The 129,072-nt window shown below is 40.3% G+C and overlaps 3 protein-coding genes across 11 annotated transcripts; 2 read left to right on the top strand and 1 right to left on the bottom strand.

Annotated features, from left to right (window-relative positions):
- Positions 1-20,512: 20,512 nt before the first annotated feature.
- MYLK3 (myosin light chain kinase 3) lies at positions 20,513-76,470 on the top strand. Of its 4 annotated transcripts, none has more exons than XM_065925260.1 (13): positions 20,513-20,687; positions 38,320-38,410; positions 39,131-39,479; positions 46,997-47,442; positions 48,872-48,977; positions 49,557-49,650; positions 50,132-50,241; positions 51,176-51,317; positions 59,842-59,912; positions 69,914-70,042; positions 71,328-71,480; positions 72,393-72,525; positions 73,669-76,470. In XM_065925260.1, the coding sequence occupies exons 1-13, from the start codon at positions 20,604-20,606 to the stop codon at positions 73,726-73,728; spliced, it is 1,968 nt and encodes a 655-aa protein (XP_065781332.1). In that variant the 5' UTR covers positions 20,513-20,603; the 3' UTR covers positions 73,729-76,470. The 4 variants fall into 4 exon arrangements, 3 of the variants coding, with proteins under 3 accessions (XP_065781332.1, XP_065781333.1, XP_065781331.1); XM_065925261.1 differs by having other exon boundaries at positions 20,587-20,691; XM_065925259.1 differs by lacking the exon at positions 20,513-20,687 and adding an exon at positions 32,008-32,484.
- Positions 76,471-88,260: 11,790 nt separating this feature from the next.
- ORC6 (origin recognition complex subunit 6) lies at positions 88,261-97,592 on the bottom strand. 6 transcript variants are annotated; one of them, XM_065925253.1, is made up of 8 exons: positions 97,478-97,592; positions 97,228-97,300; positions 95,130-95,310; positions 93,384-93,547; positions 93,076-93,165; positions 91,753-91,865; positions 91,182-91,250; positions 88,261-88,802 (listed from the first exon to the last, which is right to left on the bottom strand). In XM_065925253.1, the coding sequence occupies exons 2-8, from the start codon at positions 97,290-97,292 to the stop codon at positions 88,675-88,677; spliced, it is 810 nt and encodes a 269-aa protein (XP_065781325.1). In that variant the 5' UTR covers positions 97,293-97,300; positions 97,478-97,592; the 3' UTR covers positions 88,261-88,674. The 6 variants fall into 6 exon arrangements, with proteins under 6 accessions (XP_065781325.1, XP_065781327.1, XP_065781324.1 ...); XM_065925255.1 differs by having other exon boundaries at positions 95,130-95,259; XM_065925252.1 differs by having other exon boundaries at positions 97,228-97,586.
- A 170-nt stretch (positions 97,593-97,762) lies between these two features.
- Positions 97,763-126,399, top strand: VPS35 (VPS35 retromer complex component). The gene is made up of 17 exons (XM_065925251.1): positions 97,763-97,846; positions 107,290-107,388; positions 108,693-108,789; positions 109,511-109,634; positions 110,088-110,270; positions 111,868-112,081; positions 113,082-113,165; positions 113,625-113,734; positions 115,029-115,125; positions 115,231-115,379; positions 116,717-116,924; positions 117,457-117,612; positions 119,553-119,675; positions 121,357-121,536; positions 122,252-122,491; positions 122,962-123,105; positions 125,442-126,399. The coding sequence occupies exons 1-17, from the start codon at positions 97,844-97,846 to the stop codon at positions 125,619-125,621; spliced, it is 2,391 nt and encodes a 796-aa protein (XP_065781323.1). The 5' UTR covers positions 97,763-97,843; the 3' UTR covers positions 125,622-126,399.
- The last annotated feature ends 2,673 nt before the right edge of the window (positions 126,400-129,072 follow it).

The following is a 129,072-nucleotide window of genomic DNA, read 5'->3' as shown; positions in this document are numbered from 1 at the left end:
CTCAGTCAATACCAGCTCCATGGCAGAGAATGTGGATTCTGTGGCTGCCATCTGCCACAACAGTGCCACTGACGACAAATGGTATGTGAGTTACACATAGGTATCCAACTATGACCCAGACAGCAAGACGTTTATCATCCAAAGGGTCAGCATCTACAACATACCACTTCAGTGTGGGATGGAAATCCTCCCACATTTTAATGAGAGAAGTGAAATGATCTTTCTGACAGTTGTCTACGGGCCCTCCAGTGTGCTGATCAGGAGTAAGCCTGGTAACCTAAATGGTGAACTGACTACTGAGATTGGCTCCAGTGGAGATGGAGTAGAGCTCCTATTCCAGATCAGAATCCGAGTGGATCCACAGTGGCTCCTTTCTGAACTCCTCAGAGAAAAAATTACCCTCCTGAATCTGACCTTGGACCAGATGGGCAGATACAGATATCAGGAAGTCCAGCTCCATGTGCCCCGGCAAAATTTTCACCATCTCAGGATCCTTGCTGGTACTTCTCGTCATGGTGACAGTAGTAGGTAGTATCCTCTTATGTGCATTCCTCATCCATACCCTGATCAGACATTACTGTGAACGTCACTCAGTCATGTCCAACTCTTTGCGGCCCCATAGACTATGCAGTCCATGGAATTCTCCAGGCCAGAATACTGGAGTGGGTAGCCGTTCCCTTCTCCAGGGGATCTTCCCAACCCAGGGATCGAACACAGGTCTCTCACATTGCAGGTGGTTCTTTACCAGCTGAGCTACCAGGGAAGCCCACCAGGGTAAATCCACCAGGGCAAATCAGCCTACATGACTATCCACCTCAAACCTGGAGGACAAGATCAGATCAGTAAGGAGGATTCCAACTCCTCCTCCACTTTCTTAGTTTGACACCATGCACTCATCAGATATGCCCCGTCTCAACTTTGCCAAGGACAGAGAAATGGAACAACCCATACATGCCCAACAACTGGAAACTGCTTAAATGGGATGCAGTACGTGTTGAGTGAATCTGTCTTTGTTAGATACCATGCTGGGGAAACCTGCTTACTGATGCAGAGAATGTTCACAACTTGATGCCAAGTTAGAAATGCATAATGCAAACCTGCATCTGATAGGATCATGTTGTGAAAAATATAGATTAGTTAAATGATATAGATATAATATTATAGGATATATGTATGTATTTTCCAGTTTTATGTGTTCACACACATGCATATATGTATTTTACGCATATATATACACCTGTGCAAAAATTGTGGAAAATGTTAACTATCAACAGTGCTATCTCAGTTTTCTTCTTTGCAATTTGTTGTATATTCTGAAGTAGTTTTTTTCTTCACAAAGTATATGTTGTTCTTATAATTATAAAAAAAAGTAAAGTTAAAACAGCATGAAGTTTTTTTAAAAAAGGTATTTTGATAGAGATTAGTTGGTCACTAAGGACGGGGGGTGGGGACGTTGAGATCATACTGTTTAAGGGTACCAGATACAAATAGTAGATAAATAAGTTCTGGAAACCTGGTGCACAACAGAGGGATCATAGTCAACAATACTGTATTACAAACTTCAAAATTGCTAAGAGACTAAGTCTTACCTATTCTCACTACAAAAAAGAAATTATAAATATGTGCCATTGTTAGCTAGCACTACTGTCGCTTTTATATGTCAATATATAAGTGAGTCAAACCAATACACTATACAACTTAAACTGTGTAATATTATATGTCAATTATATGTCCATAAAAAAAGAAAAATATGTAAAGAAATTATAAATATGTGCCATTGTTAGCTAGCACTACTGTCGCTTTTATATGGCAATATATAAGTGAGTCAAACCAATACACTATACAACTTAAACTGTGTAATATTATATGTCAATTATATGTCCATAAAAAAAGAAAAATATGTCTAGAACAACTTTTTTAAAAAGTTAGTTTTGACTTATTTAGGCATAGAATCAATGACAATATGAATGGCTATGACTGATTTCACTCATGTGGATTGATCACCACATCACTAACTGCTGCCTGGTTGATGGTCAAACACTACTGATTGTGAGATGCACATAAATTTCAGAAATGTTAAAATGTGAAGAGTGAAAAGGTACATCTGAAAGCTAGTGAAAGGTAGCTTCACTTCAGCCAGTCCTCTAGAATGTAGAAACTTTATTTTCTTGGTATTCTGTTGAAGACTTCAGGTATTTAAATCTTCCTAGTTTTAAGAGAAAATATCTTGGCTGAGACAAGTGTTGTTGATTCTCATCTCAATCGTAGGGGTTCTGTGAACATACACATTAAGGATTTGATCTTTTTCATTTTATTAAATGGAAAGCAAACTCTAAGTTATATCCTTCCTCAAGAGATGTTTGCTGCTATCGATAGAAGTGAAAAAGTGAAGTCGCTCAGTTGTGTCCGACTCTTTGTGACCCCATGGACTTTAGTCTACCATGCTCCTCCGTCCATGGGATTTTCCAGGCAAGAGTACTGGAGTGGGTTGCCGTTTCCTTCTCTGGATCTTTCTGACCCAGGGATCGAACCCGGCTTTCCCACATTGTAAGCAGACGCTTTACCATCTGAGTCACCAGGGAAGTCCTTGCTGCTTGATACTTAGCCACAATTTCATAACACTTTAATTTGACCAAAATGATGTAGAACAACATTTTGGAGTCAGATTTATATTCTGCCACTTACTAGCCGTGTGACTAGGTATATTACATTACCTTCCTAGGCCTCAGTTGCCTTATCTGTAACCTCATCATAGAGTAAATAGAAAACGTATATAAAGTGTAAAATGTTTGCCTACAATTGCTGTCCAGTAAACCGCTGTTTTGATGAAAATGGCATTCTACTGGAGAGCTGAGGATATGTTCTGTGAAAAGCTGGATGTCAAGCTTGGCAGTAGTGTTGCCAGAGTCTTGCCTGGGGTCAATCTGGCCTGGAAGCGTTGTTTTCTTATAGGTCGTTCCTCAAGAAATGGTTAGGTAACTTTACTTTTAGACAATGACAGTTAGTGCTAGTAAATGCCATATTGTTCAGCGGCAACAATCTTGGAGCAAAAGGAAATGTTCAGAATGCAGAAAGAATCATTTTGATCATTTGAGAGGGATTTTGAAATAGGAATTCATTACTAAAGGTTGCATGCTCAGTCGCTCAGATGTGTCCAACTCTTTGTGTCCCTGTTGACTGTAGCCTGCCAAGCTCCTCTGTCCATGGAATTCTCCAACAAGAATACTGGAGTGGGCTGCCATTTCCTCCTCCAGGGAATTTTCCCGACCCAGGGATTGAACCTGTATCTCCTGTGTCTCCTGCACTGGGAGGCAGATTCTTTACCACCGAACCACCTGGGAAGCCTAAAGTTTGATGCTGCTGCTGCTAAGTCGCTTCAGTTGTGTCCGACTCTGCAGCCCCATAGACGGAAGCCCGCAAGGCTCCCCCATCCCTGGGATTCTCCAGGCAAGAACACTGGAATGGGTTGCCATTTCCTTCTCCAATGCATGAAAGTGAAAAGTGAAAGGGAAGTCACTCAGTCATGTCCGACTCTTAGCGACCCCATGGACTGCAGCCTACCAGGCTCCTCTGTCCATGGGATTTTCCAGGCAAGACTACTGGAGTGGGTTGCCATTGCCTTCTCTGGCATAAAGATTAGGAATAGATAAAATTATGCAGTCACCCATGAAATATGTATTGAGTACGTTCTCAATGTTGGTGCTCTGCTAGTTCCTGGGAACACAGTGCTTGTATGTTCTAGTGAAGAATGTAGACAAGGGCCTGTCCTTACATTGAGGGGAAGAGTAGGGCTATGTTAAAAAAAAAAAAAGTAAACAACTTTTAAGACAAGATACACATAATGCTACTTTAAGGTTTGTTGGTAAGGGAAGGCTTCTCTGATGTTTCAACTGAGACCTGAATGACAAGGAGTGATTTTTTTTTTATCCTTTGGGGTCACTGAACTTCTTGTATATGTGGATTTATAGTTTGCATCAAATTTGGAAATTTTTTTGACCATTACGTCTTTCCCTCTCCTTTGGAGACTCTACTTATACATAGATTAAGCCCCTTGAAGTCTCATATCTCACTATTGCTCTCCTCTTTCTTTTTTAAAATTGATTTTTAGGGTTTTTTTTTTTTTTTTTTTGTATTTCTTTTTGCATAGTTTCCATCACTTTGTCTTCAAGTTCACTAATCTTTTCTTCTGCAACATTTAACCTGCCTTTAATCCCATCCAGTGTATTTATCATCTCAGATATTGACATTTTAATCTCTAGAATTTCATTTTGAGATTTTTAAAAATCTTCATGTCTTTACTTAATACATTTTACTTTTTCTCTAGCCATCTGGAACCTGGAGCAATCATTGGGTTCACCTGTTTTGTTCCTAGCTCTCATGCATCACTGTCTTTTACTACCCGATGGCTTACATCTTGAGAACTGTTCTTTCATATATTTTTGTCCAGATTTTTAGTTGTTTCAGACAGTAAATCCAGTCTTTACCCCATCTTGGCTGAAAGTAGAAGTATCCTGCCTCTATTATTTAACTCATAATTATTCTCAGACTTAAGTATAGATAAAAAGGCTACTTATTGGTTTTAACCAGTTGCTATCAGTAGAAAACACATTAGAGTCTGATTGTATGTGTTTTCCTGATATGTGATAAAGCACATGCCATCTCTTTGGTCTCTGGACTAATCTTTGTTCAGAATCTATTAAAAATATAACCATCAAAAAGCTCTAATATTTCTTTTTTTAATTTAAAAAATCCTGTTGTTTTAAACCAGTAAGAGAAATCTGCTGCAGAGACTTTTGGTATTTATTATGCTGTTAGAGTATCACATTCCTGGGCTGAGTTGCTTGCCAGATGTAGTTATAAAACATTTTTATGGCATTATACAAGGGCCAAGGGTTTTAGAAGCCTTATTTTACTTTTTTATGTGGGTTAAGATGAGGGTTTTTTTTTAAGTTGTGGTTAAAGTCTACCTAACAAAGTTAACCATTTAAAAAATATATATTTTAAGTGAAACAAGAATGAATATTTTTAACGATAAAAGGTACAATTCACAAAGAGGATCATAAATCATTAGACACCTTAAAAACAAAGAAACAAAGATATACAAAGCAAAACTCAGAAGAAATATAAGAAAAAATATCTAATCATAGTGAGACATGTTAACATTTATCTGAGAATATTTTATCAAGTGCAGAAAAAATAAGAATAAGAGCATCTTTAATGATGTCATAATAATTTAAATATATTATATTTAATTAATTTGTATTAATATATCCTACACAAATATATTTAAAATTTTGTATCTCATGTGTTATTAGATGTTCATAGGACATTTAGAAAATCTGACAAAAAGATAAACATTACTAAATTTCAAAAAGTAGAACTCTTTTCTATCTGTGTGATTTAGTTATACATAGACACGTATGTTATTTTTGAAATTATTTTCCATAACAAGTTGTTACAGGATATTGAATATAGTTCCCTGTGCTATACAGTAAAACTTTGTTGCTTGTTGCATATCTATTTTTTAACTAGAAACCTAACATTCTATTCATACTGAGTCAAATAAGTGGAATCTAATCATCAAATTTTTTAGTTAGGCAAAAATTCATATGTTTTCTAAAATATATATATTATGCCTCTTATTTATGTATATTTATATAAAAGTTTTTATACCATTCTTGATAAAGGTTTGAAAAAGAGCATCAACAGAAAAGAGACAGAGAAATTGGAAAATATAAGCTAAATGAAATGGAAGCACTGAATATGAAATAGAAAAAGTGAAACAAATTAGATAAATGTAAAAGATCTTCATATAGTCCAGTGCTTAAACATGGCTACTCATTAGAAACCTCTCTGGAGTTCTGGCAAAAAAAAAAACAATCAATACACAGGTATTTGTATTTTTCAAAAAACTCCAAAATAATTCTGTTATGTATCTGGATTTTAAAAAGTGATTACAGGTTTTTCTATTAAATGCTAGTTTTGGTGATATAGAATTCTATAATTTTTCTGTTGACCAATCATGATACAATGGTCAGTCAGTTCAGTTACTCAGTTGTGTCTGACTCTTTGTGACCCCATGGCTGCAGCACACCAGGATTTCCTGTCCATCACTGACCCATGCAGCTTGCTTGAACTCAAGTCCGTCGAGTGAATGATGCCACCCAATCATCTCATACTCTGCCGTCCCCTTCTCCTCCTGCCTTCAAGTCTTTCCCAGCATTAGGGTCTTTTCCAATGGGTCGGTTCTTCACATCTGGTGGCCAAAGTATTGGAGCTTCAGCTTCAGCATCAGTCCTTCCAATGAATATTCGGGGTTGATTCCCTTTAGGATTGACTGGTTTGATCTCCTTGCAGTCCAAGAGATTCTCAAGAGTCTTCTCCAACACCACAGTTTGAAAACATCAATTCTTCGGAGCTTAGCTTTCTTTAAGGCCCAGCACTCACATCCATACGTGACTACTGGAAAAACCATAGCTTTGACTAGATGGACCTTTGTCAGTAAAGTAATGTCTCTGCATTTTCATATGCTATCTAGGTTTGTCATAGCTTTTCTTCCAAGGAGCAAGCGTCTTTTAATTTCATGGCTGTAGTCACCATCTGCAGTGATTTTGGAGTCCAGGAAAATAAAGTCTCTCACTGTTTCCATTGTTTTCCCATCTGTTTGCCATGAAGTGATGGGACCGGATGCAAGCCAGCTTTCTACTCTCCCCTTTCATTTTCATCAAGAGGCTCTTTAGTTCCTCTTCGCTTTCTGCCATAAGAGTGGTGTCATCTGCATACCTGCATATCTGAGGTTACTGATATTTCTCCCAGCAATGTTGAATCCCGCCCGGGGTTTTCGCATGATATACTCTGCATATAAGTTAAAGAAGCAAGTTGACAACATGCAGCCTTGACGTATTCCTTCCCCAGTTTGGAATCAGTCTGTTGTTCCATGTCCAGTTCTAACTGTTGCTTCTTGACCTGCATACAGATTCCTCAGGTGGCAGGTAAGGTGATCTGGTATTCCCATCTCTTTTAGAATTTTCCACAGTTTATTGTGATCCACACAGTCAAAGGCTTTAGTATAGTCAATGAAGCAGAAGTAGATTTTTTCTCAAACTCTCTTGCTTTTTCTGTGATCCAACGGATGTTGGCAATTTGATTTCTGGTTCCCCTGCTTTTTCTAAATCCACTTTGTACATCTGGAAGCTCTCAGTTCATGTACTGTTGAAGCCTAGCTTGGAGAATTTTGAGCATTACTTTGCTAACATGTGAGATGAGTGCAATTGTGGGGTAGTGGAACATTCTTTGGGATTGCCTTTCTTTGGGACTGGAATGAAAATGGACCTTTTCCAGTTCTGTGGCCACTGCTGGGTTTTCCAAATTTGCTGGCATATTGAGTGCAGCATTTTCACAGCATCATCTTTTAGGATTTGAAATAGCTCAACTGGAATTCCATCGCCTCCACTAGTTTGTTTGTTGTGATGCTTCCTAAGGGCCACTTGACTTTGCACTCCAGGATGTCTGGCTCTAGGTGAATGATCACACCATCATTGTTATCTGGGTCATTCAGATCTTTTTGTACAGTTCTTCTGTGTGTTTTTTTTTTTTTTAATTTTGTTTATTACTTTTGCTACATTGGGTCTTCGTTGCTTTCTCGTTGCTTTCTCTAACTGCAGGGAGCAGGGGCTCCTCGCTAGTGGTCCTCATAGGCTTCTCAGGGTGCGGGCTTCTCTTGCTGCAGACCACAGGCTCTAGGCACACAGGCTCAGTCGCCCCGAGGCATGTGGAATCTTCCCAGACCAGGGATCAAACCCGTGTTCCCTGAATTGGCAGGCAGATTCTTAACCACTGGACCACCAGGGAAGTCCTCTTCTGTGTGTTCTTGCCACCTCCTCTTAATATCTTCTGCTTCTATTAAATCCGTACCGTTTCTGTCCTTTGTTGTGCCCGTCTTTGCTTGAAATGTCCCCTTAGTGTCTCTAATTTTCTTGAAGAGATCTCTAGTCTTTCCCATTCTATTTTTTTTTTTTCTCTCTCTCTATTTCTCTGCATTGATCACTTTATCTCTCCTTGCTATTCTTTGGAACTCTGCATTCAGATGGGCATAGCTTTCATTTTATCCTTTGCCTTTTGCTTCTCTTTTTTCTCAGCTATTTGTAAGGCCTCCTCAGACAACCATTTTACCTTTTTCATTTTTTCTTGGGGATGGTCTTGATCACTGCCTCCTGTACAATGTTATAAACATCTGCCATAGTTCTTCAGGCACTCTATCAGATCTAATCCCTTGAATCTATTTGTCACTTTACTGTATAATTGTAAGGGATTTGATTTAGGTCATACATTAATGGCCTAGTGGTTTTCCCTACTTTCTTCAATTTATATTTGAATTTTGCAATAAGGAATTCATGATCTGAGCCACAGTCAACTTGTTCTTGCTGACTGTATAGAGGTTCTCCATCTTTGGTTGCAAAGAATATAATCAATCTGATTTCAGTAGTCACCATCTGGTGATGTCCATGTATAGAGTTGTCTCTTGTGTTGTTGGAAGAGGGTGTTTTCTATGACCAGTGTGTTCTCTTGGCAAAACTCTTAGCTTTTGCCCTGCTTCCTTTTGTACTCCAAGGCCAAACTTGCCTGTTACTTCAGGTATCTCTTGACTTCCTACTTTTGCATTCCAGTCCCCTATGATGAAAAGAACATCTTTTTTGGTGTTAGTTCTAGGAGGTCTTGTAGGTCTTCATAGAACTGTTCAACTTCAACTTCTTTGGCATTAGTGGTTGGGGCATAGACTTGGATTCCTGTGATAATAAATGATTTGCCTTGGAAATGAACAGAGATCATCTGTCACTTTTGAGATTGCACCCAAGTACTGCATTTCAGACTCTTTTGTTGACTATGAGAGCTACTGCATTTCTTCTAAGGGTTTCTTGCCCACAGTAGTAGATATAATGGTCATCTGAATTAAATTAGCCCATTCCAGTCCATTTAGTTTACTGATTCCTAAAATGTCAATGTTCACTCTTCCCATCTCCTGTCTGACCACTTCCAATTTACTTTGATTCATGGACCTAACATTCTAGGTTCTTGTGCAGTATTGTCCGAAAGCATCCGACTTTCCTTCCATCACCGGTCACATCCACAACTGGGAGTTGTTTTCACTTTGGCTCAGCCTCTCATTCTTTTTTTTTTTTTTTTTAATTTTATTTTATTAGTTGGAGGCCAATTACTTCACAACATTTCAGTGGGTTTTGTCATACATTGACACGAATCAGCCATAGAGTTATACGTATTCCCCATTCCGATCCCCCCTCCCACCTCCCTCTCCACCCGACTCCTCTGGGTCCTCCCAGTGCACCAGGCCCGAGCACTTGTCTCATGCATCCCACCTGGGCTGGTGATCTGTTTCACCATAGATAATATACATGCTGTTCTTTTGAAACATCCCACCCTCACCTTCTCCCACAGAGTTCAAAAGTCTGTTCTGTACTTCTGTGTCTCTTTTTCTGTTTTGCATATAGGGTTATCATTATCATCTTTCTAAATTCCATATATATGTGTTAGTATGCTGTAATGTTCTTTATCTTTCTGGCTTACTTCACTCTGTATAATGGGCTCCAGTTTCATCCATCTCAGCCTCTCATTCTTGCTGGAGCTCTTTCTCCACTGTTCTCCAGTAACATATTGGGACCTACCAAACTGGGGAGTTCATCTTTCAGTGTTATACCTTTTTGCCTTTTTATACTGCTCATGGGGTTCTCAAGGCAAGAATACGGAAGTGGTTTGCCATCCCCTTCTTCAGTGGACCACATTTTGTCAGAACTCTCCACCATGACCTGTCCATCTTAGATGGCCCTACATGGCATGGCTCATAGTTTCATTGAGTCAGACCAGGTTGTGATCCAAGTGATTAAGTGAGTATTAGTTACATAATCACAATAGTAAAAGATGTTTATCAGTTTTAGCAATCAATAGCCAGACAAAAAATTGGTAGCCTTTCCCTTCTGCAGGGGATCTTTCCAACCCAGGGATTGAACCCAGGTCTCCCACATTACAGGCATATTCTTTACCAGCTGAGCCACAAGGGAAGCTCCACATAATCACTATAGTGAAAGATGTTTGTCAGTTTTCACAATCAATAGCCAGACAAAAAAGATAATTACAATTTCAAGCCATAATGGGAACATGATTACCTTAGCAATATAAAATAATTACATATAATTTGGGGGATCAAGCGAAGTGTTGTGGCAAGTGGAAATGTATACATGCACATGTTTTCATCTGCTCAACCAGTCTGTGTCTTTTGGTTGGTGCATTTAATCCATTTACATTGAAGGTCATTATCGATATGTATGATCCTATTACCATTTTCTTAATTGTTTTGGGTTTATTTTCTGTAGGTAGGTCTTTTCCTGCTCTTATTTTCTGCCTAGAGAATTTCCTTTAACATTTCTTGTGAAGCTGGTTTTGTGGTGGTGAATTGTCTTAACTTTTGCTTGTCTGGAAAGCTTTTGATTTCTCCATCAAATCTGAAGGAAAGCCTTGCTGGGCAGAGTGTTCTTGGTTATAGGTTCTTCCCTTTTATCACTCTAAATATGTCATCTCATTCCCTTCTGTGCTGTAGTGTTTCTGTTGAGAAATCGGCTGATAGCCTGATAGGAGTCCCCTTGTGTGTTAATTGTCATTTTTCCTTGTCGCTTTTAATATTTTATCTTTGTCTTTAATTTTTGTCTGTTTGATTACTATGTGTCTCGGTGTATTCCTCCTTGGGTTCATCCTGCTTGGGACTGTCTGTGCTTCCTGGACTTGGTTGATTATTTCCTTTCCCACATTAGGGAAGTTTTCAGTTAATATCTCTTCAAATATTTTTCAAGTCCTTTTCTCTCTCTTCTCCTTCTGGGACCCCTATAATGCAAACATTCATGTGTTTAACACTTCCCTTGGTGACTCAGAAGGCAAAGAATTTGCCTGCAGTGCAGGAGATCTGGGTTCGATCCCTGGCTCAGGAAGACCCCCCTGGAGAAGGAAATGGCAGCCCTCTCCAGTATTCTTGCCTGGAGAATTCCATGGACAGAGGGACCTGGCAGGCTACAGTTCATGGTTTTGCAAAGAGTCCTACATGGCCACGCAACTGACATTTTCACTTTCAGAGGTCTCTTTATTGTTGTTCAGTCATAGCAACACTACTGTTGCTCAGTTGTGTCTGACTCTTTGCAACCCCATGGATTGCAGCATGCCAGGCTTCCCTGTCCTTGGCAATCTCCCAGAGTTTGCTCAAACTTATGTCCATTAAGTCAGTGATGCTATCCAACCATCTTATCCTCTGTCATCCCCTCCTCCTCCTGCCTTCAATCTTTCCCAGCATCAAGGTCTTTTCTGATGAGTAGACTCTTCACATCAGGTCTCTTAGACTGTCTTCATTTCTTTTCATTTTTTCCCCCTATATTCTGTTCTGCAGCAGTGATTTCCACCATTCTCTTCTCCAGGTCATTTATCTCTGCTTCTGCCTCAGTTATTCTGCGGTGGATTCCTTCTTGGGTATTATTCATCTCTGTTCGTTTGTTCATTAGTGCTTGTAGGTCTTTGGTAAACACTTCTTGCATCCTCTCAGTCTTTGCCTCCATTCTTTTTCCAAGATCCTGAATCATATTCACTGTCATTATTCTGAATTCCTTTTCTAGAAGTTGCCTATTCCCACTTCATTTAGTTGTTTTTCTGGGATTCTATCTGTCCCTTCATCTGGGACTTAACTTTCTGCTTTTTCATGCTGATAAACTTTCTGTAATGTGGTTTTGTTTTATTTGTTGTGTGATTGTGGTTTTTCTTGCTTCTTCTGTCTGCCCTCTGATGGAGGAGGCTAAGGAAAGCTTGGCTTCCTGAGGGGAAGGACTGGTGGTGGGAAAAACTGGATGTTGCTCTGGTGGGCTCTGCTTCACTTGCTCAGTAAAGCTTTAATCCAATTAAAGGGAGGGGTTACTCTCCCTTCCTGGTAGTTTTTTGACCTGAGACAACCCAACCCTGAGGTCTTTGGGCTCTATGCTTGGGTTAATGGGGAACTCCAAAAGGGTTTATGCCAAAGGGGACCTTCCCAGACAGCTGCTGCCAGTCCCCCCGTCCCTGTGGTGAGCCCCTGATGACTCATGCCTCCACAAGAGACCCTCCAACACTAGCAGGTAGTTTTGGTTCAGTTTCCTGTGGAGTCACTGCTCCTTTCCTCTGGGTCTTGGTGCATGCGAGGTTTTGTTTGTGCCATTCAAGACTGGAGTCTGCTTTCCCCAGTCCTATGGAAGTCTTGTAATCAAATCCTGCTGGCCTTCATGGTCAGATTCCTTGGGGATTCCTAGTCCCTTTGTCGGATCCCCAGGCTGGGAGCCTGATGTGGGGTTCTGAACCTTCACAACGGTGGGAGAACTTCTTTGGTATTACTGTTCTCCAGTTTGTGGGTCACCCAACTGGTGGGTATGGGATTTGATTTTATCATGATTGTGCCCCTCCTACTGTCTTGCTGTGGCTTCTTCTTTGTCTTTGGATGCAGGGTACCTTTTTCGGATGGGTTCTGGCATCCTCCTGTGGATGGTTGTTCAACAACTAGTTGTGATTTTGGTGCTCTCACAGGAGGAGATAAGCACTCAGTCTTCTATTCTGCCATCTTGAACTGGAAATTACAAAATTTACCCTCTTAAGTGTATAATTCAGTGACATAAAATACATACACAATGATGTATAAAAATCACCACTGAACTTTTCATCACAATCTGAACTTTTTCATCACCCCAAAGAAATTCTGTACCCATCAGAATAACTCCCCATTCCATCCTCCACCCACCTCCTGGTAATCTTTATTCTGCTTTCTGTCTTAATGAGTTTGCCTTGTCTAGGTACCTCATGTAAGTAGAATCATATTAATATATTTGTCCTTTGCATGCTCAGTTGCTCAGTCATGTCCAATGCTGCTGCTGCTGCTGCTGCTAAGTCACTTCAGTCGTGTCTGATTCTATGCGACCCCATAGATGGCAGCCCACCAGGCTCCTCCATCCCTGGGATTCTCCAGGCAAGAACACTGGAGTGGGTTTCCATTTCCTTCTTCAATGCATGCATGCATGCATGCTAAGTTGCTTCAGTCATGTCTGACTCTGTGCAACCCCATGGACAGCAAACCACCAGGCTCCTCTGTCCATGGGACTCTCCAGGCAAGAATACTGGGGTGGGTTGCCATTTCCTTCTCCAGTCCAGTTCTATAACCTCATGAACTATATAGCCTGTCAAGCCCCTCTGTCCACAGAAATTTCCAGGCAAGGATACTGGAGTGGTTGTTATATCCTTCTTCAGGGGATCTTCCTGACCCAGGGATCTAACCCACATCTCTTGCATCTCCTGCATTGACAGGCGGGTTCTTTACCACTGTGCCACATGGGAAGCCCCACATTTGGCCTTTAGTATCTAGCTTGCTACACTTAGAATAATACTTAATTCATACATACTGTAGTGTGTATCAGAATTTTTTTCCATCTTAAAAGGCTGAATGATATTCCCTTATATGTGTATAACACATTTTGTTTATTCATTTGTTGATGGACACTTCATTTATTTCTACCTTTTGGCTATGAACTGAGTATATATGTTCATATATTTATGTATTCTGTGAACATAAGTATATAAGTATCTACTTTCAGTTCTTTTGGGTGTGTTCCTAGGAGTGGAATTACTGAATCACATGGTAATTTTATGTTTAATTTTGAGAAATCACCAAACTGCTTTACATAGTGGCTGCACCATTTTACATTCCTACCAGCAATGCACAAAGGTGCCAGTTTCTCCACATCCTCACCAGTACTTATTTTTCTTCTTTTCTTTCTCTCTTTCTTCCTTCCATTTTTAAAAACAGAACCCATTCTATTGGAGGTGAAGTTGTATCTCATTGTGGTTTTGATTTTCATTTCCCTAATGACTAGTGATACTGAATATTTTTTCATGTGTTTACTGTCTGTTGTATGTTTATTCAAATCCTTTGTGCATCTGTGTTTTCTTTTTTAATTTATTATTTATTTATTTGACTGCACTAGATCTTAATCGTGGCACAGGGGATCTTTTTGTTCGAGCTTGTGGGATCTTTAGTTGTGGCATATGGGATCTGATACCCTGACTAGGGATCGAATCTGGGTCCCTTGCATTGGGAGCACAGAGTCTTAGCTACTGGACCACAAGGGAAGTCCTCCTTTGCCCATGTTTTGAATTGGTTTATTGATTTAGAGGGAGAGCTATATGCCCAAACCTATCTGTTCTTCAAAGATCTTCTGGGAGTTTTGATGTTCATTTGGTATTTTATGTCTAACATATCTAGAAAATGCCCCACAGGAAATTTTTTCATGTTTCAATGACAGTGGTGTCACATATATGGCAGATCTTCCTTTGTAATAGATAAAGCAGACGATGATTCCAAGTTGCTTCCCATGTACCTGGGCTGTTTTCAGTGTTCTCCTCCTGTTTCTGTATGGCATACTTCCAGAAAAGAATTATTGGCCAGACTGATTGGAAGTGATTTGTGTGTGACTCCCAAGGCTTCAGTGTTAAACTTCACTTGCCTTTGGGTTTGAAATTTTTATTTCAGTGAACAAAAACATCTTCACTCTTTGACTTGCAAATGAGAAATTCATTTCTGATTGAAAATTAATTTCATTTTCTAATTGAAATTCACTTTATAATTTGAAATTCATTCATATTCAATTTCACATGTCATAATTGAGAGAATCTGCTTCTGTTCCAGCAATGTCAGCTCTGACACAAGTTTGCCACATGCTCTTTTAACTTAAAAGTTATAATACAACCCAAGAGCTAAGTAAATTCAGTGCTAGAGATATTGATAAATGCAACTAACTTCTGACCTTTATCAGGAAGCTCAAGGTTAAAACTTTTATGTGTGGTTTTGAGGCTGTAGAACGATAAAGCACATTTAAAAGTTTCAAACATGTTTGTAACAAAAGAATCAATTGAACACATCTGAGTACATTTCTTTATGTCTTTTATGGTAGTGCTAACATGTGGGTTCAATTAAAAGGAACAATAGCAGAAACAATAGAAAAGAACTACCATATATGGAGTACTCACTACACCCCAGGCACCATGCCAAATGTTTTCCAGGTATGATGGTGTTTAAAGATTACAAATCAGGAAAATGAAGCTCTAAGATACAAGAAAATTGCTCAGATCACACACTTGGTAAATGGCATAGACTGGATATAAAGTCAGATCAGTGTGACTCTATAACAGAAATACGACAGCTGGATGGAGGAAAAAAAAGAAATACATTTCAAATAGTTTAATATTATTGTGACTGGCTGAAGGCAAAAGAGATGTCATCTAGAAAATAGGAGATTTAAGTAGATAGACTTTTTCTTTAAACTGTGTTGGAAATGTTTCATAAAAATGTGGAAAGCCAAGTGCTCGTCTTAAACTTCTTGATTGATGCTAGTATCTTCTTAAAGTGTGTTTCAGTTTTTCTTTTCATTTTCAAATTTTGGATTAAAATACTTTGTTTATGTTTTGATTGGCTTTTGTATTGTCTATTATTCCCTCCTCATTGGCCTTACTGCTTCTTTCTGAACAAAATGCTACTTCAAATATTTCCTTTCCTAATTCTTACCACGCCCCCATCTTTAAACTCAAAGCCTTTCCCTAAACCTGCCTTTAATGGATTCAGTTTCCTCATTTGAGGTTTGAAAGTCTCCAGTTAATATATCTTTGTCTATAGTATAGTTTTTGGTTCTTGGCATCCATACTTTTGAGACTTTTGTCTTATAGTTCCTCATTTGTGACCTTTTTTGTTTTCCTTTTTTTTGTTTTTGACTTTTTTCTACCCTGTCTTTTTGAATTTGTGGCCCTTTTCTTTAGGTCAAAGCCTAAAGAAAGAAGTTTCTAGAATCTCTCTTACTAAACCAATTTTCAACTTTCTAAAATGTAAAAGCTAGTTTTTTCAAATTGATCATAAATCTGCTCTTGAATCAATCAGTCATGACCAGTTGGGTCGTGACCAGAATCCCATGGTATAAAATGGCTGCTGGGAGTCTACTGATACAGACTCTGTTAGGGGCATTCCTAGAAAAGGCAAAATGTTTACTAGCCAGGTACTCATCCAAGAGGTGCCTTCTACATTCTGTAGACCAGCGCATAGGAAAACATTATGATGTCCTTGTAAACAAGATGGAGAAACATAAACTGAATCCTGGGGAATTCGGTGCAATTGTTAAGTATTTGAACAGCCAAATGCAAAGAAGGTTCACTGATGTTACCCTGCAGGCAGGTCATTAGTGATGAGCTGGAAGGCTCTGCTCAACCTGCCCTGATTTTGGCATTTCTCTCAGTGATTCAGATGAGCTCTCACTAGAATGCAAGTGCCCACATGAACAGAGGCTATGGCCGTGGCTTTCTTGGTGCTATCAGGCCACTTAAGAAAGTGATAGTCGTTTGTCATTTTCTGACCACCCTCAACTCCCCGTCCAGAGTATATTATCCTCCAGTCTTCAAGCAACTGCCATTATAGCTCCCCTGGGAATAAGTATTGCCAAGATAGGGAAATGGCTGGAGCTCACTAGTCTCCCCTACCCCTACTCCCAGCCTTTTCTCTATTCTCTTTTCCTGGGACACCATTTACTGAACATTAGGCTTTTGGATTTCATCTGTTCTTTCACATTTCTCTCTTTTCATCCTATGCTGTAGGAGATTTCCTCCCTTTTATATTGCAATTTGTGAACATTTTATTTCTGTTATCACATTTTAAATCTCTAATTGCTTCTCTAATTATTCTTTTTTAAATCTTATGTTTTTATAAAAATCTTTCTTAACTCTCTTGAGTCAGCTTTTATTCTATTCCCTGATTATTTTTTTTTCCACCAGAATTTGTTTTTCACATTTATACATCTTGACCTTTCCCTCTCTAGCTGCTGGATCTGCCGTTATTTTGGTGATCTTTGCTTACCTGCTCATATTTAAGAAAGAAGGTCCATGTAAGTGGGGTGACATCTCTCCACTGATAATTCTGACTGGGTGCTCTGGACATGAGATGGGAGAGTTGAGTGGAAGATCATTTTTAGGCTGAGCTCACCTGATGGCCAGAATGAGAACTTTACTGTGAGACATAAAGCTGATGACTGAAATCCTTAGATCTCCAGTGTGGAGAACTGTCTAATTTGTTTAGAGAAGAGCTGTCTGGGGCTTGTTTACTTTTCCTGAGGATAAAGGCCAGTTGCCTGTACTTACTACATGTGAGGGAGGGATGGGAGGGTGGAAGTAGATGGTGGAGAAAAGCAGGTGGGTACAGTTGATCCACCTTCAGAGCTTGCCGGGTTCCCTGGGCTGACTGGCAGTCATTCTCTGCAACCCTCATAGCTTGCCTGGGCTGGCCGTCTAAGACATCCTTTACCTGTAAGCCCTCTTCCATCAACTTTCTGGCTTCTAGATATATGCCAGCTGTCTCATCCCCAAGTGATACCTCCTTACTCTGTTCTCCATTAGATATGAGTTTATTCCTCTGTGTACTTCTGTTCCTTTTGTACAAAGAGTCAAGGCAGAGAGAGCATGTCTGGTTCATTAATAAAAAACAACAATACACATTTACTGTTCGTTATCCTGCAAGTAATATTTTTAGCAAAAGAACTGTAAATTAATGTAATGGTCCATTAAAATAAACAAATAATTTTTTATAAGTTAAAAAAGTATACAAATAACATATAAAAACATGCTTCTTATAGAAATGCAAATACAGAAACATGTGGATTATAAAGAGAATTTGGCTTTTCCCTTATTTTTTCCCCAACACAGTTCTGCTCTTTCCCCAGGAAGTAGCTGCTGTTAGTTACTGGCTATGTATCCTTGACTATTGCTAATGTATTTGTATATCTGTATGTGTCTGGTTATCAGGCTGTTTGTACTTTTTATTTAGATAGGATCAAGTTTCATACGTTGTTTTGTGAATATTAACTCAGCCATATGTCTTGGCTAGCTTTTCATGGTAGATGTACAGCTATTATTATTTCCTCTACTGGTTGCCATTTAAGGAGTCTGCAGTTTTGTTTTGTTTTTTTTCCAAAAGGCAAAATCTATTACTTTCCTGTTTCTTTGACCCTTAGCATGCTTTCCACTCAAACTGTCATAACTATAAAGAATCCCAGTGAATTAAACTGAAAAAAATGTGACTGGATGAAATATAGCAAATTGAACAGATCATAACGTGATAATATTTAGAGGTACAGTGCTAAAACTTCTTTATTAAAATTCATATTATCCTACCTCAGAATGGAACAAAATCAAATCACCGTTATATTGCTCATAGTTAAGAAGGCAAATCAGTTTGAATGTCATCTCTCAAATGTACTGATAACAAAAGTCCAGGCTTAAAACATCCTTATTTTTTTTCCTACTGTACTTTTCCTACTATTCCCTGCCTGTTTTTCTGGTTTATTCACCATGTTTTAAGTTCTTGATTTATTCCTCGTTCTTTTTGTTATAGGTCTTGAAATTGGAATCAGTTTAACCTCAAAAAAAAATAACCCATATTAATTTTCAGATGAATCCTCTTTATAACAGTGTATAAGAATATCTATGACAAAAATACACACTTTTCTTGACTCTGTGGCAGAATGATACCCCTATACACCCCCATTCCCTCCACTTCCCACTTTCACTTTTCTTCATCTGTAGAAATCTGTGCTCACTTTGTAAAGGTTGGATCACAACTCCAGCTTACACTGTGCTTTTAACAAATTCATTGAGCACTAAGCTATGTTAGGTGCTGTTATATGCATTTCATTTTCATTATCTCATTTAATCCTCAAAATAGTCCCACACATTAGATTTAAAGAGGTTAAGGTACTTGTTTAAAGTCAGACAGTAAGTGGTAGAGCTAAGCTTCAAACCTGGGTCTGCCTAACACCAAAACTTGAGCTTTGGCCTCTGTGCTGGACATTCACCACTCAGCCAGTGAACCCTCATGACTGCGTGAGAAGAGAAACCTCGCTGGGAGGGTAGATGATGGCCCCCCCAAAAGGTATTCACATCATCATCTCTGGAACCTGTAAATGTTATTTTTTATGGTGAAAAAGGACTTTGCAAATGTGATTAAGAACCTCAAGATGGGAAGATTATCTTGGATTATCCAGGTGAGACCTAAACACAGTCACATAGATCATCATACAAGGGGGGCAGGGGATCTGACACAGGCACAGAACAATTGGGAAAGCAGTGTGATCATGGAAGCAGAGTGCAGTGATCGACCAGAAACCAAGAAATGCCAGCTGCTACCAGAAGCTAGGAAGGGAAGGACTGATTTTCTTTTTTTTTTTTTGGTGGGGGGGGAGGACTGATTTTCTCCTGGAGCCTCTGGAGAAACCATAGCCCTACTGACACCTTGGTTTGGCCCAGTGATATTAGTTTCAGACTTCTGGCTTCCAGAACTGTGAGAGAATAAGTTTCTGTTGTTTTAAGCCATTAAGTTTGTGGTAATTTTTTATGGCAATCACAGGTGACTTTGTGACCTCTCTAGGCCAGTTTCCTTATGTAAATGAGAATATTAATGGTAATACTTAGAATTTAAAAAATGTACAGTGCTAGCTTTTCCTTACACAAGGTGAATGCGTGACAGAACTATTACCGCTTTTAGGTTCTGATAGGAAAACGTTTGCAGTGCTTTGAGAATACACAAGAAGGAGGGGCAGTTAACCCAGCCTCTGGTTCATAAACACACCCGACCATCCAGTAAGGTTAATGAAGAAGTTAAAATTGATTTTAAAAGACAATATATAGCATTTTTTGGGCCAAATGACAGAGTTCACACACAAAAAATCTCCACCCCTAATTTCTAAGAGTGACTGCAATCATCAGAGAAACCCTTTCAGGTGATAACTCTTATTACCTGGTAGATGCCCCGGTGACTTTCTTATTTTTCTAGAGGTGATTCTGAATGGTCATTCCAGGACACGTTAATTAATGGACCATAAAAATAAACACTGCAACTGGAGACTGGAAGTGTAAATTCAGTTGCCTATCAGGAATGTAATCTGTGACCATGACACTTTGTCCATAGGAATGAACAGAGGGAGGGGTGGACTGGTCTAGGGACTTGGTTCCCAGGCTTGTAAGGATTATTTCTCTCTGAGGGCTGGACAGGAGCTGGGCCAGAGAGTTTGCCTTTGAGCTGTTCCCATTTGTTCATCCAGCTCCCAGAGAGACGTCATTGCCTTCATTATGGGTTGCTCTGGGCTAGTGATGGAGGAGTTAGCAGGGTGGCCTGGAGTGGCTCTCTGCAGGCTGGTGCCAGCTGACACATACCACTTGGGTTTCCAAGGAGCCAAGCTGTCCCCACTCACGCATGGCTGATACCCTTGTGGCTAAATGCGGTGCCGCTAGGGCCCCAGGCCAGATTCAGGGCAGGAAATAGAATGCCACCTCCATCACCAGGGAAACAATGGTCTGCGTGCATGATTTAAACCGGGGCCAACAAGAACGCTCAAAGGCACGGTCGGCAGAGGAAGGGAGACAAGAGAATGGCTTGCATGGATTTTGTCTTGGGTTATGCCTGTTGACAAGCCACTTAACTGCCCCCATGTTTAGGTTTATCTGTATGTAAGATGGAGGGAACAATACACATCTCACAGGGGACTTATGAAAACAACATTTCTGATAGACCACTTGGAATCCATGGATGGAAGGTGGTATGTAAGTGCAGATGGTAAACGTATTGTGTGTGTGTTTTCAGCAGGTGCTTTAAGGGCATGCAGACCCTCTAGAAAACACATTTAGAGTCTGACCGAAAACAAACAATAGTAAAAACTAACAATCTTAAGTGCATGGATTTGTCTTTGGTTTTGTGCAGCTATCGGGAAATTACATGTGTAATTCAGACTTCAAATCTATTTTATTTTCAAACATTGCTGTGATTAGTCGTACTTAAGGCTCAAATCATTTGAGAATGCTGTACTTGATTGTTTGCAGAGGTTTGCCGACTTTGTTCTAAAAAATTTCCCAAATTAATTCTACTGTATAGTTTAATGAGTTGCATGTGTAGTCTGGAATGTTTCTTTCCAGATTGGAAGGGGGCAAAAATCTATTTAAAAAACAAAGTGCAAAGAGGAAGCCTTTCTCTGTCCCTGAGGGTTTTCTGTTTCTGAGGAGTCCTGAGTCTGTTACATATACATTTGTTGCGTTCATTTGAGGTTAAGCAATCAATCTCTGACCTCCCTATAAGGTTATTAAATGTTGTTTTCTGTCAGCTGGGTTCCTGGGGGAGTCTGTTCTTGGTGAATTAACCTATCTCTTGTGCATATTGTTGTCTAGAATAATTCCTGTGGGTTCAGATGAATCATGACTATTACAGAAAAAAATAACACAGATAATACACTTAAAAGTTAGAATAATTATATAAATGAAATATAAAAAAGAAAGATTGTTTGCAATTCTCTGATGCAGAATTAACCATATTGGCATATATGTATATTTTAAACAAAAATGGGATTCTAATGTCTGTACTTGGCTGTTTTGTAACCTGTTTTGGGGGTGAAACCTTCCCCATTGGATCTGGGAGGAACACCATAGATCCTCAGAGTGTCTGGCCCACAGTGAGGAGGGGTCCTACTTTGGTTGCAGGCATGGCGGTGGGGGGCGGGGTGGAATGAGGGCCTCAGAGCATCAGTCAGCATTTATGAAAGAAGTTTCAAAGACTTGTCCTCTCAGATGTCACTCCACTTCCTTAGCGCTAATGTGTTTTGGCAACAACACACATCCCAGAACTGGTAAACACTTACTGATTTTAGTTTCTGTGTGGACGATGATCCTGTGCCCTCCCAATCCATTTACATTCCATCAGATCCACTGGTTCCCTCTTCCTCCCTTTTTTTCCATACTAACAGAACTTGATCAGGCATGCAGCACAATGCACAAATCTTATAGCCTTTTGAATTGAATACTGCAGACCTGTATGCACATATACATGAACCAGTGTAACCACCACCCAGGATATAAAACATCTCCAACATCCCAGAAGTGGCTCTGTGTCCCCTCTGAGTCAGTCCCTCCTACCTCTAGGTAATCATACTGCCCAGTCTTAGACACTAATTTTACCTTGTTATTTCCCACCTAAAAACATTCCACAGGATTACTGTCCTTTTATCTTGCTCCTTTGGGTCTAAATGTCTCTGCTTGACTTTCCAGGTCCACTTTCTTAAGAGTCCTGCCTGCTGAATCATCTGGGCCTCCATTGACACCTCGTGGCCCAAGGCCAGTATGTGCCCTGTCACTCCCATCTGCCAGACTCGCTCTGGAGCTTTGTTCCCTTCGTACCCTCACCGTTCCCTGGCCTGCCTGAATCTCACCCATCCTTCAAGGCTCCGCTCAAGTCCTGCTTCCACCAAGAAGTCCTTTCACTTTGCTAAAATTTGTTTCCAATTTCTTTACCTCCCACTTACACTCTGAATTGGTTGACATCAAGTAACCAAGTTTCTGCAGAGACTTGGGGCCACGGAAGGCAGGCCACTCTGCCATCCCTGCTTACAACTCCCAGTACCCATTCAACAGGCAGCAGCACAGAGTTTTCTAAACCTCCCTTCTTCTCTCACACATTCTCTTGCATCAGGGGGCTGCCTCATTTCTGCTGCTCCCCAACCCCAAACCCTGCTCCCGGTCTGTCTAGCCCCCTCTCTCCTTCCCCTTCTTGGTGCTTTGCTACCCAGCTCACCAAATTCTCTCCTCCAGACCTCAGATTCTACCCATTCTTTAGATTTGACAGGAAAATTCCCGAAACCAAGCTCTCCTCAGAGGGTCGGGATAGATTGAGGGCTGAGAATTTGATCTGATGAAGATGGGTTGCTTTTTTTATCAGATATGGGAGGCCTGGAAACACTGGTACATCACATGATTTTGCCCTATCCCACCCACATCCTTCACACCCAGCAGTTAGTGGCTGTCCCAGCTTCTCTGTTGTTCCAGTGTGTTAACCTAGCTCCCACCTGGACTTTCTGAGTTTCCCATGGCACAAGCAGAGATCTGAGCTCACAGGTATCAGCACAATAAAGGGTTTAAATAAGATATTTCTGTTAAAGTGCTAAGCACAATGTCTGCCATGGTCAGGCTTGGGGCTAATATAAAAAACCTGCAACTCTTTCTCTGATTCCTATCAAGCCAGGTGTGTTAGGGGTCTCAAAGTGTGTGTGTGTGTGTGTGTGTGTGTGTGGCCAGAAACCCTATCTACTATAGTGAACACAGGCCCTGGGGCCATGGCCAGCTCTGCACTGACTCTCCCTGGGACCCTCAGTCTCTTCTTGAGGAAAATAAGAATCATAGTCCATGCAACTTAGATGAGTGTAAGTGTGAGCACATGTCAAAGCACTTTACAGGTGGGGATACCTTACCAGTATGAGCCGACAGGCAGTACAAAATGTTGGCATGAAACTTACTGGCTTAGCTCCAACTTGCAAATATAATTGTGTTTTTAAAGTGGCAGTTGGAAAATGCAGCCCCCCAAAGAAAATCGGGTTCTAGACAAGATGTTTCAATTAGACTCCTTCAGCTGTAAGCAGACTCAGGAGTTTGGCTGCCTGCATTGATATACAGGGTCTTACACAGACTTACAACAAAAGTCTATCTAGTCCAAGATATGGTTTTTCCAGTAGTTGTGTACGGATGTGAGAGTTGTACTATAAAGAAAGCTGAGCGCCAAAGAATTGATGCTTTTGAACTGTGGTGTTGGAGAAGACTCTTGAGAGTCCATTCGACTGCAAGAAGATCCAACCAGTCCATCCTAAAGGAAACTGGTCCTGAATATTCATTGGAATGACTGATGCTGAAGCTGAGACTCCAATACTTTGGCCACCTGATGTGAAGAACTGACTCACTTGAAAGGATCCTGATACTGGGAAAGATTGAAGGTGCAAAGAGAAGGGGACGACAGAGGATGAGATGGTTGGATTGCATCACCGACTCGATGGACATGAGTTTGAGTAAGCTCCAGGAGTTGGTGATGGACATGGAAGCCTGGCATGCTACAGTCCATAGGGTCACAAAGAGTCAGACATGACTGAGCAACTGAACTGAACTGAACACTAACTTTGGAAAGTGACTTTGTCATCCCAAGCCTCAGTTTACTCACCTGTGAAATGGGGATATAGTTTCTTTCTTTTAGAATTGTTGTGGGGGCAAAAGTAATTTATGTGACAATATAGCACAGTGCCTGACATGTAGGAATTCTTGATAAATAATAGTGCTTTTATTATTTCTTAGTAAGTGTTGCTCTGGACATGTTGAATGAATGAATAGCTGCTAGTGTGGATTTGATTTATGAGGATCCTTTTTGTTCTTCTCTGATATTTTCAGGCTGCCTCCATCTGACCGTGCTTGGCTGGGAACAGTTTTGACTAGGCATGTGAGAAAGGAATTGACAAAATGAAAAGCTTCAACCAGGGGTAGAAATGCTGCCTACAGAAGACAGTGAGATCCTGGGAGCAAACCCACCAGCCACCTGAGAGATAGCAAGGAGGGTCCCTGAGGCCCAGGCCTGTCACGAAGCTGTCATTTCCCTCTCTGATTCTTCAGAGAGCCCAACTTGCCTCTGGTTTTATTCCTAAGTGCAATTCCTGGACTCATCCTGGCAGGACTTTTGGCATCTTTCTGGGTAGCCAGATGAGATAAGCAGTAGACGATTTTCTACAAAAGAATAAGTAACCATTGTAATATCTAGGGGCCCCTACCCGGTGCCCACTCCCCGCACCCCCGCCCCATCTCCTCAGACAATTGTCAGGGATGAGCCTGTGGGCAGAGGCCAAATTCATGACACACACACCCTTCTCAAATCCAGAAAGCAGGGTGGAGATTTCCATGGTCACTCTGAGGGCAACAGTTTGGTCCAGTCTTTGCCTTTGACTTACTCAGTGGCCTTTAAAAAGTCCCTTCTCCCCAGATCTCAGATTCTCCATCTACAAAATGATGGGGTTGACCCTTACAGTCTCTGAAGTTCCTCCCGTCTCTGAAAGTGGCAGTGTGGTGTGAGTTATCAACCTGGGTTGCAATTCTGGCTCCACTGTTTTCTGACTGTGTGGCTTTGGGTGAGCCCCTTAAGTTCTTTAGGTTGATCCCCCTCTGTAAAATGGGGTGATAAATAGTAATCTACCCTATAGGGTTGTGCATGCCTTCTCAGTCCCTCAGTTGTGTCTGACTCTGCGACCCTGCGGACTGTACTCTACCAGATTCCTCTGTCCATGGGATTTTCCAGGCAAGAATACTGGAGTGGGTTGCCATTTCCTTCTCCAGGAGCTCTTCCAGATCCAGGGATTGGACCCAAGTCTCCGAGTCTCCTGCATTGGCAGGATTCTTTACCACTGAACCACCTGGGAAACCCACACTATAGGGTTGTAGCAAAGTCTAAATAAGACATTTGCAGTTAAAGTACTTAGTACAGAATCTGCCCATGGTCAGGTTCAAGAAAGCAAGCTAAATATCAAAAGCCTGCACCCCCTACTCTGATTCCTGTCAGTCAGGCCAGGTGAGTTGGGCCCTGGAGTGATATATGTGTATATCTGTATGTCTGTCTGCGGATGCTTGCCAGGGCATGTGAAGGGTTTGGTCTCTCCCAGAGCACTCTGGGAAGATCTGTCCAAGGAGTCTCCCTGAGGGTAACAGCTGAGTTGGAGCAGGTATCTCATTCAGCAGAAGCCACAGCTCATGGCCTTCTCTTCACTGCAGCATGTCCCAGTCTTTGGGGCTCCAGATATCTTCATTGCTTCTTGAGTAGTTTTACTTGAAGAGGCAATAACTGATCCCTCCCAACCTGGATGCAAGCAGCTCCCATGAAGAAAAGCAACCTGTTCTATTGCTGTCCAGGGCTTTGCTCTGTCCTGGAGGGCTGCCCGAAGGCAAGGAGTCTTAGCTCTTCTTCTGGCCCCTGCACCCGGGTTCTGAGTTTTGAACTCAGGTCAGCTCTGTCTGAGGACTCAATCCCTTCTTTTTTCTGTTGTTGGACCACACAGTGTTTGTTTCACACTGGACACTCAGCTAAGTGATGCAGGAAGTAGGCCCCCGGGAAGGCAGATACCGACTAGCAAAGCAGATAACCAAGTGAAGCCTCTGGATGCCTCTGGGGCCCAGGGCAGGCTCAGAGATAAGCGGAAATGCCAGGCTTATCGCTGCAGCCCGAGTTCTAGAGAGGCCATCCTGGCCAGCCCACCTCGTTCCCTGGGCTCCAGGCAGTCGGGCATCTCCAAGCAGAGTAAACACTGGGCTGGCACGGCCGCAGCAGCAGGACAGGACTGTGCCTCACTCCGGCACTTCGCAGTCCCAGCGCCAGAGGCCAGCAGCGGGCGTCGAATTACACCCAGATACTTGCGGTAAGCAGGCCGGTCTGCTTTGAAGTAGGAACCCAAATAACAATTATTAGGTTCACAGGACAAAGGGAGCCTCAGTGACAATTGTCGCCCAGATCTGAGTCCTCTTAGACAAAGAAACTCCATCAGCAGAAACTTTTGGTTGATGAGTACAGCCTGGGGGTGGTCAACACAGGCCTTTCCTGACGTAGTGGGCAGACAAGGCCAACAGGCAGCTAACCCCGAAGTTGTCCACGTTGAACCCTGCAAGGCTTTCTGAGGTTCTGTTTCATCTCTGGTTTCCGTCCGGGAGTAAGTGCAGCTTCGTGGAGGACGTGTTTGCACTTTCTGGTTGCACATCACAAGTGGTGCATGCGGGGTGGTGGCCTGGGGGGAGGTCAGGTGGCTGGGGGAGCTGATTTAGGTTTGGGAAGACACACCCTTGTCCCCTGCCCCCACCCCACAATGAGGTGACTGAGTACGCTGCGTTGCTCGTAGGCTGTCCTAGGCTGTCCGTCTGGGGTGGGATGGGTGTGGTGAGGGGTGGTGAGTTCCGATCTCTACTGTTTTCATGTACTTACTGTGTGCCAAGTGCTGTGCTGAGTGTTTTGCTTATCTGAATACTCAAATAGCCCTGAGGCTATTGCACTGTTATGAGCCCCTTTTACAAATGAGGAACATTGTTCACAGAGGTTAAGTAAGTTCCAGCTGGCCCTTAAGGGCACTTAGGTGTACTTACCTACACAAGTAGGTAGTACATCTTTCCTCAAGATATGTGGCCCCCATCTCATAGAAAATTGTCTTATTTGATTTTGTTAGAATAAGACCCTTCCCTGCCTTGTACTGCCACAGTTGTTTTAAGTCCACAAACGTGCAAATTCTACCACATGTTGGCCTCCCCCAGATGTTGTACCTGTGAGCTCTGCAAAACCTACTTCCCATCCTGCTTCCCAGCAGCAAATACAATGAAGTCTTTGAGCAGTTCTTTCTGGTATTTGCCTCCAATTCCCTCCTCATCAATTTTGTTCATTATTTATGGATTTCCTTTTAAGAGAAATGAAGATTTAGCTCTCTCCATTTTCCCTTTGCAACTCTCATAATATTATATATCACTGCTTTAACTTAATACAATATTTACTTTATTATGGCATTATACATATATATATATATAATGAACATTATAATGTGTGTGCTGTGCTTAGCCGCTGTCTGACTCTTTGTGACCCCATGGACTGTAGCCCGCCAGGCTCCTCTGTCCATGGGGATTCTCCAGGCAAAATACTGGATTGGGTTGTTATGCTCTCTCCAGGGGATCTTCCCAACCCAGGAGTTGAACCCAGGTCTTCCACATTGCAGGCAGATTCTTTACTGTCTGAGCCACCAGGAAAACCCAAGAATACTGGAGAGAATTGCCATTCTCTTCTCCAGGGGATCTTCCTGACACAGGAATCCAACAGGGGTCTCCTGCATTGCAGGAGGATTCTTTACCAGCTGAGCTACCAGGGAAGCCCCAAAGTCTGATGCTCTACCAACTGAGCTATCCAGGCTCCTATATAAATATTATTCATTGAAAATTCAATCATGTACTTAAATTTTTTTTTTATTTTTTAGTTGGAAGATATTGCTTTACAATGCTGTGTTGATTTCTGCTGTACAACCGTGCAAATCAGTCATAATTATATATATAATCCTTCTCTCTTTAGCCTCCCTCCCCTGCTCCCATCCCACCCCTCTAGGTCATCACAGAGCTCCATGCCAGTCTCCCTCTAATCGTGTATTTTGATTTCATTCTTTCCTGGTCTCTGATTTTCTTGGAGACTCTGATTCCTTTTGTTCCCCGTTTTGCCCTGTGGCCGGCATCATACTGATGGCTAACATCTGAGCACTCACCGTGTGCCAAGCTTTATTCCAGGCTCCTCGCAAGCATTCTCAAGTGACCCTCCTGACAACTCCATGAAGCATGTGCACTGTTATTATGTTACACTCCAGGAAATACAGACTGAGAGATGTTAAATAAACTGGCCCACGACTCTGCCTAATAACGGGCAGAGGCAGGAGTTAAATCCTGGTCATCTGACCCTAGGCCCCATACTCTTAACATTTTACATGTCTTTAACTCTGTTATATTTCATAATGCCTGTAGGATTTCTTTCATAAATTCCTTTCCTCTTTCTTTTCTTTCTCCACCTGAACTCCAGTTAATTAGATGTAGGATGAGCTTAATCCACTGTCTCTCTTTTTTCTCCTAATGTTCACATCTTCAGCTTTCAGTTCTGTTTTCTGGAATATTATCTTATTCCAGATAAGATAATATCTTCTTATCCCTGTATTGGATTTTTAAATGTTAACATTCATATTTGTAATTCCCAAGGCCTCTCTTTTATTCTATGCTTGTTCTTTTTCCATGATACCCTCTTCTTTTTTAATGGATGGAAGAGTCTTTCACACTTTTCTGTGGTTACTAATGAGAGCCTTTTTTGAAACTTTCTTCTGTTTCTTTTTTCCCTGTTTCTGCCATGATTATATTTCTGTTTATTTGTTTTGGGGCGCCCCTTTTTATCTTGGGAGCTTTCTTTGAATACCTAGTGATCCCTTCTTTCTGTGCACATTTCAGAATAATGCACAGAGACCTGGGTGGTGGGTTGAGGCTTGTTGATCACTTGGCTTTGTTGAGGATCAGATGATCCCCAGAGCATAGTACTGTTGTATTGTGGACTGCTGCATCTCTCCAGAAATGGATCTGTGATCTGCAGGGAAGGTAGGGCAGGAGAAGAGTCACAGCTTTGAATGGACTCCTCAGCCTTGAGTTTCTGCTCCTCTCTTCCTCCAACTGGGATCTCAGGGTCCACAAGATTCTCTCAGGTTCTTGAGGAAAAGCTGGCTATCACCATAAAGACATTGGAAGACTCTTGGGGTTCAGTGCACACTGGCCACAGCCTCCGGCAAACAGAGGTCTACATGTGCTTTTCTGGGAGTGGATCAGCTGCCAGTCCTCACCCAGGAAAGATGAGGTGTCACTGCACTTGCTACTCTGTAACCATCCAGCTTGGCTGCCTCTTCTCTGGCCTGCATTCTCTTGACTTGGTGAGTGAAATGCCTCCCCGTGTCCTCTGGGCAGGCACCATGGCCCCAAAAGAATTGCCCGTGGCTCTTGCTGTGCCCTCTAACTCAGGGAGCTGAAGAGAAGCCATGCACCAGCCCTCAGAAAACCGATGTGCTCATAAACTCATTTCTCCTGGAGGCTGAGAAATGAAAGGGCTTCACAGTTGGTCCTGTTCATCAAAGAGGCCTAAGAACTTGTCCTGTTGGCATATTCTGAGCTTTCTCCCAGAGGGTCCTAGAATTTACTTCTGGGAATTGTCAGGGCTTCCTGCCCTCTGCTCATTTGATTGTTCTGGGAATCCCCAGCAGCAGCCTCCTCCTTCCACATTCTCCCGGGGATCAGCCCAGCTCCCTGCTCCTATTGGAGCCTCCTTAGTTCATTCCTTCTATATAGTTGCCTTGAATACCTACATCCCAGGCACATTGGTGCACTGGGGATCTTGGCAAGCCAAAGGGGTGCTGTTCTGGGCTCGGGGACCTTCAAAGTAGTTCTAGAACAGTAAACCCACTGACTTGCAATTAGTTGTCACTTAAGGGAGACCAGGGGCAAATCCTTTTGCAATTTGAATAATTAACTTTTGATATAGATAGGTGTCTGGGACACTTACTTGTGACCATTGTGTTCACCTAGACTTTCAAAATATCTTTCCAGATTTTATTAACCCAGGACTTGCCTGGAAGCAGGCTGCTCTGAGATCTCTTGAGCAGTGGTCATAGTGAAGCATTGTGCCAAGCATTGGTAGGAACGGTCTCCCAGAGACGGCATCTGTCTCTTTAGACTGTGGGGACTTTCTTTCACAAAGATTATCAGGACCTACTGAAGGACACTGTGCTGAGTGTTAGACTTCCAGAGCTTTCTCTCGGCGGACATTTCCCAAGGTTGGATCCAGGGAACCACAGTTCCACAGGGAAGTGTTCAGCAGGAAGTGCGGGGAAGGAGTGAGTCCCTGGTCGGATGCTGATTTCTTTCTGTGGCAGATGAGTGCTGCTGAGGTACACAGTGAGTCCCCAGCAGTGTGCCCAGGGTGCCCCGAATTTCTTTTTCCAAGGAGAGTTTATCTGTGTGTTTTAAATCACAGTAAATGTAACAGACCAGTGCTCTTTGGAGCATGCTCTGGGCCATTGCACCAATGACGCCTGGTCTGTGCTCCCAGAAATGGGTCTGGATTTCTATATGGGCTGCTAAGGGCAGTTGTCCTGATAGAGGGAGGTGGCGAGGGGTTTGTGGTCAGGCTGCACACTGCGTTTACCACTCACCTGTAGCTTCAGACAGCAAGATGATCCGAAGGCGCTTTTAGATGTCAGAGTTCCAGGTCGAATTTATTCTCATAGTTGCTTTCATTCAGAAGGAGGGAGGTTAAGGGGATGCTAACACTCACCTCCCAGGTGCCGGCCTTCACCAGAGATATGCTGTCCTCAGGAGGTTGTACGCTCGGGGCCACCTTGGAGAGAGTCCCTCTCTGGCCTGCTTTCTCTCTATGAGGACCTGGAGGCAAGTGGGGCCAGTGGACTGCTCCACGGCAGCCTCGGGCACTGTGGTGCCCCCTTGCACCCCACCTTAGTGTCAGCTTGAGTGTGTCCTTTTGTCTGCTGTATTGTTGATGTTTCTGTGAACGTTCCATTTGAACCAAGGGTTTCTGATGCTAAAACACTTGGAAACCACAGGAAACACGGGCCCCCTTGCTCTCTAAGGGCCTACTGTGTTTGCTTCAATTTTTCAGTTTACAGACTGAATACCTGACGCCTGTGTAGTCTTCCTTGGGGGAGAAAAGGGTGGTGGCAAATGGTCCCCAGAGGGCTCTGCAAGGAACATGGCCTGCAGGATGACGCTTGGGGAGTAACCTAGGCCCTCACTAGTCCCTCACTTCTATTTTTAGGTACAAGTGATTAGTGACTGGGGGCCCCATGTTGGGGTAGGGGGGAACGTGTACACTCACCTCTACAGCAACCTAAACACCTTTGCGGTATCAGCAAAGCAGGGGCAACAAAATTTTGTTTTTAATTTGCAAAAGAATCAAATTTTTCCATCATGACAAAAATTAGAACTCTGTTAAATGGCCTCACATTTATTCCTGTTTTGGTCTTGCTTCTTATTGTGAATTGGGTGTCTATGTGGTTTGGGTGGGAGCCATGTACTCCTCAGTGCTTTGGGTCTCTTCAGCCCTTACTCTGCCCTGGTGTTCCTGAGGCCCCCTTGTAGAGTCCAGCTTTCAGGACGTTACCTAAAGGATTCCTTTTCTTCTAACCTTTAGTTTCAGCTACATGAACGCCTGCCTGTCCTGGGCAGATTCTTAAAATATTTGCCCATCAGCAGCCTCTCAAAGAGGAATGTTAAATGCTGCCATGATGTCAAAGGGGCCCCGAGAAGAAGGGCCTGGGCCAGGCCCAGCCTGTCACTCATGGCCACGGCAGAGTGGGAGATAAGCAAGGCAACGGCTTGCGGAGAGCCTGGTCCTCTGGGCTCCCTGAAAACCCCAGGCAGTCCCTAGCTAGGGAACAATGAACTTCCAGACACCACTGCCCAAGTGAAAGCCAGAGGTCTGTGGCTTTTCCGAATCTTCACCCTTGGAGAGTCTTCATCAGGATGTCAGGAGCCCCTAAGGAGAGTTTGGGGCCCCAGGGGCTGCCAGGGTTGGGCAAGACCTGCTTAACCACCATGGACAGAAAGCTCAACTTGCTGAATGAGAAGGTTGACAAGCTGTTACATTTCCAAGAAGACGTCACGGAGAAACTGCAGTGTGTGTACCGAGGCATGGGCCACCTGGAGCAAGGACTGCACCGGCTAGAGGCCTCCCGCGGTTTGGGCCCGGCTGGGGCCGACCGCTCTCCACCGTCTGACGCTCAGGCTGGGTGGCCGGAGGTCCTGGAGCTGGTGCGGGCCGGCAGGCAGGATGCCGCCCAGCAGGGCGCCAGGCTTGAAGCCCTCTTCCGGATGGTGATGGCCGTGGACAAGGCCATAGCTTTGGTGGGGGCCGTGCTCCAAAACTCGAAGGTGGTGGACTTCATCATGCAAGGGAGTGTCCCCTGGAGGAAGGGAAGCCTGGCCGACGTCCCGGAGGAGGTTGGTTCCTGCTTCTGTGCCCCGGTGCCCTTCTGGCTGGAAGGGAGGCTCGGGGCCCTGGTGGGTTGCCCAGGCAGGAAGCTAGTCTTCAGAGAGCGGGAGGGCTGTTGTCTCCTCTAGTGTCTCCTGCATGGCCTGTTGATGGGAAAAAGGAGAGGTAGAAGCTTAAAGGCCATCGGTGGATTTCCAGACAGGGCAGGACAGTTGGGCTTCTCCCTTGTGCCCTGGTGAAGACTGTGGGGCCCTGGGCAGTGCGGGGCACCTAGAAGTGGGGGGCAAATAAACCACTAGGGAGAGGAGGGCAGTTACACTTCTCTGACATCCCAGGGACTTCTCCTTACACCTGGGGTGGGAGAGAGATGGGGAGCACTCAGTTTACCCTGACAGAGCCCCCCTTCAGAAACCCAGACCCCCCCTTCCTGTCCCCAACCTTGTGCTCTGTCCCCGAGTGGGCGGAGCATGCAGCTGCCTGTGGGGAGATGAGTGTTGACAGTGACCCATGGGGGACACAGGCTGGAGCCAGAGCCTGGGGGTGGAGTGTGGCATTTCTGGGAGCGGCTGTTCCCAAGGGTTGCATAATCAGATCCACTGGCTAAAGGACGCTTGGCTGGGGTGCAGGGTGTTTGTGTGTGCATGAGTGTGAGGTGTGTAGAGGCAACACTCTGTTTGGGAACAGCTAAGGGTCAGCCACCTAGCAACTCGCAGATGTTGGCCTGGAGCTACCCTTTCAGATCTTTGCAGCCTTCCCCCTCATGGAATCTGAGCTTGACTCTGTGTCAGTGACTGAGGCTTTCCGGAGCAAGGCTGCAGGACTTTGCCTTCCTTCCCACCCCCAGCCTGGCCGCCTCCAGCCAGGCCAGAAGTTGCTTTGCAGACCCTTTTCCCTCCTGCCCTGCAGCTTCTCCACAGCTGACCCCTCCCGCCCCAGCTGTCTGTTTTCTGCACCTCCCCTGAGAGTCAAGTCCGTAGGAAAGATATGACCTTCTGCTCTCGACTATGATAACCAACCTCAGCTTTAAAAAAGAAAATAAATCTAATTTATGCAATGGCAAAAATCATTCTCCCTCCTACTCATCCCCCAGTCCCCAGGACAACCCTCCTCACCCAACTATCATAGGAGCTTATTTCCTGTGAAACCTTCCTGACAGAGACTGTTAATCTATAAGCACATTGGTATACACACCACCCTCTTTGTTTAGTTTTAACTAAAATATTATTCACATTGTACTGGGCTTGATTATTTTTAAGCTTTTTTGGGCATTATTTTGGGCATTGTTTCATATTTATAACTAGAAAACGTTCTTGTTCTTGTTTTTTAAGTTGCAGGGAGTTCTATTTTTAAGAATGTGTCTTAATTTTTTAATCAGTCCCATATCATTGTATACATTATTTCTCATTTTTAGCTTTTATAAATAATGATGCAGTGACTATCCATGGAATTGTGAGTTTATCTATATGACACACTCCTAGAAGTGACAATGCTAAGCCAAAGGGTAAATTTATACAATAAATAATGCCAAACCAACCTTCCAAGAAGTTATGCTAATTAAGTAACATGGGAATGCTTGTTGCATTCCTATTTTTGCTAACAAAGCATATTATCCAGTTTTTCATTCATTGTCTATCTGGCGAATGAAAGCATCTGTTTCTTTAAAAAAATTTTTTTAATATAAAAAATGTCAAATGAATAAAAATAGATTAGTATAATGAACCCTGTCAGCCCACAACTAGAGGCTGTTTCCCACCCACTTCCCTCTTTCCAGATTATTTTAAGGAAAATCTGAGACATTGGATCATTTCTTCCATAAGCAACTCAGCTAATATATCTAAAACATAAGGGGTTTTTAAAAAAACATTATCATGATACCCTTCATATCTAAAAGGTAAACAGTAACTTGATATTACCAACCAGTGTTCAAATGTTCCTGATCAACTAATATTTTATTTGTTAACTTTTAAAATTTGTTTCTTTGAGTTAAAATCCAAATAAGGCAATTGGTTACATCTTTTTAAGGTGAACTCTTTTTTTTTAATTCATAAATTTTCCCTCTTTTCCATTTTTTTGGTCTTTTTCTTGATTTTTAAGAATTCTTCATATATAAGTGAAGTTAGCTGTCACACGTGTTGCAGATATTTAAGCATTTCTGCATAAGGCAAAGCCATGGAACTTTCTATTTTCTTGCCATAGTTCTTGCCTGTGATTGATCTGGAACATGACTGATTCTCTTCTGGTCTTTTTATTTAATATACATGTCAGTAGCTATCTACAGGGCTACATCTAATCTCCCAGTTAGGCTGTCATCTCCTTACCTTACCCCCATGAGAAACCTCTGCTTCCTTCTGTGTACTGGGAGGGCTTTCTCACAGAGGGTGTCAGAAAATGGGTCGTTAATAACTGAGACTGAGCCCCAGTTTTTAAACACACTATGGATGCTGAAAACGTGCATTGTGGAGACTTTCTGGAGATCCTCTTGTATTTCCTAGGAGAGTATGGGCATTGCAATTTGTGGAATTGAATGCAGTCCTAGCACTGGCTGCCAGGACTTCATGAAGCTTCTCCTCAGGTCTGGATTGCTCAGTGACACTTCATTTGGTTGTAGCAATGGATCAGATTATTACTGGAAGCTGCATGCTCTCTCATGGACGGAGTCAGGTTCAGCCAGGGTGCACAGAATCACAGTCAAACTGCTCAGATGCCTAGGTGTTTGGGGTTTATCCTCCTTCTTCTGAATACATCAAAACAAGGCCAAGACCAAAAAATTGAGCCTTGAAGTCAAAATTCATCTCTGCCTGTGTGTTTGTGTGTGTGTGTTTGTGTGTGTGTGTATGTGCATGCACCTCCCTCCACCAAACACAGGGGGAGGGAGAGGATAGTCTGAACCCCACAAGGTCTGCCAAAGGACAGTCTGTTTGAATCAGTCTGTTTGAATCTTTCTCCACTGGTAGGTGAAGCAGGAGGCAGCCGTGATAATGCTTCCAGTTCCCCAGCTATGGGGGTGGCAGGACAGAGTCTGTAGAAAGAGACCCAGGGAGAGATCTCCCTAGAGCAGGGGATCCAGGTCACGATGATGCTGGTGATAATCATGATGACAATAGCCAACCTTATTAAGTGTTCCCATGTGTTATGTTGTTACCATTAAGAGGGCAAAGCTTGCTGTCCTGGAATCACACAGACATGAACAGGAAACAAGACTGAGAGACGTGGTCACAGGGTAGGAAAATCAGTGGAACCAACCTGGAAGCAAGCAGAACCCTGTGTACTGCTCTCCACTCCCACCTCAAGTACAAAGACCTCTCCATACCCCCTGCATTTTGTTTGTAAGAAAGCTGAAGTCTCCCAGGCCTCGCTGAGTCACAAAAGAGCAGGCTCAAGCAGCTAATGATTAGGACACTAGAGTCATAGACCCAGTGTCTGATACACATTCCTGAGTTGTTTCACAGACACTATAACTGCCTCCAGAGGGAAAAGGCCAGCTGCATGTTGAAAAGACTGCCGTCATGCCATCAACTTCTCCATCTTGATTAGTACTGAATTTATGGTTAGGGCAATTTCAAGAACTGGCCTCAAGAGAATGGTATTAACACTATTACTCATAACAATCTATAACTTTGTGGGTATTAGAATAATTATAGCTTGCTCTGCAAAAATATGTAAGCAGGCAACTAAAATTGTCAGCAAAGAGATGGTACAGATTCAAGTCAACATCTTCACTCTAAAAATACAATGTCTTATGTCAGTATGAAGAATTTACAGAAGTCAGATCCTTAATCCCAAAGGAATGGAATATGGCACCCTGTGTCAGCATGAAAGAGTTACAGAAGATGGGTTTTCCCTCATAATTCCAAAGAAATGGAATGATGTTTTGACAAGTGGGGATTTGTAAGCAACATTTGGCAAGAAAGAGCTCTCTGTAGGAGCTCCTTTTAATCTTGTCACCAAACTTAAACCAGGCACCTCCATGCTCTACTCATGTCTGGCCCAAGCATACCTTTCAAATCTTTTAATCACACAATCCCTTGCCTAACATGTTCGTTCTTTCTGTAGATCAAACAACTTGAAATGAAGAATAAGTAGCTAACAGATAACCAGATCTCTTCCCTAGCTTCTTCTTTCATAATCTCACAAAGTAACTAACTGTGTGAACAAACTGTGAACAAGATAGCCTCCACCAGCCTATACAACAAGCCTGCATTCAGTGGGGGACAAGGACGACTCTGACTCCTTATCTCAATGATTAACTGAGGTTACTTTCTTCCCTTTTAAAAACGTTCATGGCTGAGCAGATTCTTTGGAGGTGGTTTTTGGGGGAAGAGAGTTCACCATCTCCCCAGATTGCTGGCATCCTGATTAAAGGCAACTTTCTACCAACACTTGCCTCTCTCAGGTATTGGTTTTTGAGCAATAAGCAGCTGAACCTGATTCAGTAACAAACCTAACCTTCATCCTTAGTGTCAGGGAGACATGCAAGAGAGGTAAGGATTGTGGTGCCCCGGTTAGAAGGAATTGCTCCAGCTGATTTTTGCCATTTGGGCTTGGAGTTGACAGATCATCAGATTTTTTTTTTCAAGAGAAGCTGGAAACCTAGAATGTTTTCTAATCAGTTTTATTAAGGTAAAATTTCCATACAATAAACTGTATGTATACAACTAAATATGAACATCTTAAGTACACAGTTTAACAAATGTATATACCCTAATAACCACCACCACAATCAAAATGTAGAACAATTCTCTAAACCCAAAAAGGAACTTAGAATTTTGATGTAAAATGCTGTGCAAGCCAAATAAAACTCTAGTACTTTTTGAACTCTGGGCTCCCAGTTGAGGCCTCTCTGGCCAAGGTAGGAGAAAGCGCCTTCAGTCTCTGGGCGGAGACCAGACCTGGGTCTGTGACATGTGCCAGGAGGAATCTTAGGGGCCATACTCTAGATGGGGGTTAAACCCTACCAGTCTGGCTCAAGCGTCCTGTACTATAAAGTCAAAGACTCAGAATCACAGGGAGACCGAACAAGGGTCAAGGCACCTAGAATTACTTGCACTCAGAAATACTGAGTGCTCTGGATGATTTCAGGAGCACAGCGCATGCACTGGTCTGGTGTGGACCATTCAGTTAGGGAAGAACTCCTGAGAGCCTCTGTGGGTGGGCTCTGAGCATCCTACACGATCCACTCTGTCTGTCTCAGACAGGATAAAATCACCAGAGTTAATCACCTTGTGTTGGGAGAACTCCTCAAGAAATTCTACAAATGAACTCCCTCAATCCTCCCACTGCTCTGTGATTAGATACTATTCTCCGCATTTCACAGATGAGAAAAGTGAGAGGCAGAGAAGTGAAGGATCTTGTCAAATGGTTAAACCGGATTTAAATCCATCAAGTTTAGCTCAAGGGTCCTGTACTATAAAGAGAGAACATTGGATCCACCTACCTAGCTCCCAGGCAGATAGATATTCATTGACAGTGATACTCCCCCTACAAGCGTGGATTCAGTATCCAACCCAAGTCAACACTGGAATAGTCATGACCGACTAATATAAATTGACTCAAATTTATTTTCCAAGCCTAATCTAGTATTTTGAGGTCTGGTCTATTTAGATAGGGGACTAGGTCTGCCCGTTACCTGCAATACAGGAACCTATTTGAAAGGAATTGGTGACCTTGGGAAAACCTCAGTGTCCTTATCTCTAGAATAGCAATAGTAATCCGTACCCTCTAGTATTACTGTGAGACTACATGAAATAACCTAAGTGTTTCTATTTCAAGCACAAGGTAGGTGCTCAACAAAATGTTTGTGGCCTCAATGATGACAGTGATAGCTTTTTTGGTCATTCTTTTAGAACAGAGAGCGAGTGGAAGAGAAAGAAGCAAGACCAAAGCACACGCTGAGCACCAGAGGTGTGCAAGCTGAGCTCAGAGGCCCTTGGGAAGGTGAGTAGGGCCCCATTTGCTTTATCCCACATGCACACCCAACAGTTTCAGGGTAAAAATACTACCACCATAACAAATGTGATTACTGAAAAACTGCTGAAATGTCTTCTTCCTCTTTTTATGAAGTTTTTTTTTTTTTCATGTTTATTCCACTCCGTATTGCTATGTTTATTTCACTGTGCTTTAAATTTTTATGGACTTTTTTAAAGTTTAATTTTCTTTTATACTTTTTGCATAATATTTACATGCTTCCAAAGCTGAATTGATAAAACAAGCTATCCTAAGTCTAGCTTCTATGCATGTTCCCTGCATCTCATTTTCTCCCCCACATTTGTAACCATTTAAAAAAATTTTTGTCTTATCTTTCCTTTGAGGTCAAGTCTCTTCAGACCACATTATAAGTGGTTATACACAGGCATGTGTGTGCTCATACACACAGACAGCCTCCCTTTAGAGAAACAGAAACACATCACACACTTCTCCACCTTGTTTTCTCCATCTGAATATCCTGAGATCACTCCAGAGCTGTATATGGAGATAGTCATTTCTCCTTTTTATGCCTGAGTGGCCCTGGTTTAGTCAAACAGCTCCATCCTGATGGTCAGTCGGGTTATTTCCAGTCACCCTAGAGTTATAAACATGGTGCACTGAATGGCCTGCTGCATATTCTTTGGAAAGTTTCCTCCAAATGAAAGATTTATCCCGCTTATTTTCCTATAGAGAGCCAGAAGGCGAACCTGCCAGAGGGGACAGCATCTGACCTCCTTACCCAGGCAGAGGCCTCACCAGAGCAGAGAGACGGAATTTCTGGCTCAACTCTGGTGCGCCCAGAGGTGGAAGTCCAAGCTCCTAGAGCATCCAGTGAGAACCCCGGGATTGGCCTGGAACTGTCTGTGGTGTCTGAAAGGGTCAGTGAGGCTCCCACTGGCCAGGAGGCTGCATCACGTGCAGGACAAGGAACATCACCCAGTAGGCCTGACCCTCGGCCCTCGGTGGAGGGCATGCGGCTGACTCCAGCACCGCCAGCTCAAGCCAAGGCAGCTCACAGTGGTGGAGAAACACCTCCAAGGTAAGGCATGTTCCTCCAAGCTGGGAAAGGAGGGGGGAATTAACTGCAGCCCCTAGGCTAGAGTGTGGCCAAGGGGACAGCTGCTCCTGCAGAATGTCCACTGTGTGTGCAGTGCTGGCTAGTCTCACAAGGGGAAGATAAGGGAAGGCCAAGGCCCTGCTTTCAGGAGCTTAGAGCACTGGTTCTTACCTGGCACCCGTAAGAGTTACTGGAAGGAATTTTTAAGATACAATGAACAGAGATTCTGATTTATTCAGTCTGGAACGAGGTTCAAACCTTGTTTGTTTTTAAAGCTCCGCAGGTGAGTCCCACGTGGAACAAGACTGAGAATCACCAGTTCTGACAGCAACAGTAATAGCTATAATGACACCTAAAAGATGGGGTTCACAGAACACATCCCAGGTGATGGTCATTGGCTGAGCATTTCACAGACATCATCTCATTTCATTCTCAAAACATCCCCAGGAGGTATCCTCAATTTACTGATGAGGAATCAGGGTCAGGTTGCCCAGGGTAACACAGCTAGTGGTTCAGAGTTGGACTCTGAACCCAGGTGTTTGTTTATTATTGAAGTATAGCTCATTTACTATACTATATTAGTTTCAGGTATTCAGTATGTGGGGCTTCCCTGGTGGCTCAGTGGTAAAGAACCCTCCTGCAACGCAGGAGCCGCAGGAGATGTGGGTTCGATCCCTCCGTCAGGAAGATTCCCTAGAAGAGGGCATGGCACCTTACTGCGTTAATCTTACCTGGAGAATCCCCTGGACAGAGGAGCCTAGTGGGCTATAGTTCATAGGGTTGCAAAGAGTCAGACACGACTGAGCGACTGAATATACACTCATGCGGACAGCATAGTGATCAGATTTTTCATAGTTTACACCCCATTAAAAGTTACTATAAGATAATGGCTATAATCCCCTGTGTTATACAATATATCCTTGTTGTTTTTCTAGTTTATACATGGTAGTTTTACCTCTTAATCCCCTACTAATAATGAGTACCTCCCCCTTCACTCTCCTCACTGGTAATAAACCAGTAGTTTGTTCTGTGAGTCTGTTTCTGTTTTGCTATAATATCTTTAATTTGCATTATCATTTTTAGATTCTATATATAAGTTATATCATACAATAATTCTTTCTCTGTCTGATATACTTTATTAAGCATAATATTCTCTAGTTGATATACATTGCTGCAAAAGGCAGAATTTCATTCTTTTTTATGGCAGAGTACTATTCCATTGTGCATATCTACCACATCTTCTTTATCTATTCATCTGTTGATGGACACTTGGGTGCTTCCATATCTTAATTATTGTAAATAGTGCTGCTATGAACATTGGGGGCATATGTATCTTTCCAAATTGATGGTTTTGTTTTTTCTGGATGCACATCCAAGAGTGGGACTGCTGTGTCATGTGGTAGTTCTATTTTTAGTTTTTTGAAGAACCTCAATACTCTTTTTCACAATCATGGCCCCCATTTACATTCTCACCAACAGTGTATAATTGTTCCTTTTCCTCCACATCCTTGCCAACATCTGTTATTTGTAGTTTTTCTGATGATAGGTGATCTGACTGTGTGATGTGATATCTTGTTGTTTTGATTTGTATTTCTCTAATAATTAGCATTGTTAAGCATCTTTTCATGTTCTTTTTGGTAATCTGTATCTCTCATTTGGAGAATTGTCTACAGAGGCCCTCTGCCCATTTTTTTCCATTGGGTTGTTTGTTTTTTTATATTGAATCTATATAAACAAATAGGCTGTTTGTATATTCTGGATATTAACCCCTTGTTGGTCATATCATCTGCAAATATTTTCTCCCATTTGATAAGTTGTCTTCATTTTTTCAATGGTTTCCTTTGCTGTATAAAAGTTTTTAATTAGGCCCCATTTGTTTATTTGTTTGTTTTGCTTTTATTTCTTTTGACTGAAGATATAGATTTTTAAAATTTACTATAATTTACATCAGACTATTCTGAATAACCATTCTTTTCCAGGAGTTTTATGTGTGGGATCTTATATTTAGATCTTTAATACACTTTGAATTCATTTTTGTATACAATGTGAAAAAGTAGCACAGTTCAATTCTTTTGCACGTAGCAGTCCAGCTTTCCCAACAGGGTTTATTCAAGAGGCTGTCTTTTCCCCACTGTATTATTCTTCCCTCTTTTGTCATAGGTTAATTGACCATGGGTGCATAGGTTTATTTCTGGACTATTTTTTGTGCCATTGATCTATGGTTCTGTTTTTGGGCCAGTACTATGCTGTTTTGATTACTGTAGCTTTGTAATAGAGCCTGGAGACTGGGACGGTTATTCCTCCAGCTTTGTTCTTTTTAATCAAGATTGTTTTGATAACTTAAGGTCTTCTGTGGCTCCATATGAATTTTAGGATTATTTGTTCTCATTCTGTAAAAAAAATGTCATGGGTATTTTGATATAGACTGCATTAATTCTGTAGATTGCTTTGGGTGGTATGCCTGTTTTAACAATATTAATTCTTCCAGTCCAAAATGGGATATCCTTCCTTTCCTTTATATCATCTTCAATTTCCTTCATCAATGTTCTATAGTTTTCAGAATACATGTCTTTTATCTCCTTGGTTAAGTTTCTTCCTAGGTATTTTTAAAACATGATTTTAAAAGGGATTGATTTTTTACTTTCTCTTTCTGATAGTTCACTATTAGCATATAGAAAATCAACAGATCTCTGTATACTAATCTTGTATCTTGCAACTGTATTGAATTCATTTATCAATTTTTATAGGTTTTGGGTGGAAACTTTAGAGTTTTGTGTTTAAAGTATCATGTCATTTGCAAATAGTGACAGTTTTCTTGTTAAATAGTGACATTCTTTTCTTCCATTTTGGATGCCTTCTATTTCCTTTTCTTGTCTGATAGCTGTGTTTAGGAGTTCCAATACTATGTTAAATACAAGTGGAAAGAGTGAGATCCTTGTCTTGTTCCTGAATTTAGAGGAAAGGCTTTTAGCTTTTCATAATTGAGTGTGATATTAGCTATGAGACTGTCACAGTGGCCTTTATTATGTTGAGATGTGCTCTCTCTATATACCCACTCTGATGATAGTTTTTATCATGAATATATGAATGGATGTAGATGTGGAATTTTGTCAATGCTTTTTAGGCATCTATTGAAATGATCATGTGATTTTTATCCTTCCTTTTGTTATAATGATGTATCACATTGATTGATTTGCAAATATTGAACCACCCTTGGGTCCTTTGAATAAATCCCACTTGATCATGATGTATGATCCTTTTTACATATTGTTGAATTTAGCTTGCTAGTATTTTGTTGAGGATGTTTACATCTATATTCATCAAAGATATTACCCTATAACTTGCTTTTATGGAGTATCTTTTTCTGGTTTTGATGTTATTGTAATGGTGGCCTCATAGAATACATTTGGGAGTGTTCCATCCTCTTCTTGGTCTGGTTTGAGAAGGATAAGCCCTAGCTCTTTTTTTACAGAATATAAAAGAGAATTACCCTGTGAAGCTGTCCAACCCTGGACTTTTGTTTGCTGGGTTTTTTTAAAATTACAAATTTAATTTCACTGCTAGGGATCAGTTTGTTCAGATTGGCTGTTTGCTCTTGATTCAGTCTTGGCTGGCTGTATGTTTCTAGAAATTTGTTGATTTGTTCTGAGTTATCAAATTTGTTCATATATTCTCTTCTGATTTTTTGTAGTTCTATGCTATTTGTTATTTGTCCTCTTTCATTTCTTTTGTTTGTTTTTAATTAAAGTATAGTTGATTTACAATGTGTTATTTTCTGCTCTACAGCAAAATGATTCAAGTATATATGTGTATATATGTATTCTTTTTTTAAATGTTCTTTTCCATTGTAGTTTATCATAGGATAGTGAATATAGTTCTCTGTGCAATACAGTAGAAACTTGTCCTCTTTCATTTCTTATTTTGTTTATTTGGACCTCTCTCCTTTCTCCTTGATGAGAGTGGTCAAAGGTTTATCAATTTGTTTGTCTTTGTTTCATTGATCTTTTCTATTGTGTTTTGATCTCTATTTTACTTATTTCCTCTCTAATTTTTATTTTGTCTTTCCTACTGCTGACTTTGGGCTTTCTTATTCTTCTTTTCTAATTCCTTTAGGTGGTAGATTAGGTTGCTTGAGATTTTTCTTGTTTATTGAGCAAGGTCTGTATCACTATCATTTTCCTTCCTAGAACTGCTTTGACTGAACTCCATAGGTTTTGGGGGCTTCCCAGATGGTGCTAGTGGTAAAGAACTTGCTTGCCAATGCAGAAGATGTAAGAGACACAGTTCAACCCCTGGGTCAGGAAGATCCCCTGGAGGAGGGCATGTCAACCCACTCCAGTATTCTTGCCTGGAGAATCCCATGGACAGAGAAGTTTGGCAGGCTACAGTCCATAGAGTCGCACAGAGTCAGACATGACTGTAGCAACTTAGCATGCATGCATAGGCTTTGGAGCAGGGTTTCCATTTACATTGTCTCAAGGTATTTTCTGATTTCCTCTTTGATTTCATCATTGACCCATTGGTCTTCTAGTAGCATGCTGTTTAGTCTCCACTTGTTTGTTCTATTCCCATTTTTCTTTCTGCAATTGGTTTCCAATTTCATACCACTGTGGCTGGAAGAGATGCCTAACATAAGAATACACATTCTTTTCAAGTGCACATGGAATGTTCTCCAGGCTAGATCACATGCTAGGCCATAACACAAGTCTCAGAAAATTTAAGAGGATGGATATAGGTTTCTGAACTCCAATATCTGTGCCCCTAATCACTGCAACATCCTGTTTCTTGTCAGCATTTAGTTAAGTCCTAAATACTATGGTAGGGAAAGAATAATGGGTCTTCAGAGGTGGGAGGTTGGTATAGGCTGAATCAAGCCAAGGGAGTTTCAGGAGGACTATGCTTGGAGTCCTGGAGATGAGGTTGTATCCTAACCCTCAGGACTCAGTCTCAGGACCTGCCATCAGCCAACATGGTGCAGGAGAATGAGTTAGAACCTGATGATTGTCAGATCTGTGTGTTATCCAGCAGTGTTCTCCAAGAGCAGTACACTAAAGGACATTCTGCTTCCTGGGCTTCTCTCTAAATGGCCTGGTACCCTTCTACACCTGTCCTCGGCTGTCCTGACCTGTAACCAAGCCCCTCAAGGCCTGCTGTAGGGAGGGTAGCTGGTGTCTGTGTATGCTGTGGTGACTGGCAGGGAAGCCCAGATACTGTTGTCTGCCTTTGTTCTACAAGGAAATGTGAGTCCCCAGGAGACCTAACCATCTGGAGGGAGGGCTTCCTGGCAGGCATCCCTGGATCCTTGCCAGGGCTCTAAATGTAGAATCTAAGGTGGAGATGAACTTTTCATGAACTTGTTAGGGGCCCTAAAAAGATTCTGGGTGAGAGAGAAAGGTCTCTATGTAAGTTTCAACCTTGAGCTGAATTTCAGACACACCCAACTGGGCTTAGGGACTGGGGAGATCACTACCTACCCTCCCTAATCTAGCACATGGGTATATCTTGAGGAAAATGGGTTTGAATGCAACTGTTGGCTCTAATTGGCAGCGGCCACCTGACCACCTGTATATTCTTCCAGACACTGGCTTCCTGCAGTTTCCCATGTTCCTTGATCAAGGCAACGCCTGAGTTGGGCTTGGATGCCACCTTTCCCATCCTGCCCTGTCATCACCTACCTGTAATTGCTCCTGAGAGGTGTCAGGGGAATTTTGCTACATCCTATCCAAGCTTTAGCTGTGAACAGTCTGCAGAACCAGGTGCATTCAGGAGCAGGCAAAGAAGGGACCCAGGCCTCCAGCTGCTAGGGCAAGCCCTAATTTAAAAAAAATTTTTTTTTTGGTTAAAAAGCATGTAACATAACGTTCATCATTGTAGCCATTTTTAAGTGTATAGTTCAGTGGTGTTAAGTATATTGATATTGTTATGACACAGATCTCCAGAGCTTTTTCATTTTGTAAATCTGAAACTGTTACCATTAACTACCATTCGACTTTCTGTCTCTATGAGTTTGACTACTCTAGGTCCTTCATGGGAGCTTCGTAGGTAGCTCAGTGGTGTACAATCTGCCTGCTAATGCAGAAGATGTGGGTTTGATCTCTGGGTTGGGAAGATCCCCTGGAGAATGGAATGGCAACCCACTCCAGTATTCTTGCCTGGAAAATCCCATGGACAGAGAAGCCTGGCAGGCTACAGTCCATGGGATTGCAAAGAGTCAGACATGACTAAATGAGACTGAGCACAGAAGCACGGTCCTTCGTATAACTCATTCACTCAGATGCGTAGAATCAGCCTTTCTGTCACTGGCTTATTTCACTTAGCCTGAGGATGAATACTGTTCCATTGTGTGTATATGCAACATCTTGTCTATTCTTTCATCTGTCAATGGACACTTTGGTTGCTTCCACATTTGACTGTTGAGAATAATACTGCCATGAATAAGGCTGTACAAACATCTCTTTGAGGTTCTGCTTTTAATTATTTTGGGTTTATTTTCAGAAGTAGGATTGCTGGTCATATGGTAATATATTTTACATTTCTGAGGAACTGCCATACTGATTTCCACAGTGGCTGCACCATTTTAGTCTTCACTATTAGAACCTCTGTGGTTTCTTTTCTTAGTTGACTCTCAGCACATCCATGAGGTGTTATCATCCTTGTTTGACATAAGCGGTTGCTGAGGCTAGACTTGCCCAAACCCAGCCCTGTCTAGTAACCTGGTGGCAGATCAGTAGGGTCTGAAGCTCCTAGGGTCAGGGTCCTTTCCTCTGAATGTTGGGGCTTAGAGGACTTTCCTGACCTCCAGCTGGGGTCCCAAACTACAGTACTGCTTGGTCTGGGGAACAAGTATGGATGAGATGGGCCCAATGGCCTCGGGGACTTGTAGAGAGGCAGAGAATTTCCTCAAGCATGTAAGCATGCCAGCCCAGCACAGCCAGGACTGTTTCTTCAGGAGAAACAGAAAGTCCAGAGTCTTATAAACAATTCCCTGATTTTACTAAAATATGTCTAACCTGAGGCTTCTAGTGTGATGTTTGACTTGGTTGACCCTTCTCTTCACTTAAGAAACTTAAGGGAAACTGAGGCCCAGAGAAGGAAGGGAACACCCCAGGTCTCCTGCCTCCAGGCCACAACACTTCAGGGGCAGAATCATGTTTCCAAGGGGCCACAGAGATGTCTGGTACCCATCCTCCCACTCCTCTCACCCCCCATCCACCACAGGTTCTTCAAGTCTCCCCAGATGCTGACCCAGTGGAATCCTGGTAACATCACATGTCACTGAAACCAGCCTCTCCCCAGTGTTGTGTCTGGGTAGAGAGGGGTAGGGTTTGGTTGCTGGTTTCAACCACAAGCTAACTCTTACTATTATAACAACCCAAAGGACACTTTTAACAGATGAGAAAACTGAGGCTAAGAGACCATGGTTAGTGAATGGCCGAAGCAGGCAGTTGAACCCAGGTATGCTCTGATTTGAGTTCTTGCCACATTTCTCTCTGTCCCAGGATCTCCATCCATGTGCAGGAGACAGATACCCCTGGGGAGCTGCTTGTGACACGAGGGGGCAGCCTCAGAACCTCACCCCCTGCAGAGACTCCAGCAGCTGTGCCTCCAGGTGAGCAGGACCCACCTGGGCCCAGGTGCTGTCCCCAGGCCCCTGGGACTGAGTCAGGAAAACCTATACCCAGAGGAGCCAGTGTGCGGAAGCGGAGCTGCGATGGGGGAGCAAAGGCCAAAGAGAAGCAAGGACCTGGGTCCGAGCTGACCATGGCGCCAAGCAGGGCCAGGAGGGACAAGGCAGCTGATTCTGGGGCCCCAGGCCCACAGCAGGACATGAGCCCTGGAGCAGGGAACCCTGACCCTGGGAAGGACTGCACAGCTGGGGTTGCAGGCAGTGCCGAAGCAGGAAGGAGGACACCGCCAGGAGCTGAGGCAGGCAGCCTGATTCTAGGTAAGTGAGGCCGTTACTGTGTGCCCCAAGGTGAGTGAGTCTCAACAGCCTACTCTGGGGGGCCTCCCTGAAGCTTCCAGGTACAGATAATGTGGGGATAACATTTGGGAGACCAGGACTCAGAACAGCCTGCCAGCACATCCCAGAGCTGGAGACCAAGGCATGGAGATGCAGCAGGCTGAGCTCAGGTTGGCTGTGGCCATGGGAGAGGAGGGAACATGGGGGACTCAACTGGGTGGGTTTCTCAAAGCCACCTGTCTGCCCAGTAGAACTGATATCATTCTGGATTGAGATAGGGAAGGCTCCTGCTAAAAAGCAAATCCATTACCTGGTGTATATAACCTACTATTAGCCATTTGCACCCAGTGGGCTGACTCTCATCCAGGATCAGGAAGGGGCTGCTGATCTGCTTTCTGTCCCAGAGGTAGTGATAGATGTCCTTGTGTTCCTGTGACCCAAAGGGCCTTAGGTCTTTCAACCCTTAGGGCCACACCCTTAAGGGAGCTCTCACCCCATGTGGTTCCCGGAAGGCTACCCTTTGCCAATTCCCTGTCCCAGAATTTCTGGAGGCCCTGAGGAAGGGCTGAGTGTTGTGCAGGTCATCCTGGTGCCCCTTGGCTCTTCCAGGCTCTGAAGTTGCTCTGATGTCTCTGATTGCTTCCTTTCCCCTTGTATGACCTGGTCCAGATGTGGACACAGCCTCCCTTAATTCCTGAAACACAAGTGAGAGCAACCTGTGACTTTAGTCTTTTCTGAGACTTGAGATGGTGATCAAGCCAATGTTAGCTGAGGACTCTCTGTGAGCCAAGCCTCAAGCGTTTGTGGCGGTGTTTACCCTCACAGGTCTGTGGAGTGAGGACCCATGAGATACAAGAGAGGCTGAGAAACACTTGTAAGGCCACAGGGTCTGTGTTGACAGAGCCAGGATCTGACCACTGGGCTCTTGAAACTTGTGTGTAAACCTTGAGAACAGAAGGCAGTTACTTTGCGGTGAAGAAGACTTCAGACTGGAATTCTAGAAGTGGAATCTGTGCCATACAGTCAGGCTTTCCAGAGGCCCAGAAAACAACAAAACCCCACAAAAGTTACCCTCTTGTAATCTAGGGCTCAGGCTCACCTTGGCAGACACACAAAAAATTCTCTCAAAGCACATTCAACCTTCTACTTTGGGGAGCAGAAAGTTGCTTGTGAGACAAACTAAGAGAAAATAGCAGTATTTTCCCCTGCTCTGGGTCCAGGGTTGCAGAAATCATGGAGCTGTCCTGGGAACACTCTGAATGCTCCCTTGATAAAGCCCCAAGAAACCGGCAGAGGCCTTTTTGAAGCAAGAGGGTCTAGGTCTGGGTATCGGGGTGGCGGTGGGGGGTGGGGGGAGCTGAGAGGTAGGGGCTTCATGAAGGAGACTCACGGGGTGCTGTCTCCCGAACAGACGACAGTCCAGCCCCACCAGCCCCTTTCGAGCACCGGGTGGTGAGTGTCAGGGAGACCTCGACCTCAGCGGGCTACACCGTGTGCCAGCATGAAGTCCTGGGAGGGTAAGCGGGCCTTCTGCCTTGATGGGGGTGGGGAGGGCACCTGGACAACCAGGCGCTGCTGCTGGTTCTCAGGAACTGGTGGATGGAGCCACAGCCAAGGGCAGGCTGTCCCGCATGGCAAAAGCACGAGCCGAGAGCTCATGAAGAGTGGGTGAGGAGACAGCCGCGGAGAGCAGGAGGGCCCATGTGGTGTGAGTGAGACCAAGTGTAGGGTATAGGTTGGCCCACAGTGCAGGCCTGGGGCCCATGTACTGGAGGTGAAATGAGAGCCGACATGGGGCGGGTTATGAGGAATGACCTCTAGGGTGCAGGATGGCCTGGGTAGTGTGGCTGTGGGGGACTCCCCTGGGGTGCAGGATGGCCCATACCTATGGGGAGAAGAAGCTCTTCTCCAGGTTCAGGCAATAGTGTGGGGCAGTGACTATGATACCCCTGAGGGGCAGGGTAATCCCTGTAGCGTATGTGGAGTTGAGGTAGGACCAGAAAGTCCAGGGTCCCAGATAGGGCTGGCCCCCACTCACGCGCAGGCTGTGCCTCTGGGGCTCTGAGCCTGCTGTGTCATCGCGTCTCTCTCTGCAGGGGCCGGTTCGGCCAGGTTCACAGATGCACGGAGAAGGCCACAGGCCTCTCGCTGGCGGCCAAGATCATCAAAGTGAAGAGCGCCAAGGACCGGGTGAGGTGTCTGCCCCAGGCCAAAGGGTGCCCTGGGCCAAGCTCAGAACTCCTTCACTTCCTTCTAGGCCCCTCTGGGTTCTGCACTGCCTCAGGCCCCTCCACACCGAGCAGGAAACCTGGCCACCTTTCCTGCCTTTTTTCCTTGGCTCCCACACTCTAGTCAGCAGTCACCTTGCACCCTGGGGAACAGGGTCCTCCAAGATCTCCAGGGTTCTTTTGGGGGTCTCAGGGTTCCTATCTGGGAAATGAGTGGGTTCCTTCTGTTGTAAGAAACGTGTGGGTGGTGAGTTGAGGAAACCTGGTGATGATGCAGAAAATGAGGATGCAGGTGTGTGTGTGTGTGTGTGTGTGTGTGTGTGTGTGTGTGTGTGTGTGTGTGTGTGTGTGTGTGTGTGTGTGTGTGTGTGTCTTGGGAGATGCAACTGACTGCTCTTTCTAACCCATTTCTTGGAAACTCCTCTCCCTGTTGGCTTCACAAGGAGGATGTCAAGAATGAGATTAACATCATGAACCAGCTCAGCCATGTGAACCTGATCCAGCTCTACGATGCCTTTGAGAGCAAGAACAGTTTTACCCTCATCATGGAGTAGTGAGTGGGAGGCAGGGCCAGGGCTCAGGGTGGGGCTAGGAGCCAAGGTTGCAGCAAAGCTCTCTCTTTCCGCTCTCTGTGACACCCAGGGAATGTCATCACTTCCTCTACCTGACCTCCTACATAAAACACAGAGGACAAGACCATTTGTCAGAAACCAGTGAGCCTGGTTCAACCTGCAGATATTGTTTTGGCCTACACATTTTTAATATTTTTGATTTAGCATTAACAGTTGAAAATTGGGAAATTTCACATTAAAACCTAGATGCCCGGTTTTTCTTGCAAATATAAAAGATCTAGTAATGCTGGATCTGCATTCTCAGTTGGAAATGGTATGATGGAGCTTGTAGTAACTGACCTTTGTAGACAGGGCAACCAATTTCCCATTTGCTACAGTCCGCACCACTTTCAACTACCCATAGGGCTGAGGCCAAGGGCTCAGGGGACATTTATTAGTGTGCTGGTGTTGCTGTTTTCCTTCTGGTGCAAGTGAGGAGGGTGAAACATTTGTCATGTCATTTCTCTATAAAAAATGGAAAAACAAAAATTAGACTAAAGGCTGCATATTCCAAGAAAACTTTTGTCTCACATCTGGTCTGATTTGTCCACTTAGATTCTTGCCATGTAGGTACTAATTGGCCCCTGTAGGCCAGTGAGTTTATAAGCTTGGTCTGGAGTACTGAGAGTGAGTATCCAGAGTGAGCCTGGGTGATCAGCACTGCAGACAAGCCCCAGTCTCCCGTTTGGCCCATCACTTCCTTTTTATCACCCACACTCTGAGCTGGGAATAGACCAGAGCCTGCCCCCCCCTGCCCCCACGGTCCCCCATAAAACCCCAGGTGGCAGTGGTACCCTTGTCTCCCCTGGTGATGAGTGGACCAGTCCTCTGAGAGCCTTGTTCAGTCGCTGTCTTCCTCTCCTTTTGCCCTGGCAGTGTGGATGGGGGTGAGCTCTTTGACCGGATCACAGAAGAGAAGTACCACCTAACTGAGCTGGATGTGGTCTTGTTCACCAAGCAGATCTGCGAGGGTGTCCATTACCTCCATCAGCATTATGTCCTGCACTTGGACCTCAAGGTCAGGCTCCTCCCTGGGCGTGTGGGGGGTGGGTGCCCCTGTTCCTGAGCCTCTACAGCTCTCTCATCTTTGAGAGCTCTGTCATCACACAGTCCTGGCTTCCTTTCCTGGTTGTGCCATGGCCTAGTTCTAGAGTCTCGGGCAGGCCAAGTCTCAGAGCCTCAGTTTCTCCATCTGTGAAATGTGGAAAATAGCTACCTCATTAAGTGTTCTTTAAGGATCAAATGTAACAACTTATTTTTTCTATTAAAAAATCCTCAAAAATTAGTTTTTAAAAAATTAAAATAAAAACACATGCATGTAGTAACAAATGTAGATAATATAGAAATATATAAAATGCACAGTGAAAGTTCTTCTCACCCAGTCTCTGTGCTGAGAGGTCTTCTGTATTAGCATGTTGGCATGAAAAACACTCACAAAGGAGAGCTTAGTGTACTTTTCATTTTTAAACTTGCCTTTTTAAGTATAGTGTAGACATCTCATCTGATTCTCTTTAAGGGCCATCGTATAGTCCATTGAATGAAAGCATTGCAGCTTCTTTGTCTACTTGATGAAAACTAGGCATGTGGTGGCCATTCTTTTCTTTCTTTTTGATACATAGTTTATTTCTCAGTTGTCTGTTCTGTTCCACTGATCTGTTTGTTTTTATGCTGATATCACACTATTCTGATTAGTATATCTTTGTAACAGTTTGAAATCAGAAAGTGTGGTGCCTCCGATTTTGTTTTTCTTCCCCAAGATTGTTTTGGCTATTTGGGGTCTTCTGTAGTTCCCTACAGATATTAGATTGTTCACTGTATTTCTGTGAAAATTGCCATTGGAATTTTGATAGGGATTGCCTTAAATCTGTAGATTACTTTGGGTAGTAAGGACATATAATAGTAAGGACACTTTAATATTAATCCTTCCAACCAAGAGCATAGGATAGCTTTCCATTTATTTGTCGTCTTTAATTTCTTTTATCAGCGTCTTACAGTTTTTAGTATATAGATCTTTCAATAACTTGTTAAATTTAGTCCTAAGTATTTTTTTGATCAACTATAAATAGGAGTTTTCTTAATTTCTCTTTTAATAGTTTCTTTTTAGTGTATAGATATGCAACTGATTTTTTGTATATTGCTTTTGTATTCTGAAAATATACTGAATTTGCTTTTAATTTCTAAAAGTATTTTGGTGACGACTTTAGTACTATATATATATATATATATATAATATAGCGTCATCTGTGACAGTTTTACTTCTTTCTGAGTTGGATGCTTTTTCTTTCTTTTATCACCTAGTTACTCTCTATGACTTCCAATACTGTGTTGAATAAAAGTAGTGAGAGTGAGCATCCCTGTCTTGTTCCTGATCTTAGAGGAAAAGCTTCCAGCTTTTACCATTGAGCATATTACCTATGGACTTGTCATATATGACCTTTATTATGTTAAGGTATATTCCCTCTATAACTAGTTTGAGTACAGCTTTTATCATGAAATGGATATTTAATTTTGTTAAGTGTTTTTACTGTATCTATTGAGATGATAGTATGATTTTTAATTTTCATTTTGTTAATGTGTTGTATCACACTGATTGGTTTGCATACATTAAACCATCTTTGCATCTCTGGAATAAATATCATTTGATTGTGGTGTATAATCTTTTTATGTATTGTTGAACTTGATTTGCTAATATTTTGTTGAGGATTTATACATCTATTCTTAAGAGGTATGTTAGACTGTAATTTTCTTTCTTGTAATATCCTTGTCTGGTTTTGCTATCAGGGTAATGATGGCCTTATAAAATGAGTTTGGAAGTATTCCCTCCTCTTCTGTTTTTAGGTAGATTCTGAGAAGGGTTGGTACCAATTTTTTTTTAAAGATTGGTAAAATTCACCAGTGATGCCATTTGGTTCTTGACTTTTGTTTTTTGGTATATTTTTTATTACTAGTAATTAGTCTGTTTAGATTTCCTGTTTCTTCATGATTTGCTCTTATCTAGTTGTTACAATTCTAGGAATTTCTTCTAGGTTGTCCAGTTTGTTGGCAATAAATTCCTCTCTCTCTCTCTCTTTCTGTCTCTCTCATTCTTGGTGAGTCTGAAAAGTGAAAAATGAAAGTGTTAGTTGCTCAGTCGTGTCTGACTCTTTGTGATCCCATGGACTGTAGCCCACCTGGCTACTCTGTCCATGGACTTCTCCAGGCAAGAATACTGGAGTGGGTACCCATTCCCTTCTCCAGGGCATCTCCCCAACCCAGGGATCAAACCTGGGTCTCCTGCATGCGAATTCTTTACCATCTGAGTCACCTTATCTGTAAAGTTTGTTTCCAGTTTTATCAAGATATAATTGACAGGTAACATTGTTTTTGTTTAAAGTATAAACATAATTGTTGATATATGTATACACTGCAAAATGATTCCACAGTAAGTTTAATTATATCACCTCACATACTTAGAATTTCTCACTTAACAACTTTTATATATACAAAACTGCATTGTTAACTATAGTCAGCATGCTGTACATTATATCCTCAGGACTTTTATTTTATAACTGGAAGTTTGTACCTTTTGACCACCTTCACCAATTTCCCCAAACCCTCCCCCTACCCCCCTCTGGCAACCACTAATTTGTTCCCTAAACAAACTACTCATTTGTTCATATGAGTTCTGGGTGATTTTTTTTATAGATTCTACTTATAATTGAGATCATACAGTAAGTGTTTTTCTATGTCTGATTTATTTCACTCTGCATGATGTTGTCAAATTCCATGTTGTCACAAGTGGCAGAATTTCTTTCTTTTTTATGGCTGAATAATCTTTTGTGTATATATAGCACATTAAAAAATTATTCATCTTTGATGGACACTTGACTATTGTAAATAATGCTGCAATGAATATAGGGGTGAAAATATCTCTTCAAGACAGTGATTTGGTTTCCTTTGGATATATACCCAGAAGTGGAATTGCTAGATTGCATGGTAGTCCTATTTTTAATTTTTTGAGGAAATGCCACATCGTTTTGCACAGTGGCTGCACCAATTTACATTCCCAGCAACAGTGCACAAAGGTTGCCTTTTCTCTACATCCATAGTGACACTTGTTATCTCTTGTTTTTTGGATGACATTCATTTTAACAGGAATAAAGTGATATCTCATTGTGGTTTTGATTTGCATGGTGGCCATTTCTATGGTTTTTCACTCCACTGGGGCAATAGGAGAATTTTTCTCTACAACCTCTGTCAGGAATCTTAGTGGCTCTTTACAGAAGATGGGAAGTGGGTTGGTTGGACCATGTAAGCACACTGCTCCTTCTGACCATCTTTCTTGATTGACATTAGACTGAAACATTGTGATACTATGAAAAATGGTAGAGATGGTGAGGAATCGGCCTCAAACTTCCTTGCTCACTGGAGCTAATTCCAGAGCCTCTGGACCAGCTTTCTGTGGCATGAGCAGTTAAGAGAATCTAGGATTCTGTTCTGTGATTCAGGATCAACGAACAGCCATTGGGGCAACACCTGTGATACTACAGAAGGAGACAATCGTTGCCAAGGTCTGTTTCCCAGCCAGGAGCAGAGCTTGAGTTAGTTCAGCCTCTTCCTGACCAGGAGATCTTACATAAGTTCCTTGATCTTATTGATTGGTCTTGCATAAGCTCATCAGTTGAAAAGTGGGGATTAATAATATCTACCTCCTAGGAATGTTGGTTGAATTAAAATATGAAATGTTTTAATATTTCACTTGGAACATAACTAGTGTGACTGAGGAACTGAAGTTTAAATTTTATTAGTTTTTAATTAAATAAAAAACTGATATGATTAAATTATTAAAAAACCATGAAGTATATTTAGAACAACTTCAACATGTTAATTTGCTGTCAATTTCATGCAATCTAAATACAAATAAAGGATTTCCCAGGTGACTCAATGGTAAAGAATCCTCCAGTTCATGAGATCTAAATACATTTAAAGTACTTCCGATGAAACTTTAGTGTCTGAATTGAGATGTGCTATAAACGTAAAATACACACTGGACTTCAAAGGCAATATAATAAAAATAATTGAAAATATCTCATCAACATTTTTATTTTGATAACATATTGAAATAATAATATTTTATATATTTGGCTAAATAAAATTATTATTAAAATTAAGTTTTAGAAAATACTTTGAAAAGAATGAAAATGAGAACACAACATGCTAAAGCTTATGGGGTGCATGTAAACTAGAAACAAAATTTATAGCTGCAAACTCTTATATGTTAAAAAGAAGATCTCAAATCAATAATCTAACATTCCACCTTAAAAAACTAGAAAAAGAAGAACAAGTTAAACTCAAAGCAAGTAGAAAGAGGGAAATAAGAAAGATTAGAGCAGAAGTAATTGAAACAGAAAATAGAGAAACAGTAAGATCAGTGAAAAGAAGTTTGTTCTTTGAAAAGATGAATAAGCTGACAAATCTAGCTATTTTGAACTAGAGAGAAAGAGAGAAGACTCAGTTACTGAAATGAATGGAATGAAAGAGAGGATGTCACTACCAGCCTTACCAAAATTAAAAAAAGATTATAAGAGAATATTATGAAAACTTGTATGCCAGTAGATTAGATAATCTAGATAAAATGGAGATTCCCTAAAAGGCACAAACATCTGAAAACTGGCTCAAAAAGGATCAGAAAATCTGAATAGACTTATAACAAGTAAAACAGTCAAACTAGTATAAAAACTACCCATAAAAAAATCCTAGATCCATATGGCTATCAAATGTCTAAAGGGTTAACACCAACCCTTCACAAAATGTCCTAAAATTAGAAGAGAAAGAAACATTTTCTCATTCATTTTATAAGATCAAACTTATCCTCATCCCAAAACCAGGCAGACCTCACTTCCTGTGATGAACTACAGTACAATATCCCTTATTAATATCAATGTAAATATTCTCAATAAAATATTACTAAACTGAGTATAGCAGCATATAAAAAGGATTATACACATCACAAACTGGGATTTGCTCCAAGAAAGCAAAGTTGGTTTAACATAAGAAAATTAATCAATGTAATATGTCATATTAAAAGAATAAAGGATGATATCACCTAATGATTTTAGTAGCTGCAGAAAAAGCACTTGACAAAATCGAACACCTTTTCATGATGAAAACACTAAGCAAGTTAGGTATAGAACTTCCTTAGCTTGATAAAGGCCACGTATGATAAACCCCCAGGTAATAATAAACTTAATGGTAAAAGGTTGAATGCTTTCCTTTTAAGATCAGGAACTAAACGTGGATGTATATTCTTGCCATTTCTACTAAACATTGTACTTGTGGTTCTAACCAGGGCAATTAGGCAAGGAAATAAATAAAAGGTATCCAGATTGGAGAGAAAGAAGTAAAATTTTATTCACAGATGACCTGATTTTGTATATAGCAAATCCTAAGGAGGGTAGAGAGAAACTGTTAGAACTAATAAATGAGTTCAGTAATGTTTCAGGATCTAAGATGTAAAATTCAATTGTATTTCTATACATTAGCAATCAACATTCTATAAATAAAATTAAGAAAACCATTCCATTTACAGTAGCATTGGAAAGAATAAAATACTTAGAAATGAATTTAACCAAAGATGTATAAACTTTATATTCTGAAAACTATGAAACATAGTTGAAAGAAATTAAAGATGACATAAGTAAATGGAAAGACATCCCATGTTAATAGCTCAGAAAATTTAATGTTATTAAGATGATGATACTCTCCAAAATGATCTATATGTTCAATGCAGTCTTGTCAGACTCACAGCTGGCTTCTTTGCAGAAATTAATAATCTAATCCTAAAATTCAGATGGAAATTCTTGGGACCCAGGTGAGCAAAAACAATCTTGAAAAAGAGGAACAAAAAAAGAGAAGAAGATGAACAAAGTTGGAGGACTCACATTTCCCAACTTCAAAATCTACTATAAGCTACATAAATCAAAAATGTGTTATGATGTAAGGATGGACAGACATATCAATGGGATACAATTGAGAGTCTAGAATTAAACCCTTTTATTTGTGGTCAATGGATTTTTGAGAACAGTGCTGTGACAATTCAATGGGGAAAGAGTAGTCTTTGCAACAAATGATACTGGGACACCGTGCTTGATAGCCACATAAAAGTTGAAGCCCCACCTCATTCTATAAATATAAGCTAACTCAAATGGACATAGATCTAAACATCAGAGCTAAAACTATAAAATTGTTAGAAGATAGTGTAAAAGTAAATTATATCTGACTCAAAAAGCACAAGATAGAAAAGTTGATAAATTTAGATTTCATCAAAATTTTAAAATCTTTATACTTTGAAGGACACCATCATGAAGATGAAATGACAGCCCACAGAATGGGAGAAAATATTTTCAAATCATTTATCTGATAAAGGACTTGTACCTAGGATGTATAAAGAACTCTTACAACTCAATGAGAAAGATAAATTTGAATAGACATTTGTCTAATGAGGATTTTAAAATGGCCAATAAGCACATGAAAAGATTTTTTAACATCATTGGTCAAGAGAGAAATGTAAATCAAAACTACAATGAGATACTATTTCAGACCCATTGGTTTAACTAAAATAAAATACAAAAATGGCAGACAAGTATTGGCTTGGATTTAGAGAAACTGGAACTCTCAGACATTGCTGGTGGGATTGTAAAGTGGTGCATCCACTTTAGATAACAATTTGGCAGTTTCTATAATGTTAAACATGGAGTTATCATATGACCAGTAATTTCACTTCTGGGTACATTCTCAAGAATTGAAAACACAAATCAACACAAAAACTTGTACACAAATGTCATTAGCAGCGTTATGCATAATAGCCAAAAAGTAGAAACAACACCAATGTTTACTCTCTGATGAACAAGTAAACAAAATGTGGTAGGTATATTGTCCTTATAATGATTATTATTCAGCCATGAAAAAGAATCAAGTATTGATATATGGATGAACCCTGAAGATATTATGCTGAGTGAAAGAAGTCAGATGCAAAAGGTCACATATGTGTTTATGATTCCATTTATATGAAATTCCCAGAACAGGCAAATCTACAGAGATAGAAAATACATTATTGGTTGTCAGGAGTTGCAAGTAAGGAGGATGAAGAGTGGCGACAGCTGATGAATATGTTTTCTTTTCCCTGAAGTTATGAAAATGTTCTAAAACTAGAGTGATAAACTATCTACTGAAAAACCACTGAATTGTATACTTTAAAATGGTGATTTTTATGATCACATCTTTATTATTTATATTTCAATAATGCTTTTATGAAAATTAAGTTCACCTATTTCTTTTTACTTTTTTAATGTGGCTATTAGAATTTTTTTGAATTATGTATGTAGCTCACTTTATATTTTCTATTGGACAGTGTTATTCTAAATCTTATAAAGAAGGTATGAAGATTTTTAATCATCATTTTTCTGAACCTATCTGAGGAGTTTCACAACCCCATTGTAACATAAGTAGCAATAAAATCTTCTGTTGGGAGAAATAGTACCTGATATTTATTTCACAAGCTGTAAAGTCTTTAATGCATTATTATATCATTTGATCTTTACACCTTCCCAGGAGGAAGGCAGGAAGAGGTTATTATTCTCATTTTACAGATGGAGACACTGAGATTTCTGGAATGGGAAAGTACTCTTCTAGGGCTATAGACCCTGGTAATAGACCCCTGGACTGCAGGCCCTGACCTTAGGTCTCCACGTCCTTTGTCCTATAAGCCTTCCATCTGCCCTCAACTCCTCCCCACCTTCAAATTTTTCTGCCACAAGCAGCAAGAATTATTCCAGTCTTCCTCAGGGCCTCCAAGCTGATATGAAAGACTTAAGAGAAGCATGTCAAGTCCATTATCTCCATTCCATGGGTCACAGCTGTCACCACAAAATGGCAGGATGACATTTGGCAGCTCTGATCTCCTTGACCAGACTACTGCAGATTTGGTCCCACACTTGAGATTGTGATTTAATTGGTCAGGATTAGGGCCTGGGTGTTGGGATTTTCGAGGGGTCCCCTGATGATGCTAGCAAGCAGTCAAAGTTTGGAACCACCACCCCAAGCCAATGGTCTCAAGCAAGCAGCTCGTGGGCCAAATCTACATCCCAGATATGTTGTGTTTAACTCCCACACATGATGAATATGTGTTTAAATTGGATTTAGTTGTCAACATTTAAAAGCATGGAGTTTTTACTTAAACTTGGATTTCTGGGATCCCTTGAGGACTGAGAAACTCTTGTGACTGAACCTACATTTCTGTGTGGTGGCCAGTGGCTGGAGCTGAGCAGTGGCTGCCCTTTTACACATGACAGGAGTTCTCCAGGTTCTCATAGTTCACACCACTCCTTATTGTCTCACACTAGCCCGCATCATTTTTTTTCACTATCAATCCATCCCTGAAGGGCTGCCCTCTAGGGCTTTCCTGTGGAGGCTGGGAAACTGAGGCCTATCGACAAATAAGTGTAGGATCTCAGACCTACACCTAGTTGTTGATTAATCTAAGCAAACTTCTTTTTCTTTCCCAGCCTGAGAATATACTGTGTGTCAATCAGACAGGACACCAAATTAAGATCATTGACTTTGGACTGGCCAGAAGGTAAGAGAGTTGTATTTTGGTACTTCAGCAGAACTCCCTGGGGACTCTTGACAGCTCTCTTGGATATGGTTACCCACAACTCAGCCAGTTTTTTAATTTTGGGGACTAATATGAGAAAGCTCTCTTACAAGGTTGGTGGCCTTCACAAAAACTATGTAGACAGGCTTTGTTATGACCCTCCTTACTACCACAGGGGGCAGCTTTATGCAGCAGGCTCCATTTCTCCTTAAAAGGCTGTAGGGCTCTAGGTTCATCTACCTCACTAGAACTGACTCAAATTTGTTCCTTTTTATGACTGAGTAATGGTCCATTACTTAGCAACTAAACAACAAAATATTCTATTGTATATATGTACCACAACTTCCTTATCCATTCATCTGTTGATGGACATCTAGCTTGCTTCCACATCCTGGCTATTGTAAATAGTGCTGCAGTGAATACTGGGGTATATGAATCTTTTTGAATTATGGTTTTCTCAGGGTATATGTCCTGTAGTGGGATTGCTGGGTCATATGGTGGTTTTATCCCAGTTTTTTTTAAAGAAATTTCCATAGTGTTCTCCACTGTGGCTGTATCAATTTACATTCCCATCAGCAGTGCAAGAAGGTTCCCTTTTCTTCACATCCTCTCCAGCATGTATTGTTTTTTGATGATGGCCATTCTGACCAGTGTGAGAGCCTGTTATACAAAGTGAATTAAGTCAGAAAGAGAAATATGAATATTGTATATTAACACAAATATATGGAATATAGAAAAATGGTAGTGATGCTTTACAGGGCAGTAATAGAGATGCAGACATAGAGAACAGACTTGTGGAAACAACAGAGAAAGGAGAAGGTGGGACGATTTGAGAATAGCATGAAACACATATATTACCATATATAAAATAGATAGCTAGTAGGAAGTTGCTATATAACACGGGGAGCTCAACCCAGTGCTCTGTGAGAACCCAGAGGGGTGGAATGGTATGGTGGGAGGGAGATTCAAGAGGGAGGGGACATATATATATATATATATATATATATATATATATATATATATATATATACTTATGGCTGATTTATGTTGCTATATGGCAGAAACCAACACAGCATTGTAAAGTAATTATCCTCCAATTAAAAATAAAATTTAAGAAAAGAATTAACTATACTTCAAACCACTTGTGTGAGCAGAGGAGAGTGGTAGTTAAAGGAGGTCACTGAATGGGGGTGCTGGGCAGCTCATTTCTATTCATTCCCCAGGTCTCCTGGGACCAGGATGTGTGATACATTCATTAGCAACTCTGCCTTCCAGAAAATAGCTAGGTTAGACAGGAAAGTGTGTGACTGTGCAGGATGGTGCCATGGATAAGAGGTTCTGGGCTCTCAGGACTGGGCTTGATCTTGGTAAAATGGTGATATAATGCAATAACTGTTGATATGGGCAGTTATGAAGTTTAAATGAGATACTACATCAACAGTGCAGAACCATCCTATGAGGGTGGTTAGGTTCTCAAGGGTTAGTGCATACAGTGAACATCATATATAATTAAAAAACACACAAAACTTAGAGTCCCTTAAAAGGCAAGTCTAGTGAAGTATAGATAGCTTTACTGTTGGATCCTGTCCTGTCTCATGTGTGATAAACACCATGCCTCTGCAGGGCTCTTGTCCATGGCATGCATATCCAGTGGTGTGACTGTAGCAGACCCTTGGCATTGGGGAGGACATCCACAGTCTATAGTGCTTCCCTGGTGGCTCAGACGGTAAAAAATCTGCCTGCACAACAAAATTCTGTAAAGCAATTATCCTTCAATTAAAAAATAAATAAAAAAGAAAAGTTCAACCTGCCCCCCAAAAAAATATCTGCAATGCAGGAAACCTGGGTTCAATCCCTGGATCAGGAAGATCCCTTGGACAAAAGAATGGCAATCCACTCCAGTATTCTTGCCTGGAGAATCCCATGGACAGAGGAGCCTGGTGGGCTACAGTCCATTCGGGTTGCAAAGAGTCAGACATGACTGAGCAACTAACAGTTAACACTTTCCACAGTCTATAAAGATGAAAATCAATGTATGCTCATCCTCCATGCTTCCTCCAGAATTCTGTTTCCATCAGGAAATGACATGTCTCTGAGAATCACATACTTTCTAGATAGGTCTTCACACCACAGCTGAATAATCAAATCTTGAAATTTTTTCTAATGGTCATTTTCCACAAAGAAGTTGTTTTTATCACTTTATGAGCCTTGCAGCATCTTCCACTCTCTCCATAAGGGGAGAAAGGAGACTCTTATCTCCACGGAGGCAGAGCTGCTTGCCTGAGTTCAGCCTCTGGTGTGGAGCACCCGCCTCCCAGAGGTGGCATTCAAAACCACAGTGGTGGTCTTCCTAGGTCACTGCTCCACTGGTTGAAGTGGTAAATGTTTCTCTTTTGAAGTGGTAAATGTAGGTGTGAAAGGTGCATTTTCAGTGCTCCACGTGATGGATGGGAGGCCAAGTGTGGGGTTGTTAGAGTAACAGCAGAGGGAAGTTCTTATCATCCCACTATACCTTCAGGATCCTCATTACACAGTGTATTGTATTTCATTAACAATACCAAGCCCCCCAACCCAAAAACTTAAAAATCACACTCAACCCATAATGTAAAAAAAATTGCTTAATATTTTTCCGAGTAATGTTGTATAAAATTGGGATGCATCCTGTACACTTGCGTATCTTATGCACCAGGGCATGCTTCACAACCTAGTTTTCATGTCTCTGCCTGCTCCACAAAGCCTTTTTAACCATTTCTTTCCTAATCCCCAGGTTCCATCTTCATGATGCCACAGGTGTACTGTATATCTGTTTATGTACTGCGGCCCTTTGGAGAGCCACAGACCATTGTAATAGCTAAGACTTTTTTTGCCCCACCCCCACCAGAACCGGTGTTTACTGGTGGCTCAGACGGCATAGTCTGCTTGCAACGCGGGAGACCCAGGTTCGATCCTTGGGTCAGGACGATTCCCTGGAGAAGGGCAATCCACTCTGGCCTGGAGAAATGACAAGGGACCAATGACAGGGAACCCTGATAGGCTATAGTCCACGGGGTCGCAGACTCAGACACGACTGAGCGACTAACAATTTCACTTTCACTTTTCCACAAGAACCACTGTTTCACTGTGGGGCAATATATTCTTCACTGAGACTGCACCACGCTAGTGTGTATGTAGGACCCTTCCAAATGTCAGATGACCAATTGCCAAATGAGGATTTACAGCGAGGCGCTGTGAATTCAGAGCTAGAAGTAACCACCTGAGGTCCCTGGAGTCTGAGAAGGCTTGTCTGAGCAGCCAGAAGAGAGGAATGGATGAAGTTTTGTTACCTGCGGGCAATAGTGCTGGTAAATGTTTAACAACCCACTGCAGCTGGAGCGGGAAAGGGGATGGATTGATTTGTAACCTTTGCTAACTTCAGCTGATTTCAAGCTACCAGTATGACATCACTGAGTACAGAGCTGAGAGGAGATGTGCAGAGCTGGCTTTCATGCACCTGTGACAACTGGCTCCAGCACGCCTCTGCGTGGGGGGGAGGCAAGAGGGCTGGTGTGACTTGGGGGCTGAGAATAGGATGTGCTGTGTGTGTGAGCAGGCTGCCCTGGGGAAGGCAGGAGTTGCAGGTGGGGCAGTGGGTGCTGAGGGCGCTCACGGGGCACTGGAGAAGTGTAGGTGTCAGAAAACACGGTGCTCAGGAAATGGCTCTCGGTGGAGCTGGGCCGACAGGCTCATGGGTCCTGGCTGTGAGATGAAAGGAAAACATCAAAAACATCCTCAGCAGTCTGGCAAACTGGTCACTCAGCCGAAGGATTGTTTGGCAAATTGGCCTGCTTACTGGGCGGTGTGATTTGAAGAGGAGGGACCTGTGAGGGAGCTATGTGTGTTGAGAGAGTATGCCTCATGCTCCAGAATAGTTAAAATGTTTGTAAAGAGGGAGGAAATGGCAAAGTTTCCCCATAACAAGAACTGTAGAAAGTACAGTTGTATTTCTGGGTGGGGCTGTGAGCAGGCACTGAGATTGTGAGTGGAGGTATGGCCCTCAGTAGGGAGGGGCCATACAAATCCAAAGAGGCTCTGACATCCAGTAAGAGGGACCAGTTTTACACCAGGCTGGGTGGTAAGAGTCATCAGTGGGTCTAAGTACGGACATATCAAAGGATCGAGGACGGAGACAAATGAGAAATATCTTGTTTAAGCTTGGTCTCCAGAATTTTGGGTGCGGGAATGTGCCTCCTGACTACCAGTCCAGGGTTCAGATTGGAATCTAAGCACATTTAATCAGATCCTTTGGCAGGACAAGGAGGTGCTTGTTCCAAACCTTATGGGCTGTGACTGCATATGCGACCTTATGATTACAGAGGGCCTTGCTCTGGGAATTTGGAAAGGGAATCTTGGATACTTTGACCCAACTTTGGGGCGGATGGATCGGTTAACTATTGCCACAGTACTGCTGTATAACAAGTCACCCCCATATACACTCCTTGCTGTAAAACAAGTCACGGTGATTTAAAACAATTGTTTGTTTTCCTCTACACATTTCTGAGTCAGCTGGGGAATTAGTATGATGGACCCAACTTACACTAGCTCATAATGAGGAATCTTGTAAGCCAGCTGTTAAACATGACTGTTATTAAAAATTAAATTGTATAAATGTACAATTAAAGAAGTTATATTGAAACAAAGATATTACAATTTTACATTATTTATTTTCATTTTTGGTTGTTCTGGGTCTTCGTTGCTTAATGTGGCCTTCCTCTAGTTGCAGAGAGTGGGGACTATTGTCTAGTTGTGGTGCTCAGGCTTCTCATTGTGTTGGCTTCTTTTGTTGCAGAGCACAGGCTCTAGGGTGCAGAAGCTTCAGTAACTGCAGCACGTGGGCTCAGTAGTTGCAGCTTGTGGGATCTAGAGCATGGGCTGAGTAGTTGTGACTATGGGCTTAGTTGCTCTGTGGCATGTGGGATCTTCTCAGACCAGGGATCAAACCTGTGTCCCCTGCATGGGTAGGCAGATTCTTATCTGCTGTACCACCAGGGAAGTCCAAGATATTACATGTTAAAAACTTAATAACTGCTACTTATTTTACTAAGTTTCACTATTATTTATGCTCATGAGGTTATTTATGCCTATTATTATTCTTATTGTGGAAAGACTATAAAATAGTGTGCTATTGCCTATCTCTTCTCAACTCTTTATTCAGTGACATCCTGATAGTACTTTAAAATCAGGCATGGTGAAATCAATATTTACACCATTGGCAGATGCTAAAAATCAGGATTTTTAAAAGAAATCAGATGGCCGGTTGTTAAATTTTACCCACACACCACTGGTAGGGAGTTTTTGATCTAGGCTGAGTTGAACTGGGCTTGGATGCAGGTCAGTGAGGACAGGTCTTTTCCAGGTGTCTCCCATTCTCTTCTCATGGTGATGGCCGAGGAGCAGGAGGGCACATTCCTACAGCCTAGCTTGGAATCGGCCGACTCTCACTTCCACCCACACAGCACTGGCCAAAGCGACTCACATGGCCAAGCTCAGCATCAATGGGATGGGGTAAAATATCCCATCTCTAGTGGAAGGAACTACAAAGTCACATGATACAAGATGTGGCCGTGGGGCAGATGAAGCAGTAGAAATAAGAATGTCTCCTAGGAAAGTGGTGTCCAGGGGCTGAGAGCCTGGACCTTCTGTCCTCAAGAGGAAGGCTGTTCCTCTCAGTTTGGCTGCTTGGCTCTGAGGCTCCAGGCAGGTGCCAGTGCAGCGGAGGAACAGGCTACCAGAGGAAGGCTTTCACTTTCTTCCCCTCCCTGGCTTCCTGTCACAACTCAGCCACCAAGGTGATCTTTGTTGCACTTTCACTGGATGGGTGTGGGCTGTGTTGGCTCAAGGTTTGCATTTGCCTGGCTCTTGGCAAATTTGGAAGAGAGGAGACTGTGTTTTGAAAACTCATATCCCCGATCTAAGGGAATTGGGCCACATCAGCAGAATATTTCTTTTCTCCTTCTCGCTCAATTGCCTCACCTGTAGATGGGGACAGTAGGCTTACTTCATGGTGCTGTTATGGGGATGAAAGTTTATATAAATAAGACTTTTAGCATGGTATCTGCAAATGGAAAGTATTCATTGACTTTTTGAAAATAAATATTTAATTTTTAGAGGAGTTTTAGGTGCATATCAAAATTGGGGGGAAGGAACAGGGATTTTCCATTTATCCGCTTTCCCACATATGCAAAGCTTCCCACATCATGAACAATGATAAGCTTACTTTGACACATCATAATAACCCAAAGTCTGTGGTTTAAATTAAGGTGCACTCTTGATATTGTACATTCTATGGGTTTGGATTAGTGATATACTCAAGAAGAGTATTGGAGAAGGAAATGGCAACCCACTCCAGTATTCTTGCCTGGAGAATCCCATGGACAGGGGGACCTGGCACGCTACAGTCCATGGTGTCGCAAGAGTCAGACATGACTTAGCAACTAAACCACCACCACCACCACCATGAAGAGTACATCTTGTGAAATGACAGGATGGATGAATCACAAGCTGGAAGCAAGATTGCCAGGAGAAATATCAACAACCTCAGATAGGCAGACGATGTCCGAAATTGAAAAGGAACTAAAGAGCTTCTTGATGAGGGTGAAAGAGAAGAGTGAAAAAATCTGGCTTAAAACTCATAAAAAAAACTAAGATCATGGCATCTGGTCTCATCACTTCATGGCAAATAGAAAGGGAAAAAGTGGAAACAGTGACAGATTTTATTTTGGGCAGCTCCAAAATCACTGCAGATGGTGACTGCAGTCATTAAATTAAAAGACACTTACTCCTTGGAAAGAAAGTTATGACAAACCTATTCAGTGTATTAAAAAACAGAGAAATCATTCTGCCAATAAAGGTCCATATAGTCAAAGCTATGGTTTTTCCAGTAGTCATGTATGGATGTGAGAGTTAGACCATAAAGAAGTCTGAGCGCCGAAGAATTGATGCTTTCAAATTGTGGTGCTGGAGAAGGCTCTTGAGAGTCCCTTGAACGGCAAGATCAAACCAGTCAGTCCTAAAGGAAATCAACCCTGAATATGCATTACAAGGACTGATGCTGAAGCTGAAGCTACAATACTTTGGCCACCTGATGGCAAAAGTTGACTCATTAGAAAAGACCCTGATGCTGGGAAAGATTGAGGGCAGGAGGAGAAGGGGACAACAGAGGATAAAATAGTTGGGTTGCATCACCGACATAATTGACATGAGCTTGAACAAACTCTGGGAGATAGTGAAAGATAGAGAAGCCTGGGGTGCTGCAGTCCATGGGGTCACAAAGAGACTGACACAGCTTAGTAACTGAACAACAACAACAAATGAGTTTGGACAAATAATGTATGATGGCATGTATTCATCAACAGAGTATCTTCACTGCCCTTAAAACCCTCTGTGCTTCACCTATTTATCCTTCCTCCTCCCTAACCCTGACAATCACTGATCTTTTTATTGTCTCCATAGTTTTGCCTTTACCAGAATGTCATATATTTGGAATCATACAGTATGTAACCTTTTCAGACTGGCTTCTTTCATTTGGCAATATGCTTTTAAGGTTCCTCCATGTCTTTTGAGCGCTTCCTAGGTGGCACTAGTGGTAAAGAACTCACCTGCCAATGCAGGAGACGTGGGTTCAATCCCTGGTTGGGAAGATCCCCTGGGCATGGCAATCCACTCCAGTGTTCTTGCCTGGAGAATTCCATGGACAGAGGAGCCTGTTGGGCTACATTCCATAGGGTCGCAAAGAGTCAGACACAACTAAAGTGACCTAGCACGCTTACATGTCTTTTCATGGCTTGATGGTTCTTTGTTTCTTTTCTTTTTTTTTTTAGTGTTGAATACTATTCCATTGTCTGGATGTACCATACCTTATATTATCCACTCACCAACTGAAGGACACCTTTGTTGCTGCCCATTAAATTTTAGCTAGGGATTTTCTTCTCTTTCAAGAATGATTCTAAAAATCAACTTTTGCCATTCAGCAAAAATCAAACTTCTCCACGCAGCCATCAGTTATCTTCCTAGTCTCCCTTAAACTTCATGTCCAGAATACTTTTTCTAATCTTTTTTTTGTAATTTTATAAAATACATGTAACATAAAATTTACCATGTTAGCAATTATTAAGAATAGTTACAGTTGTTGTTCAGTCACTCAGATGTATCTGACTCTTTGTGACCCCATGGACTGCAGCACCCCAGGCTTCCCACACTCTCTCCCAGAGTTTGCTCAAACTCATGTCAATTATGTTGATGATGCAACCCAACATCTCATCCTCTCTTGCCCCCTTCTCCTCCTGCCCTCAGTCTTTACCAGCATCAGGATCTTTTTCAGTGAGTTAACTCTTTGCATCAGGTGGCCAAAGTATTGGAGTTTCAGTTTCAGCATCAATCCTTACAATGAATATTCAGGATTGATTTCCTTTATAATTGACTGGTTTGATCTCCTTGTTATCCAAGGGACTCTCAAGAGTCTTCTCCAATACCACAGTTCAAAAGCATCAATTCTTCAGCACTCAACCTTCTTTATGGTCCAGCTTTCACATCCATACATGACTACTGGAAAAGCCATAGCTTTGACTATACAGAACTTTGTCAACAAAGTGATGTCTTCTGCTTCTTAATATGTTGTCTAGGTTTGTCATAGCTTTTCTTCCAAGGAGCAAGCATCTTTAACTATGTTCATATTGTTGTGCAACTGACTTCCAGAGCTCTTTTACCTTGTAAAACTGAGCCTCTATACCCATTAAACAAATACCCCTCATTTTTCTCCTGCCTCCAGCACCTGGAAACCGTCATCCTACTTTCTGTCTCTGAATTGACTACTCTGGGAACCTCATATTAGTGGAATCATACAGTATTTGTCTTTTTGTGACTGGCTTATTTCACTTACTGTAATGTCTTTGAGGTTCATCCAAATTGCAGCGTGTGTTAGAATTTTCTTTTTAAGGCTGAATGATATTCTATTATATGCATATACCAAATTTTGTTTATCCATTAATCTGTTAATGGACACTTGGGTTGTTTTCACCTTTTGGCTAGTTTTGAATACTGCTGCCACGAACGTGGGTGTATAAATATGACTTCAAGACGCTGCTTTTAATTTTTTTGGATATATACCCAGAAGCAGGATTCCTGGATCTTATGATAGTTCTTAAGAAAGTTTTTTTTGAAGAACTGCCACACTGTTTTCCCTAGTAATTGCATCATTTTACATTTCCACTAATAAGGGTTCTAATTTCATCACATCCTAGCCAACACTTGCTATTTCCTATTTTTTTTCTGATGGTGTGGGTATTATTTCATGGTGGTTTTGATTTGTATTTCCCTGTGGTTTTGATTTGATGATCAGTGACGCTGAGCATTTTGCCTCTTTCTATAACTCATGCCATCTTCCCTTTAACCATGTTGCACAACAGAGCAGCGCTCCCCACACAGTTTATACCCAGTTTTTGCTCACTCATGTGAGTGAGTGAGTGAGTGAAAGCCACTCAGTCATGTCTGACTCTAGGGCACCATGGACTATAGTCCATGGAATTCTCCAGGCTAGAATCCTGGAGTGGGTAGCCTTTCCCTTCTCCAGGGGATCTTCCCAACCCAAGGATCAAACCCAGGTCCCCGCATTGCAGGCGGATTCTTTATCAGCTGAGCCACAAGGGAAGCCCTCATTCATGTGACTGTAGGCCAAATAAGATATATGGATCTTCCCTCCATTTCAGATTGCAAATACCTGGAGGAGGAAGACTGTGGTTTTCTTATTTTCCTCAGTAACAGGAAAGTCTGCATTTAGGGCCTGAGGGTGTGATGACTTCTCAGTGAACCACACATGGTGGGATGTGAGGTCTAGAAAACATGGCTGACACCAGGGTTGAGGAGTATTTAGCTCCCAACAAGAATTAGCCTGGCATCCCCAGCTTCTCTCAGAGCTCACTCCCATTGTGCTCTGCACCCCTCCTCCCCAGATACAAGCCTCGGGAGAAGCTGAAGGTGAACTTTGGCACTCCCGAGTTCCTGGCCCCAGAAGTCGTCAATTATGAGTTTGTCTCCTTCCCGACGGACATGTGGAGTGTGGGAGTCATCACCTACATGCTGTGAGTGCCCAGGGGCCTGGTTTCCCACTGGGGATGGAGGTCATTTGTCTTAGTTTGGGTATCCTTAGAAGCAGCAAAAACTTGAGTGCAAGGAGTTTACTGGGGAGATGTCCCCAAGAGAAACACCGAGGAGTGGGGAAGTGAAATGGGGAAGGAAGGGAACTAGCAAACTGTGTGTTGTGGAGTCAGTAACCACTGTGGGTAACTGGAGTTTATCCTGTGAGGAACATGGGACCCACTGTGGGACCCGCTGAGAGCTAGTTCAGCTGAGGGGGGGCGGAGTGGGAGTATTTATACACTCTAATCAGTTGTTGCTAGTGGGCTGGTCCCAGAGTTATTAATTCCCTGAAACCCCTGGGTTGATGAATCTGCTTCCGCTAGAGAGAGCGCCCTCTGGTGAGGAAATAGAGGTGCTGCGGTCCAAGTGGGGCTGGAGTGCACGGAAGTGGTGAGGAGAGCGGCCGACAGAGCAGGGCTCAGCTCATGCGTCTGCTAACCTTGTCCCTCTGCTCCCCGTTTTCTCTGGGCTGAGGAAGTGGAGGTAGGATGGGCTGAGAGGCGAGCCAACCACAGACTAAACATTCTCCTCTCTCTCCAATTCGCTCAGCCGTTTCCTCAGGGGCACAAAATCAAACTTTGCTCCCAGGCTTATTACGGTTTAACTGTTTCCTATACTTCATGCGTACGCTGCACCGGTGGGGGAGTATTGAGGCCCAAGGCCAGCCAGTGAGGTTGTCCTACCTCTTTGCCCTCCTCTAGATGAGCCTAGTAAAGCCAGTTTTCCTTTGGCCTCTGAGGTCTGGGTAGTCTCTGAGACATGCCAAGCTATTTTAAAATTCAGTCAAATGTACATGACAAATGGGCGTATTGGGTTGGGTCTCAATTTACTCAGGGTAAGAGGGAATGTTGGAGAAGGAAATGGCAACCCATTCCAGTATTCTTGCCTGGGAAATCCCATGGATGGAGGAACCTGGTGGGCTACAATCCATGGAGTCGCAAAGAGTTGGACGCAACTGAGCGACTAAACAACAACAAGAGGGAATGTAGTGAGCATGATAAGGGAGTTTTCCCAGCACCCTTCCTGCCATCAGTTTCCCAGTCCTCCCACTTCCTCTACTGGGTGCTGTGGATTTCTTCTGTGGAGAGGCAAACGGGGGTGCTTTTCTTTTGAACCTTCTTGATTCTGGTTAGTTCTACTTGACCTTGTAAGAGTCTTCTCTGTCTTGTCAATGTGTGTTGGCAGGCGTGGATCCCACATACTGACGGTCCTTTCTCTCCTCTGTAGACTCAGTGGTTTGTCCCCATTTCTAGGAGAAACAGATGCAGAGACCATGAATTTCATTGTGAACTGTAACTGGGATTTTGATGCTGATACCTTTGAAGGGCTGTCAGAGGAGGCCAAGGACTTTGTCTCTCGGTTGCTGGTCAAAGAGAAGAGGTACCCTTTATTGCTTATCACCCATGACCCGTTCTGAGGGTGACCATCCATCTGGATGCTGTGGAAATCAGGCTGTACTGGGCACGGCTGCTGAAGTGAATGGTCCTTTTGTCCTATAGACCAGTTCTGTCCAGGATTTTAATTCTTTGGGAAAAAAGGTAACAGGGAAAGAGACAAAGGAAATCAATTAAGAAACAAGTGACTAGAATCATAAAATCTAGACAGAGTTTTAGAAAGGACCATATTTACAAATTAGGCCTATTTCAAAGTTATCACTTTTGATAGGCAAAAAAGTTGAGATATGCAGTTGTTATTCCCCACAATAAAAGACATAAAAACATTATTTCTTAGAGATGAAGACCTACTTACTTTTTAGTAGCTTTATCAAGGTCATGGGTTGGACCACTGAGTTTTCCAATGCTCAGACATACGGGAATAACTGCAAGTGGTAAGGCCCAAGATCTGGGCTCTGAGGTAGCTCTCATTCCCTGGCCATGACTGTTTTGTTTCTTCCTGACTGAAAAGTTATGTGTGATGAAAAATATTTCTAATTCAGAAGAACAAGTTGACATTATTCTCTGTGAAGTTCTTTTACTTCTTGAGAGCAATTCCAGGCTCACCTGTCCCCCCTTCTTTTCTGCCTCAATTCCCCAGCTCTACTCTGGGAGATGGTAATTAATCACTGGGAAATACATCTTCCATAGAGGGCTGGGAACATTTTGCTGATGACATTCTTGCATTCTTAAGGATGAGAATTTTAGGTAGGAGGATGTTTTTTTTAAGTATGTGGCATGAATCTGCCCAAATGATTAATCTCTTCCACTGACTCAGCTTCCTACCAATTGAACAGATTTTGGACAGCCAGAAAAGGCAACTCCAGCTGAAAGTCTCACCTGCTGTTTGATTTCACAGTTGCAGAATGAGTGCCACACAGTGCCTGAAACATGAGTGGCTGAATAATTTGCCTGCTAAAGCTTCAAAATCGAAAGTTCATCTCAAATCCCAACTATTGCTGCAGAAATACATGGCTCAGAGGAAGTGGAAGGTATCTATTTTTCTTTTAGTAAACACAGTATTTGTCTTCTTTAAATGTCCTGTGAAAGAAATGTACTAAGTTTTTTACTTACATTTTGATTCTAAATAGATTATTTAGGGAGAAAAAAGCTTCATGTCAAAACCTATTACCTTGATTAAAAAAATGCCTCAGACCAAAAATGACTAGCATAAAACTAGCATTTAATTCATACTTATGTGAACACTTGAAATGACAGCGTGAAGTTTGAACATTTGTTCTCAGTGACCATTGCAGTGAAGTGATCAGAACTAACTGCCTGTAGTTTGAGGCTGATTCCTCCACATTTCAGAAAGAGGGCCTAGGAAAGCCCAGAAGTGAAAGTGTTAGCCACTCAGTTTTCTCCGACAATTTGTGACCCCATGGACTGTAGTGCACCAGGGTCCTCTGTCCATAGAATCCTCCAGGCAAGAATACTGGAGTGGGTAGCCATTCCCTTCTCCAGGGGATCTTCCCAACCCAGGTACTCAACTTGAGTCTCCTGCATTGCAGGCAGATTCTTTACCATTTGAGCCACCAGGGAAGCCCTGTTAGGCTTTAAAAGCTTTATAATGTTGTTTACAACAGAACTGTTTGGAACCATGGTTGTAAAATGTATCTTAAAAACAATTGTCCCCCAGAGAAGTGACTTTCCAATATTTTGATGTTGGCTTAGATCCTCAATAAAGTCAGCATACAAGTATATGTATACTCACACATGTGTGAGACAAAAATAGTGTGACTTTTACTCCACAGAGTATGATGAGCTCTGATATTTTCTACTCTATGATATTTCGTTTCATTAAAAATTTTCCATTCATGCTCCATGAATTTGATTTCATGACTCACTGGTGGGTTGTGCATTACAATGTAAAAAATACCATTCTAGAGTGCTCCATTTTTCACATGAGAACGGCAGGAGAACATGTTTTCTCACTTCAAACTTGCTCCAGACATGCCTCCGAAAGTCATGTGACTGTTTTACTAATAATTTTGCTAGAATCTTCTTTTCCCCTTTAGTTATCAATTTTAAACAAACTCAAGTGGCTAAACTTAAGCTAGTCCTTTTATTGTTTCTTCTTAAAGTAATTGGGCTAACAATATGCTTCCCTCCTTTTTTTCTCTCCCCTGCTTAAGAAACACTTCTACGTGGTGACTGCTGCCAACAGGTTAAGGAAATTTCCAACTTGTCCCTAATCCTCAACTCTGCTGCTCCCATGTGCCTCGAAATGACTGGGACTGGTGGTGAAATCATAACTGAAGATTCCTAATAATCTGGCTTTCTACTTATTTTGTTTCAAGAAGGTTATGACTGTTGCCTTCCTTGTGGATGAAAAGTGGCTGTAAGAAAGTACCTAAGAATTTTTTCTGCCTTGTAAGATCACTGAGTTGAAATGCTGTGGTTACTTTTCAAGTGTACCTACTTTTGGTGATAAGTATAGGAATGCTTTAAATAGTAGGTAGGAAAGCTCCTATTTTGCTAATGTCAACTTTAAAGTCAGCTTACTTTGATTAAAGAACCCAGTGGACTATCACACAGGGCATGTTAGTCAGTGTTACCTCCTCCAGTTCAAAGAATTCCTAGCATTTTGATTTGCTCAAAAGTGAGCTGACATTTTGTACTACATTTGTTGCTCTAGTGTGAAGCAATGTAGATTTAGGGCAGAGATCCTCAAGCTTGTTTTAGCTTGTACTCACTTTCAAGAATCAAAACATGCATACCTCTACCCTCTCCTAATTCTGCTGTGTCCTGACACTGGCAGTCTCCATCCTAGCCTGTCTTTCTCAGTTATGAATCTATGGTCTAGTAAGTCTGGGAACTGATATGTAGTATGTGAAAAGAGAATGCAATGGTGTTCAACTTTCTGAGAGAAACAGAAACGATGCACTGTGAGAAATCAAATGAAAACTGCTCTCCTCCTGCTTTGTGGGGATAGAACCATCACTTAACTAACTTCATGAAATGAGTAACAAGGAATGCTTTATTATTCAAAAGTAAATATTCCTTTTAATTTCCTCACTGCTAACTTGATTTTCATGGTATTCCCCATGACCTTCTTGGGTCAGCAGTTTTTACTTTTAGTTTTTAATTAGCCATGCAACAGTTTCACATTTTTTGTCCCATAATACTTTTATTTGCTTATTTATTTTTAAGTAGAGGACGTGGGTGTGGGGAGAGGGGCAGAAGATGGAGAGGTTAATCCTCCCGATGCATTTCTTTGGTTATAATGTTCCTCTGGAACACTAATGCCTGTTGGGAAGCTAAGATTTTCAATACCGGCACACCTCGGCCTGCTCCAAGCTGACTGGCTAGTGGATGAATATCAGAAGAGATGCCTGCTGGAAATCTCTCTTTCATGGGCCAGTAACAGTGACTTAGTAAAATGCTTTAAGGTGTTTTGAAAGCAGCCTTAGAAGAAGCTAGAGGATATCTATAGTTCTATAGATATAGTATGGTTATTCTTCCCCTCCACAGGACTTCACATTGGTGGGGAATGCTATGAATCTTCTCCCCAGAAAAATGGAGTCTCCCCAGTTAGTTATTCTAATCTAGAACACCACTGCCTAACAGAAATATATGAGTCAAATACATAATTTTAAAATGTGTGATAGATTCTCTTCAAAAAAATCTGGTAAAATTAATTGCAATAATTTATTTAGCATAATATATTAAACATTTCAATACATAATCATTATAAAAATTATTGATAAGCTATTTTATGTTCTTTTTTCATACTAAGTCTCCAAAATCTGGTGTGTATTTTATACTTAAAGCACATGTCAGTTCAGATTCTAGGTTTTTATCAGACATAATTTGTATTTAAATTTCATAAAATTTACTGTGGAAAAATATACTCACATACTCAAGTTATTCAAAGCATCTTAAATATTTTCTAGTATTTTTACATTTAATAAAAATTAGAAATTAAGAATTCAGTTTTACAGTTGCATTAACCACATTTTAAGTGCACTTAGCCACATATGGTTTGTGGCTTCTATATGACAGGACAGATTCAGGGAAAATCTGATAGTTATCAAATTCTAATTTTCCCTTGTATGCTATAATTCTCTACCTAAAGAAACAACTTTTCTCCAAAGTCTCTTTGAGGGATTTGTTTAGGCCAGACCCACACAAGTGAGAGTTACTACACAAGTTAGCCTCCCTTATTTGAAATGTGAGGGAGCTTTTATGAAGCTTTAATTTTCTGGATATATTATTAAAAATTTTCTGGATATTTTTAGTTCTCTGCTATGTACTTAACTAAAAAATTTTTTTTAGACTGACGCTTTGCTGGTATTAACTATTTCTAATTAAAAACTGCTGAGAGATCCAATATAAAATAAAATTTTTAAAAAAGAAAGAAAACTGCTTGGCAGAGGAAATCTGAAAGGTAGTCAGGACCCACATTTTATCTATCAGATTTAGTGGGGATGTGGGCAAAACAGGATTTTTCACTCTTGATGAATATGTATCCAATTCAAATAAAAGTCATGCCCACACTTTCACCCAGCGATTCCATTTCTAGAAATTTATCCCTCAGCAATATTTGAACAAGTGGGCAGAGGTGTATGCAAAATGACATTTACTGTAGCAAAATGGCCCAGTGAAAACAACCTACATGTGACTATCAGTATGAGTTTAAATTTTGCCACATACGTATAGGAGGTTGCCTTATAGCTGTTAAAGATAGATCTTGATGTACTGATTTTTATTATGAAAAATATTATGGAACATATATATGGTATTATCCTATTTGTGAAGACATGTTTATATATGTGTTAAATTTTTCTAGGTTATGCAAGAAACTTAACAGTGGAATGTGGAAATTGGGTGATGGGGAGAGAGGGAATTCTACTTTTCACGTTATTTCTGAATCATTTGAATTTTTTAAAAAATAAGCATGTATTGCTTTTATAATTAAAAATTAGCCACCTCTTGTCAAGTGTGGACCTGTCTTGACCCTGATTTGAGCAAATAAACAATAAAGATATTTCAGAGACATTTAGGGAAATTTAATTCTAAATTGTATATTTGATGATAGAATTTCTATTTGTATTAATATTGTGAGGTATGATAACAGTAATGTGTTTATAATGTGGATTAAATGACTTCAGGAAAAAGGGAGACATAGTGAAGCAAGTGTGACAAAATCTTAACTGTTGGGTTTGAGTAGTCAGTATGGGCTATCAGTGTATTTTCCTCTAGTAAAGGGATATATATTTGTTGTATATGTTTGAAACTTTAATGATAAAACATTTTTTAATCAGTTAAATAAGCCAAGAGGAGCTGTTAAAGAAATGAGCTTCCAAAAATCTTTACAACAGCACTGGAATATACGAACCCACTAAGTAGAAAGTTTCCATTGCTGGGGAATGAATGTGTTGAAAAATTATAAAGGAGTTCAGCTGTAGGAGAGCATTTGGACAAGACTATGTTAAGGCAATTCCCCTACCCCACAACTATTAGGTTGGTGCAAACATAATTGCTGTTTCAGATCATGAATTTTAAATCATTTTAACTAGGCTCAAACATACCTTTATTAATCAAAATAGGAACCATTACAAGTAGCACATTTTTGCCAACAAGAAATGTTTGTTTATTCCTGTAGCATAAAAGTCTATGCTTCGGGATTTGACAAACTCTTGGAAAGCATTTTCTGCCTCCTGATGGTTGTGGAAGTGTTTTCCCTGCAAAAAATTGTTGAGATGCTTGAAGTAGTGGAAGTTAGTTGGCAAGAGGCCAGGTAAATATGGCAGATGAGGCAAAACTTCATAGCCCAATTTGTTCAATTTTTTTTTTTAGTTAATTTATTTATTATTGAAGGATAATCACTTTACAGAATTTTGTTGTTTACTGTCAAACCTCAACATGAACCAGCCATAGGTATACATATATTCCCTCCGTTTTGAACCTCCCTCTCATCTCCCTGCCCATTCCATCCCTCTAGGGTGGTACAGAGCCCCTGTTTGAGTTTCCTGAGCCATACAGCAAATTCCCGTTGGCTATCTATTTTACATATGGTAATGTAAGTTTCCATGTTACTCTTTTCGTACATCTCACTCTCTCCTCCCTCTCCCCATGTCCATAAGTCTATTCTCTATGTCCATTTCTCCATTGTTGCCCTGTAAATAAATTCTTCAGTACCATTCTTCTAGATTCCATATATATGAGTTAGAATATATTTATCTTTCTGACTTACTTCACTCTGTATAATAGGTTCTAGGTTCATCCAGTTTATCAGAACTGACTCAAATGTGTTCCTTTTTATGGCTGAGTAATATTCCATTGTGTATATGTACCACAACTTTATCCATTCATCTGTTGATGGACATCTAGGTTGCTTCCATGTTCTACCTATTGTAAATAGTGCTGCAATGAACAATGGGGTACATGTGTCTTTTTCAATCTTGGTTTCCTCAGGATATATGCCTAGGAGTGGGATTGCTGGGTCATGTGGTGGTTTTATTCCTAGATTTTTAAGGAATCTCCATACCATCTTCCATAGTGACTGTATCAATTTACATTCCCACCAATAGTGCAAGAGCGCTCCCTTTTCTCCACACCCTCTCCAGCATTTATGTTTGTAGACATTTTGATGATGGCCATTCTACCAGTGTGAGGTGATAACTCATTGTGGTTTTGATTTGCATTCTCTGATAATGAGTGATGTTGAATATCTTTTCATGTGTTTGTTAGCCATCTGTATGTTTTTGGAGAAATGTCTGTTTAGGTCTTTTTCCCACTTTTTGATTGGCTGGTTTGTTTTTCTGACATTGAGTTGTATGAGCTGCTTGTATATTTTGGAAATTAATCCTTTGTCAGTTGTTTCATTTGCTATTATTTTCTCCAATTCTGAGGGTTGTCTTTTCATCTTGCTTATAGTTTCCTTTGCTGTGCAAAAGCTTTTAAGTTTAATCAGGTCCCACTTGTTTACTTTTGTTTTTATTTCCATTACTCTAGGAGGTGGGTCATAGAGGATCTTGCTTTGATTTATGTCATCCAGCATTCTGCCTATGTTTTCCTCTAAGAGTTTCACAGTTTCTGGTCTTACATTTAGGTCTTTAATTCATTTTGAGTTTATCTTTGTGTATGGTGTTAGGAAGTGTTCTAATTTCATTCTTTTACATGTAGCTGTCCAGTTTTCCCAGCATCATTTATGAAGAGGCTGTCTTTGCCCCATTGTATATTCTTGCCTCCTTCATCAAAAATAAGGTACTCATACATGCATGGGTTTATTCCTAGGCTTTCTATCTTGTTCTATTGGTCTATATTTTTGTTTCTGTGCCAGTACCAGACTGTGTTGATGATGGTAGCTTTGTAGTATAATCTGAAGTCAGGAAGGTGTATTCCTCCAGCTCCATTCTTCTTTCCCAAGACTCTTTTGCTACTTGGGGTCTTTTTGCGTTTCCATATAAATTGTGAAATTTTTTGTTCTAGTTCTGTGAAAAATGCCTTTGGTAATTTGATAGGGATAGCATTGAATCTGTAGATTGCATTTGGTAGTATAGTCATTTTCACAATATTGATTCTTCCTACCCATGAACATGGACTATCTCTCCATCTGTTTATGTCATCTTTGATTTCTTTCATTAGTGTCTTATAATTTTCTGTGTACAGTTCTTTCATCTCCTTAGGTAAGTTTATTCCTAGATATTTAATTCTTTTTGTTGCAATGATGAATGGGATTGATTCCTTAATTTCTCTTTCTGATTTTTCATTGTCAGTATATAGAAATGCAAGTGATTTCTGTGTATTGATTTTGTATCCTGCAACTTTGCTAAATTCACTGATTAGCTCTAGTAATTTTCTGATACAATCTTTAGGGTTTTCTATGTACAGTATCATGTCATTTGCAAACAGTGAGGGCTTTACTTCTTCTTTTCCAATCTGGATTCCTCTTATTTCTTTTTCTTCTCTGATTGCTGTAGCTAGGACTTCCAGAACTATAGTGGTGAAAGTGGTTGAATAATACTGATGAAAGTGAACATCCTTGTCTTGTTCCTGATCTTAGGGGGAATGCTTTAAGTTTTTCACCATTGAGAATAATGTTTGCTGTAGGCTTATCATATATGGCCTTTACTATGTTGAAGTAGGTTCCTCCTATGCCCTTTTTTTCTGAAGAGTTTTAATCATAAATGGGTGCTGGGAATTTTGTCAAAGGCTTTTTCTGCATTTATTATCATATGATTTTTATCTTTCAATTTGTTAATATGGTGTATCACATTGATTGATTTATATATATTGAAGAATCCTTGCATTCCTGGAATAAACCCAGCTTGATCATGGTGTATGAACTTTTAGATGTGTTGCTGAATTCTGTTTGCTAAAATTTTGTTGAGGATTTTTGCATCTATGTTCATCAGTGATATTGGCCTGTAGTTTTCTTTTTTTGTGTTGTATTTGTCTGGTTTTGGTATCAGGGTGATGATGGCCTTGTAGAATGAGTTTGGAAGTGTCCTTCCTCTGCAACTTTTTGAAAGTTTTAGAAGGATAGGCATTAGCTCTTGTCTAAATGTTTGATAGAATTCTCCTGTGGAATTATCTGGTCCTGGGCTTTTGTTTTTTGGGAGACTTTGGATCACAGCTTCAATTTTAGTGCTTGTAATTGGGTTGTTCATAATTTCTATTTCTTCCTGGTTCAGTCTTGGAAGATTGAACTTTTCTAAGAATCTGTCTATTTCTTCCAGGTTATCTATTTCATTGCCATATAGTTGTTCATAATAGTCTCTTACAATCCTTTGTATTTCTTCATTGTCTATTGTAACCTCTCCTTTTTCATTTCTAATTTTGTTGATTTGATTCTTCTCTTTTTTTTCTTGATAAGTCTGGCTAAAAGTTTGTCAATTTTGTTTATTTTCTCAAAGAATCAGCTTTTAGTTTTATTAATCTTTAGTATTGTTACTTTCATTTCTTTTTCATTTATTTCTGCTTGAATCTTTATGATTTCTTCCCCTCTACTAATTTTGGGGGGTTTTTGTTCTTCTTTTTCCAGTTGTTTTAGGTGTAAAGTTAGGGTGTCTATTCGATGTTTTTCATGTTTCTTGAGGTAGGATTGTATTGCTGTAAAATTCCCTCTTAGAACTGCTTTTGCTGCATCCCATAGGTTTTGAGTTGTGTTTTCATTGTCATTTGTTTCTAGAATTTTTTTGATTTCCCTTTCGATTTCTTCAACAACTTGTTGGTTATTTAAAAATGTGTTGTTTAATCTCCAGGTATTTGTGTTTATTACAGTTTTTTCCTTGTAATTGATGTCTAGTCTCATAGCATTGTGGTCAAAGAAGATGCTTGATACGATTTCAATTTTCTTAAATTTACTGAGGTTTGATTTGTGACCCAAGATGTGGTCTATCCTGGAGAATGTTCCATGTGCACTTGAGAAGAAGGTGTATTCTGCATTTGGATGGAATGTCCTGAAGATATCAATGCGTTCCAGCTCATCTAATGTATCATTTAAGACGTGTGTTTCCTTATTAATTTTCTGTTTTTATGATCTTCCCATTGGTGTGAGTGGGGTGTTAAAGTCTTCTACTCTTACTGTGTTACTGTCAGTTTCTCATTTTATGTCTGTTGGTGTCTGTCTTATATTTTGAGGTGCTTCTATGGTGGGTGCATAGATATTTACAATTGTTATGACTTCTTCTTGGATTGATCCCTTGATCATTATATAGTGTCCTTCCTTATCCCTTGTAATCTTTATTTTAAGGTCTATTTTGTCTGATATGAGGATTGCTCCTCCAGCTTTCTTTTGCTTCCCATTTGCATGAAATATATTTTTCCATCCTCTCACTTTCAGTCTATACGTGTCTTTAGGTCTGAAGTGGGTTTCTTGTAGACAGCATATATAAATGGGTCTTGTTTTTGTATCCATTCAGCCAATCTATGTCTTTTGGCTGAGCATTTAATCCATTTACATTTAAAGTAATTATTGATATATATGTTCCTATTGCCATTTTCTTAATTGCTTGGGGTTGCTTTTGTAGATCTTTTTTCTTCTCTTGTATTTCTTGACTATATAAGTCCCTTTAACATTTGTTCTAAAGCTGGTTTGGTTTGAATTCTCTTAACTTTTGCTTGTCTGAAGAGCTTTTTATTTCTCCATAAATTTTGAATGAGATCCTTGCCAGGTACAGTAATCTTGGTTGTAGATTTTTCCCTTTCAGTATTTTAAATATATCCTGCCATTCCCTTCTGGCCTGCAGAGTTTCTGCTGAAAGATCAACTGTTAAGCATATAGAGTTTCCCTTGTATGTTACTTGTTGCTTCTCCCTTGATGCTTTTAATATTCTTTTTGTGTGTTTAGTCTTTGTTTGATTAGTATGTGTCTTGGCGTTTTCTCCATGGGTTTATCCTGTATGGGACTCTCTGTGCCTCTTGGACTTGATTGACTATCTTCTTTTCCATGTTGGGGAAATTTTCTACTATAATCTCTTCAAAAATTTTCTCATACCCTTTCTTTTTCTCTTCTTCTGGGACCCCTGTAATTCAAATGTTGGTGCGTTTGATATTGTTCCAGAGGTCTCTGAGGCTATCCTTAGTTTTTTTCTTTCTTTTATTTTATTCTGCCCTTCAGAAGTTATTTCCACCATTTTATCTTCCAGCTCACTGATTCATTCTTCTGCTTCAGATATTCTGCTATTGACTCCTTCTAGAGTATTTTTAATTTCAGTAATTGTGTTGCTTGTCTCTGTATGTTTATTCTTTAATTCTTCCAGGTCTTTGTTCATTGATTCTTGCATTTTCTCCATTTTGTTTTCAAGGTTTTTGATCATCTTTATTATTTACTATTATTATTCTGAATTCTTTTTCAGGTAGTTTGCCTATTTTCCTCTTCATTTATTTGGACTTCTATGTTAATAGTTTGTTCCTTTATTTGTTTAGTATTTCTCTGCCTTTTCTTAATTTTTTTTTAACTTACTGTGTTTGAGGTCTCCTTTTCCCAGGCTTCAAGAAAAGCTGAATTCTTTCCTTGAAGAAGGTTGAGTTCTTTCTTCCTTTTGGTTTCTGCCCTCCTAAGATTGGTCCAGTGGTTTGTGGAAGCCTGGCAGGCCACAGTCTACAGTGTTGCAAAGAGTTGGACATGACCAAAGCGACCCTGTGCACATAGACATGAGACTTTTTTTGCCTTTGGCAGTTCTGCCCCAGTGAGAGTTGAGCGAGACTTTTTTTGCCTTTGGCAGTTCTGCCCCAGTGAGAGTTGAGCATGAAACTGGTGCAGCTGCTTGGCTTGCAGAAACCCTCGTGGCGCCAAGTGTGCAGGCACATGGACTGCCTCCATCATAGGAATTATGATCCTATCAGAGTCTTTTTCCAAGTCTCTTGTAGCTGGCAATCAGAAGACCTCTTTGCCAGTCTTTTTTCATAGCTCCACCCGTTCAGGCACTTAGAAGGCTCCCTTGCCTGGGTCCTTCTTTGTTGTTCAGCATGTCAGGCACATAGAGGGGTCCCCCTGGCTGGGGCCCTACTCAGTGCATCAGGCGTTTGATGGGCCAGCCTCCCTATTGTTCAGCTACTGATGCTGGAATGTGGGGGGAGAGAGCCTATGGTGGTGGTTCCACCCCCTACACGTGACTCAGCAGTATCACCTTGCTTCCATGACTGCCTGGCTTTCCTCCACTGGCATTTCCCACCAAGATCTCCTCCCTCACATCCCTTCAATCCATCTCTCCAGTCAACAGCAGCCCTTGCCCTGGGATTGCTCCACAATCCATAAACTTCAGCTCCCAGTCACTGCACCTTCCAGGGGACTAGCGTTTCTGTCCAGGGTATGTATGGCTGTGGCGAGGACTGTCTGATTCTCATTCCATTTAGGCGGCCACAGAGCAGCTGCTTCACTCTCAGCCCTAAATGTTTCTCCTCTGACTCAGACAATTGCCCCAATGTGGGGATCGGACCCCTGCTTTAATTCCCCCACCTGCTGAGGGCAGGTCCAGTCCTACTAACACTCCTGTTTTTCCCCCTTGTTTCATCGTCCTACCGAGTTTTGCGTGGTTCTATATATTTTTTTCCACTAGTCAGGTACTCCTGTCCATTCTGAGCTGGTGGTCTGCATGCACTTCTGTGTATGAAGGTGTATTCCTGATGTATCCATGGAGAGAGATGTACTCCATGTCCACCTACTCCTTCACCATCTTGTTCTCAGTCTTGTTCAATTTTTGAAGTGTTGGTTGTGTGATGTGTGGTGGGGCATTGCTGTGGAGAAGAATTGAGTCCTTTCTGTTGACCAATGTTGGCTGCAGGCGTTGCTGTTTTTGGTGCATCTCATCGATCTGCTTCTCAGATATAATGGTTTCACCGGGATTCAAAAAGCTGTAGTGGATCAGACTGGCAGCAGACCACCAGTGACCATGAGCATTTTTTGGTGCAAGTTTGGCTTTGGAAAGTGCTTTGGAGCTTCTTCTTGGTCCAACCACTGAGCTGATCGTGTCACTGGATGTCATATAAAATCCACTTCTCATGGCATGCCACAATCCAATTGAGAAATGGTTCATTGTTGTTGCACAGAATAAGAGAAAATGACAGTTCAAAATGATGATTTTTTTTTAATTTGTGGTTAGCTCGTGAGGCACCCACTTATTGAGCTTTTTCACCTTTCCAATTTGCTTCAAATGCTGAATGACCATAGAATGGTTGATGTTGAATTCTTCAGCAACTTCTTGTGTAGTTGCAAGAGGATTAGCTTTGATGATGCTCTCAATTGGTGATTGTCAACTTCCAATGGCCAGCCACTATGCTCTTCATCTTCAAGGCTCTCGTGTCCTTTGCAAAATTTCTTGAACCATCACTGCACTGTATGTTTCTTAGCAGTTCCTGGGCCAAATGTGTTGTTGATGTTGCAAGTTATCTCCACCGTGTTAAAACCCATTTTGAACTCAGATAAGAAAATTGCTCAAATTTGCCTTTTGTCTAACATCATTTCCATAATTGAAAAATAAACATAAAATACACAGCAAGTAATGTCATTAGAGAATTGGACTGTGAAGAAAGCTAAGCACCAAAAAATTGATGCTTTTGAACTGGTGTTGGCAAAGACTCTTGAGAGTCCCTTGGACTGCAGGAGATCCAACCAGTCCATCCTAAACAAGATAAGTCCTGGGTGTTCATTGGAAGGACTGACGCTGAAGCTGAAGCTCCAATACTTTGGCCACCTCATGCGAAGAGTTGACTCATTGGAAAAGACCCTGATTCTGGGAGAGATTGGGGGCAGGAGGAGAAGGGGACGACAGAGGATGAGATGACTGGATGGCATCACCGACTCGATGGACATGAGTTTGAGTAAACTCCGGGAGTTGGTGATGGACAGGGAGGCCTGGCATGCTGCGATTCATGGGGTTGCAGAGAGTCAGATACGACGGAGCGACAGAACTGACTGACTGACTGAATATCATTAGCAAAATAATAAATAAATAAAGTGAGAAATGTGCATTAAAATAATGTGTAACATAACCACATTTATTTAAGAATGTATTCCAATATCAAACAGCAAATTTCAACCATCACAAAAACCGCAATTACTTTTGCACCAACCTAATAGTAGAAAGGTGATTCATTTTGATGCATGGCAGAAACCAACACAAAATTGTAAAGCAATTATCCTACAATTAAAAATAAATTTAAAAAAAAGAAAACAAAAGAAATTACCAAGAACTTATTCTTGGTTTGATTATCTTATTCTATCAGATAATCAAAATAATTACCATCGCTTGCTTTTAAGGCATAAGAAAGGTCACAAATAGTACTAAGATTTATTCTCATGAAATTAACAGCAAAAAGGCAACCTTAGGAATGGGGGAAAATATTTGCAATCATTTTTTTAAATAGAGGCTTAATATTTACACTATATAAAGAACAACTCAACGACAACAAAAATCCGTATTAAAAAATAGGCAAGGATTTCAACAGACATTTTCCTAAGTGGCCCATAAGCTCATGAAAAAGTGCTCAATAATCATCAGGGGAGTGCAAATCAAAACCACAGTGAGATACCACCTCATAACAATTTAGGATGGCTACTGACCAACAAAGAAAAAAAAGCAGAAAATCATAGTATCGGCAAGGATGTGGAGAAATTGGAACTGTTGTACACTGTTGGTGGGAATGTAATATGATGCAGTTGCTGTGGAAAACAGTATGGTGGTTCCTCAAAAATTTTTAAATAGAATCATCATATGACCTAGCAATGTCACTTCTGGGTAAATGCCCAAAAGAATAGAAAACAGGGTCTAAGCAACCTACATGTTCATTGACAGATAAATGGATAAACAAAGTGTATAGGTATATCCACACAATGGTAAATTATTCAGCCTCAAAAAGGAAAGAAATTCTGACATATGCCACAATATGGATGAACCTTAAGGACATTATGCTAAGTGAAAAAAAAAACACACAAAAAATACTGTATAATTCTACTTAGGTGAAGTTTTCTACCTAGTCAAATTCAGAGGTAGAATGGTGTTTGTGTGAGGCTGGGGGAGGGAGGAATAGGAGTTGTTAATGGGTTTCATGGGTAGAATCAGCTTTATGGGGTGAAGAGTTCTGGAGATCACATAATATGGATGTACTAAACACTACTGGTTTTTTTTTTTGTTTAGTCACTAAATTGCATCTGACTCTTGTGTGACCCCATGGACGGCAGCCCAACATGCTCCTCTGTCCATGGGATTTCCTAGGCAAGAATACTGGAAGGAGTTGCCATTTCCTTCTCCAGGGGATCTTCCCCACCCAGGGATCGAACCTGTGTCACCTGCATTGGCAGGCAGATCCTTTACTACTGAGCCACCGGGGAAGTACTACAGCATTGCTGACTATATTGACTTAACTGTTAAGATAGTAAACTATATATGTATTTTACCACAATTAATTTTTTTAAATGAGTGTGCTTTAATTTTGATGCAAAGCTAGAATCTAAATCTTGGCACCAAAACCGGATTATATACCTTTTTAAATGAGGAAAAGACGCACCCATTTTAGATCAAAGTAATAACAGAGGTACTATTTAGTGAATGCCTTGTAAGTATCACACACTTTACAAACATTACCTTCAAGTCTCACAAGGTAGATAATATATCTATTTTTTAAACAAGGAAACTGAAGCTCAGTAAGGTTGTGAAATTTCCTTAGGCTATCAGTGGCAGAGCCAGAATTTAAACGTAACTGCATGTGGTTCCAAAGCTCACATTCATTCCCATCTACCACAGGACTGTGGGATATTGTACCTGTTTTCGGATCATTTGATTATGGCATTTAACCATAATAGCTTGCTAAGTGTCTAGAATTAAAAGGGGCTGGGAAAGAAAATCACTCCTTTAACTACTTCTGTTCTATGTATCAGATATTATACCTTATTTATAGCAAATAGAAAACAACAACTAAACGGCATTCCACTCCAGTATTCTTGCCTGGAAAATCCCATGGACAAGAGCAGCCTGGCAGACTACAGTCCATGGGGTTGCAAGAGTCGGACACGACTTAGCGACTAAACCACCACCACCACCATCATTATTGATACCACCCTAAATAGGTTTAAACAATTTAGATGCAATCACTTTATTGCATTCTTCATGAAAATATTTACTTAGATCATGTGTTCTTAATTTTAGTTAAAATCATGTCTGGCATGATGCCTTATAGAACCGCTAGCAACTTATCTTCCCAGTCTTTTTCCATAGTTTTAAAATAAGTAGTATTTAGTAAGGTTATATTTTTCAGTATGTAGATAGCAAAGAAAATAAACCTTGGTCTCTCTTTTTTAAAGTATAATTGACTTACAATATTATATAAGTTTCAGATGTACAATATAGTGACTTGATATTTCTATACATTATGAAATGATCACCAGTCTAGTTACCATCTGTCATCATACAGTGATTACATTATCGACCATACTCCCTATGCTGTACATTATATCCCCATGACTTATTTATAACACATAATTTGTACCTTTTAATCTCCCTCATATATTTCACCCGTCCCCTTGACCCTCCTCCCCTCTGGCAACCGCCGCTTTGTTCTCTGTATCTGAGCCTGTTTCTGTTTGTTTTTAGATTCCACATGTGAGACCATATGGTAATTTTCTTTCTCTGACTTACTTCACTTAACACTCTAGGTCCATCCATGTTGTCACACCTTGGTTTATTTCTTAATTTTTTAATATGATGCTAATATATATTTATGTGAGACCTCTATAAGTGTTTCTTTCTGTATTTTAATACTTACTAAATACTTATACCAGGAGCCGCACTAAATACTTTACATGTATTGGCTCAGATACTCCTCCAATTATTCTATGAGGTAGACATCTCTTTTATTCCTACTTATAGATGAAATGAAGGATGTGTGTTAGTCACTTAGCTGTGTCCAGCTCTTTGTGACCCCATGGACTGTAGCCCACCAGGCTCCTCTGTCCGTGGAATTCTCCAGGCAAGGATTACCATTTCATTCTCCAGGGGATCTTCCTGACCCAGGGATCGAACCTGCATTGCAGGCAGATTCTTTAACATCTGGGCTATAGGGATAACCAGATGAAGGATAAAGAAGCTAATTAACTTGTTCAAGGTTTCACAGGTGGTAAGAGCTGAGCAGGGTTTTAAACCCAGAAAGCCTGATTCAAGAGTTTGTGCTCTGGGGAGCAGTATGGTTCAGTTCAGCAACCTAGGTCTTTTTTCCCGTCAGAGAAGACAGTTTTTGGCATCATAAGAATTCTCCCAAACTGATAAAAAGTACACTTTGAATGCATATAAAAGTAATATTTATTAACTTAAGATTGTACCATATATGGATTTATTCAAACCAAGAGATTTACACAAAAACTTAAAAAAGTAAAATCCTTAGACTCCGTTCAGCCTGAAATTCATATTATGGATAGGGCAGGAGACTGTCTTTTGCTTAAAACAAAACAAAAAGCAAAATGGCATCAATTACATTTTGCAGAGTGCAAAGGCTGAGTCAACCAGGCACCATGACTGATCTAACGAATTTGCTGCCCATATCAGAGCCATCCTGCTCAGCCCCAAGGCTGGCTTCTTTGCCACTAAGAATAGGATCTTTGTTTTAAAAGTTTAAACAAATTTCCAAAGTCCTCACATTTTCCTTGAGGTGGCAGATGCACTGCTGGTTTGCAGTACAAGTTAGTCTGGAAGCTGAAATCACTGTGTTGCAGACTTTTGAGCTCTAGAAGCATTTTCCAAAATTTTCCTTTTCCATTCTTCATAATCTTGTATCAGATCTTCATCTTTCTGCGGTTTATGTAGGGTCTCTACTGCATTTTCTATTTCTACGAGAGAAAAAACATTTTTTTAATGTTTCAAAATCCTTATGTTATAAATAAGTAAGAAAGAATTAAGCTTATTTACTTTAAAATGTCTATCTTAATTAAGGTAACAGGGAATAAGATACCAAAATGAAAAGTGGAAACAGAACTTAACATATTGGTTTTTCACTCTCCTTTATACTCCAAGCATTTCAAGACTTCTTGATGATAGTTAACATTTATCAAGCCTTGAACCAAGCACTTTAATTGTATTATGCCATTCAGTCTTCACCACAATTCTATGAAATGGGTGCTAACATTAATCACATTTTATAGATTAGGAAATTGAGGTTCACAGAAATTGTCACTTTCCTAAAACTGCACAGCCAGTAGATGATAAAGCAGGATTTGAACCTAAACAGTTTGTCTTCAGATGTATTCTTTTTCTTCTATTTTTAAAAATTTAAGTATTAAGAAAAAAATTTTTAGTTTTATATTGATTTCTGCCATAAAACAATGCAAATCAGTCATAATTATACATACATTCCCTCCCTTCCTAGCCTCCCTCCCCTCCCCCCATCCCATCCCTCCAGGTCATCACAGAACACCAGACTGGGCTTCCTGTGCTACATAGCAACTTCTTACCAGCTATCCATCTTACACCTGATAGTGTACGTATGCTGATGTTACTTTCTCCGTTCGTCCTACTCTCTTCCTCCCTGACTATGTCCTCTACATCTGTGTCTCCAATCCTTCTTGCAGTAGGCTCATCAATATCATATTTCTAGATTTCATTATATATGCTTTAATATGGCATCACCAACTTGATGGATATGAGTTTGAGTAAGCTCCAGGAGTTGGTGATGGACAGGGAAGCCTGGCATGCTGCAGTTCATAGGGTCTCAATGAGTCAGACATGACTGAGTGACTGAACTGATACTATATTTGTTTTTCTCTGACTTACTTCACTTTGTATAACAGGCTCTAGGTTCATCTACCTCACTACAAGTGACTCAAATGTGTTCTTTTTTATGGCTGAGTAATATTCCATTGTATGAATATGTGTGTATATACATATATATATATAAATATATATATATACACACACACATATATATATACACACACACACACCACATCTTTATTCATCTGTCGATGGACATCTAAGTTGCTTCCATGTCCTAGCTATTGTAAACAATGCTGCTATGAACATTGGGGTACATGTGCCTTTTTCAATTATGGTTTTCTCAGGGTATATGCCCAGTAGTGGGGCTGCTGGGTCATATGGTAGATTTATTACTAGCTTTTTAAGAAATTGCCATACTGTTCTCCATAATGGTTGTATCAGTTTACATTCCCACCAACAGTGTAGAAGGGATCCCTTTTCTCCACACCCACTCTACCATTTATTGTTTGTAGATTTTTTTATGATGGCCATTCTGACTAGCATGAGGTGATACTTCATTGAAGTTTTGATTCCCTGGTGGCTCAGATGGTAAACAATCTACCTACAATGTGGGAGACCCGGCTTCGATCCCTAGGTTGGGAAGATCCCTTGGAGGAATGGCAACTCATTCCAGTATTCTTGCCTGGAGAATCCCATGGACAGAGGAGCCTGGTGGGCTACAGTCCATGGGGTAACACAGAGTTGGACACAACTGAGCAACTAACACTTTCTTTCTTCTAATAATTAGTGATGTTGAACATCTTTTCACGTGTTTATTGGCCATCAGATATATTCTTAATTACACAGTACTTGTGTAAACTACTGCTTGGAAAACTGGTATTATCAATGATTAACTGACAGGATTTAGCTAAAATCTGACTCTTTTTGTTTTTAAATGAAGTATGGTTGATTTACAATGTTGTGACAGTTTCTGGTGTACAATGAAGTGATTCAGTTACACACACACACACACACACACACACACACATATATATACTTTTTTATATTCTTTTCCATTACGGTTTATCACAGGACACTGAATATAGTTCCCTGCTGTACCTGCTATACAGTAGGATCTTGTTGTTTACCCATCCGTTATATATAGTTTGCATCGATAGTCACAAACTCCCAATCCAACCCTCTCCTGCATCCCTGTCTCCTTGGCAACCACAAGTCTATTCTCTGGGTCTGTGAGTCTGTCTGTTTCATAAATAAGTTCGTTTTGTGTCATATTTTAGACTCCATCTAGAAGTGATATCACTGGTATTTGTCTTTCTCTGATTTATTTTGTTTAGTATGATAATTTCTAGGTCCATCCATGTTGCTGCAAATGTAAAATCTGACTCTTGTTAAGGCAAGCTACTAAAGCAGCAAAGGGCCGTTCACTGCATTAAATTCATTGTACGCTAATCCTATTGTACCAAATTCAGTCTTCATCTAGTATTAACATGCCTCACCCTTTGCTGAAGGTTCAATCACTGTCTTCTTTTTCTTCTGTGGTGGAGTAGCTGAATCTCCAGGTTCTCCTTTAAGGGGGGGGAAAATATATACATATATATATACACACACACACACACATACATATATATATATATATATATCATCTGAGTTCATTTTTCTCCTATTTTTAATTTCAGTTTGGGGGTATATTTTGGATCACAAATAAAAATTAGGTATCTCGAATGACCAAATACTAGGATAAGGAAAAGGGAAATTATCTTGCTTTCTCTTTTCTTTGGCTTTTCTTGTCAGACTTCAAAAGGGAGAATCTATTCTCTAGGCATGAATTTACAGAATTGCAACATTTTTTTTAATTGTTGTTTTTAGTTATTAAGCTATTTATTTGAAAACAAACAGTAATTTTGTTACTGAAAATAAAGAGCAATTTTCTTACTAAAAATTGATCTCATCAGAGTAAATATATAATTCATAAAGCAGCTAGTTTGCAAGTTTGAAAATATTTAACTTTTACCATCAGGTTTACATTTTCAAGTGACACATTCTAGAAACATGGAATGAATTACTCACTGTCAATCTGCTGCCCAATCTTTTCTAATTGTTTATAGAGTCGATCAAATATGGCCTTTTTAACTCCAGATGTGGCTGCCATTTTATTCCTGTCCACCTTTAACTTTAGAATCCTACAAAAGAATTTGATAAACTGCAGTTCTTAAGATCAGTACTATTATCTTCTTTGGCCAAACAGTTATCAACTTATTTCCTTTCCACTCAGGCTTTATGAAGAGCTCCCAACTGTTTAATTTTCCCTTTACTTCACACACATATCATTAGCTAAAATCCATGCAAACTTACCTTTTAAAGCTATTTATTTAGTTATTTATTGTACTGCAAGAATTATAATATACATGTTATCTGTTATATAACAAACAGGACACATGAAAGACATCTACTGTAGTGCTTCATGCCTTATAGAACTCTTTCTAGTAAATCTCACATATTAACTATTTGCTGAATGTCAATTACAGCATGTTAAAATATTTAATTCACTTTAACTCAAGATGCTTATATTTATACTACTACAAGAATATAAACCACTCTCACCTCCAAAAACTCCCTCCCTAATAATAATTCACAACAACCACTAATGAAAAAAAACAAAGAAAGCCTCTTAATTCAGATAACAGACCTATTTGAATCTTTTTTTGCTCAGTGAAACTTGGTTTCAAAAGTAAGGTTGTTCATATTGTTTTCTATAATAGCCATATTCCCTTCATATACTTTTATTGAATTAAAGGGCATTTTCTATTAAGGCCAATTAATCACTAATAGTAGCTAATGGAGCCAAACACATCAAAATTAGTGGTTAGGTAGTAAAAAACCTATTTCCTAACAGCCAACTAATTTTGTTTTCTGAGGAGTTTTCCAGCAAGATAAAACAAGACAACTTTAGATGAAGATAGCAATTACCAATATTTCCAGGGTAAAATTTTAGTCAGTATACATATAGATAACCCCAAAGATTCAAATTAAGAATTTATTAATGAAATGTTTTATAAATTACTTGAAAAAGAGTTGTAATCAATACTTTAAAAATGTGACTGGAAAGTCAAAACTAAATGCTATTTTAACGACAGATTTCACGATTTATAAAAGGCAGACCCTGAAATCAGATTATCCAGCTTATATATATTGGCAAGTAGGCTTCGGGCAACATTAATTCCTAGTTGTCAGATCTGTTGTGGGATAAACTGTTGTCGGGTCACTTGGCCACTATCAATGTTATTTAGGAAAATATGCTTTGAGTTGAAATCAACTAAATTTCGAAGTATTCTTTGGGAATGAGGAATTTATAAATTACAGACTTTCCTGACTGGTAAAAGCAATACTTACTTGCAAGCTGAAAGCAGTGCAGCAGTGGTGAAAAGTGGCCTGGATAAGTCAAGATCCATTTGCTGTGTTTGTGGAAGACTGGACTCATAGCTAAGTAAAAGCAGTGTTTGCAGAGTTATTTGTTAGAAAATATTGTTTCAAAGGGACTGAAAATGCAAATAAGAACTCATCAATGTGTAAGTTTAAATGTATAAGAAATACATTCTGTCACTTCAGCATGTTATTTATTTTTTAAACTGAAAATTTCCAGGACATTAGATACTTCCATTTTACGTATCAGTATTGAGTTTTAATTATATGCCTCATACCTTTGCAGTATCTTTGAAGCCAAGTTCACTGCCTCTGTACAGCTAAACTGTACTGCTAGGTCTCTTATTCCAATATTTGAGTTCAGGCCCAATAAACACTCGAAAGATTTAAGACAACTCTGATACATCTTCTTGTTCAAGCCAGAAAGTTTAATCAAGTAAGCCTTTGAAAGGAAAAGGAAATGAATCATAAAAATCATAAGAGCTCTATATTACTACCTTTAACCTTGTTTAATAAGTTAACTTTTCAAAATTAATTATTTCTGTGGCAAGTCACACTACCTAAAGGTTTAGCTTCATTTACTCAAAAATCAGTAACCATGTCAGGCAAGATAAGTAATGCTCATAATAAGCTCACCTATAGAAAGCTACCTACAGAAGCTACCTGTAGAAAGGCAGTCATGTCACACGTGTGTGCAGATGATTTAAAATACAACATAGTGCTACCAATGCCAAGCTGTGAGCTAAAAAGTGTGTGTGTATGCATATGCGCATGTGTGCATGCTCAGTTGTGTCTGACTCTTTGAGGTCCCATGGACTGTAACCAGGTCCATGGACTGCCAGGTTCCTCTGCCTATGTAATTTTCCAGGTAAGAATACTGGACTGGGGTGCCATTTCCTACCCCAGGGAATCTTCCCAACCCAGGGAGAGAACCCATGTCTCTTGTGTGTCCTGGATTGGCAGGTGGATTCTTTACCAGTAGTGCCACGTGTGAAGCCCACGAATTAAAAAACACAGAAGACATATATAAGGCTACTTGTTTTAACAAAGGTGCCAATTTGTAATCCACTGGAAAAACGGAGGGAAATAGTGGGAGTGGCGTGGGGAGGGTGAGTGTGTGCAGAAGGGACAGGAGACAGAAACTGGGAGAGAAACAGGAGGGATAACAACTGAGGGACACCAACTCTGCCTGGGGAAGAAAAGCTTAATAAAGGATGTAACAGCAAGGCGGGGTCATTTTAAGATAAACAGAAGCTTGCTAGAAGAGCATCCTGGGTTTAAAAAATAAAGGCAGTGCATGGAAAAGTCAGCCATTAAGGTGCATGGTCTGTCAAGCAAACAGTATAGCTTGAGGTTAGCAGGGTTCAAGAGAGGCTGGAGAATTTGATGGCAATGGGGAGCCAACCCATTGGAAGCCAATGGTGTTTACCATGCCACCATTTTAACAGTGTAGCATTATGTGACAGGCACTGTGTTAAGAGTGCTACATATATATTGTATATTGTGTGTGCATATATATATATATATGTACCGACTATATATATATAGTATATTGTGTTTCTTCCTTACAATTACCCAGTGAAATGGATACCTCTTATCCTACTTGATAGATGAGGACGCAAGAGACTCACAGAACTAGTAACTGGCGGTGCTGAGATCTGGTCTCAACACATGAGTCTTGCCATAGCTTAGCTCTCAACCACTGTGACATTGGAAGAAAAATAATACGATGGTTTTAAAGTATGTGATTTAGGAGCATGATGCTAGTGGCAGTTTGATAGATGGCTTTGTATAAGGAAAGAAGTGCTCAGGGAAACTATGTAGTAAAGAGTAAAGAGATCATTGCAAAAAAGTTTTTTTCTCCAACTTGACAAAATGGTTCTAAACTTCATCTAGAATAACATATTCTAGATGAAAATTCTAAAACATAGTTGTGACAGGGGCTAGTACAACCAGAAATGAAAACATATGATTAAACTCAGTGCCACACCAGGTTATTCAGACATTCAGTGGGACCTACTTACCCTGTCCAAAGGGCACTTCATGCAGGAAGCTGCAAGGTCCAGACACATGACCGCATTGCTGGTTTCTGTGGTTCGTGCAGACAGGCCAACACACTTCACATGGGACAGTCGCAAGTACTCCTCTGCTTTCCTGAGCAACACATTCACTAAAACTCCTTCTTTTTCAGAAGTTTGCCTAATACTTTGGTAAGCAATAAATTCAGCCTGGTGACTTCATTCTGACCCTAACTCTTATGCACGTTTATTTGGGGCTGGGAATGAAACTCACATCCTTTGGGGAAGGACAGGGTTCTACAAGACAGAACAAACCCTCTGACTCCAAACATCACTGTGCTCCAATCCTTTCAGGAAGAATTAAGTTCTTGAAATCCTCCAAAAAAGGCCAACCCTTCTTTCAGCCTTCCATTACTGGACCAAGCATGAACTATGACAGACAGAGGCAGGCAGGTGAGGCCAGGGTTCCTCCTTCCCCTAAATCAGTGGTTCTCAAACTTTACTGTACACGACAGTCACCTTGTAGCGTGTGAAAACAAGCCCCAAGTTTTTTATCAGTAGGCCTAGAGTGGGGCCCAAGAATGTGCATTTCTACCAAGTGGCAAAAAATACTGATGCTGCTGGTCCAGGAACTACACTTCGAGAACCACTGTTCTAAACGATTAAGAGTGCAGAAGGCCATACTTCCTGTCTTTTTTTTTTTTTTAATTTTTTTATAAGTTGGAGGCTAATTACTTCACAACATTTCAGTGGGTTTTGTCATACATTGACATGAATCAGCCATAGAGTTACACGTATTCCCCATCCCGATCCCCCCTCCCACCTCCCTCTCCACCCGACTCCTCTGGGTCCTCCCAGTGCACCAGGCCCGAGCACTTGTCTCATGCATCCCACCTGGGCTGGTGATCTGTTTCACCATAGATAATATATATGCTGTTCTTTCGAAACATCCCACCCTCACCTTCTCCCACAGAGTTCAAAAGTCTGTTCTGTACTTCTGTGTCTCTTTTTCTGTTTTGCATATAGGGTTATCATTACCATCTTTCTAAATTCCATATATATGTGTTAGTATGCTGTAATGTTCTTTATCTTTCTGGCTTACTTCACTCTGTATAATGGGCTCCAGTTTCATCCATCTCATTAGAACTGATTCAAATGAATTCTTTTTAACGGCTGAGTAATATTCCATGGTGTATATGTACCACAGCTTCCTTATCCATTTATCTGCTGATGGTCATCTAGGTTGCTTCCATGTCCTGGCTATTATAAACAGTGCTGTGATGAACATTGGGGTGCACGTGTCTCTTTCAGATCTGGTTTCCTCAGTGTGTATGCCCAGAAGTGGTATTGCTGGGTCATATGGCAGTTCTGTTGGTGGGAATGCAAACTAGTATAGCCAGCATGGAAAACAGTGTGGAGATTTCTTACTTCCTGTCTTTTAAGAAGTGCTCCTTCCCTTCCCTCAACTAATCCACAGCCCAGGCACCCGTCCTAGCCCTGCCCTCCAGAGTTAAGTCCTGCCCTTCACAGTTTAAAGTATTTAGAAATACTTTATTTCTAACCCTGGATCTTGCAAAGGCCCTTCCCATCTCCGGGCTTTTGTACAGTTTACTGTGCCAGCTTGGGCCCTCTTCCCACATCTTCCCGTGGCTGGCAGCTTCTATCAATCGAGTCTCAGAACAAACGGCAACCCCTCCGAGGCTTTCTGGAAAGTTTTTTGTTTGTTTAAATTAAAGCAGGCACAGGCCGCGCTCCACCCCACCCGCGGCGGCTCCACACACCCAACCTATTTCGTTTCCTGCATTTGGTTGCCACCAGACACTGCCCTCCTTGGGGTCTGTATCCCGTCTGCCTCTGCCGTAAACGCACTCTTAGTAAGTTTCAGGGAAACGACCCACGTTCTCCGCCTCTCTCCCTTTCCCGCCACCGTGCATCTCAGTGCCAGCTGGTCCCAGGGGCCGCTCGCCCCTCCGGCCAGCGCACAGAGCCCACTGCCGGGAGGATTTTCTTGATGTAGAGTCTAAATCCTGCCGTTGCGCGGGAAAAGCATGGGCCTCATTTGAGGAGGGCGCAGGGCTACTGGGGCGTGCGCAGCCCGACTCACCTCAGCACCTCCGGCTCGATGATGCCCAGGCGCGGGGCCAAACGTCTGATCAGACCAGACTCCATGGTGCGGACTAGAAAGACAGACACAGCTGAGACCCGACGAAACCCGCGCGCAGGTGCTGCGCTCGCCAGTTAAGGCTGGGCCCCCCTCCCCCTCGCTGCATCTGGATTGGCTGGGACTAGAAGTTACACAGCCCCGCAAACCAATTCTGGCCATTCTTCTGCGCGTGCGCGCTGCGAGTACACACGTCAAAGCCAAACGTGAATTCGCTGGGATGGCTCCCACTCATTCCATTCCTCCCTTCCAGAGAGACTCGAACGCTGCCTTTCCCTCCGACGGCCCCTTCCTGCTGCCGAGAGTTTCCCCGCTACTCCGCACTGCCCCGCCCTCTCACACACTGTGGAGAGATTGGCTGGCGCCTAGGTCCGTCAGTCCACCGTGAAGTGACAGGGACCAATAAATAACGGGAGTTGGGGGACCAATCGAGGAGCCCTCTGCTGGGTCCGAAGGCGGAGCCAGAGGGGGCGGGGCTTGGAGGGGCCGCAGAGTCACCTGACCGCGGGAGGCTCCGCGCGGGGTGGGTGCTGCTCGCTGCAGGCTTAGGGGAGTCGCCATGGTGAGTGCTGAGGGGCGGCGGGCCCGGGGCTGACCCTTTTCCCAGCCACTGCTCACTCCCACCGCTTTGGAACCGTGCAGGCGGAGTCGGGGCCCAGCAGCCGGGTCGGAGCTAATACCAGCCAGGCTTGGCCTACGGGTTGGGGGACAGGCCGGGAAAGGCCGCAGGCGGGCCGATCCGGGATCGGGTGGGCGGCGGCGCCTGGCCATGGCCGTTGCTGTTTGAGGGGGTGTATTCGCTCGGTAGCTCTGAGAGTAAGTAAGGGCCTGCGACCCCTCTGAGTGAGTTGGCCACCGCCCCGCCTTGAGGGGATCTCTACTGCTGGGTCTGGGCGTCTGGCTGGAACGGGGGCGTACGGAGGGCCTGAGGCTCAGAGGTGGCGGTTGGGACCCGCCCAAAGGCTGCTCCCTTACTGACGGTTCCACCTTTGTGCCTGGTAGCGCTTTCGTGTCCCTTTCTTGTTCAAGAAATACCTTCTGGAGAGTCCTTAATAGTGCCCAGGCCTTTTTTAGCCTCATGGGCCTCTTAGATTGCAGTGTGTTTCAGAGATTTCTAGGGACTGGCTTAGGTGAATTTCCTGGGGGACTCATACTATCTGATATCCATTAATTCTGAGAGACAAAAAAGAGACTGTTTCCTTTAACATTTGTTCACTGGGCGTCCTGGCTGTCTTACTGCCTTCCCCATTGATGAAATCCAAATCTTTTACTCACTGGAAGTAGGCATTCTCCTCAGCGCCTCCCCATGCGGGCAGCAAATCGTGGTGTAGCTGTTGGCTCGTGAACTTGAACTTCCTCAAAATGTGAATCCTTGTGTCTAGTTTCCACAAAGGCAAGTTGTCACTTGCATTTTATTAGCGTTTGACATAGTCTGTGCTGTATAAATAATGTTTTTGCATGTCGGTGTACAGTACGTCAGTTTTAGTTATCAAACTATTCAGTTTGTGTAGACAGGCTTCTCAAAACCTGTAAGCCTGGAAACAGCCTTCACTTTAAATGCGCTAATGCCAAAAAGCAGAATGTTTGACATACATTGCTTTCATGTAATATGATGCTCTACGAGGTGATTTTGCTTATTTCTCTGAATTCTTAGTTGAGAATTGATATAAGAATGGTGCAAAAATTAAACTAGCATTTGTCTGTTTCTCAACATTTATGGATTGACATTTATAGTGTTTGTAATAAATAAGCACCTACTTGAGGATCTCTTATATATCCCCGTTCTGTGCTTGAGGAGCCAGTTTGGAATAGTGAATGAGACACACTGTCCTATCCTCTCGAATTTTACTGGGAAAGAAAACTTGAGTAGTAGTTTTGTCACAGCCACTGTCTCTGTGACTTGGGCAAGTCACTCATTCTTGAGTCTCCTTTTTGGATCTGAAAACAAATGTTCTCTTTTTGGCCCTTCCCAATTCTATTTCAGTTCAATTTATCATGCATCTTGTGTGCCTTTTATGTCATGCACTGTGCTGGGCACTGAAAACATAGCCCATGCTTTAAAAGAACTTAAGAGTCTAGCAGGGAAGACATACTTATGGAACTTAATGTAGTACAGCCTGAGTATTGAGGACTGTCGGTCAGTTTAGTGCTGTGGGGCCATGAAAGAAGAGACGGTTCTGGGGAGGATGGGAAAGATTACAGGAAGTAACATGTGAACTGAGATTCTGAGGACAGTGAGTAGAAATTTTCTAGGTGGAGAAGAATGTGTATTGCTAGTAGATAAAGCTGGGGGAAGTAAATGCTTATGGTGTGTGCCATCACAGGATTCTTGGGACAATTTATTGGTAAATGAAATTGGAGCTGCTGGTATTAAAATATATGTTTGGATAGTCCCATTTTTCATCATGCTTAGTTCTCCCTACTTCAGTTGCTATTTTTTGTCTTACGGTCTTTTTAAAAAATAGTGTTTTCATTAACATAATGAAATTCTGTATCTTTGTGAGATGTGTTATTTTCATTTTATAGTTGATTAACATCGCATTGTTTGATTACATCTATCTTGAAAACATCTGTATGAGTGGAGAGATCGACATATCTCTAGGATGGTTGTAGATAATTGCCGGTATCTATGGGGAATATAATAATGATGGGAACACTTATGTGAAATGCTTATTACTAAGTGCTAAGCAATTTTCAAGCTTTATCGGTGTCATTTCACTTTATTACTCATAACAATGATACAAGTAATCCTATTATCCTTGTTTGCTGCAAGAGGAAATGAAAGCACATTGCTTGAATGGGAACTAGTTTTATAAGTGATATGTTCATAGTGACCTTTGTTTTCTCTGCACCTTTTAACTGTAGACTTGTGAGGGCTATCTGGCTTGAATCTATGAGCTAAAAGGGGTCTAATCACAAATGTTAATTTGATCTTGACTCTAGTGTTTCCGTTTTTCTCTGATGCATATAACTGCTATGTAGAGTCATTCGTAAATGCAGAACCCTTTTTATGAGTGAGGGGTCATTGGTTACCTAATTTGTGTGTAGTGAAATCATGTTCATGTTAAACTGTCCTGCTCAGTGCCATTCTTGGTAGGAAGGGCATCTAGATGTTCCTTTAGAATAGCCAGCTGCATTGTCTTACAAGTAATATGTAAAAGTACATTTCTTTATTATAACTTTATCTATTTTCTACATTTTGTATATATACTTTTCTATTAATTTTAAACCCAGTTGATACAAAATAGGAAAATTTTGCTAATTTGCTTATAGATTACTGAGTCTAGTCAGTTCTATACAAATATTTTTTTGTGTGTGTGTGTGAGTTAAGTTTTATTTGGGGCAAAATGAGGACTGCAGCCTGGGAGGCAGCATCCCAGATAGCTGAGAGACTGCTCCTATACAAATATTTTTGAATTGTTGGTAGTCTGTTTATAGGGCTTCCCAGATGGCTCAGTGATAAAGAATCACCTGCTAATGCAGGAGACACAGCAAACATGGGTTCGCTCCCTGGATTGGGTAGATCCCCTGGAGAAAGAAAAGGCAACCCTCTCCAGTATTCTTGGTGGAGAATCCCAGGGACAGAGGAGCCAGGAGGACTGCAGTCCATGGGATTGCAAAGAATTGGACATGATTTAGAGACTGAGCATGTACCCAACCTCTTTATAACCACACTTTTATTTGCCATATAATTATACACAGCAGCCAAAAGGTAGTACTATACCCAAATATCCATCAGCAGAAGAATGGATAAACAAAATGGTATATACACACAATGGAATATTATTTAACCTCAAAAAGAAGGAAATTATGGATCTTCCTGATGTTCTAGTGGTTAAGAATGTGGTTAAGAATTTGCCTGCCAATGCAGGGGACACAGGTTCGATCCCTGGTCTGGGAAGATTCCACATGCCACTGGGCAGCTAAGCTGAGAGCCCTAGAACCCGTAGTCTGCAAAAAGAGAAAAGCACCACAAGTAGAGAGTAGCCCCCACTTGCCACAACTAGAGAAAGCCCACTGAAAGCAGTGAAGACCAACTGCAGCCATAGATAAATTAATTAAAGTTTTTAAAAAGGACATTTTGACATATGCTACAACATGGATGAACCTTGAAGATATTATGGCAAGTGCAATAAACCAGACACAAAAGAATGAATATTGTATAATTCCCCTTATATGAGTTCCTAGAGAAGTCAAGCTGTTAGACACAGAAAGTGGTAGTTGCCTAGGGCAGAAGTGGGGGGATGGGAAGTTACTGTTTATTGCTCACAGAGTTTCCTTTTGGAAAGGTGAAAAGGTTCTGGAAATGGATGGTGGCAGTGGCTGTAAAACAGTGTGAATGTACTTTATGCTGCCGAACTGCACTCTTAAAAATGGTTAAAATGGCAAATTTTACGTTGTGTATGTTTTACCACAATAAAAATTTCTGCTTATCTCAAAGCTGACCTTCTGAACCTAGTGAAATCCATTAATTCTAATAATTGTTAAATCTATTGGATCCAGAGGTGAGGAGTCAAAAAACCCAAACCACTGCTTCATCCCAGAGAACTAGCCCATGATGAATAGTGAATTTCATTAAGTCAGAATCCTTAAATGCACATGTCCTCCTTGTCAGCATTTTACACTAATAGTTTTGTTGTGTTAGTTAGTGTTCAATTTAGAAGATATTGAACTTTTTCTTTGATGTTTATTTATGCTTATGAAGAAGTATGCCCTCAGTTCAGTTCAGTTCAGTCACTGAGTTGTGTCCAGCTCTTTGTGAACCCATGAATTGCAGCACGCCAGGCCTCCCTGTCCATCACCAACTCCCGGAGTCCTCTCAAACTCATGTCCATGGGTGATGCCATCCAGCTATCTCATCCTCTGTCATCCCCTTCTCCTCCTGCCCCCAATCCCTCCCAGCATCAGGGTCTTTTTCGATGAGTCAACTCTTCACATGAGGTGGCCAAAGTATTGGAGTTTCAGCTTCAGCATCAGTCCTTCCAATGAACACCCAGGACTGATCTCCTTTAGGATGGACTGGTTGGATCTCCTTGCAATCCAAGGGACTCTCAAGAGTCTTCTCCAACACCACAGTTCAAAAGCATCAATTCTTTGGTGCTCAACTTTCTTCACAGTCCAACTCTGACATCCATACATGACCTCTGGAAAAACCATAGCCTTGACTAGACAGACCTTTGTTGGTAAAGTAATGTCTCTGCTTTGTAATATGCTGTCTAGGTTGATCATAACTTTCCTTCCAAGGAGTAAGCATCTTTTAATTTCATGACTGCAGTCACCATCTGCAGTGATTTTGGAGCCCAAAAAAATGAAGTCTGATACTGTTTCCCCATCTATTTCCCATGAAGTGATGGGACCAGATGCCATGATCTTAGTTTTATGAATGCTAAGCCAACTTTTTCACTCTTCTCTTTCACTTTCATCAAGAGGCTTTTTAGTTCCTCTTCACTTTCTGCCATAAGGGTGGTGTCATCTGCATATCTGAGGTTATTGATATTTCTCCCGGCAATCTTGATGCAGCTTGTGCTTCTTTCAGCCCAGCATTTCTCATGACATACTCTGCATATAAGTTAAATAAGCAGGGTGACAATATACAGCCTTGACGTACTCCTTCTCATATTTGGAACCAGTCTGTTCTTGTCCAGTTCTAACTGTTGCTTCCTGACCTGCATATAGGTTTCTCAAGAGGCAGATCAGGTGATCTGGTATTCCTATCTCTTTCAGAATTTTACACAGTTTATTGTGATCGACACAGTCAAAGACTTTGGCATAGTCAATAAAGCAGAAGTATGCCCTAGGGGAACTCAATTTCAAAACATTTTTACCACCCAAAAAGGAACCTGTGCTCATTAATCAGTTACTCATCCACTCTCCGTCCTGGTAACCACCAGTCTGCTTTCTGTTTCTACGGATCATTTTCCTATTCTGGATGCAAATATACCTCATTTTATTGTACTTTGCTTTACTGCATTTTTTTTTTCCAAATTGAAAATTTGTGACAATCCTGCATCTAGCAAGTCTTTTTGGTGCCATTTTTCTAACAGCATTTGCTCACTTTGTGTTTTTGTGTCAGAGTTTGGTAATTCTCACAGTATTTCATACTTTTTCATTATCATATTTGTTATGGTGATCAGTTCTGATTGTTTTGAGGTGACACAAAGTGTACTTACATAAGTCTGCAAACTTAATTGATAAGTGTGTGTATCTCACTGCTTCCTGACCAGCTCTTCTCCAGTATTCTCCCTTTCCTTGAGCCTCCCAATTCCCTGAGATACAACAGTATTGAAATTAAGCCAATTAATTGCCCTACAATAGTCTCTTAAGTGTTGAAATGTAATGAAGAGTTGAAAGAGTTCAAGTGAAATCAGAAGCTAGAAGTGATTAAACTCAGTGAGGAAGACATGTCAAAAGCTTAGCCTCTTGTACCAGTTAGCCAAGTTGTAAATGTAAAGGAAAAGTTACTGAAGGAAATTAAAAGTGCTACTCTAGAAGCACATGAATGATAGGAAGGTGAAACTGCCTTATGGTTGATATGGAGAAAGTTTTAGTGGTCTGGATAGATGATAAAGTCAGCCATCACATTTCCTTTAGCCAAAGTCTAATTCAGAGCAAGGCCCTCTCCAGTTCTGTGAAGGCTGAGCGAGGTAAGAAAGCTGCATAAGAAAAGTTTGAAGTTAGCAGAGGTTGGTTCGTAAGGTTTATGTAAAGAAGCCATCTTCACACCATAAGAATGCAAAGTGAAGCTGCAAATGCTGATGTAGATGCTGTAACAAGTTACCTAGAAGGTCTGGATAAGATAATTAATAATGGTGGCTACACTAAACAAGGATCTTCCTTGTAGGCAAAACAGCCTTCTATTGGAAGACGATACCATCTAGGACTTTCACAGCTAGAGAGAAGTCAGTGTCTGGCTTCAGGAACAGGCTGACTTGTTAGGGGCTAGTGCAGCTGAGGACTTTAAGTTGAAGCCAGTATTTATTTACTATTCCTAAAATCCTATGGTCCTTATGAAGTATGGGCCTGTGCCCATAAATGAAAAACAAAGCCTGGATGACAGCACATCTGTTTACACCATAGTTTACTGAATGTTTTAAGCTCACTGTTGAGACCCGTTGCTCAGAAAAGAAAGGATTGCTTTCAAAATATTAATTATCATTGATTATGTACCTGACACCCAAGAGTTCTGATGGAGACATACAGTGAGATTAATATTGTTTTCCTGCCAGTTAACAAAACATCCATTCTATAGCTCACAGATCAAAGAGTTGTTTTGAATTTCAAGTCTTATTATTTAAGAAATATATCTCCGGGATTTCTCTGGTGGTCCAGTGGCTAAGACCGGGCGTTCCCAATGAGGGGGCCCAGTTCCATCCCTGGTCAGGGAACTAGATCTCGCGTGCCACAGCTAAGAGTTCACATTGCCACAGCTAAAAATCCCACATGCTACAACAGAGATTGAAGATCCCACATGCCACAACTAAGACCCAGTGCAGCCAGATAAAAAGATTTTGTAAGGCTGTAGCTGCCATAGATAATAATTCCTTTGATGGATCTGGGTAATTTGGAAACCTTCTGGAAAGGATTCACCATTCTAGAAGCCATTAAGAACATTTGTGATTCAAGGGAAGAGGTAAAAAAAAAATCAGCATACACAGGAGTTTGGAAGAAGTTTGAAAGGAGTTTGGAAGAAGTCCTCATGGATGACTTTGGTTGGTTGAAGACTTCAGTGGAGGACGTAACTGAAGATGTGGTGGAAATAACAAGAGAACTAGAATCAGAAGTGGAGCCTAAAGATGTGACTGAATTGCCAAATCTTCTGATCTAACTTTAACAGGTGAAGAGTTGCTTTGTATGAATGAGTAAAGAAAGTGGTTTCTTAATGTGAACTCTACCCCTAGTGAAGGTGCTGTGAAGACTTGAAAATGGCAGCACGGGATTCAGAATATACATAAACTTAGTGAATACAGCAGGGCAGTTTGAGGGGCTTCCCAAGTGGCACAGTGGCAAAGAATCCACCTGCCAGTGTAGGGGACGCAAGAGAGGCAAGTTTGATCCCTGGGACAGGAAGATCCCCTGGAGGAGGAAATGACAACCCACTCCAGTATTCGCACCTGGAAAATCCCATGGACAGAGGAACCTGACAGGTTACAGTCCAAAGAGTTGGATATGACTGAGCTCCTGAGCCTCTGGAGAAGGAAATGGCAAACCACTCCAGTACTCTTGCCTGGAGAATCCTTTGGACAGAGGAGCCTGGTGGGCTGCTGTCCATGGGGTCGCAGAGAGTCGGACACAACTGAAGCGACTTAACATGCATTCATGCATTGGAGAAGGCAATGGCAACCCACTCCAGTGTTCTTGCCTGGAGAATCCCAGGGACTGGGGAGCCTGGTGGGCTGCCGTCTGTGGGGTTGCAGAGAGTCGGACACAACTGAAGCGACTTAGCAGCAGTAGCAGCAGAGCTACTGAGCACACAGGGTTTGAGAGAACAGACTCCAATTTTGGAAGTTCTACTGTGGGTAAAATGGTATCAGACTATCACATGCTACAGAGAAATCATTCATGAAAGGAAGAACCAGTCCATGAGGCAGACTTTATTATTGTCTTATTTTAAGAAATTACCAGAGCCTCCACAACCTTCAGCAACCACCATCCTAACTAGTCAGCAGCCATCAACATCAAAGTAAGACCCTGCACCAGCAAAAATTTGCTGAAGGCTCAGATGATGGTTAGCAGTTTTTAGCAATAAATTATTTTAAAATTAAGTTATTTACATTATTTACTTAAACATAATGCTGTTGCAGACTTAATAGACTATAGTACAGTGTAAATATGTGAAACTGAAAAGTTTATGTGTCTCAGTTTATTGCAATATTTGGTTTTCTGCTGTGGACTGGAACTGAATGTGCAGTATCTCTGAGCTGTGCCCTAATTTCATATCAGTGGAGTCACACAATGTGTGGTCTTCCGAAATGTCTGATTTCTTTTACTTAACATAACCTTTTTGTAGTTCACATAGCATCTATCAATACTTCACTCCTTATGATTGAGTAATATTCCTTATACATATATAACATAATTTATTCATCTGTTAATTCTTTAGTTGCTTTTTATTAAAAACATAATCTAAAACCAGCTTACTCATTCAGACAGAGAACATTTATGAAGCATCCGTTATGTGTCTGGCAATGTGTTGGGTTCCAAGGATGTAAAAATAACTATCATTTATAGTTATAATGTGATGCCTACTGTAGCAAAGGTGTAAACACAGTGTTTATACAACATAAGGGGTGGAGTGGTTAACTCTACTTCACAGGTAGATCAATTCTTCTTGCAAGCAAACTTTTCTGATGGCAAAGAAAAGACTGTATGGATGTATTTTGTCCATTTTAACTGTAGCTGTCTGTATTTGAAATGATAAGGTAGATCCCTTGAGGGAATGTACTCTTTATGGTGTTCTACTACAAGTCACTGTTAACAGTTTTAGCTATTTTATTTCTAAGCTGTTTAGTCCCTCATTATATATTGCTTAAGAGGATATGTGTTCTCATAAACTAGTTCCTTGGTCTTCCTAAGGATAGACTAAGATGAAGATGAAAGGTAGTTTAGGAAAAAAGGAGGCTTTCAGAGATTTGGGTTAGACTGTACTTAACCACCACAGATTGGTTATGTTCTAGGTGGATTTAGAGTGTATTAGCAGAGCATAGGCAGCCATAAACCACCACCTTATATTTCTTTGAAGACAACCTGCCACAGAAATGTTGAGTCAGTTTCTGGGAAGAAATTCCTTTTCTCCTTCAGCAGTCTTATGCTGTTAACTTCAATAACAACACAGCGCTCTGTTCAGTTGTCAGAAATTGATAAATGAGTCTGAGATGTAGAAATGGAAGGAACCTTATATGAAAGCTTTGTAAATGTAGACTATGGCTGGACCTATAAAAATAACAGATTTGCTTGAAGAGAGTTCAAATGCCACATTAATGGGAGATTTTTAAAAAATTTTTTTAGCCTACAACACAGCAGTCACCGCAGGATGAGCAGGAGAAACTCTTGGATGAAGCCATACAGGCTGTGAAGGTCCAGTCATTCCAGATGAAGAGATGCCTGGTAAGAGTGACAATGTGAGAGGCACAGTTGTAGTCTGCGTGTTCCTGGGAATGTTAGGCTATGTTTTCTAAAGCCTGTAGCACTACTGCTCTGGTAAATCTAATATTCAACCTCAGCTCCCTCAGGCACTGTGTGGAGCAATTTCAGTTGATAGCCCTATTGAAATATTTACTTATTTTTATGTTTATGGTGTGAAATTGTCTGTCTTCTCTACCAGAATGTAAGCTCCATGAGGATGGGAGAACCTGCCTTCTGTTTACACATCACTGTATTATCTCCATACCCTATCTGACCTGAATTACTGACCTCATCAGTTTTATACCTCAAACCTTAGGAATACTTGACATATAATCATATAATAGTTGCTTAATAAATATTGGTTGAACAAATGTATTAAAATGCTTTCCATTTGAATTCTTCAGCCTTTCCCCTCTATCTTGAAGGCTTTTATTTCTGTCCTGAACAGACACATTTTTTTTTGCAAGAACTACCTTAAAAACTATACTTAATTTTCATATTCTGAAAGAGTAGATTTTCTGTGTAGAAACTATAGATTCTCTGGAATAAAATTTAAGAAATGAAACCAAATAAGCTGGCACTTAAATTATAAGTTGCTGTGTTGATGATGATGATAATATCTTGCCTTTGTAAAGTGTCTTATTAGAGTTTCTAAAGCTTAGTAATATGTTCTTTTAACCAATTGTATCTATTGTATTGCTTTCCTTGCAAACCAGTTTATAAAAACAAAACTCTTGGAGTGGAGAAAATGGGTGGCATGGAGCTTGCTAGTGCTTGCTTCTCCCTCTTTCTGTGTATGAACAGTGTTTCTGTATCTGAAGGTATTATCTATATTTATGTCTTAAGTGGGGCACATGGACATTGTGAGGAGGAAAGCATTCTTAAAGGAACAGTCATTGCAGACATCTCTGAAGAATGTTTAACCTGTGACCAAGCCATTGTCAGGATAGTAACTTTCTTTCAAAAGAATCAGTATGCCAGTTTTCTTGCTTACAGGTAAAAGATAAATTAATGGAGCTATAGTTTCATAGTTGCTAGGGTTGTAAAGATGTGAGTTATTGCCAGGAAGCTTGTGGTCCTAGATAAATGAGATTTGCAGCCTGGTAAGGAATTATGTTCTCAGTAAAGTGAAGGCAAGGTGAAATTAAACTTGATTTTTATGTGATTAAAATAATTTAGGTGCTGTATACTTTTAAAACTGTGTAATAGATCCTTGATTAAAGTTTGTATAGCCAAGTTAAATGTTTATTTAAGCATTCTCACCAATGCTCTTGGTTTTTCTGTAGGACAAAAACAAGCTTATGGATGCTCTGAAACATGCTTCTAATATGCTTGGTGAACTGCGGACTTCTATGTTATCACCAAAGAGCTACTATGAACTTTGTATCTTTTGAATGTTGAAGAACATTTTGATCAGACTGTTTTCTTGATAAGGCTTATTTTGCTTGTTCCCTAAGTTTTTCGGAAGTTGTATTATTTCTCATTGTCTTAATCAAATAGTACTTCTCCCTGCAAATGTGCTGAGAAAAGTATCAGAAACCCCTTTTTGTGCTTACACTTCTTTATGTGGCTTGTTGTTATATCTCAATTTTCAGACTACTCATGAAGGATATTGAAAGTGTTAAGCAATTGATTTTTTAATGCTAGGATTTTGTCAAGCTGGACTCTGAAATGTAAAGGACATCAATGATTTGCCATTTCAAAACCCTTTAGTAGTCTCACAGGCAATCTTATTTTTATTGTTTTGCTTTACCAGACATCTTTAAAAACCCTTAAAGTCAGGAAAGCCCAGAAGAAATTCTGTCTTTACTTAATTTAAACATGCTTTGTTACATGACTAACACTTAGGAAATTTGCCCAGTATAGGAATCCCCTGGTGGTTTAGTGGTTAGAATTCTGGACTTTCACTGCCATGGCCCAGTTTCAGTCCCTGGTTGAGGAGTTAAGATCCCACAAGCTGTGGGGTATGCCCCCCACCCCCAATAAATAAAGAAAAACCTGCAATTCCAAGAAAAGAAAATTTCCCAATTTAATGAGTCCAACAAGTTGTAGAGTCAACATTCTTAGGTTGACTTAGCTTTAAATCCTTAATGATAGTTAAAAGATATGGCTATTTCTGATGAACTGCACTACTTGGAAGTTTACCTGACAGATGAATTTGCTAAAGGAAGAAAAGTGGCAGATCTCTACGAACTTGTACAGTATGCCGGAAACATTATCCCAAGGCTGTAAGTTATTAGGACTCTGCAGGTTTTTATATCTGCATTTCCCACTTTGTGTTTTATCCTTTAAAATCAGCGGGTTTTTATTTAATTTCTTAACAAATAGAGGTTAACATTTTGATCGTGATTTTTTAAAGCTGTGCAGTATAAATAACTACTATAGTTTATTGAGGGACTTTGAAAATAGAAAAAAATAGACATATTTTGTTTAATTTCTTGACTACTAGAAAAGTTAATATCATGACAATTATGAGCCCTAATGTGTTTAAAGGTGATATTATAAATAAATGGAAGGGTGTCAGTAAGCAGTTACATTTTAAATTAGATGGTATTTTCTTTATTGCATAAGAGAAAACCTGCTTCCTGTCTTGTTTACTTCATGTTTGTATATATTGTGTTTGAATATAGTCAAATTCTTGAGTATTTTATTTCTAATCAAATGTTGTCTCATTCTTCTAGTTATCTGTTGATCACAGTTGGAGTTGTATATGTCAAGTCATTTCCTCAGTCCAGGAAAGATATTCTGAAAGATTTGGTAGAAATGTGCCGTGGTGTGCAACATCCCTTAAGAGGTCTGTTTCTTCGAAATTATCTACTTCAGTGTACCAGAAACATCTTACCTGATGAAGGGGAGCCAACAGAGTAAGTGCTTTTCATTTCTTGATTTAGCTGTAGTATTTTTATTGTTGTTGTTGTAAAACATATAAAAAGTATAGAAAAGTATATAGAAGAAAATAAATATCAGTAATTCTCCTACCCAGAGTCAGCCACTGGTAGCATTTTGTGTATAGATTTCCTTTGAGACGCAGTATATGTGGTGTGATATAAAATGTACTCTTATGAAAATTATGTGTAGATTATTAGAACCTGCTTTTTTAATTTAGCATAATTGAGAGCATTTTTCCATTCCATCAGATATTCTTTGAAAATATGACTTTTTAAATGAGTTACATTTTGAAATTTATATTGTGATAAAATAATGAAGTATATTTAACTTTTTTTATAAGCTAGCCAGTTTTCTTATTGTTTCTTGAATGTCATATCAGTTTTTATAATTTAGCGACTTCTAGTTACCCCAGAGTATAAGTGATTTTAATTATCTGTGCACACAAATTAGATATTAACTCCAAAACAGGGCCGGGGGAGGGGGGTGGTGGGAAGCCATTCAGAGAGAGTTGTCTCTTATGCAACCAATATTCTAGCATCCGAGTCTGTTGTGCTTTTATCCCACAAAGATGGCAGATGGTCTTTATCCAGTTGGATGAACTATTCACATGACAAGTTCCTTTGATTGAGGAACTTAATTCCCTTTTTAAAAAGTTTCCTTATTCGTTTATTTCTAATGTGTATATTTTAGTTGGTTTTACTATATCTGCATCATTTGCTTTTTAAAAGAAAAGCTATAATAAAACTTTAACCATGCATATGACAAAAATTTAAGTGGGGTACAAAAGATAAAAATTTAACAGTGTAGAGAAGATGATGAGGTTATTTGCTGTGTTATGATTTGATTCAGTTTTGAGTGTTTATTTAGTAATCACCAAAAAGTTTTGGAAACTACTATGTTCCCCATCTTAGGAAATGTAAAATTAAGCAAGAAATACTTGGTCTTTTACCTTACAGAGCTTACAAAGCTTATAGTTCAATTGCAAGCATAAAATAGTCAATAATAAAATGAAGAGTTAACAGTGACATTTACAAGTGTCAATTTTTTAAGGCTTTTTGAATTAATGGAATACAATTCCAAGAACAAGTTTATTTGGCCCAGGAAAAGGAGTGGTTAAGTTGCTTCAGTCGTATCGGACTTTTCATGACTCTATGGACCGTAGCCTGCCAGGCTCCTCTGTCCATGGGATTCTCCAGGCAAAAATACTGGAATAGGTTGCCATGCCCTCCTCCAGGGGATCCTCCCAACCCAGGGATCGAACCCACATCTCTTAGATTTTCTGCATTGGCAGGCGGGTTCTTTATCACTAGTACCACCTGGGAAGCCCCAAAAGAAGGGTGGGGAGTGGGGAAGCATTTTGTCCCTTTAAACTTGAACTGTGTCCCCTCCCTGATATTCTTTTCTCTCTTCCTCTTGAAATTGAGCACTAAGACAGTGTAGTTGAAGATGTCTTTCATGAAGCGTTTGGTGTTAAAGAGGTAAGAAGGAAATGCACAAAGAAGAGGAATATTAGTAAATTGTTCCTATGTTTAAATACTGTGTATAAAGATTTTTCCAACTGTTTCTTTGCAGTGAAGAAACAACTGGTGATATCAGTGATTCCATGGATTTTGTCCTACTCAACTTTGCAGAAATGAACAAGCTCTGGGTTCGAATGCAGCATCAGGGACATAGCCGAGATAGAGAAAAAAGAGAACGAGAAAGACAAGAACTGAGAATTTTAGTGGGAACAAATTTGGTGCGCCTTAGTCAGTTGGAAGGAGTAAATGTGGAACGTTACAAACAGGTTTATATCTTTTTACTCCTCATCTTTTCTTATGTCATGAGATATATAAAGTCTGATTTTTTAAATTGAAATATTTTTTAAAATAATATTGCATTGAAAACTGTTGATCAAAGAAGACTTAAGTAAACTAAAAGTTATATTTTGAGTCTGTGTTTGTGAATTGGAAGACTCAGTATTATCATTATCAAGATACCAATTTTCTTTACATTGAGATTTATTTTACTATAGAGTTACTCTAAAGTGACAATAAAGTAATGTGATATTGGTGAAAGGGATAAATACATGTATCATTGGAGAATAAATCAGGAATTAGCAAACCTTTTCTTTAAAGGACCAAATAGTACTTATTTTTTGGTTTTGCAAGCCATATAGTTTGCAGCTGTTAAATTCTGCCAGTGTAGTGCAAAAGCAGCCAGAGATAATGTGGAAACAGTATACAAAAATGGTCATTAAACTAGATTTGCTGATCCCTAGAAGAGATGATCCGGAATAGACTCACGTGTATATAATCAATCACGTATATATAATCAATTATTGTTGATAAGGGTGCAAAGGCAACCTTTTCAGTAAGTGATTCTCTAACTATTGGACATCTGTATGTGAACCAAGCCTCTGAACTGCGACCCATTCTCATACTATGCAGAGAAACTCAAAAAAATTGATCAAAGTCATAAGTGTGAAATTTGCAACTGGAATTTTTAGAAGAAAACACAAAGGAAGTCTTTATAACCTTGGATTAGGTAAGCTTTCTTAGGACACAATAAACACAAACCATAAAAGAAAAAAAACCAATGAAATGGACTTTTACAAAATAGAAACCCAGAATTTTTTAATTTAAACATTCTTCTGTAAAATTTTACAGTTTAGTCTTGAAATGAAGTATGGATCAGGAAAACCTAAAATATGATTTTTAAGTTCATAGTTCAAATATGTTACTGGAGGAGTGACTTAAGATTTTGAAAATAATTCTTTAACTCTTAAAACCTTTCTCTTCTTTCAGATTGTTTTGACTGGCATATTGGAGCAAGTGGTGAATTGCAGAGATGCTTTGGCTCAGGAATATCTCATGGAGTGCATTATTCAGGTAGGTGAGAACATTTCAGGTTTTTAAAGAACTCATTTTGTATTTCATTAATTTTCTTTGTTTTGGGGAAAAAATTCTTGATTGAAGAGAGATTAAGCTTTCCTGAATAAATCCTTTTCTCTTATTAATATAATAACATGGTCTTTGTATTGATGGGTTTTTCTTCCCAAAATGTAGGAAAGAGTAACCTCCAAGTTGTCTAGGTATCATTAGTTTTAGTTTAATTGTAAGTGTACTTTGGTTAACAGAATCTTTCTTTCTGGGGTTATGTTTAGAGAGGCTTGAAAGTGATGTATTTGCACTTGGTTATATAATGTTAAAATGATTTTTTTCTCCCACAAATATGAGTTTTAAATATTAAGTCCAGAATGTAGTGGAAAATGCCTTTACTAATTGATTTTTGCTAGTTGATTTTAGTAATATTATTTAATTATCATTTAATTATCATATAATTTTCAGGTTTTCCCTGATGAATTCCACCTTCAAACTTTGAATCCTTTTCTTCGGGCCTGTGCTGAGTTACACCAAAATGTAAATGTGAAAAACATAATCATTGCTTTAATTGATAGGTAAGAGTTTCCTATATTGAAGGGCAGATGTTCTGACTTTTGAATAATGAATTTAAAACATTTTTGTGAATTCTTTTTTACATCTTTATTAATGATTATGATTTAGTTACATTAGTTCTATAAGTCTGAGTATCTAATAAGTACTTGTCTGGCTTACTCATGAAAGAAGTTTAGCTCTTAATTGAACAGAAGGCATAGAGATAATATGTTTAATCTATGCATTTAATTGGTATTTAAAGACTTTATTCAGGCCCAACAGTTAAATTTTATAAATCCAATTATCACCAAAGAGCAAACCTTGTGTTTTACAATGATGAAAGTTATCTTTCAGAGGGAATCAGTTTGATCTGGAATCTTTAAGTAGACATAAATATAGATGATTAAGAATGTTCAAGTAATCACTCTATTACTGCATTTTTTTAAAGAAGAGTTTTCAAGTACTAAAAACATTAGTAAATCCCCAATGTGTTTAAATTATACTTCTTTAGCCCTTGGTCTTGGTTAAAAGTGTAAAACTTGGCCTTTGATATAGCTTTAATGAGTACCTGCTGGGTGTTTGTACGTAGTATGTGTCCTGCTTGTGAGCATACACTAATTGACATTGTGAAACCAGAAACCCAAGTGAAGATTTATTTCTGCAAATACTTTTATTATGTTTTAAATATCTAAGTTATTAAAGTCAATTTATATAGCTGAATTCTCCAAATTATCAGGTCCATCCTTGGTTTTAAGAATTATAAGTCAATTGTGGATACTCTAAATGGAAGCTCCTAACTGGATTTTCTTATGTTAGGCGTAACACCACTTAACCATTTCTGTTAGTAGTGATTCTTCTGTGCATAACAAAATGTGGGTCCAGTTGTAATCAGGATAAACAGTAATGATAATGGAACAAACATTATTTTGAGTAGTTTAAAATGCAGTAAATAGAAGTTAACTTGACTGCTTTTGGAATTAGTTGTGTCTTAAACTTGACAGTAGTAAAAATACAGTGTCTTAATATTTATCTATATACTTTTTACGTTTTATAACTATGGCTGTTGAATACATTTTGTCATGTTAATACAGTTCTATCCATGTCTACTTAATTAGGCTTCAAAGAATTTGACAGAATTGACCTGTTAAAAATCTGGTGTGTATGGTGTAAAGTAAGAATGCAGTGAAAAAGGCATCATTGGTAAAACTGTTCCATTAAAAATGAATTGAGAGAAAAGCTGAAAGGGTAAAATGTCATCCATGATCCCATGACCCAGATTCCTATATCTTTTTAAATAAAGAGTATTTTCTTTTTTAGATTAGCTTTATTTGCTCACCGTGAAGATGGACCTGGGATCCCAACAGATATTAAACTTTTTGATATATTTTCACAGCAGGTGGCTACAGTAATACAGGTTTGTATGACTTTCTTCCTAAGTTCTAAAAACTTTCATAATTCTCTGCTTATAGTCTTTTAGTAATTGTTTAAAATAAATTCCATGGTTTTCTGAACATTCCAGTCTAGACAGGACATGCCTTCGGAGGATGTTGTATCTTTACAAGTCTCTCTCATTAATCTCGCTATGAAGTGTTATCCTGATCGTGTGGACTATGTTGATAAAGTTCTAGAAACAACAGTGGAGATATTTAATAAGCTCAACCTTGAACAGTAAGTCAAACGTTTTTATAAAAACCTTTGTAAGGCTTTTTTGTCCCAGATTTGTTTTTCTTTCACAATTTTTAAAAAAAAATGTTAGAGTTCATCTTGTTTTTTAAGCATTTGTGAGATTGGCATGCTTGGTACTAACCAGGGCAGAAAGTGGCAGCCAATTGCCTGGTTGTGTACAGTGATCAAGTAGTGACACTCATAGACCATAGGCATCTTTAGGGACCAGTGTCTCCATTCAGACCCCTTTGTATCTAAGAGTGAGTTAGTATTTCCATAAGTAGTTTCCTACAGATGAGTAAATTATGAAAAAATTAGGGATTCATGTATGTATTTAAGATGTGAAAATTATATTGGTTTAAATTTTTTTCTATTTTCAGCTTTGATTTTGATATCAGGCACAGTATGAATATTCTGTTGTGTACTTGTGTCTCCCTCGACTATGCTGTCCTAGACCTGGTGCATCCTCTAGTGGCCGCTTGCACAGTTGTGATCTTACTATCTTTTCCCAGTAGTCCTTTACTGTCCCATCCTCCGCTGCTTCTGAACATGAGTCAAGCTAGGCCCCTCCTTGCCCTATATTATCATTTCATCTCACGTAATCTTTCTGTTTTCCATCTCTCTTCCAGTGGTTTAGTTGTGTCTGGAAGATTTCTTTTTCCTTTTACCGCTTTTTATTCCTTCTTTTTCTTTTTGTCGCTCTTATTTTTTGTGTGAACCAAAAAGGTATTCTAGATCGTAAATAAGTTTTGTATCTATATCTTCCCCACTAAGTGAGTTTTAAAGTAAAATTAGACAGAATAAAGAATTCGAAGTCCCAACCTCTAAAGGTCTTATTAATGCTTGGATATTCCTCAGTCACCCTGAAATGTTCCTAATTTTACCCTGCTTTTCCTTATTCACCAACATCTGATAAAGAAGAAATAATGTATGTATTATGTTCTTGAATTCCTAGTTTTGCATGACTTTCTCGTCCTGAATATACAGTACTTATTGACTGCCTTAGAAACTTAACTACCACTTAAAATACTTCCCTTAGAAATACCACATTCTAGACAGTCTTTTTTAACTCCAGGTATACAACCTGTTCATGAATTGTAGACCAGCATAACTTGTTGTATCTATAGGACTTTAATAGATGAATAAATGTGTGTGTTTAGGTGGACATCTGATAGACCTCTCTCGGAAGTCACTGGGGTATTTTGGGATGGTGTGATTCACTTCACCCATTTCCTTTAATATGTAAATGAAAATTTTCAAATTTTTATGAATCAAGTGCTGTTTGTGTATGTAAGAGGTTAATTTATTCACTAAATTAACTGCTGTTTTTCTTTTGGCAGTATTGCTACCAGTAGTGCAGTTTCAAAGGAGCTCACCAGACTTTTGAAGATTCCTGTTGATACTTACAACAATATTTTAACAGTCTTGAAATTAAAACATTTCCACCCACTCTTTGAGTATTTTGACTATGAGTCCAGAAAGAGCATGAGTTGTTACGTGCTTAGTAATGTTCTAGATTATAATACAGAAATTGTCTCTCAAGACCAGGTAAGAGAATACTGACATGCTGTATATTAAGAAAACAGAGACAATGTAGTTATGGTTTTAGACAATGAGACAGACACATGAGATGGGAGGGGAACGTCATTTACTACTAAAAAATAGTGATACTACTTAGTAGTTATACTACTTTATATACTTTAGTATATATATATACTTTAGTAGTATACTTTATATACTTTAGTGTATATATATATACACTTCAGTAGTTATGCTACTAAAAAATAGTTATAAATAGCTTATTCATTATATAAATGAGAAGATTAGAGATGTATAAAGAAGAAAATATAAAATAGCTATAATCCCATAGGAAGAGAATAACTGCTCTTAATTAACATTTGGTCTGTCTCTTTCTAGACTCTTATGTATATGTACCACCATGCATACACTTTCATACAGAAAAAAGGAATTAAGTTGTTGATACTGTTTTATAACTTTACACAACTAGAAGCACTTTTGTCAGTGGCATTACATGCTGATTGTTTCACCCTAGTCGGTTTCCATGTCTTCCGTATTACAGGTGGATTCCATAATGAATTTGGTATCTACACTGATTCAGGATCAGCCAGATCAACCTGTAGAAGAACCTGACCCCGAGGACTTTGCTGATGAGCAGAGCCTTGTGGGCAGATTCATTCATCTTCTGCGGTCTGAGGACCCTGATCAGCAGTACTTGGTATGAATTAACTCTTCTTATACCCCTTCAACAGCTTCTTGTGAAATCATGTGTAGATGTGTCTCAAATAGTTTAATCCAGCTTGTGGTATTAAAAGGTTTCAAAAGAATTGAAACTGAGTAAGCGATTAACTGGACTTTTACTTTGTGATTAAGTGCATTAATTGTAAACTTCTGGAGCTTATGAAGAACAAGTTGGTTGCTGTAATTTCTTCTGAAGACTTCTTAGGAATTGTAGAAAAGTCTATCTTCCTTTAGTTGGGTATCCATCCAGTAATCATTCCATGTTTATTTTCTTTCTGAACTGTGTATTGCTTTTAGAATTGTTCAGTTGTTTTTCATAATAAACTTTTCAAGTATGAGCAACAACCTTTATATTCAGTTGTGTTTATGTTTCCAAGGTTTGCAAATAGAGGTTGTGTTTGTTTGCCACATTGAAAATATGTGAAGATTTTAAAATTGCCTTTTTCTTAACCCCCTTTGCCTGGCAAAGAACAATCAGATGAGAGTCTCCCTTTCTTTGTCATTAGTCCTTAATAAACCTTTGTGAAATGAATAAAACATGTTGCCTGAGTAGGATATTGGTGACTGATACTGGGTAATTTATAAAAGGTGGCACAGATAGTGACTTAATTATTGTTTGGGCAAAGTAGTTTAACCATTGTTGGATATGTGGGACTGTTAGTCTGTTGTAATGAAGAACACCTTAATTTGAGGATGGGCCCTGACTTCTTGTGTTGACTTTGTCATAGCTGACACTCTTGTACTCTTTCATAACCATTGTGAAAAAGAAGCTGATTTCTGTCTGTAGTGCGATAGTCTTCAACTTGGCTTAGCATCAAGCAGTCTGCACTGCATGTGATCTGTACCTAGTGGCTGGCCTAATTGTTCAAATGTTTTAACTAATTGCCTTATGTTTCTGTCATGTTACATACATGGCCTATGTGGGTTTTCATTTTTCAAGGCAAACCAAAGTAGAAAGTGTGCTTTCCACCTGTGGCCAGTTTTGTTATGCCATGTAAAGAAATACCTTTAAGGTGAGGATCATTAATTTTGACTTTCTCAAGGGGGAATGCATTCTCTTCCTATCCATCTACCATTATCAGAGAAATTTACAAAACTTGAATGTGTCACACACTGTGTCTCCACATAGTCAAAAGTATTTCATGAATTCTTGTGATTTTTCTGAAACAACCAGACATTTGTTTTCTGATGGCTCTTTTAAAGTTTATTATCATTTTCCTTGACTTAAATGGTCTTAATATTTTCCTGAAGAGGCATGATGTACCAGCAATATGCATATTTTTTATATTATAATAGTAGCCAGTATTTTGAGTACATGCCATGTGTTAGTACTGATAACAGTTTACATCTGTTATTTGATCTTGCCAACAACCCTGAGAGTGAAAATTATAGTTAAGAGAAGGTAAATGGTAATTTTCCCAGGATCACACAAATAGTGTTAGGATCTGTGTTTAACTATGTCTATCTTCAAAGCCTGTGCTCTTTATCAACACAGCATACTTTTTACATGTGTGTGTGAAAATATATTTAAATTTGTATTTGCCCCTGGCTAGTTCTGTAAGTTAAGGCAAGTATTACAATCTCTCTGAACTTCAAGCTTTTCCCCATTTGTGAGATGGGCTTCCCTGGTGGTGCAGACAGTAAAGAATCTGCCTGCAACGCAGGAAACGCGGATTTGATCCCTGGGTCAGGAAAATCCCCTGGAGCAGGGAATGGCTACCCCTCCAGTATTCCTGTCTGGAGGATTCCATGGGCAGAGGAGCCTGGCGGGCATCTATCTCTTGGGTGATGGTGATGACTTGGCAAGAAAAGAAATGTAAGAGTATACCGAAAAACGGTAGCAATCATCATGATTAGAGCTCTCATTTAATTTTATAAATAATCAATTAATGGGTTCTGTCTGTTTGTTTTGGTCAGATTTTAAACACAGCACGAAAACATTTTGGAGCTGGTGGAAATCAACGGATTCGCTTCACACTGCCACCTTTGGTATTTGCAGCTTACCAACTGGCTTTTCGCTACAAAGAGAATTCTAAAGTGGTGGGTTTACTTTTAAGTATGTCACTAGTTTTTTCCTGTGTGTGTGTGTATTTTACTTTATTATGATAGAAAATTTCAAACATGTACAAATAGAAAATGGTGTAATAAAATCCCAGTTTCAATAACTCAACTCATTTCTAGTCCTGTGTTAAGTATTACTAATAGTGATGTTGGTAGATTACATACTAGTTGAGGAATCACATTTAAAAAAACACTTAGAAATGAAAGATTCAAATGGTTTAAATTGATGCTGAAGTTTTTCCTTTGTCTAAAGAACACTTGTGAGACATTGATAAGTTTTTCACAGAATCACTGACAATGCTTTAGTTTTTCAAGAATGATTTTATTTTCTTGGAGTCTTCATAAAGTACAAGTTCTGAAGTAAGGCAGTAGTCTCGTTCAGAGGTTGCAGTACATAACAAGTAAGATCTAATATTGGAGAAACATTCTAATAATGGAGAAACGATAATTAATAGAAAAACAAGGTATATTCCGTAGACCCACCAGCATGACATAGCATGCCTTTGACCAGTTTTTATAAGGCCAGCCTGTCATGTAATTCCTTTTTTCCCAATATTTTATGGATACATGTTTGTAAATGTAACAATAAAGAAAGCAACTAGCACATTACTGTCTGCCATAAACTGTGCCAAGGACTATAAACTTGGATTATTGCATTTTTTCCTTGTAAAAGTCTGTGGCTGTTACCCTCTCTTAAAGACGAAAAGAATTGATTGCTTTAACAAGAAATTTGGATGGTCAGACATGAATAAGATATTTAACCTTACTGGTAATTATAATAGTGAACTTATTTAGAAATCAGACTGGTAAAGAAAAAAGAAAAATGTTCAGCAATGGCAATGGTGTGATGAGTATTCATTCTCATCTAGTAATGGTGGGAATGTGAATTAGTGCAGTCTTTCTATATGTAACTACAGCCTTAATAAATCCAATATTTCCACTTCTAAAAATTTATACTAAGGAAAAAATTAGGGACTCAATAATGCTTTATATTTATAGACCATTTGTTATATTACATTTATGTCCAAAAGGAAGTAAAGTAAATTATGCTGTGTCCTTTTTATGGAATATTTTCTAGTGATTAAAATAATTTTAAATAATTTTAATATCATGAGGAAAATCATGATAAAGTAAGTGAAAGAAAAGGAGTTGAGTACAAGTTACATGCAGCACTGAGCCCAATTTAACTCTTCTCAGTAAGTACTTTAAAGCGGAAAACAAAACCGTACCCAAACGATCCTAGTTACATAATATTTGCATAGGAAAAAGAAAGGAAGACATTAACATCAGAATGTAATTAGTGATTATTGCTGGGTGGTAGATTTAGGGATGGTTTTAAAGAATTTTTTAAAAATTCTTTTATGTATTTTCCAAATTTTGTCCAATTTGGAAATATGTTGCTTTTTCTGATAGAAAAAAAAAAAAGCACAACCAAATATATAAAAATTGCAAAGCCAGTGACCTCAAATGTTTGTTTTGAGAAGGCATCCTGCTTGATTTACTTATGGACTCCACAAAAGAGACAATAAGATAGTAGGAAAACTGAACTCAACTTTTACCACTTTTCCTATTTGTTCCATAAAAGTTTTATTTAAAATAAATATTCTTAAGCAAGTTAATATTGAATTTAAGGTAATTTAACTGTTTTTTCTTTTTTTAGGATGACAAATGGGAAAAGAAATGCCAGAAAATTTTTTCGTTTGCTCACCAGACTATCAGTGCTTTGATCAAAGCAGAGTTGGCAGAATTACCCTTGAGACTTTTTCTTCAGGGGGCTCTAGCTGCTGGAGAAATTGGTTTTGAAAATCATGAAACAGTAGCATATGAATTTATGTCCCAGGTGATGATCTGCTCTCTTTCTGGGATGAATCTGTTTGCTCTTTTCAGTCACTTGTTATGTTAATGATGTTAAGTTATGTTATGTTATGTTAACGATGTTAATGATGGTGGTACACAGGGATTTACTCTTAATTTATAAGCAGCCCTTTCCCACCATCTTGATAGGAAATACTATGCTTCTTAATACTGTAGTTTTATTGCCTGGTTTAGAGCAGAAAAATTGATCAGAATTACTGGACACTACTTCCCTGGTGGCCCACACGGTAGAGTCTGCCTGCAGTATGGGACACCTGAGTTTAATCCCTAGAGAAGGAAATGGTAACCCATTCCAGTATTCTTGTCTGAAGAATCCCATGGACGGAGGAGCCTGGTGGGCTACACAGTCTATGGGGCCACAAAGGGTTGGACACGACTCAGTAACTAATCCTTTCATACTTTGAGTGAGCTTGAGGATTTTCAAGTGTGTCATGGTAAAACTTTCAATAGGAAAAAAAAATCCCTTTGTTAATTCAGTTTGGAATCTCTCGATTAAAACTTAAAGCAAGTTTCTTTGTTGCAGCTTGTCAGCATCTTTGTCTTGTGGCTCTCCAAGCAAGGGCACATGTATATTCTAATCTGAACTATTCACAGGATGAGGCTTTGATGGGAAATAACTTTGGAAAATGCTCTAATAGATAAATAGTCTGTAAAGGTCATTTCTGCTTTGTGTGCACCAGGCGTTTTCTCTGTACGAAGATGAAATCAGTGATTCCAAAGCACAGCTGGCTGCCATCACCTTGATCATTGGTACTTTTGAGAGGATGAGGTGCTTCAGTGAAGAAAACCATGAACCCTTGAGGACTCAGTGTGCTCTTGCTGCATCCAAACTTCTGAAGAAACCTGATCAGGGCCGAGCTGTGAGCACCTGTGCACATCTCTTCTGGTCTGGCAGAAACACAGACAGAAATGGAGAGGAGGTAAGATGGGAGGTCATTCCTGACCAGCAGTGTGACAGGAGAGGGGATCATTGATAGGGAACGGCTGCTGTGGCGTTGTGCCTTGGGGTTGAAATAGGTAGAGTGCTTAGAAACCTGACAGGAAATTTCTTTGTTTTGTTAAATGAAATGAACAGTAATGTATAGAGAGTTACATGCTGTGGTGAAGCCTCCACTTTGAGGATTTTGCAGCATAGCAAGTTTGTACCACTTCCTTTTAAAAATATACAAAGTAAATATAAAACATTTAACATAAAAATATATAAAACAATATATTTGTTTTAAAATATTGCTGTATACTTTAAAAAGTGAAGAGGATTTAAATTTGTGTCTTTTTAAAATACGAAAGAGCCATAGTAGTGTGTTTATTTCTTTGTGTGAAATGGGACATTTGTAATTCATTTATCTCTTTAATATTCTCTCTTTAATACTCCTCACTGCCTTTTTTCTAGCTGCATGGAGGCAAAAGGGTAATGGAATGCCTAAAGAAAGCTCTGAAAATAGCAAATCAGTGCATGGACCCCTCTCTACAAGTGCAACTTTTTATAGAAATCCTGAACAGATATATCTATTTTTATGAAAAGGAAAATGATGCGGTAAGTGAATAGTAAATTATTGTTAGTGAAATACTTTATTTTCCTGTTTTTAGGTTTGACACATACAAAAGTTTATCATTCTGATATTTTCTTTTTTTTGTTTATAAGGGTCAGAGTTTGGAGAATCCAGTTAGTTGGTCTCTTTCATTCTCTAAAGTTCTCTGTCTATATGGATGGCATCTAACAGAAGAGCTCACTATGTGCAAGAAAATTCTTATCTCTTTTTCTTATGAACATTTTATAAAAATAGTTCAGTTGCTCAGTCATGTTCAACTCTGCAGCCCCATGGACTGCAGCATGCCAGGCTTCCCTGTCCATCTCCAACTCCTGAAGTTTACTCAAACTCAAGTCCATTGAGTCAGTGATGCCATCCAACCATCTCATCCTCTGTTGTCCTCTTTTCCTCCCACCTTCAATCTTTCCCAACATCAGGGTCTTTTCCAATGAGTCAGTTCTTCGCATCAGGTGACCAAAGTATTGGGAGTTTCAGCTTCAGTATCAGTCCTTGCAGTGAACATTCAGGACCAGTTTCCTTCAGGATGGACTGGTTGTATCTCCTTGCAGTCTAAGGGACTCTCTAGTCTTCTCCAACACCACAGTTCAAAAGCATCAATTCTTTGGCACTCAGCTTTCTTTATAGTCCACAACATCCATACATGACTACTGGAAAAACCATAGGTTTGATTAGACAGACCTTTGTTGACAAAGTAATGTCTCTGCTTTTTTTTTTTTTTTTCATTTATTTTTATTAGTTGGAGGCTAATCACTTTACAGTATTGTAGTGGGTTTTGCCATACATTGACATGAATCAGCCATGGATTAACATGTGTTCCCCATCCCGATCCCCCCTCCCACCTCCCTCCCCATCCCATCCCTCTGGGTCTTCCCAGTGCACCAGCCCTGAGCACTTGTCTCATGCATCCAGCCTGGGCGGGTGATCTGTTTCACCCTTGATAGTATACTTGTTTCAGTGCTATTCTCTCAGAACATCCCACCCTCGCCTTCTCCCACAGAGTCCCAAAGTCTGTTCTGTACATCTGTGTTTCTTTTTCTGTTTTGCATATTGGGTTATCATTACCATCTTTTTAAATTCCATATATATGCATTAGTATACTGTATTGGTCTTTATCTTTCTGGCTTACTTCACTCTGTATAATGGGCTCCAGTTTCATCCATCTCATTAGAACTGATTCAAATGAATTCTTTTTAATGGCTGAGTAATATCCCATTGTGTATATGTACCATAGCTTCCTTATCCATTCATCTGCTGATGGGCATCTAGGTTGCTTCCGTGTCCTGGCTGTTATAAACAGTGCTGCGATGACCATTGGGGTGCACGTGTCTCTTTCAGATCTGGTTTCCTCAGTGTGTATGCCCAGGAGTGGATTGCTGGGTCATATGGCAGTTCTATTTCCAGTTTTTTAAGGAATCTCCACACTGTTCTCCATAGTGGCTGTACTAGTTTGCATTCCCACCAACAGTGTAAGAGGGTTCCCTTTTCTCCACACCCTCTCCAGTATTTATTGCTTGTAGAATGTCTCTGCTTTTTAATATGCTGTCTAGGTTGGTCATAACTTTTCTTTCAAGGAGCAAGCGTCTTTTAATTTCATGGCTGCAGTCACCATCTGCAGTGATTTTGAAGCCCCCAAAAATAAAGTCTGTCACTGTTTCCCATCTGTTTCCCATGAAGTGATGGGACCAGATGCCATGATCTTAGTTTTCTGAATGTTGAGCTTTAAGCCAACTTTTTCACTCCCTTTCACTTTCATCAAGAGGCTCTTTAGTAGTTCTTTTGCTTTCTGCCATAAGGGTGGTGTCATCTGCATATCTGATGTTATTGATATTTCTCCCAACAGTCTTGATTCCAGCTTGTGCTTCTTTCAGCCCAGCATTTCTCATGATGTACTCTGCATATAAGTTAAATAAGCAGGGTGACAATATACAGCCTTGAGGTACTCCTTTCCCGGTTTGGAACCAGTCACTCTTTGTCTAAAAAATAAAAAAGAATTTACAAATGCTGAATAGTATTTACCACAAATATAGAGTAACTCCCAAATAAAGGATTGATCAATATTTATAGGTTAAGTAAATGGCTTTGGTTCTTTTACTGGTTTATGAAGTTCTGTGTTTCCATTAAGTATTTTGTTTGTTGATATTTTAGATGAATAGCCTATAGTTGTCCCTGAAGCCAGGGACCATGTTCTCACATCTCTTTTTTTTCATAATTATTCTGGTAACTTCTAACAGTAACAAAAGCTCTTCAAGATGTTTGTATTAAATTACATTATCTTTTATGGTACATACTTGATTGTGAAATTGTATGTATTCTTTTATAGGTCACTATTCAGGTTTTGAATCAGCTTATCCAAAAGATTCGAGAAGACCTCCCAAATCTTGAATCCAGTGAGGAAACAGAGCAGATTAACAAACATTTCCATAACACACTGGAGCATCTGCGCTTGCGGCGGGAATCGCCAGAATCTGAAGGGCCAATTTATGAGGGTCTAATCCTTTAAAAAGGAGTCAGGCTCACCATCCTCCTTTCCATGCACATCCAGTAAGGGTTTTATTATACTAGGCTTCCCTTCCATAGATTGTGCCTTTCAGAAATGCTGAGGTAGGTTTCCCGTTTCTTACCTGTGGTGTGTTTTACCCAGCACCTCCGGACACTCACCTTCAAGACCTTAATAAAATTATTCACTTCATAAGTGTTCAGGTCTGTCTGCTCATCCTAAGTAGCATGATTGATCTGCTATTTAAAATTCCTGTGATCTGTTTAAAAGAAACAAAAAAAAAGCCAAAAAACCCCCACTTATCTCTGTTACTAATGAAACTCCCCTTCCATTTTTTCTGTTCTGTTTCACTGTTGAGTGTATAATTTCCTTCATTCCTTGGAGTACTAACCTGAAAGTATCTTTGTTCTGAAATTAATTTAGAGGAAAGGAATACTGTATGTGAAATTCAGCTTGGGCTTCTCCCAAAATGCAAGATAAGGCCATGTGTAATATTTTCCCTAAAATTAGAGTATATTAATGCATGTTTGAGGATTTTAAAGCACCATGGTCTAAACCAGAAGCTATATTTTGCATATTTGGACTCAGTCATCCATTAAGAACTTATGTTGTCTTCTGGACATATTTATCAAAATAATTTTGTTCTAAATAGTATAAAATAGAAAATTTGTGATCTATATAATTTATGTATAACCTTCATTGTTGTAAATTTAGGGGGAAATGCATCATACAGTTATGATTTTTTTTCACCAGTGAAACAATAAAGTTACTATTAACAATTTTGGACCTTTTTCCTTTCATACTATTTTTTTTTTAATTTATTTGTTTTTTAACTCAAGGAGAATTGCTTTACAGAATTTTGCTGTTTCTTGTCAAATATAGACATGAATCAGCCATAGGTGTACATATGTCCCCTCCCTCTTGAGTCTCCCTCCCCATCCGACCCCTCTAGGTTGATACAGAGCCCCTGTTTGAGTTCTCTGAGACATACAGCAAATTCCCATTGGCTATCTATTTTGATTCATAAAAGGAACTGGTAGAATGTGTTGGCAGTTTAACGTACATTGTTGTTAAGTTAACCAGTGAGTGGGTGCCAGGTGCATTTTATTTCCTGTATCAGTCAGTCTTCCCCAGCTGTACTATGCCACTGCAGATAGCCTCCTTGAAATGGTGAAGAGCTACCCGCCTGTGCAGAAAGCTAAGGGTCTTACTGGTATTCTTTCATATATGAAAGCAAGCACCTTGAACACCTCCCAGGACACACATGCATCATGCAGATGATTCACTTAACATCCATGTGTGCACCAGCACTGTGTTACCTTGAGCTTCCTCCTCCAGCTTTTAAGTACATACTGCGACCTATGTGCTCATTCAGTATTTTTACTCTTGACCAGTTAATTCAGTCCCCACTGTAGTTCCTGAGTCACAGTGGTTAAGAGCAGAGGCTTTGTCTGGAGTCAGGTGGCTTGGATTCAAGACCCAGTACCACTTAGCTCACTTTTGTTCTAGGCAATGAACTTAACCTCTGTGGCCTCAGTTTCTTCATGTGTAACCTGGACACTTAAACCACAGAGGTGGCATGACCCTGTGTATTAATACATCAAGCTCATGTAAAGTTCTTAGTGTCTGACTTAAGCCCTCAATTGTTGGCTATCATTATTACTGGGTATAAAAGTATCTGTATCAAAGCATGGAATAAAATTTACTGATTTTTTTCTGCCCTTGTATCTTTGACGTTTGGAAAAAGTTCTGAGATGGTGAGAGATAACTAGAGAATTAAAGACTCTGAAGAATTTGGGAGATGGATATTTCCCCTCAGCTGGCTGCCATTCTATAGACCCTTTCAGTAAATCACTGAAACAGCACCCACTCTTCACATGGGTCAATACAGAATGTTCAATGCTGGCAATTTGGTGATTTCACCATATTTGCAATGTACACAAAGCCTTAATTCAGGGTAAAGGAAACTTAATCTCGAAGGGAGGATCCAAGCAATACATACTCTAAGCGTCTGGAAATTTAGAAAATGCCACTTTAGGCCATGTTGGTACTTGGGAAATGATTTTGGTTAGATACTCTGTGAATATAAGAAATAGTACTAGGGATAGGAGGCAAGGATGAAGAGTGACAAAAGGAGTGGATCTTATCTACCTGTGCTTCAATCACTTGAAGACATTAAAACAATAATAATAGATGTAAAAAAACCCGGGCCACTCTCCACACCAATGAAATATAATTTTTTTTTTTAAAGCTTCCCAAGTGGTTTCAGACTGCAGCTGAAACTAAAACATTGTGTAGACCTCACAGAGTCTACTTCTGAGAAGAGTCCAAACCTTGTTGCTATTTTCTAATCAAAACTGAACATAGATTACTTGTACAAAAGATGAATCATGATGAAAGGAGTCAAAGGAAAGTTATTCTTTTCACTTCCGTTTTTTTCCTCTGTCTCGTTTAAGATTAGCCTCTGCCCCTGCTGATTAATTTCTTTGGGTCTTATTCCCGGGTACATAGTGCTGGCAAGAAACCTTAGTTTCTACATATCTTAGGAGAGGGTAACAACCGAACGAACTAGTAGTCATTACAGTCAAAGTCCATAGGGCTTTCAACCTCCCAATTTTCTGATAAGAGAAATGACTCACAGAGGTGCTGTGATGGTCTGTGGTCACACAATGTGTGAGCGGCTAAATCAAGAGTGGAACCCAGGTCTTCTGACTCCTGAGCCAACATAAAAGGTACTCCTGTGAGTGATCACTAGCGGTTGCTCAAGAAAACCCTGTCCTGCAGCTGTCAGCCCTGGAAATACAGAGGTAATCCCTTATTCAGAAGCAGAGACCCTTCCCACCCAGCACTGTCCTGAGGGAGGCAGCCATGAACTCTTACTAGGGAAGGTGAGAAACCACTTGGAACCCACATCATATTTCTACTGGGTTGGAATTTGAATCTTAATCTCCAGCTGAGGTTTTGTTTACATTAACCAGAAAATAGATCTAGTGCTGTCCAGATCAGTCCACTGGGAATACATCAAACAAGACAGGCCTCTGCCCCCTTAGAACTTGGTTTCTAAGAGGAGACACACAGATCCAGAATACAGTGTCAAGTGGTGGTAAGCAGGGAAGAGGGACTGGAGAGCGCCACGCTGTTCTTTGACACGGGTGATGCAAGGAAGGCCTCTTGGAGGGGATGACAGTTGAACAGAGGCCTGGAGAAACTCGGTGAGCCTATACAGAGTGAGAACACTGGGTGGAAAGATAAAGGCACCTTAATAGGACTTGAAATTTGCATCCCATTCTGAACCATATCCTCCTTCATGGGTCACAGCCTTCTCATGGTGAAGGGACTTGAGGAACTCAGTGAAGCCATGCTGTATAGGGCCACCCAAGATGGACGGGTGGCCATAGTGGAGGGTCCTGACAAAACGTGGTCCATTGGAGGTGGAAATTGTGACCCACTCTAG

The sequence above is a fragment of the Muntiacus reevesi genome, chromosome 2 (assembly GCF_963930625.1).
Source record: "Muntiacus reevesi chromosome 2, mMunRee1.1, whole genome shotgun sequence".
In the NCBI taxonomy this organism is placed as follows: Eukaryota; Metazoa; Chordata; class Mammalia; order Artiodactyla; family Cervidae; genus Muntiacus; species Muntiacus reevesi.
Note: the sequence above shows the minus strand (reverse complement) of the source record. Positions and strands in the feature narration are given on the sequence as shown.

Coding starts and splice junctions, on each gene's coding strand:
- VPS35 (XM_065925251.1), top strand. Junction 115,380..116,716: donor AATAAGCTCAACCTTGAACA/GTAAGTCAAACG, acceptor TTCTTTTGGCAG/TATTGCTACCAGTAGTGCAG. Junction 121,537..122,251: donor CATATGAATTTATGTCCCAG/GTGATGATCTGC, acceptor TGTGTGCACCAG/GCGTTTTCTCTGTACGAAGA.
- MYLK3 (XM_065925259.1), top strand. CDS start 32,008: ATGTCAGGAGCCCCTAAGGAGAGTTTGGGGCCCCAGGGGCTGCCAGGG. Junction 32,485..38,319: donor TGGCCGACGTCCCGGAGGAG/GTTGGTTCCTGC, acceptor TCATTCTTTTAG/AACAGAGAGCGAGTGGAAGA. Junction 47,443..48,871: donor GGCAGGCAGCCTGATTCTAG/GTAAGTGAGGCC, acceptor TCTCCCGAACAG/ACGACAGTCCAGCCCCACCA.
- ORC6 (XM_065925253.1), bottom strand. CDS start 97,292: ATGGAGTCTGGTCTGATCAGACGTTTGGCCCCGCGCCTGGGCATCATC. Junction 95,311..97,227: donor ATCGAGCCGGAGGTGCTGAG/GTGAGTCGGGCT, acceptor TGCTTACCAAAG/TATTAGGCAAACTTCTGAAA. Junction 91,866..93,075: donor GCACTGCTTTCAGCTTGCAA/GTAAGTATTGCT, acceptor ATTCTTTTGTAG/GATTCTAAAGTTAAAGGTGG.